This window comes from Urtica dioica, chromosome 2 (assembly GCF_054948205.1).
Source record: "Urtica dioica subsp. dioica isolate 48M chromosome 2, U.dioica_male_clone48M_v1_H2, whole genome shotgun sequence".
Lineage (NCBI taxonomy): Eukaryota > Viridiplantae > Streptophyta > Magnoliopsida > Rosales > Urticaceae > Urtica > Urtica dioica.
This window is the reverse complement of record NC_142757.1, coordinates 34,606,987-34,751,165: the sequence shown is the minus strand read 5'-3', so window position 1 is coordinate 34,751,165 and position 144,179 is coordinate 34,606,987. Positions and strand designations below refer to the sequence as shown.

Here is a 144,179-nt window from a genome sequence, read left to right as displayed (position 1 = left end):
CCATGACTTTAGCAACATTAGTCTTGAGATATTCTAGACTCCATATCTGTTTGGTTTTTTTCCTGGGAGACCTACGAACGGGTGTTACCACCTGTAAAGAAACACGTATTGGATATTCTAGACTCCATAATTTTTAAAAAAATGAGCAACACGTAAGAATTAGTTGAGTGATTACCTTGGATTTCTCAATTGTAACCATATTCTTAGGCCACGAAACTTGATTACCAACTACTTCTTTGACAGTCAATTCATGTTTACCCATTCGCATTGGAGATATAGCCTTCTCATCAACGCACATATCTACATGGACACGTACAACTTCATCCCCCAATTTGATTCCCAAAATTGTTCCTTTGGTCGCAGTTTCAGAACAAATTTTACCATAAGCAACAACATTAGTAATGCTGTCCACAGCTAGTTTACATGGTTGTTCCTTAAAAAAATGGAATTTAGTTTAGTAAATTTTAACAATTAACTAATTAAGAACCAAAACAGGGGTCATTTTTACCTTTCCGCTGGCGAAATCTCTACGCCCGATCAATTCGATATCATCGCATTCTTCCTGGTAGAGTTTTTGTTCGTCACTGCAATTTTCCTTGTCATCGGAGAAGTGTAGATTTGGTTTTTTGGCTGTGCAACTACCCTTATCTGATTGAAGAAGAGAGCTTTTGAAGTTGTTATCGCCAGCCTTTAACTTCATGTTTTCCTTTTGAAGTTCCTTGATTTGTAATAGTAAAATTCGCCTTTCATCGGTGTCTCGTTGATGTGCCTCTGTCAGTTTCTTTTGCTCCTCTAAGACGAGTTGCAGGACAGCGCTTGTTTTTGTCTGCCTTGGAGTGTTGAAGTACTTTGAAGGAGTAACGCCATGCCCAATACACCTTACTAAACCACCACGGTCTTTATTTCCCAACGCTAATGTGAGAGCGTCTTCCTTCGGGTTTAAATAAATAGCCCCATCCGTAATATTTTTGGTACAATCATCCTACAAGTATACAAACATATAGGTAAGTTAAGTTTGACTACCCAGATAGACAAAAAAAATAGTTCAATTATTTATTCTAACTAGATTGTCTATAAATGAGCTAATCTCTTCATCCTCTGCAGCACTGCCTTTTGCATAAGCGATCTTCCAAAGCTCACTTCGAGATGGTTTACCAGTGCCACTCCTTTCCTTAGACTATAATAGAGCAGGAAATGAAACAATCCACATACTAAAACAACTTCACAATATCAATATAAAAAACAGTCTGATGCACATATATCAACTTCAATACTCACCAAGTCAGCTGCTACGTTTGCGAATCCACGCCTAGAAAGGTGGTGCCGATACTTGATCTTCTTTGACTTGTTAGACTGTTCTGTACTCAAAGTTCTAAAGTCATCAGAGAGATGTTTCGCAACAAAAATCTTCCAAGATTTTTGCGTAATAAAAGGATACGCCGGTGGCGGTTTTGCAAATATGCGTGGCTTGTCAACATAGTTGTTGATGTAATTGGTTGCCAGCTTGTACTTGAACTGTCTCCACTTTGTACACGCAGATGCTAATATAGCTTTCTTACCCTCGAAAGGCATGTCATACGATGTCTGCATAAAAAAAAGCACGGGTATTACATATGGAATACGACACCATAGTTTTTAAATGGAATCAGAACATGACTTTACCTTGATTTGATCCCACACTTTCTCCTTGAGCTCAGTTGATACCGAACGCCAATTTTCGATCTCAATGGGTACAGTTGATCGCACAACAACACCTACATAGCTTTGCATTTCTGAGTTTGTGTCACCGATGCTTTGTCCAAGGTCATTGTAAGTTATTGGCTTCACCACACCATTTGCTCTAGCTATAACAACCTTGGTAAGAAGAGTAGGTCCCCTTGATGTCCTTTTTTTTGCTTTTGGTTCCACTGTTGTACAGTCATTTGGCACTGATGTTTGTTTTTCCTTTTCCTGAACTACAGGTCCAGATTTTTTCTTCTTTTTTGGTTGCGGTGCCACTGCTGTGTCGTCATTCTTTTCCTCCTCTAAACGTCTCAGTGCCTCTGATTTGCCAGTGTTTTTTTCCTCAACTATACATGCCCTTCTTGTCCTTTTTTTTGCTGGAGATGTCTGTGATTTGTCTTCATCTTTTGCATCAACCACAGGTACACTACACCTACACACAATAAGGTTATGAATCAGAATTATACACGTACAGACACAAACAATATACATCAGTATTAATTATGAAACAGTCCCACACACACACACACACATAAACATGTTAATTAAGTTTTCTCACTTCTTCCTCGCACTAGTCATTATCGATCCAAGTACCCTCTTCATCTATTTGCAAACATGTTTCGTCATCTGTCGAATCTGAAGACTCTGCATCAGACAATAGTTCGGTGGCAGGAGCTTCATAATCAACATCATCCTCTGGTATTCGACTAGCAAAGTCATTTTTCAAATTCGGTACCACAATTGACCACGACGTATCCATTCCGTCTTGTACATAGAAAACTTGTTTGACTTGGTCTGCCAAAATGAATGGATCTGACTTGTGAACAGTCTTTGAAAGATCAACCACTGTGAATCCATCATCTACCTTAACACCCCTTGAACTGTCAACCCATTTACATTTGAAGACCACCACTTTGGATACGACATAGTCTAACTCCCATATTTGTTGAATAGTCCCAAAGAATGTCATGTCTGAAACAATTGGTTTCTTGTCCTTTGAGCTGCACACTTGCATTGTCTCAGCCATTACTGCGACACCGCTATTTTGAACAGAACTTGTGTCATCACGGTCCTTTGTGAAAAAACAAAATTCGTTGATGATATATCCACTGTAGGAAAGAACGTGTGCTTTCGGTCCATGTGACATCCACCTTAATGTCTGTGATACCGAAACTCTAGACTCTTCCAAATCAAGAGCAACCTATAGAAATTTTTAAAAAAATAACACACTTATTGATTTTGTGTTACTAGTTCTTGTATAATGAACATATACTTTGTCACGGAGCCAATTGGTAAATGATCGATTGTGCTCATCTTGAAGCCATTTCTGGTCCTTCAGTTTACTTGGATTACATTCAAGCAAGTACTCCATATGCTTCCTAAGTAGCATATCAACAAGTCACCATTTGTCTTAAAACATATATCATATGAAGTAAAAAAAAATTATTTACTTACTTGATATACGGACTGATTTCAGTAGTGTTCTCCACCACAAAAAGATGTGCTTGCTCCAATTCTATCTGTTTAGGTGTATGCACTCTTCCAGAAGAGATTGGTTTGCCAACATCTACACCCGATTCATTTCTCGTGGACGGAACACCAACAGATTCTACAGAAGTCAAGTACTCCGAGCAATATTCCATACCTTCTTCAACTATGTAACATTCTGCAATACAACCTTCTGGTCGGCTGCGATTGCGCACGTAACCTTTCATAACTTTCATGTTCCGTTCATGTGGATACATCCAAGTTAGACGAACCGGTCCACAAAATTGAACTTCTCGTACTAGACGTATCATTAGATGAACCGTTATGTCAAAAAAAGATGGTGGAAAATACTTTTCCAAGAGGCACATAGTTGTTGTAAATTCTTCTTGAAGGCTTGCCAGTTTGAAAGCATCGACAACTTTGCTGCATATCGCATTGAAGAAGCGAGAGACTCTTGTTATTGTGGTTCGGACCTTCTTATCCAGCAATCCTCGTAATGCGACTGGAAGAATCTGTTGCATAAGCGTATGATAATCGTGTGATTTCAATCCAAACAGTTTTAACTCCTCCATCGAAACACAGTTTCTAAGGTTGGAACCGTAGCCATCGGGCACTTTGAGCGCTGACAACAGATTGCAGAACCTTTTCTTCTCTTCCTTCGTCAATGTGTAGGTTGATTGAGGCAAATATGTTTTCTTGTCACCAACCTTTGGATGAAGCTTGGTCCGGATGCCCATATCCTGAAGATCTAAGCGACTTTTAAGATCATCCTTTGACTTGTGCGAGACATCAAGCAATGTTCCTATAATACTTTCACACACATTCTTCTCGACATGCATTACGTCCAAAATATGACGCACAGGAAGAAGCTCCCAATATTCAAGATCAAAGAAAATTGACCTTTTTTTCCAAGGGAGTATCGGATCTGCCTTTTCTTCTCCCTTCTTCTTCTTCGAACATTTCCCGTATACATATCCAATACGAGTCACCTTCTGTAAGACTTCTGTTCCGGACAAGCATGTAGGAGCATCACCGAGTTCTTGGGACCCATTAAATGCCTTCTTTGCTTTTCTGAAAGGATGATGCCGATTCAAAAACCTGCGATGACCTAGGTATACGACCTTCCTACTATGACGAAGATACACGCCATGTGTGTCTTTACCACATACAGGACAACCATTGTAGCCTTTTACGACACAACCGCTCATATTTCCATACGCTGGCAAATCGTTTATTGTCCATAGCAGAATGGCTCTAAGAGTGAATGTCTCTTTTAAATGAGCATCAAAAACTTCGATACCTGTGCTCCATAACAGTTTCAGGTCGTCCACGAGGGGTTCCAAGTAGACGTCGATGTCATTTCCCGGTTGCTTGGGACCCGATATCAATAACGTTAACATGATATACTTCATCTTCATGCACAGCCACGGAGGAAGATTATATGTTATCAACGTAACAGGCCACGTACTATGCCGACTACTGAAAGAACGATACGGATTAATCCCATCAGCCGCTACAGCCAATCGAAGATTCCTTGATTCATCTGAAAAAGCAGGCCACTTCTTATCTATCGATTTCCACGAAGCTGCATCGGCTGGATGTCTCAAATACCCGTCGACTTCTCTATTGTTGGCATGCCAAGTCAGATTCTTTGCTATTTCCGGTGTACCGTACATTCTTTTAAATCTGGGTATTGGGGGGAAATACCACAAGACTTTTGCTAGAACACCTACTGTAGGTTTCATGGACCCTTTTGGAATTTTCCACCGAGATGCATAACAAACAGGACAAACATCGAAATCAACCTTGTCCTTCCTATACAGAATACAATCATTAGGACAAGCATGGATTTTTTCATATTCCATACCTAAGGTACACAACGTCTTCTTGGCCTCGTAGATAGACTTTGGCAATTGACTTCCTTTCGGAAACATGTCACCCAACAGCATCAATAGCTCGTCAAAACTTGTATCGCTCCACCCGTGTTTGACTTTCAGATTGTACAATATTACTAAAGCTGATAACTTAGTAAATTTCAGACAACCGTCGTAGAGTGGCCTTTTCGCATCTTCTACGTATTCAACAAACATGTCAGAATCTTTTTCCAGAAGATTATTAGCGGCCTTAACCATTTCGACGGTATTAAAAGCATCATCGCAGTCACCAAAAGTATGTGCTTTTGGTTGGTGGATGAGCTTTTTGTCTGTACTACAGACCATGTTTTCACCATGCCATGTCTAAATAACGTATGTTTGGTCCATACCATTACAGAAAAGATGATCTCTGATGATTTCAAAAGAATGCGATTCCATATTTCCACACCTTTTACATGGACATCGTAAGGACTCCAAATTGGGTAAGTTAATTTTACAAAACTGTAAGAAAGATTCAACACCATCTTCAAATTCTTTTGAGCGTCTATCGGAATTTAACCATGACTTGTCAATTCTGTGAAAATGTGTTATTTAAATCAATTTATTAAATGACCTAATAGTCTAATATTTCTACAACCAGATCAACAAGAACTTACTTTGTACTTTGTAAATGTGTAAATGACATATGAAGCATAAAAGTACTTACTTTGTACTAGGATCACCAACGTGTGCTTCTCGGGAACTATCCCCACGACCAGAAGATCTCGAAGTCTTTTTAACGGCTTCTAATATCCGTTTTGTCACTCCTGAGACCTTTGGATGAGCATGACCAACCTCTAAAACATAATAAACCAAACACACAGAGTTCAATTAGCAACCATAAGCACACACACAGAGTTCAATTAGCAATCACAAGCACACACATAGAGTTCAGTTTACTTACTCACGCGAACCATTGTTGACTGAGTTTAATCTCTGTACATAAGAAAACATACACAAAACTGAATAAACTAGATAATTTGCATTCTTAATCTACAAATAGGTAAGAACAGGCAATGAGACCCCAAATAACCCCAAATCGAGCAACAAAGCAATGAGACCTCAAATAAACCACAAATTTCTAAGACATTAACCCTAAATTTCTCAAATCCGTTACTAAATAACCCCAAATCGAGCAACAAAACTTATGAAAAACGGAAAAAAGCTCATAGCGATCGAAGACGACGACGTTAGGATTATGACTGGAAGACCTAGAACAAGGTTTTTAGGGTTGTGATGTGTCGCCGGCAAAGCTGCGACGGTGGTCAATGTTGGGTGGTGTCAGTGATGGTGGTCAACGAGAGTCAAGTTCTTGTTCGAATGTTTTTTTTTGGAGCAATATTAGATATGGTATAATAAATGTTTCAGTTGTTTTAGTTCCTCGTGTTGTGTACAAGTATACTTAGTCATTTTGTTAGTGGGAAATTTCCCTCCCGAACTCCAATAGTAAAATTTTGTTAATTTTTTATATTTTAAGTATTACAACTCCTTCTTTACCTTTGACTGTAGTGTAAATGTGCCAAAATTTTGTGGGAAATTTCCCTCCATCTAAAAATGGTGAAATTTTGATCATTTTTTATTTTTTGGGTATTACCACTACTTTTTTATATTAGCTGTAGAGAAAAATAGACCATTCTCTACAGCTTTATATTCGACTAGAGTCTAATATAAGCATAAAAAAAGGTGACCGTAGTCTGTATTCAAAGACTCCGTTAAAAGGCTAAACTGGAGTTAAAAAAAAAACTGTAGTTGTATCCCATATTTCTGGTAGTGACTATAGTGTGATATCATTGAACATATTCTTTAAGAACTGTTATTGACCTATTTCCATTACTTGGTTATTACATAGAAGATCCTTATTGGCCGTGTTCATATTCAATATACACAGGAGCCAAGGTTCTACTATATTGATAATAACTTAGTATCTCACTATTTCTAGAAATCATCGTGTTATGCACACTTGTTAGATTTCTCAATAATTGAGCATTGTCGAGGGACTAATGGATAGACCTTTTTAATGACAATGTCTTTAGCCTCGTCAGTCGAACTATATATACCTTATGTCAATAAGTATATTTGAGATAATATGGAAAGAGCTAATTGTTTCTAAAAATTTAGTTCATAGAAACGGTCAGCTCAGTCAATTTCCTTGTGTCAGTTATTGACACGTGTTTAAGGAGTTACACATATCGATCATTCTCAAAATATCGATTTTATTCAATAAATTCTTAAGTACAATCGTACTTAGTTTATTTCATTATTGGATCAACCTTTGTGAAGGTTTTAGTAGTTTCACTACTTTGATCCATGTCATAAGTTTTTAGAACTTTATCCAAAAGGACAATTCAACTTCCAATTGGAAGACCCAATGAATCGGTTGGTGGTATCAGAAGAGCATCATTGTTACCAATGTCTCTAATCAAGGGCTCAAACCTCTTTTGTACCATTAAGCTTTATATAAGCTTGAACGCATTCATTAATCATTTATAGATCCCTTCTAATCAATTAAGTCGAAGACTTAACTTCCAGATCTACTAAATTGGGTTTATGACATCTTTTAAGTTATAGTGATCTTCGTGATCAAATATTTCATAGAGTGAAAGATATTGTTGATGGTATTGAGGTGACGAGGGTCCTTCCAAGGACGCTCTCACTATTTCATTAACATTGTTTATGAGGAAAATATCAATTTTCCTTAAGTTCTATTTATCGATTTATCGAACCATGTGGTATGATAATTTAACCTTTCACTCAAATTATTTAATGATAGCAATACGTCATCATCAATGATGAGCTTGATCATGTGAAGGATGTTGCAATGCACTAAACAACAAGTGGCTAGGTTTGGAACCTTTTACTTAAATTATTTAATGATAGCAATACGTCATCATTAATGATGAACTTGATTCTGTGAAGGATGTTGCTATGCACTGAACAACAAGTGCCTAGATTCGGAACCTCTCACTTAATCGACGAACATCAGTGACTAGGATCCAATTAAGGATGCTCCCACTTAATAATTTGAAAAACATAGTGGCTAGGGTCCTTTAAATGATGCTCCCACTTGAACTAGAGTAGCTAGGTTCTTATTGAGAAAGCTCTCACTCATTTAGTGTACTAGAGTAGCTAGGTTCCAATTAAGGAAGCTCCCTCTCAATTTAGAGAAGTAGAGTAGCTAGGTTCCAATGAAGGAAGCTCTCACTCATTTGGTGAACTAGAGTAGCTAGGTTCCGGTTAAGGAAGCTCCCACTCATTTGGTGAACTAGAGTAGCTAGGTTCAAATTAAGGAAGTTCTCACTTAATTAATGAAGTATTAGTGGCTATGATCAAAGATGATCCCATTAACTCATAATCATCAACACCAACTTTTGTTGTGTTTCCTTATTACCTTTCATTCGCACAAATCATTGTCGAAACAAGGTAACTTTTCTTTAGACACTCTCAGAGCTCCAAAGAGTTCTTAAACATATAAACATGTTCAATTATAAGAAATAAAGCAATTAAATGCTTATAAATTTCTAACAGAGATTTAACTAATAGAACATTATAACGCTCACTTATAGTGTATGAACGAATCACTAAGTCCTTCATACTCTAACATCCACATTTTTTTAAGCATAAGGCATTCATGCATTAACATTATCATAAAAACTTCAATTGCATTCCAAGAATCAAAGAGGGAATAATATTCACATGACACAATCATGTGTTCATAATCAAATGTAAAACATAATGTACTGTATAATAGAAAAGAAAAGATTCATCCTATCTGAAATAGCCACAAAGGCCACAGTTCAGAAAAACTCGGATGATAAAGACACATCAATATGGTCAACATATCATTCCAAAAATAAAACTAGCAAGAAATTAGATCTTCATATGGAGCATCAACTTTTCTACAACTCAGTCTTGAATCAGACATTGTTCAGCTAGCTCATCAACACTCGTGTGCTTCATCAGATCTACTCCGCAACAAGAGAAGAAGTATGCTCATGAATAATTATCCTAAAAAAAATTTAGGATATCTTTAATCATGAATTTAAAGGTGGCACACCAGCAATCTTCTTGTTTTTCTCAAGCTCAGCCAAGTACAAAGGACAGTACTTTCGTCAATGGCCTTCAGTGTTGCAGTGGTGACATTTACCAACACTTTCTTGCTTCTTATCTTTTCTTTTTCCACTCTTCTTGAAGTTTTTCCGTTCCCTCTTAACGGGAGCTTTCCCCTTTGAGGTACTAGGTCGTGCCTTAAATATGACTCAGCACCAGAAGTCCACTTCTTCTTGGTTTTCTGAGATGAACTCTTTTCAGCATAATTTGCCGACCCTTTGTTCTTCCCATGTCGAGTGATAGACTCGAAAGTCTGTAATTCATTCAACAGTTGAGAAAGTTCATAACTCAACTTATTCATGATATAGTTGGATGTGAACTGTATGAAGTCACTCGAAATGGAATTCAGTATTATTCCTACCTGTTGTACCTCATCCATTTGTGCCCCATGGAGTTCAGCCTCAGTGAAGTAATTAGTTATTTTCATGACATGATCCCTCACCCGGGTTCCCACAGCCATTCTAGTGCTAGTGCAACTTCGGGTGAGCTCTATGCGGACGATCGCTTTGCATCCCAAACATTTTCTACAGTGAGTCAAGGATTTCCACGATAGTCTCCTTCCCTTTCATTTTTGTTCACAACACATCTGCGAGCATGTAGGCCATAACTTTTTTGTTAGCCATAACCCACTTTTCATAATCATCTCTTAAGTTCTTGGAGGCATTAGTAGTAGGAAAGGGAGGTCTCTCTTCAGTGAGGATAAAACGTACGCTTTCACTCACCAGCACGATGTTAAGGTTTGACTTCCACTTCGAGAAGTTATCACCAGTGAGAACGTCCTTCGGTAACAAGGCCATAATAGGGTTTGACATGATTACTACAATTTATAATGGCAATTATTAGCAATATGAAAAGAAACAACTATCAATAATATTTAGGAAAATAAAAACATAATGCATAAGCACGTGGAAAAATACTAATCTCTAAAAAGACTCAGTTTTTATATTCCATGATAATTCACCAATAGCCACAGTCCGTTTCACTAAGGTGACGTAACGGAGTGCACCTAGCGAAAATGAGGACCATTTCGGATTAGTAAAGCAATCGTGGTTCATGTACATTAATAACTATGCTTACTAACTACGAGTTTTATATGAATTGTTGGCCATATGAGACAACCACCGATCATCTCATACTTGACCCAACATTTCAACAGACAAAGCTTAGCCCGTGTGTGAGAGGGAAGCCTAGGTCAGACACAAGATCCACTTCTCCACCTATCGTCAGAAACACAACCTTGGTATTGGAATGCGCTTACACCATCCGAAGGATATGGACCACCATGTCTAAAAGATCACCGATCACGAGGCGAGCAAGACCACCTTCACGGTGTTATGTTAATGTTGGAGACCTTCCAGACTCAATATACTTTTAGTATTATTAGGAATTTTGTGACAATCTAGTCTTGATTATCCTAATAGTATTCCATCACGGAAAAGCTTCCAGTTGGGAGGGAAGACATCGTCTTTTATTAACCCCCCAGCATAGCCTCTTATCGGCTTGGTGACAAAGCTTTCTGATCCGTTCAACTCATTCATTAATTAACTATCCTAATCATATTATATAATTTCGAATTAATAAATGAAAGCTCATGATAACCCACGACACAAGATCCAAGTTATATCAAGCATGACAAAGAAATTAAATAAACAAACATAACAAGCAAGCATGGTTTCATTCAGTTTGATCTATCTAATTTGACTCTTTATAAATAAAAAAGCGATGAACCCAATATCAAATTCGTTCAAGGATAGAATATGGGCCCATATCTATGCCCCAAAAATAAATCAATATCAAACCATTTAAATTAATCACATGAACGAATCGATTAATAAAGTAAATCAACTAGCTCTGATACCAATTGTTAGCGAAACATGGGTGGTATCGGACACGAACGATCGCTCCGATATCACATGTTGGTGACGCACGAGTGGTATTAGACACGAACAATCGCTCTAATACCACTTGTTCGTGAACAACCGATTGGTGTCGGACACGAACAATCGCTCTAATACCACTTGTTGGTGAAACACGTAGGATATCAGACACGAACAATAGCTCTAACATCACTTGTTGTAAATACAATTGTGGTATCAGACACGAATAGTTGCTCCGATACCACTTGTAAGGAAACGAGAGGAGTATCGGACACGAAAATTCGCTCTGATACAACTCGTCAGGATTATGTGCTCACCTTGATAACCATATAAGTTGCGAAATTAATTAATTAAACTAACAAGTGCTAATTAAAAGGATGGTTATCTAACAAGATCTAGATTTACTTTATTAATTAAATAATGAAAGCATTTAAACATGTCAAGTAACCAATAAGATCAAAGATCAAGGCTTATAGAGAACTTACGGATTGGGCTCACGAACAAAATCTTCTAGCTTTTCACAATCCGTCTTCAAATGCCTTGAGCTCCTTCTTCAAGCTTTCAGATCCTTGTCCTGAAACGCCTTGATCTCCTTCTTCAAGCTTCTAGATCTTCGTACTCCTCTTAATGACACCATAGTCTTCCGAAACGTAATATCCGGACGAATAATGAAATACGACGTGGGATCACACTCTTTAATCTCACACGATCAAGAAATAAATGTAGTTTCAAGATCTTACTCTTATTTTTCTAAAAAGGGAATAGAGCAATTCCAAGGGGTAGGGAGAGAGAGAGGGAGAGAGAGAGAGAGAGAGAGAGAGAGAGAGAGAGAGAGAAAATCGGCCAACACTAGTGATGGACGAAAATTTTGGCTTTCCAAAGCTTTCATTTTCTCTTCTCATAAACCCTCTATTTATAGTAGTGGAAATGATATATTTTTTGTAGTTTCCAAAATATATTATTTCCTTTTATTGTGTTCACACTAGTGAATCTAAGCTTGGCCATTGGATCTTATCTCATAAATCATACTTTCTCTCTTAGTCATTAGATCAATATCTATGAGATTTTATTTCCTGTTTAAATAGAGAATATTTATTAATGAGAGAATAAAAGAATATCTTACTTCCTTTTAAATATTATTCTATCATGAATAAGAATAAAGGACAATATCTTATTTTCTTTTAAATAGTATTCTCATTAATATTCATGAGAGAGAATAAATGACAATATCTTATTTCCTTTTAAATATTATTTTCTCATTAATATTCATGAGAGAGAATAATGGACAATATATTATTTCCTTTTAAATAATTTCTCTCTCCTTTATTTAAACAACTAAAGAGAAAATATTGGTAAGTACCAATAATGGGTAGGGACGAATTTTTGGCACACGGCCAAAGTGGATTTCGCGCAAATCTTATGCCGAGATCCTCCAAAATTTGTCCACCTCAATATGTGCAAGGCCCAATTGCTTAAAACTCAATTAATTATTCACTTAATTGGTCCAACAATAAACAAATAAGTAATTGGTTAATTATTTACTCGATCAAACAATAAATAATTAATACTACCATAAATAATTATTTAATTATGCAAATACCCATATTTCAAAATTGATGCTGTCAATCACAATTATAGCTAGTGAGATTATAATAATTAAACACATTATTATTAGAGGTTCTTTATTCGTCTTATCGAAGCTGAATCGGGGACTATAGACCTAGTAATAGAATCTTAACAAATTCGATTAAAAGACGAAAAAGTCTTTTCTCTTTTCCACATCGATTTGCCAAATCTTGGTCAAACTCAACCTAGGTAACCCAAGACTGAACTCTCCTTTATACTATAATTATATTTACTCATCGTGACGAGTGTCCACTGATCTAGTCAGTACGTGATCAAGATCCTCCAGGTTCAACCTGTATCGAGAAAGGTCAATTAATTCATTATACCTTTCTTGATACATATATACCTTAAGCATTGTTGCTTCCCCAGCAAAAGATTCTTCCGAATGTACATACTTCAGAAGTGCCGGCAATCTATCGGTTCTGGAATCAACCCTTAGGTGAGTGAACATTGATCTTCTTTCAGGAAGGCTAGATTACGTATTTGTCAACCACTTCCCACTCGAATCATGCTCTGAAAACTCGCAAGACATAAGCTGTGATTAGAATGATAGTAGCCTTTTAGCGAATGAGTCAAAGAGTTCAGTAACATGATCCAGTATCCATGATCACGTCAGGATTTAGATCAATTCTCACTGTGACCATCATAACGACCCCAGTTAGTGTGTCGTAACGGTACTTAAACGACACATCTACAACCAAAGTCTGTCCGGGTCGTGCACTTACCACAAGTGTAGAATGCTCGCACGTCACAATCAACCTTCACTAGTGTTGCGTGTTGTCGGTTCGTCTCGGACCGACGAGAACTAAGGCATCGCTTAGATCCACGCGACCGGTGCAAGGCCCGCACAGCGGCTCCCGGCCGGCCAAGTGCCGTCCGGCCAGCTCCCGGCCGGCGCCCGGCCGATGGCCTTACCCAAGGCCGGCGCTGGCCAAGGCCGGCTCTCCATGGCCGGCACTCCAAGGCCGGCGCTCCAAGGCGGCTCTCCATGGCCGGCACTCCAAGGCCGGCGCCGGCCAAGGCCGGCTCTCCATGGCCGGCGCTCCAAGGCCGGCTCTCCAAGGCCGGCGCTGGCTAAGGCCGGCTCTCCAAGGCCGGGTCTCCATGGCCGGCACTCCATGGCCGGCACTCCAAGGCCGGCGCTCCAAGGCCGGCTCCCCAAGGCCGGCGCTGGCCAAGGCCGGCGCTCCAAGGCCGGCGCTCCAAGGCCGGCGCTCCAAGGCCGGCTCTCCAAGGCCGGCGCTGGCCAAGGCCGGCTCTCCAAGGCCGGCTCTCCAAGGCCGGCTCTCCATGGCCGGCACTCCATGGCCGGCACTCCTCCAAGGCCGACCCAAACTTGCTCACTCGGCCAAGGGGTCTCCATACCACCCCTTGGCTGCCTATAAATACCAAGGCACCCCCTTGGTCCAGGTAACCCATTCTTGAGCACTGAAACGCTGCCGAACTCGTACCCCGCTCGTTTCTCTCAAGCTTTGGCCTCTAAACACCCCTAAAACCTCTATACTCCACCTCACTCACACTAATGTTGAGCGTCGGAGAGGTAAACAGGGGCACCCCCCCTGTTTCCCCTTGGTAGTTCACGTGTTCTCTACTCCTTTTCAGGTACTCTGACGAACTCAAGGGACATCCACAGCTAAGGGACGACTCGGGACATCGGGTCCGACACGCTCGAGTCAAGACGAGACCACTTGGTCCGGCCTTGGGTCTAACCGTCTTTGGCTCCTAAATAGTTGTCCGAAAAACTGCGACAACATTTTGGCGCTAGAAGGAGGGGACCACCGACCTTAGCGCGCTCTCCCTTCCATTCCACACTTTCACCACTCCTACGACTCTCGAGAGATGAGTCACCTTCCCACTACCTCCGCGGGTACCCGAGCGACGAGCTCGAGGTACGGTCTCCGACTCCTCGCACACCGTCTTGAAGGGCAACCTCGCGATAGCGAGAGCCAGTCCCAAGACCCGGTGAACTAGCCCGAGGCCGAGCTCCGAGAGGACACGGCCCGGCGGCTCGCGGAGCTCCTTGACCGTCCCGGTGTTGACGGCTCCCTCATCGCCGATCTCCTCGGCTACGACGTCGAGGATCGATCTGCTCAGGATGACTCCGACCCCGAATTCGTGGAGGAGTCAAGGACCAACGAGGCCACCCCTAGCCTCGCTCAAGCACGACCCGAGAGGGCCAATGACGCGTTGGTCGATCCTTTGTACCCGGCGCGACAACAGGCACGGTCACAGTCCCGGGGACTCGCCCCCTCGGTTTCAAGAGGTGGCCGGACACGGCCCCTCGCCGAGGAGAGAGCGACTCTGGTCGACGATGGAGCCGATAGCCGAAGCGCTCGCCGGACGACCCGACCAAGGGCGACCTCGCCTCGTCACGCACCCAGCGTGGACCTTAGAGAGCGCTTGACGGCGCAGAGGAACTCCCGAGGGGAGGATCTCCGCCAAAGGCTAAACTCTCGAAGGGACGCGCTCCCCGCCGCAACTCTTGGCCGACCTCAGGCCAATGTCGTGGACCAAGCGTCCAACGAACGCCAACCGGTGACCCCCGTGGCCCCGACAATTGGCCCTGCCAACGGGCTTGATATGGTCACAATGATCCAGAGCCTCCAAAACCAAATCATCGAGATGAGGGAATCGGGGAGGCAAAGATCATATGGAGGGATCGAGGAGTCATACTCTCCCTTCGCCGCACAAATCCTCGCGCAGCCTTGCGTGGGGAACTTCAAATTGCCGTCCATCCCTCCCTATGATGGATGGACTGACCCGAACTTCCACATCCAACACTACGAGACGTGGATGACGATGCAAGGGCAGACGGACGCCACCCTCTGCCAAGCCTTCAGCCTGACCCTCACAGGGTCGGGCTTTGAGTGGTTCCGGAGTTTGAGGCCTGGGAGCATCCCGTCCTTCCGGGCCTTGCGAGAGGCTTTCCTCGCTCGCTTTGCCACGCTTGTGGCACAAAAGAAGTCGAAGTCCCACCTCCTCTCCATTCGACAAGGGAAAGACGAGACATTGAGACAATACCTCGCTCGCTTCACCGAGGAGTCTCACAAAGTCGAGGGCTTCGATGACAAGGACGCCATCACAGCGATCACCGAGGGAGTTCGCACGAGCGACTTCCTCAAGTCCATTGTCGGGCAAGTCCCGCGAGACATGGCGGAGCTGATGACGAGAGCCCGAACACATATGGGAATCGAGGACTATCTCGATGGCTGAGATGGCCGAAAGTCGGGAGGACAAAGTAGTCGCCACCGCGATGAACAAGACGAAGATCGTCCCGACCCTCAGAGGAAGAAGAGCAGGGGAGGCCGGGCCCCTAACGGTCGCCCCTCTCCGATTCAAGATCGTCGCGCGTTGATAGCTTCCGAGCATTATCAGCGTACACCCCACTGAACACTCCGCAAGAGCGGATCCTAGCTCTGCACCGCGACAAGCTAGGAAGTCCGGCTCCTCTTGCGAAGGATCCCGCGAAGAGGGATCGAAATAAGTTCTGTGAGTACCACCAGGATCACGGGCATCTGACGTCCGAGTGCTATCATCTCAGGCGTCAGATCGAGGCCCTGATTCAAGACGGGAAATTAAAAGAATATGTCCTCAGAACGGTCGGGACGGCCGCGATGCACGAAGACCGTCCACGGCCAGGAAGGAAGGGTCCGGCGACGGTGACTGTCACGGACCGGGAGGCGATTGAAGAACCGGAGAGCTCACAGTTGCATGTCGTGGGCTCGATCATGGGTGGCCCGGAGTTTGGGGACTCGTCCACGCAAAGGAAGAAGTACGTGCGCGAGGTTTCTCGAGGAAAAGTTGCGCACTACATCAACCATACATACGAGGCTCCCCCTCCGGCCCCGTTCGAGTCCATGTTCTTCACCGGCCAAGAGGCGGCACGAATCCTCCACCCGCACAATGACGCAATAGTCGTCTCGGCCCCGGTCGCCAACAATCTCGTCCGAAGAATCCTGATTGATAACAGCAGCTCGGCCGACATCGTCTTCAAATCAGCATTAGACAGGATGAAGCTGACCGGACTGAAACCGACCCCAATCTCGACCCCACTCTTCGGCTTCTCCGGGAGAGGGTCATGACGGAAGGAACCATCGACCTCCCGGTCACCTTCGGAACACCGGGGGGGCTCGAGGCCACTCGCATCGTATCCTTCCTAGTTGTGGACCAGCCCTCGGCATACAACATCATCATCGGCCGCCCGACTCTCAACCGGCTGAAGGCCATAACGTCCACCTATCACCTGATGATGAAGTTCCCAACTGAGAAGGGGATTGCCATCATGTTGGGAGACCAGTCAATGGCGAGGATGTGCTACATCCAAGGCATGGACGGGAAAGGGAAGGAAAAGATGGTGAGCGCCATCCTCTAGCTCGGTCAAGCAGCAGAAGTTGGCACGGCCGCTCCCGTTTCTCATTATGTCATTTTATTTCCAGTTTTAAGACAATCTCGAATTTCAATAAGGCCAATGGCCTAGGGATGTAACTTTTGACTATTTCTACATATGGTAATTAGATTACATTTCACCTCGAAGTCTTTATCTTGTTGCATTATAATTTCTAGTCTCCTCTACGAGTACACACGAAACTCGGGGGGCTAATGGGAAACAATGCTCAACGAAACTAGAGCTCGCTCGCTCAACAAAAAAGAAAAAAAGAAAAAACAAAAGTACAACAAAGACGTGCAAATCGATTATGCCTTCGCTGGCAAATCGAGAAAATAAGACGCGCACAATACAAAAAAGACGTGCAAATCGATTATGCCTTCGTTGGCAAATCGAGAAAATAAGACGCGCACAATACAACAAAGACGCGCAAATCGATTATGCCTTCGTTGGCAAATCGAGAAAACAAGACGCGCACAATACAAAAAAGACGTGCAAATCGATTATGCCTTCGGTGGCAAATCGAGAAAACAAGACGCGCACAAGACAACAAAGACGCGCAAATCGATTATGCCTTCGTTGGCAAATCGAGAAAACAAGACGCGCACAATACAAAAAAGACGTGCAAATCGATTATGCCTTCGGTGGCAAATCGAGAAAACAAGACGCGCACAAGACAACAAAGACGCGCAAATCGAATATGCCTTCGTTGGCAAATCGAGAAAACAAGACGCGCACAAGACAACAAAGACGTGCAAATCGGTTATGTCTTCGTTGGCAAGTCGAGAAAATAAGACGCGCACGACACAATAAAGCCGTGCAAATCGATTATGCCTTCGGTGGCAAATCGAGAACATAAGCCACGCACGATCAACCCGAAACAAAAAGTCGTCCCTCGCGACGCACAAAGGCCGTCCCTCGCGACACATGAAGGCCATTCCTCATGACACGAACCCGAGAGCGTTCATCTCGCATCCGTATAAAGGCGTAGATTTTGAGTTTCCACTCGATCTACGCTCGACCGGAAACTCGGGGGGCTAATGTTGTCGGTCCGTCTCGGACCGACGAGAACTAAGGCATCGCTTAGATCCACGCGACCGGTGCAAGGCCCGCACAGCGGCTCCCGGCCAGCCAAGTGCCGTCCGGCCAGCTCCCGGCCGGCGGCCGCCCGGCGTATGACCGGCCCAAAGCCAGCGCCCGGCCACTGGCCGGCCCAGAGCCGGCGCCCGGCCGATGGCCTTACCCAAGGCCGGCGCTGGCCAAGGCCGGCTCTCCATGGGCGCTCCAAGGCCGGCTCTCCATGGCCGGCACTCCAAGGCCGGCTCACCATGGCCGGCGCTCCAAGGCCGGCTCTCCAAGGCCGGCGCTGGCTAAGGCCGGCTCTCCAAGGCCGGCTCTCCATGGCCGGCACTCCATGGCCGACACTCCAAGGCCGGCGCTCCAAGGCCGGCTCCCCAAGGCCGGCGCTGGCCAAGGCCGGCGCTCCAAGGCCGGCGCTCCAAGGCCGGCTCTCCAAGGCCGGCGCTGGCCAAGGCCGGCTCTCCAAGGCCGGCTCTCCATGGCCGGCACTCCATGGCCGGCGCTCCAAGGCCGGCTCCCCAAGGCCGGCGCTGGCCAAGGCCGGCGCTCCAAGGCCGGCGCTCCAAGGCCGGCTCTCCAAGGCCGGCGCTGGCCAAGGCCGGCTCTCCAAGGCCGGCTCTCCAAGGCCGGCTCTCCATGGCCGGCTCTCCATGGCCGGCACTCCATGGCCGGCACTCCTCCAAGGCCGACCCAAACTTGCTCACTCGGCCAAGGGGTCTCCATACCACCCCTTGGCTGCCTATAAATACCAAGGCACCCCCTTGGTCCAGGTAACCCATTCTTGAGCACTGAAACGCTGCCGAACTCGTACCCCGCTCGTTTCTCTCAAGCTTTGGCCTCTAAACACCCCTAAAACCTCTATACTCCACCTCACTCACACTAATGTTGAGCGTCGGAGAGGTAAACAGGGGCACCCCCCCTGTTTCCCCTTGGTAGTTCACGTGTTCTCTACTCCTTTTCAGGTACTCTGACGAACTCAAGGGACATCCACAGCTAAGGGACGACTCGGGACATCGGGTCCGACACGCTCGAGTCAAGACGAGACCACTTGGTCCGGCCTTGGGTCTAACCGTCTTTGGCTCCTAAATAGTTGTCCAAAAAACTGCGACAACATTGCGCATATATGACTTTAGATACAGCTCTCCAGGTAAGTATCAGTCATCGATCATGATTTAGTAACACCGCACGAACTTAGGTGCCCAGCACGTGACTCGGTTTAATACGGAGGTTATGGATGATAGTTGCTATAGATTCTGATATTCAGTCCTCAACCCATTAATCATATGATGCTAGTAAAGTAAACCATTATTCTATTTAGTAATAATTTATTTATTATCTCTCGCGGGCAAGAATTCCTAACAGAGTTTACTGGTGTTCTCGTGGTGATATTGCTGGCAAAATTTCATAACGTACAGTTGTTGAATTTGAAGGCGATAACCAACTAGTTATGGAATGCTCTGAGAAGAAGTGTATGTTCCCAATTTGGCATTTGATTCTTTTGTTTGGGAAGAATTGGGTCTGTGATAACGTAGGAGAGTTTAATTTTAACAAGTTTTATTGGAGTCCTAGAGTGTCCAATGGTTTGGCTCATGAATTGTGTTGATGAGTGAATCACGTTGGAATTTCTGAATTTTGTAATGATGGGGATCTCCCGCCCTTTGTGCGGGAGTGTATTGCCGCAGATGCCGAGTTTTAATGAGGAGTTGGGGGTGCTCTTGTGAGGCCTCGTTTGATTTTCAGAAAAGAAAACATTAAATAATATTTTTACTTAAATTAGAAACTAAGTCATTCATGGAATAACTAGGTTGCGATAAAAAACAAAGTAGAAACGTTGGCCAATTTATTCAGTTACGTTTTTTGAAACTTTATTTGAAAATGAATTGTCATTCAAGTGACTTATGATTATTATTGTTACTTGGTATTGGCTATTTTTGTTTTGACAAACCTGTTGTTCTAAGTGATGTTGGGAACATCTAGGCTATGACATTAGGTTCAGAGCCTAGTGTCAGGGGTACTACTCTTAAGTGGAAGGGGTTGACCATGAAACTTTTGCCTCGAAAGCTAGACTTGAAGCTATTCGCCTTCTTATTAGAATCTCTTATCATCTGAAGTTCAATCTCTATCAAATGGATGCGAAGAGTTTCTTTTTAAATGGTTTCATAAATGAGGAATTTTTTGTTGAACAACCTAAAGGGTTTGTTGATCCTAAACTTCCAAATCATGTGTTCAAGCTCATGTGTTCAAACTTCCCTAAACTTCCTTAGGCTTGGTATGAGCGTCTTTTACATAGTATCTCACCATAAATGGTCACTTAAGATGTGTTACTGACAAGACCTTTTTCATTAAGAAGTCAAATTCTGATATGATGATATCTCATATTTATGTAGATGACATAGTATTTGGTGGGATGTCACAGACCATGGTGGAACATTTTGTGCAACAGATCCAGTCAGAGTTTGAAATGAGAATGGTTGGAGAGCTCACTTACTTCATGGGATTTTAGATCAAGCAGATGGATAGCATCATATTTCTTTCACAGAGCAAGTATGCAAAGAACATTGTGAAGAAATTTAATCTGAAATATGGCAAACCCAAGAGGACCCCTGCTGCAAGTCATTTTAAGATCTCAAAGGATGAAGATGGAGAAGCTATTTATTCAAGTCTCAACATAAGCATGATAGTTAGTCTCCTCTATCTTACTGCTAGTAGACCAGATATTGCATTCTCTGTAGGTGTGTGCGCCAGGTATCAAGCTAACCCAAAAGATAGGCATCTGAGTTCTGTCAAGAGGATTATCAAATATGTTCATGAGACTTCAGAATATGGAATCTTGTACTCTCATGACACCAACTCATCTCTGGTTGGGTACTGTGATGCGGATTAGGCTGGAAATGTTGATGATCGGAAAAGCATTTCTGATGGATGCTTCTTCATTAGTAAGAACTTGATCTCTTGGTTTAGAAAGAAACAGAACTGTGTCTCTCTATCTACTACAGAAGCTGAGTATATTGCAGCAAAAACCAGCTGACTCAATTGGTTTGAATGAAACACATGCTGGAGGAATATGATGTCCCACAGAACGTCATGACACTTTACTGTGACAACATGAGTGCCATCAGCATCGTCAAGAATTCAGTTCAGTATAGAAAGACAAAACACATTGATATTCATCATCATTTTATCAGAGATCTTGTTGATTACAAAGTCATCTCTTGAATACATCAACACAAAAAATTAGCTGGCGGACATTTTCACTAAAGCTCTTGACACTGCTCAGTTCGAAAAGTTGAGGATAGCCTTGGGTATTTGTCTACCAGACTTACAACAATTAATTGATGAGTCAAAGATTGAGTAGGCTAAGTCTTTGATCTCTTTTGGGCCCATAATGCTCGATTATGTGAAACTATCATGTCAAACTTGATCGCCCACGCGTTCTGACACTTGTTTGAGTAAGACGGGTTATTTCTCAACAGAAAACCATTTGGTCGTAAACGCCACAATCTTTTAGAATCATTTCTCTTGTTTTTCTACCCCTATGAAATTTCATCTCTCTCGCTGTGTAATCCTCGACCTAGCGCTAATTTTTTTCCAAAACTTTATTGTTTGCGACAATGGTTTCTACTCGCCGAGGATCGTCTACCACTGGTGCCGACAAGGAAAGTAACAAGAACAAAGATGTCAAAGATGTTGTCCCTGAGAGGGTCATGCTTAACAAACATGAAGTCAAGACATTTGCGGGAAAGACCCTTAAAAGTTGATCTTCATAGTCATCATGTTATGCATGGTGTCATATTGTGAAGGATAGTGATCTTCTGCCTCCTATTCCCAAGAGACCTCTGGGAATTGCTGATGTCACATGAGCTACTTCCATCAGCCTCTTCCTTAGGATCTGAATCACATGTAACCACTCCAACAATTATGGAACCAGAGATCACTGATCCTGAGGAACAAGGTATCTCATCTCATGTTTTAGAAATTAGGGTTACATAGAATCTAGATGAGCCTGAGGCTCATAGGAATTATATGTTGGAACACTTGTGTGGAGATCACTATGGAACAGTGGTGTCAGCCATGATGAACTTAGGTGTTGGGACTGACAAGTCAAAGAACATCAGTTCCTCTGGTGCTAGTGAAGCTGAAATCGAGAGAATGTTCGAGAAATCATCTCCTGGTGTGCCTGCTCCAGAAGAAAGGACATCTCCAAAGTCCTCAGAGGATGGTTAGGGTACTAACATGCATGGTGAACAAGTGACTGTTGATGACAATCAGACTCTGGCCCAGATGGCCCCTGATCTTAGGGAATCAGGGTATAATTCTTAAAACATAGCGAAAGGGATTCAGAAGACTGACTCTCAGTACAATGTGGTGAACACCATTTCCGAAGAAAACTTTGTGAAGGCCATGAGTGGCGATACTCCTAGCTCTATGAAGAGCCTTGTTACTTCAAGAGGGACAACGAAGAAGAAGGATGTTAAGATGAAGAAGGTTGTCTAACAGAACAAAAGAAAGAAAGTTGAAGTTGAAGAACCTAATTCGAAGAAGAAGTTTAAGCAGAAGAAGAAAGGAAAGAAAGTTGACGAGGAACATGATGTTCCTGGAGATGTATGTGACTACGTCACCATCTTAGAAGAAGAAGAGGAAGCAAAGAGAAATTATGAAAGGAAAATGAAGAAACCAATGAATGATGTTCCATAAGTTCTTTTGGATGGCATCTCTTTTCACTCACTTCAAGATGCTGGTCGTTGGAAGATTGTGGTTAAGATGAGCATTGATCTTGAATTTTTTTCTCTCTCTAAGAAGCCCTAGAATTCTTAGAGATCATTCAGCTCATCAAAGATGCTGATATGATGATGACTCTGACTAACATTGGTGCATACCATTTTTAGTTAGTCAGAGAGTTTATTGTCAATCTCCCAGAGAATATCACAGATGCTGAATCTCCTGATTACTTGAAGGCATATGTCCATGTGAAGTGCATTAACTTCTCTCCTTGAGAAATCAATGATTACATAAGAAGGATCCCTTCATCTTCAGTGGATCCACTTGTTCAGAATTCTTGCACACAAGCGATATTAAATAAATGATTTCTAAATAGAATAATGGTTTACTTTATTAGCATCATATGATTAGTGGGTTGATTTATGAATATCAAAATCAATAGCAACTATCATCCGTAGCCTCCATATTAAATCGAGTCACGTGCTGGGCACCTGAGTTCGGGCGGTGTAGCTAAAACATGCTCGATGATTGATACATGCCTGGATAGTTGTATCTAAACTCATATAAGTGGAACACTAGTGAAGGTTGATCATGACGTCCGAGCATTCTGCATTTATGGTAAGTGCACGACCCGGGCATACTTTGGTTGTAGAGGTGTCGTTTAAGTACCGTTACGACACACTAACCGGGGTCGCTATGATGGTCACAATGAGACTTGATCTAAATCCTGAAGTGATCATGGACATTGGATCATGTTACCGCGCTCGTTGACTCATTCGCTAAAAGGCTACTATCATGTTAATCACAACTTATGTTTTGGGAGTTTTGGAGCATGATTCGAGTGGGAAGTGGTTAACATATACGGAATCCAGCCTTCCTAAAAATGGTCAATGTTCACTTACCTAAAGATTGATTCGAGCTGATAGATTGCCGGCACTTCCGAAGTATGTACGTTCGGAAGAATCTTTCGTTGGGGAAGCAACAGTGCTTAGGTTATATATGTATCTAGAAATGTATAACAGATTAATTGACCTTTCTCTATACAGGTCAAACCTGGAGGATCTTGATCACGTGCTGACTAGAACATTGGACACGCATCACGATGAGTAAATCTAATTCTCGTAAAAAGGAGAGTTCAGTCTTGGCGTACCTAGGTTGAGTATGACCAAGATTAAACAAATCGACGTGGAAAAGAGAAAAGACTTCGTCTTTTCATCGGATTTGTTACTATGTTCATAGTCTCCGATTCGGCTTCGATAAGACGAATAAAGAACATCTAATAATAATGTGTTTCATTATTATAATCTTACTAACTGTAATTGTGATTAACAGCATCAATTCTGAAATATTGGTATTTGCATAATTAAATAATTATTTATGGGTATTAATTGTTTATTGTTTCTTTAAGTAAATAATTAATCAATTACTTATTTGTTTATTGTTAGATAAAGTAAATAAATAATTAATTGGGCTTTGAGCAATTGGGCTTTGCACAATACGAGATGGATGAATTTTAAGGAGATTTGGTAACAAGATTTACGCCAAATCCCTTTGCCGTGTGCCTATAATTGCGTCCATAACATAATTGGTCGTTACCAATTTTTTCTCCTTAGTTGTTTAAATAAAGGAGAGAAAAAAAAATTTAAAAGGAAATAAGATATTGTCATTTATTCTCTCTCATGAATATTTTGAGAGAATAATATTTAAAAGGAAATAAGATATTGTCATTTATTATCTCTCATGAATATTGTGAGAGAATAATATTTAAAAGGAAATAAGATATTGTCATTTATTCTCTCGCATGAATATTAGGAGAGAATAATATTTAAAAGGAAATAAGATATTTCTTTTATTCTCTCATAATTAAATATTCTTTACTTAAACATAAAATAAAATCTCATAGATATTGATCTGATGGCTAAGAGAGAAAGTGGGATTCATGAGTTGAGATCCAATAGTCAAGCTTTGATTCACTAGTGTGAACACAATAAAATGAAATAATATATTTTGGAAACTATCTAGAATATATCATTTGCACTACTATACATAGGGGGTTCATGAGAAGAGAAAAACACACTTTTTATGCCTCAGAATTTTCAACCAAAGAGCTCTCTCTCTCTCTCTCTCTCTCTCTCTCTCTCTCTCTCTCTCTCTACCCCTTGGAATTGCTCTATTCCATTCTTAGAAAATAAGAGTGAGATCTTGAAACAACATTTGTTTCTTCATCGTGTGGGATTAAAGAGTGTGGTCTCACGTTGTATTTCTATATTCGTCCAAATATTACGTTTCGGAAGACTACGGTGTCATCAAGAGAAGTATGAGGATCTGGAAGCTTGAAGAAAGGGATCAAGGCGTTCAAAGACGAGGATCTAAAAGTTTGAAGAAGGATATCAAGGCGTTTGAAGACGAAAGCTTGAAGTTTCTATTCGTGAGTCCAATCCGTAAGTTCTCTATGAACTCTGTTCTTTGTTCTTATTGGTTGCTTGACATGTTTGAATGCTTTCATTATTTAATTAATAAACTAAATATAAATCTTGTTAGATAACCATACATTTAATTAGCACTTGTTAGTGTAATTAATTTATTCCACAACTTACATGGTTATCAAGGTGAGCACATAATTACAACAAGTGGTATTGGAGCGATTGTTCGTGTCCGATACCGCTGGTGTTTCTACAACAAGTTGTGTCAAAGCGATTGTTCATGCCTGATACCTACTTCCTTTTCCCAACAAGTGGTATTAGAGCGACTGTTCGTGTCTGATATCCTATGCGCTTCACCGACGAGTTGTGTCGGAGCAATCGTTTGTGTCCGATACCCCCCCTCGTTTCCCAATAAGTGGTATCAGAGCTAAACGATTTACTTATTAATCGATTTGTTCAAGAGATTAATTTAAATGGTTTGAATGAAAAATAAATAATTTGATATTGATTTATTTTTGGGACATAGATATGGGTATCAGAGCTAGATGATTTACCATGCTTACTTGCTTTGCTTGTTTATTTAATTGCTTTGTCATGCTTGATATAACTTGGAACTTGTGTCGTGGGTTATCATGGGCTTTCATTCTTTTGAAATTATCTAATATGATTTGGATAGTTAATTAATGAATGAGTTGAACGGATCAGAAAGCTTTGTCACCAAGCCGATAAGAGGCTAAGTTGGGGGTTAATAAAAGACAATGTTTTCCCTCCCAACTAGAAGTTTTTCCGTGAAGGAATACTATAGGATATTCAAGACTAGAAGTCACAAAATTCCTAATAACTAAAGCTATATCGAAACACTCGAGTTTTTAATACGATTTAGTTAACTCAAGTGGATCACCTAGATTAATGTTAATGCTAGGAAAATTAAAATACTAAAAGTATATTGAGTCTGTAAGGTCTCCAACATTAACATAACACCGTGAGGGTGGTCTTGCTCGCTTCGTGACCGACGATCTTTTAGACATGGTGGTCCATTCCCTTCAGAAGCTATAGGCGCATTCCAATACCAATGTTGTGTTTCTAATGATAGGTGGAGAAGTGGATCTACTGTCTGACCTAGGCTTCCCTAGCACACACGAGCTAAGCTTGTCTACTGAAATGTTGTGTCGACTCAAGTATGAGATGACAGGTGGTTGTCTCATATGGCCCGAGTTGTAGAAAAGCTGGTGCTCCGTCTGAAGATCTAATTTATTGCTAGTTTCAATTTTTTTGGAATGATATGTTGAACATATTGATGTGTCTTTATCATCCGAGGTTTTCTGAAATGTAGCATTCGTGGCTATTTCAGATAAGATGAATTTTTTCTTTTCTCTTATACATTATGTTTTATATTCTTTTATGAACACATGGTTGTGTCATATGAATATTTTTTCCCCTCTTTGATTCCTGGAATGCATTTGAAGTTTTTATCATAATGTTTATGCATGAATGTATTATGCTTAATGATGTGGATGTCATAGAGTATGAAGGACTTAGTGTCCCGTTCATACACTATAAGTGAGCGTTATAATGTTCTATTAGTTATATCCCTGTTAGAAATTTAGTTAGTCTTTAATTTCTTTATCTCTTATAATTGAATATGTTTGTATGTTTAAGAACTCTTTGGAGCTTTGAGAGCGTCTAAAGAAAAGTTACCTTGTTTCGACAATGATTTGTGCGAATAAAAGGTAATAAGAAAACACAACAAAAGTTAGTGGTGATGATGAGTTAATGGGAGCATCTTTGATCCTAGCCACTAATACTTCATTAATTGAGTGGGAGCTTCCTTAATTGGAACCTAGCTACTCTACTTCATTAATTAAGTGGGAGCTTCCTTAATTGGAACCTAGCTACTCTAGTTCACTAAATGAGTGGAAGCATCCTTAATTGGAACCTAGCTACTTTAGTTCACCAAATGAGTGGAAGCTTCCTTAATTGGAATCTAGCTACTCTAGTTCTCTAAATGAGTGGGAGTTTTCTTAATAAGAACCTAGCTACTCTAGTTCACTAAATAATTGGGAGCATCCTTTAAAGGACCCTAGCCACTGTGTTTTTCAAATTATTAAGTGGGAGCATCCTTAATTGGATCCTAATCATTGTTGTTCATCGATTAAGTGGGAGGTTCCGAATCTAGCCACTTGTTGTTCAATTCATAGAAACATCCTTCACAGGATCAAACTCATCAATAATGATGACCTTTTTGCTATCATTTAATAATTTGAGTGAAAGGTTAATTGAAAATTACGTTACCACATGGTTCGATAAATCGATAGATAGAACTTAAGGAAAAATGATATTTTCTTTATGAACAGTATTAATTAAAAAGTGGGAGCATCCTTGCAAGGATCCTCGGCACCTCAATATCATCCACAATATCTTTCACTCGATGAAAGATATGATCATGAAGATCATAATAACTTAAAAGATGTCATAAACCCAATTTAATAGATCTGTCAGTTAAGTCTTTGACTTTATGGATTAGAAGGGATCTATAAAAGGTTAATGATGCGTTCAAGCTTGAATAAGCTTAATGGTACAAATGGGGTTTGAGCCCTTGATTAGAGACATTGGCAACGAAGATGCTCTTCTAATACTACGGACCAATTCATTGGGTTTTTCAATTGGAGGTTATTGAACTGTCCTTATGGATAAAGTTCTGAAAATCTTATGACATGGATCTAAGTCGTGTAACTACTAAAACCTTCACAAAGGTTGATCCAAGAATGAAATAAACTAAGTACGATTGTACTTAAGAGTTTATTGAATGAAATCGATATTGCAAGAATGATCGATATGTGTAACTCCTTAAACACGTGTCAACAACTAACACACGAAAATTGACTGAGTTGACCGTTTCTATAACCTAAGTTTTTAGAAACAACTAGCTCTTTCCATATTATCTCAAATATACTTATTGACATAAGGTATATAGCTCGAATGACGAGGCCGAAGACATTATCATTATAAGGGCTAACCATTAGTCCCTTGACAATGCTCAATTTTCGAGAAATCTGACAAATGTTTAAAACACGATGATTTCTGGAAATAGTGAGATACTTAGTTATTATAGAACCTTGAGTCCTGTGTATATTGAATATGAACACGACCAATAAGGATCTACTATGTAATAACCAAGTAATGGAAACATGTCAATAAAAGTTCTTAAAAATATGTTCAATGATATCACACTATAGTTAGTGGTGATGAGATTGAAACATGTTGTGGTACAACTAGTCTTGGTGCCAAAAAGGATGTACACCTGTGATAGAGGACTTATTATCACGAAGATATAAAGTCTAGTGTATGATCTAACCATATGCGAAGTGTTAATGTGTTCTATAGCAAATTGATTTACTAATGGACAACTTGACTTGACCTAATGAAGGTAAGTCAAAGATCACTTGCAAAGTAGCATGAACTAAAGAATGTTAAAACCAGAAGTACGTCGATGAGACAAAATAGATTAAGGTGAGACTCCAAATCATGGGAATCTCAATCTTGGTCAGACTTCTAGCTGTCTGTATGACATGGCTAAGAATAAAAGGACTAAAAGGAAATTCCTTATCCTCTCTGGTCAAAGTGGAAGATTATTAGGAATTCTTGCCCACAAGAGATAATAAATAAATGATTACTAAATAGAATAATGGTTTACTTTATTAGCATAATATGATCAGTGGGTTGGGGTCTGAATATCAGAATCAATAGTAACTATCATCCGTAGCCTCCGTATTAAACTGAGCCACGTGCTGGGCACCTAAGTTCGTGCGGTGTAGCTAAAACATGGTCGATGATTGATACATGCATGGATAGTAGTATCTAAAGTCATATATGCGGAACACTAGTGAAGGTTGATCACAACGTGCGAGCATTCTGCACTTGTGGTAAGTGCACGACCCCGACAAATTTTGGTTGTAGATGTGTCATTTAAGTATTGTTACGACACACTAACCGGGGTCGCTATGATGGTCACAGTGAGACTTGATCTAAATCCTGAAGTGATCATGGACACTGGATCATGTTACCGCGCTCTTTGACTCATTCGCTAAAAGGCTACTATCATGCTAATCACAGCTTATGTCTTGGGAGTTTTAGAGCATGATTCGAGTGGGAAGCGATTGACAGATACAGAATCCAGCCTTCCTGGAAGAAGGTCAATGTTCACTAACCTAAGGGTTGATTCCAACTGATAGATTGCCGGCACTTCCGAAGTATGTACGTTCGGAAGAATCTTTCGTCGGGGAAGCAACAGTGCTTAGGGTATATATGTATCAAGAAATGTATAACAGATTAATTGACCTTTCTCGATACAGGTCGAACCTGGAGGATCTTGATCACGTACTGACTAGATCATTGGACACTCGTCACGATGAGTAAATATAATTCTAGTATAAAGGAGAGTTTAGTCTTGGCGTACCTAGGTGGAGTATCACCAAGTTCAGTCTTGGCGTACCTATGTGGAAAAGAAAAAAAGACTTTTTCGTCTGTTCATCAGATTTCTTAAGCTTCTATTACTAGGTTCATAGTCCCCGATTCGGTTTGATAAGACGAATAAAGAACCTCTAATAATAATGTGTTTCATTATTATAATCTGACTAGCTGTAATCATGATTGACAACATCAATTCTGAAATATGGGTATTTGCATAATTAAATAATTATTTATAGTAGTATTAATTATTTATTGTTTAATCAAGTAAATAATTAATCAATTACTTATTTGTTTATTGTTGGACTTATTTGTTTATTGTTGGATCAAGTAAATAAATAATTAATTGGGCTTTGAGCAATAGGGTTTTGCACAATATGAGATGGACGAATTTTAAGGAGATTTGGGCACAAGATTTGCGCCAAATCCCCTTAGGGAAATGATCTCAATTAGTAGTGATTTTGATACTGTAGACCAAAATATACCAAACCATGTTTTTGGACACTTTTAGTAGTATGTCTAATGTACAATGTCTATTTTACCCTTAATTTTTTTTCTTACATTTTTTTTCCTTTTTCTTTCTTTCCCTCTATTTTTTTTCTTTTCTCTCTATGTTCTCTTTCCTTCTCTTCTCATCGATCCCACCTCCCTTAGCCTCCTCTCCTTTTTTGTTGTTTTTTTAACTCATATCAATCGTACGTCTACAATTTTATGTTATTGTAGACATAATTACAATTTTCAAAAATTTGTAGACATATATGTCTACAAATATTTTTAATTGTAGACATACATGCCTACAAATTTAAGATCAAAATATTACTGGATATTTTTGAAAAAATAACTAGTTTCGATAATTATAGACATGTTATCTATAATTGTAGATATGCATGTCTACAATTTTTATAATTATAGACATATATCTACAATTATCGATATTCATATTAGAAATTTGTAGACATATATGTCTACAATTATCGCAATTGTAGATATACATATATACAATTATCGAAATTGTAGATAGCAAATAGTAGCAATAGCGGGATAGTAAGGCTTCAAGCTACAAACAATTCCAAGATGAATCAGATCAGCGTATTCGTCTTCGAGAAAATCAAGCTCAATGGTGATTTCAAATTACTCAATAAAAGTAACATAGCAAGCAATATCGCAAACAACAAAAACTTGAAAGTAATAATAAGCATCTTATGCAAAACACAAAAGCTATTAAGGAAAAATAAAATAAAATAAAACATGCTTGTTGTTTTTTTTTTGGTGCTGAAATGCTTCATTCACTCTAGAATGTTGAGCACATGGCAAGCAAAAATAAAATGTGCAGTAACTCATATACAAGATAGCAAGTCCACAAGTCAGAATTGCAACAAATAGAATTAACATAGACCGCCGCTAAGAAGTATAATTCGACTCTTGTGGGGGGTCACTTAAGCAGAAATCATATTATAAATTTGTTAGCGGTTATGATTTGGAGCGTTTGAAGGTCCAAGAGCATGAAGAATCCTACAAGCTTTTGCGACATAATAGATCGAAGTTACTTGGAGCCCATTAATTTTTCTGCTTCAAATTGGTTGCGAGTCCATTGACGCCACTGGAACCTAAACGAAACAGATACTATTATTCAAAGACCATTGACGCTTCAAAATCATTTATTCAAAGTTTCATAATCTTAGACTATTATACACTCGCTTCCAAAAATTTAAACGAAACAGAGAAACGAAGTGACGAAATAAATTTAATTCCAATCAAACGAGAGATAGAGAGAGAGAGAGAGAGACCTTGGCAAAGAGAGGGAGAGAATGGACGAGCATGATGTAGAGCGAGGACAGAGTTGAGAAGTCAGCGGCGACGGAAATCGATGTTGTCGCCGTTGCGGCGGAAATCACGATGTGCTCACTACATAATAGAGACAAAGCGTTGCTCCTCGCCAGCCTCTCTATGTTGACGTACGGTGGGTCTGAAAGCCCGGCAGTGAGCGCCGGCGCCGCCCTCTAGCTCCAAGTCCACCACCGCCTACTTTTTCTTCGCCGCTTTCTTCAGATCCACGTAGCTTGTGAACGATTTTGTCCTCATGTCATTCATCTTTGGAGAGCATCATATTTTCTTCTCTTCATTTTTATGGCCCCTGTTCTTGCTGGAGAGAAGGTGAGAGAGAGAGCTGAAGAAAAAATGGAGAGGGAAATGGTCGTGGGTTTCAGAAAAAAGAATCGGGAGAAAACAAGAAAATGGTATAAAAAAAATAAAAATAAAGGGCAAAACGTAATTGCACATCAAGCATACTACTAAAAGGGTTCAAAATTATGCTTTGATTTATTTTGGTCAAAAGTGAACTTACTACTAGTTGAGGTCATTTCCCATCCCCTTGGCCATGTGCCTCTAATTGCGCCCTTAACATAATTGGTAATTAGCAATACTAAATATTATTCTATTTAGTTGTTTAAATAAATGAGAGAGAAAAATATTAAAAAGAAATAATATATTGTCATTTATTATCTCTCATGAATATTAACGATAAAATAATATTTAAAAAGAAATAAAATATTGTCATTTATTCTTTCTCATGAATATTTTGAGAGAATAATATTTAAAAGAAAATAAGATATTGTCATTCATTCTCTCTCGTGAATATTATGAGAGAATAATATTTAAAATGAAATAAGATATTGTCATTTATTCTCTCTCATGAATATTATGATAGAATAATATTTAAAAGCAAATAAGATATTGTCTTTTATTCTCTCTCATGAATATTATGAGAGAATAATATTTAAAAGGAAATAAGATATTTCATTTATTCTCTCATAGATATTGATCTGATGGTTAAGAGAGAAAGTAAGATTCATGAAATGAGATCCAAGGACCAAGCTTTGATTCACTAGTGTGAACACAATAAAAGAAAATAATATATTTTGGAAACTACCTAGAATATATCATTTGCACTACTATAAATAGGGGGTTCATGAGAAGAGAAAAACACACTTTTGGTGCCTCGGAATTTTTGACCAAAGAGTTCTCCCTCTTTCTCTTGGCCGATTCTCTCTCTCTCTCTCTCTCTCTCTCTCTCTCTCTATCTCTCCCTTTCTCTCTCCCTACCTCTTCGAATTGCTCTATTCCCTTCTCAGAAAATAAGAGTAAGATCTTGAAACAACATTTGTTTCTTGATCGTGTGAGATTATAGAGTGTGGTCCCACGCCGTATTTCTTTATTCGTCCGAAGATTACGTTTCGGAAGTCTACGGTGTCATCAAGAGGAGTACTAGGATCTGGAAGCTTGAAGAAGGAGATCAAGGCGTTCAAAGACGAGGTTTTGAAAGCTTAAAGAAGGAGATCAAGGCGTTTGAAGACGGATTGAGAAAGCTTGAAGTTTCTGTTCGTGAGCTCAATCCGTAAGTTCTCTATGAACCCCGCTCTTTGTTCTTATTGGTAGCTTGACATTTTTGAATGCTTTCATTATTTAATTAATAAAGTAAATCTAGATCTTGTTAGACAACCATACATTTAATTAGCGCTTGTTAGTGTAATTAATTTATTCCGCAACTTACATGGTTATCAAGGTGAGCACATAATTACAACAAGTGGTATTGGAGCTATAGTTCGTCTCCGATACCGCTCGTGTTTCTTCAACAAGTTGTATCAGAGCGATTGTTCGTGTCTGATACATATTTGCTTTTCCCAACAAGTGGTATTAGAGCGACTGTTCGTGTCTGGTATCCTACGTGCTTCACTGACGAGTTGTGTCGGAGCAATCGTTCGTGTCCGACACCCCCCTCGTTTCCTAATACCACTTCCTTCCAAGGTAGATCTGGTCAAGGAAATCACAGGTGGGAAAGACAATAAATGGTAGCCAAAGAAGGGTCTCTACCCTACTTTCAAACTGAGCATCAAGTACTCCATTCTTCACAAGATTAGAGTCAAGAATTGGGCCCCATCTACTCATTCCACCGCCATTTTTGTCACCTTGGCGTAGTTCATTCACCAAGGGGGAACAAGTGCAGCTCTTGAATTTGGCCAATTTATGTTTGACCAGGTGATAAGGCATGCAAGGTTTGAAGCCATCAAGCTCCCCATGGCCTATCCTTCCTTACTGTGGCTTAATTCTCAAGGAGCATCATGATTTAGTGAAAGAAGAAGAGCTGAAGTCTTCTCTGGTTGCTCCCGGGAAAACATCCTTCAATTGCAAGCTCTTTCAATCTCACCATGCTACGACATCGACATGCATAGCTTATTGCGTTTGCCTCAATCTTTCTCCATATCTACATAGGCTCCCATTGTGCCTATTATGTCCTCAGTCTTAGGTCTATTGTTGCATGGACGCTTATCTTTGAGCTCGAGCACCTAGAGGATGTGATCACTAAGGCTTCTGAGAGGAAGATGGAGATAGAGAGTGTTTTGAAGACAATGAATCCTTCTAATGCTGCTTCGACTTATGTTGTTGTTGCCACTGAAGATGTAGATCAGGACCCTTCTAATGCCTGATAAGTCTGTGTTATCCTTTAAATACCATATGAACCTCTATCTTTTTTCAGCCTGTATGTTTTTTTATTCCCCCCTCCCCCCTTTTCTATGGTTGCGAGACTTGATTCAATTATGGTACTTTGGTGGTTTTTATTGCTTTTTGGCCTCTCTCTTTGACTTTATTGAGGCCAACAGGGGGAGTAATTTGTCATCTATTTGTGCTGTGTGGGATATTATTATATATCTGAAACTTTCTCTATGTTGAAGATTTTTGTGTTTAAATCTCTGTCAGTCATTGTGACATGTAGATTTGTGCTGAGTTTGTTTGACTATGTGCTTATGTCTTGGGAAACTCTAGCCAAGGACACATAGCTGAAAATGCTCATATATAAGGAATGTTTACTCTCTTTGGTAGGGTTACACACTTAAGTTTTCATACAGACGTCGTTGCCAAAAACCTTGTCATGGGTGTGCATTTTACTCTTTTGTTATTGACTGCCATTGTTGGAGATTTGTTCACATAGTTATTTTTTAGTTGTTCTGATTATTGTAAAACATGCATTGTTATAAGCGTTGTGGAAACACTGAGAAAGTGTAGTGAATGAAGCTCAAACATATAGGGAGCCTTGGTTAGAAATCACTAGGGTAGTTTTTAAGTTTAAGAAACTTGGAATGTGATCATCCATAGTTGTCTGAAACTGTGCTTATTATATCGTCTAGTGAAGTTCTCTTTTTACCCGGAGTACTATCCCTCCAAAAGTAGGCACGATTGACCGAACTGGGTTACCAATTCCTTGTCTCTTTACTTACAGTTTATTTACCTTCCATAATTTGCTAAATTTTTTTATAACTTGTTAGATAGAACATCCTTAAAAGACACCAAAAAAATAATACTTTTACTTTTTCAATTATAATTAAAGACATTCCGAAAACAATACTTTTACTTTTTCAATTATTATTTAAATACAAAAACACAAATAAGTTAATATAAAAACATATATAATCATAATAGGTGGACCTCATTTTGTAATATAATAATCACTTAATGAGGGGTCTTTTAAAATAATATCCAAACTATCAATTCATTTAGGCAAATAGTCAATTGTTAATCAAAGTTACCAAAAAGCCTTTTTCCCCAAATTCACATTTGATTCACCACCACCACCATAATTCTTGCCGCCGGACGGTCCTACACTAAGAAGATTCGGATCTCGCTCCACGTAACGTTCTATTTAAGCCGTACGACAAAACTCGAGTTCCGATACGTCTGGTTCAGGTTCAGGTTATGATCGGAGATCGCGAATGTATTAACTGTGATAGTTAATCTGATTAATTGTGAAGATTACTATGATTAATTGTGACGATCCTTCTTCAGAAACGATCTCGAACAATGGTGAGTACCCTCGGTTGCTTTGATCCGGACGCTCGAATCTCGACGCGAGGTCTTTGCGTATTAATTGTGAGAGTTAATTGGATTAACTATGAATGTTAATTTGATTAAATGTGGCAATCCTCTTCCAGAAACGATCTCGAACACTAGCGAGTCCCAACGATTGCGTCGATCTGGCTACTCCAACCTCGACGCGAGCTCTTCGCGTATTACTGTAATAGTTAATCAAATTAACTATGAAGGTTAATCCAATTAACTGTGACAATCCTCCTCTGGAAACAATCTCAAACGGCACGCCAAGTGCCGATCAGATGCTACACCGTTCGAATCTAAGGCCTCTTGGCCGGAACGAGATAATTGCCAATCTAAAACTAATATACCATTATGTCTTCGGGATTGTGATGGAAGAGGCCAACAGATGTCTTCCATTTGAGCCTTAACTATCACTCCGACGAGCCGACGGAGAATCTCGAGCGCTTGTCGGTGTCTTCGTCGTCCATGGATTCGTTTTCGTTTTTGTTGAAGAGGATAGTGTCGAAATCGAGGTTTATCAATCTCTCCACGCAATTGTGAGAGGAGATCGTCTTCGTCTTTGTTGACGACGAGCATATTTCAACGGCGTGTCTAGGGCTTCCGGATCGGGGAAGATAGGAGATAGGTGACTATGGAGTCCTTGAAGACGTAGAGTTTTGAAGTTGGGCGAATGGAACGTGGAATCTATGGTTCGAGTGAAGCTTCTGGAATTGGAGGAGTCGGAGGCGACGAAGTGGAAGGACAAAGACTCCGGACTTCGTGCAAGACACATGGGCTAGGATGGATAAAATTGGAATATTTTAATGTTAGATTTTAGTTTGGGGTATTTACTTAAAATAAATTAATGATTGGATTATTATTTTAAGGGTGATGTAGCTAAATAGCCAATTTAAAGTTATGAATTTGCAAAATAGCCAAGGTTTGTCTTAATTGAGTGATCCAAGATGTGCAGCAAGTTGGTTTCAAATTTTTTTTTAACCCAAGATTAATTTTTTGAAAGTGATAAATTGCTTATAATAATCATAAAAAAATTTAATTTTGGCTGTCAATTTTTTTTTTAAAACGTAAATTTGGCTACTTTACTGAAAAGTTGGAACTTTGACTATTTTGCTAATCAAGAAGTTTCAAAAGGCTATTTTGTACAATTTTTTCTTATTTTAAATGAGATGAGCTGTTTAGACTAGTTTTTTAGCTCGCATTTTATTTTTAATTACATTAAATCCGGATTAGCAAGTAAACACCGATAAAAAACCGATAAAAGTGTCAATCACAAGATTAATTATTTTTATTATATAGTTTGTACATTTCGATAAGACGCAAAAAAATCAACCAAAAAATTAATGATCGAATACTTTTTCAATATGAATAAGATGTAAAAATAATTTAGTTTGACTTGAAATGCAATATTTTTTCACTATTATATTAATTACTACTTTGATAATAGTTAATGTAGTAGGACAAAGAATAGATTCTTGAACAAAGGAGCAAAATAGAGATAGCAGGTTGCCATCGCTATTTTTTTTTTCTGTCTTTACAAAAATCGTTTGTTAGACCATGCACAATTCATCTCTATTTTTCATCTCTATTTTACATATTTACATCAGTGAACAATATATTTTATCAGCACTCCATCTCTATTTTACATCTTCTTTAAAGAATATTATAAGTATACCATCTCCCACTATATTTTTTTTTATAATTGAGTTTTAACCCATTATTGTTTTTATAAATTACAAATTTGACCAACACCATTAATTTTGTTCATATTAGTCCAAATATATAGATATTATTAATAATCTATCCGAAAATTAAAAAAAAAATATTCATTAATTGCACAAATATGATAATATATTAATTGAAAATAGAGTACATAAATTAAAATATTACATCTCATAATAAAAAAAAAACACACCACAACATAAGTAAATGCATTACATTAATAAAAACAAATAAAACACACCACAAGCTATTAATTGATTAACAAAACATAAATATAGACTTAAGAATTTGAATACCTTTTCCACAGATGGTCTATTAATGAATTACGTAGGGCAAAATGGGCATCTTTGTCTCTGATTTGGCTGTATCTACTCATAAATTGTTGAAACCAAACATCTTCATCAACCACCATTTCAACTTCTGGAGGCGGTGCAGTCTCTTCTTTGATTGGAGCACTTAAATCACGCTCGTCTTTGATTATCATATTATGCAAAATGATACAGGTTGTCATTATGTCATGCAATATTTCTTTGCGCCAAAAACGTACCGGTCCTGCAATAATAGCAAACCGCTCGTCTTTGATTATCATATTATGCAAAATGATACAGGTTGTCATTATGTCATGCAATATTTCTTTGCGCCAAAAACGTACCGGTCCTGCAATAATAGCAAACCGCGATTGAAGAACTCCAAATGCACGCTCAACGTCTTTTCTACATGCCTCTTGTTGCGTGGCGAAATATTTTTTCTTATGACCTTGCGGGTGCCGAATAGTTTGCACAATAGTTGACCATTTTGGATAAATGCCATCCGTTAAATAATAACCCATGTTATACTCTTTTCCTTGGATCACATAATTAGCGGGAGGAGCAATACCTTGAGTAAGATTAGAAAAAGAGGCGAGATGACTCTAGCACGTTGATATCGTTATTGCTACCCGGCATTCCAAAATATGCATGCCATATCCATAAATCATCGTCGGCTACAGCTTCAAGAATAATAGTTGGTGCTCCACTACGCCCAGAGTATTGTCCCCCTCAAGAGGTTGGTCAATTCTTCCAACGCCAGTGCATACAATCTATGTTGGGGATGATTCTCCCATATAACCATATTAATGCGGAAAAGTAGTTAATTACGCTAATCATGAGCTAATTAATCATTGATTATATGACAAGATCTAGATTTACGTTAATTAATTTTATACGAGAGCATATATGTCAAACAACCGATAAGATACAAGACGAGTTTAAGAAAACTTACAGTTTTTGGCTCACGAACTGAAAGTTTTCACAATCCGTCTTCGTCTTGAACGTACAAGTCTCCACACGATCAGATAAGGAACTCCTCCTTCAAGGACTCGATGTGATGACACCAAAGTCTTCCGAAACGTAATCTCCGAGACGAATAAGAAAGATGAGTGGGCACAGTCTTTATCTCACTAGATCACGAAACTAGGTGTTTCGAGATCTCGCTCTTATTTTACTAAGAATGGAAACGAATTTCCGAGGGGAAGGAGAGGCAGAAGTGCACGGCCAAGGGAGGCCAGAATGCACGAAATTTTCTAAAAAAATTGCTTAGTTTTTGCATTCCCATGAACCCCGTATAATTTATAGTAGTAAAATGAGATATTCATGGAACCTTTCAGAATATATTATTTCCTTTTATTGTGTTCACACTAGAGGATTTAATCTAGGCCCTTGGATCTCAACAAGTGAATCCTACTTTTTTTTCTCATCCATCAGATCAATATCTATGGGATATTATTCTCTATTTAAATAGAGAATATTTTATTTAGTGAGATAATAAATGAGAATATATTATTTCCCTTTAAATATATTCTCATATATTCTCCTAAATACTTTCCTTTAAATAAGGAGAGAATAAAAGACAATATCTTATATTATTCTCTTTCCTTTATTTAAACAACTAAAGAGAAAATATTGGTAAATACCAATTTGAAATTTTTGAACTTGATGGCACACGGCCAAGGTGATTTGCGCAACTCCCTAGTGCCAAAACCCTAATTCGACCCTTCCAAGTGTGCAAGGCCCAATTGCTTAAAACTCAATTAATCATTTATTTACTTGGTCCAACAATAAACAAATAATTAATATTTGTTTATTTACTTGATCAAACAATAAATAAACAATTCTACCATAAATATTTATTTAATTCTGCGAATACCCGTTTTCCAGAATTAATGTTGTCTATCATAATTACAGCAAGTGAGATGAATAATGATAAACATTATTATACGAAAGTTCTTATCCGCCTTTATCAGAGCCGAATCGGGGATTATGGACCTAGTAATAGAAGCTTAACAAATCCGATGAAAAAGACGAAATAGTCCTTTCCCTTTTTCATCGATTCGTCTAATCTTGGTCAAATACTCCACTTTGTAAGCCAAGATTGAACTCTCCTTTATAATAGAATTATATTTACTCATCGTGACGAGTGTCCACTGATATAGTCAGTTCGTGATCAAGATCCTCCAGGTTCAACTCGTGTCAAGAGAAGTCAATTTATTCCGTTATACTTCCCTTGATACATATCAACCCTAAGCATTGTTGCTTCCCTAGCGAAAGATTCTTTCGAACGTTACTTACTTTGAAAGTGCGCGCAATCTATCGGTTCTTGAATTAACCCTTAGGTGAGAGAACATTAACCTTCTTTCAGGAAGGCTGGATTCCGTATCTGTAAATCATTTCCCACTCGAATTATGCTCTGAGAAAACTCCCAAGACATAAGCTATGATTAGCATGAATAGCCTTTTAGCGAATGAGTCAAAGAGCTCAGTAACATAACCCAGTGTCCATGATCACTTCAGGATTTAGATCAAGTCTCACTGTGACCATCATAGTGGCCTCGGTTAGTGTGTCGTAACGGTCCTTAAACGACACATCTACACCAAGACCTGTCCAAGTCGTACACTTACCACAAGTGTAGAATGCTCCCACATAGTGATCAGCCTTCACCTATGTGTTCCACATATATGACTTTAGATATAGTTTTCCAGGCGTATATCAGTCATCGACCATGTTTTAGCACACCGCCCGAACTCAGGTGCCCAGCACGTGACTCAGTTATATACGGAGGCTATGGAATAATGAATGTTTAATAAATCTCAATAAATGAGAAATAACGCTTTCAATTCAAATAGATAATAAATGTCAAACTTTATTTTATTAATAATTTCAACGAGAATTTACATAAGTATCTTCTCGTGGGCAAGAATTCCTAACAATCTAGACTTCCTAATGTTGTCGGTCGTTTTCGGAAAACCCGGAACACCGAGAAGACACACCGCTCAAAGTGCCGATGGTCAGGCCGGAGGTCCTGAAGAGTGGTAAGCCTTCCGTCACGAGTCGACTGGAAAGTCCTCGTGCCAAACTCTCACGCTCCTAGAGTCGAGCCTCGAGTCGTTCTCCTCGAGTCGCTCCTCGAGTCGAGCCTTGAGTCGTCCTCCTCGAGTCGAGCCTCGAGTCGTCCTCCTCGAGTCGAGCCTCGAGTCGTCCTCCTCGAGTCGAGCATCGAGTCGTTCTCCTCGAGTCGAGCCTCGAGTCGTTCTCCTCGAGTCGAGCATCGAGTCGTTCTCCTCGGGTCGAGCCTCGAGTCGTTCTCGTAGAGTTGAGCCTCGAGTTGCTCATCAAATCGAGTCACTCTCGTCAAGTAGAGACCCTCATACTTCGCGTGACAAGAGTGGTATCCGAAGACCCCTAAGGTGCACTAGAGTCCGACAAGACGGGCCGTGCACTGCGCACGCAGCATGCCGCGCCGGCCAGCCATGCACAGCCAGCCGCGCGCCGCGCCAGGCAGACCGCGCGCCGCGCGAAGACACGCCCGCGCCGCGCGCCCCATGCGCCGCGCATCCCTCGCCGCGCCCAGTGACTCGCGCGCCGCACGCGCCGTGCGCCTCCACTTGACGGCGCGCGCCCCTAGTCCCACATGGACGATAAAGGGACCTTCTAAGGCCCTCAAACACCTATAAATACCCCCTCTCATTGAGGGGAAAGCCATCCCATTCATTCTCAAGGAACTTGAGACTTCTCTCTGCTTCTATGGATGCCATCCTTGGCCTGAAGCAGATTCTCCTCGATTTCTCGTTCTCAGAGATTCTGAAGCGCTTTCCGGGGACTCCCGAGTGCCGCGTCTCTTGATCGAACGATTAATCTTGAGCCCACGAGTGCTCTAACGGTTTTCGACTGAAAATCGCCTACGCGTCTAGCACCCTAGACGCGTCCACCATTTCTGACAAGAAATCGCCGACGCGTCCGGCATTTCCGACTAGAAATCGCCTACACGTTCGGAATCTCCGCCACAACAAGGAGCTCTTGACCTAGAGTCTTCCACGTCTCCAAAAGAGAGAAAACACACATTCTCTCTCGCGCTCGCGATCTCCGAAGTTCTGAGACGCCGCCGAGGAGTCCTCCGCGCCCCGTCTCCTTCGTTGAGCACGCTTCTCCACCAAGGTTCCACGCCTCATACTGCGTCTTGCACGCTTGAACTACATTCTGACCTGATCCCGCGCACGGGTACGTAGGCAGCCGACACCCAAGGCGCGGTCACTCCTCCTCCTCACCCCCTACCTCTCCCGAGAGGCGGGTTGATCGGAGAAAACCTAGCTCGAGACTTTCGAGTTCACACTCTTGGCCCGGGTGCGATCACTTGGTCTGGCCTTGGATCGAACCGCCCGAGGTTTTCAATAGTTGTTCATTTTCGTGCGACAACATTTTGGCGCTAGAAGGAGTGGACTTCCCGACCTGTTCAGCCCGAAATCCCTTCTGTTCATTTTCTTCTTTTCTTCTACAAACTCAACTTTCTCGAACTTGAGAAAAGATGAGTAGTCAACCACCCGTATGTTCTGAGGGCGTTAACAACCCCGATAACATCACTGGGACCAAAAAGTACTTCTTGCGCTCCCGAGCGCATGGTGACGAAGAGTCGCTCCATGAAGAGAGCTAGACCCGCTCACCATCTCCATCTCCTGATAGCAGGGACAACCGCATCATGGAGTTGGAGGAGAGTATCTGCCGGCTAAAGGCGAGGAACGCAAGGTACCACAGCCGACTGGCTGCGAAGCAACCTGCGCATGACACGGTAATCCCCAACGGGGATCCTGAGAACCTCAACGAGGAAAGCCGCGACCGCGACCCTGATATGAGGGTATTGGTGATTCGGAGGATATCGAGACTTCTCTCACGAAGGACGGGGAACCCCCCGCCGTGTTTGAAGCCGGTCCATCGAGTCCCCTACCCCGGACAGGCGACGCGCCGACGGCTTCTCAAGAGGGGAATTCCCGACGTTCAGCCCTCGACCGACTAGGTCAAAGGGAGAATGTTGCAGAAAGTCAGGGCACGCGGAGAGCGCGCTGTCGCAGACGAAGCCTGCGCCTCCGTACGACCAGCCCTGATCTTAGGGACCACCTCACTGCTCAACGCATTGAGCGTGGCGATGACCTAAGAGATCGACTAAGCTCTCGGCCAAACATCCCCGTAGCAGCCCCAACTAACGGGAACCGCCGCACGGGTCAAGGGTCAAATGAAAGGCGACAAGTGACTCCTCCCGAACAGGGAGTTACTCCGACTACCAGTCTCGATGTGATCACAATGATCCACAATCTTCGAAATGAAGTACGAGATCTCCGAGAACACGGAATAGGCGGTAGTGCCTATGGGGTCGTCGAGGAGAATCCATCGCCATTCACGGCTCAGATATTGGCCGAGGTATGCATGGGAAATTTCAAACTCCCGAACCTCGCTCCCTATGATGAAAAAGCGGATCCCGCTTACCATATCCAGCACTATGAAACCTGGATGACGATGCAGGGTGTCGCTCTCGGCGCCATGTGCCAAGCTTTTAGTCTTACCCTCGCCGGACCCGGCTTCGAGTGGTTCAAGAACATAAGGCCGGGAAGCATCCGATCGTTCCAAGACCTGAAGGACATGTTCCTAGCACGCTTCGCTACATCTATGGTCCAAAAGAAGACCAAGATGTACCTGTTGTCAATCAGGCAAGAGAATCGCGAGTCTCTTAGACGATACCTCGCCCGATTCACTGAAGAATCGAATAAGGTCGACCGCTTTGACGACAAAGACGCAATCACTGCCATCATTGAAGGCTTGCGCACAAGTGACTTCCTTAAGTCCATCGTCGGCCGTGTCCCTTCTACCATGGTCGAGTTAATGACTCGAGCCAAGACCTTCATGGGAGTCGAAGATTACCTCGATGGCCGCAAGGGCGATAATCAAAGCCCTCACCGCCGAGACGAGCCTAGCAACGAGCAAGCCAACTCCCGTAAAAGAAGAAACAGAGGGGGTCAGGCTCCTAATAGCCGACCTCCGATGCCCCAAAAGCCGCGACTTGCAGAAGACTTTAAGGGCTACTTATCGTTCACACCATTGAACACGACGTCGGATCAAATCCTAACTTTGGCACGTGACAAATTCACTCCCCCGGCTCCAATGAGCAAAGATCCCGCGACTCGCGATCGATCTAAATATTGCGAGTTCCATCAGGAATACGGTCACTTGACCTCCGAATGCTATAGTCTTAAAAGGCAGATCGAGGCATTGATCCAACGGGGTGAGCTGAAAGAGTTCGTGTTGCGCATAATCAGCGCTGTGGGCCCCACCACAAACAAACCACAGGCTGGCAAGGGAGGAGGAACAGCCGCTTCTGCCGACCGAACCACGGCTACTGCCAATGCCAATCCACAACTCCACGTGGTGACCACCATACTGGGAGGTCCACAGGATGGAGATTCAGCCCGACAATGGAAGAAATTCCTTAGGGCCGTGGCTCAAGAAGACGCTGCTATGCACGTCAACCTCACGTATGAAGAACCTTCGTCCGTGCCCCACGAGACGATGTATTTCACCAATGAAGAAGCCAAGCGAGTTGTGCATCCACACAATGACGCAATTGTGCTCAAAGCCCAAGTGGCTAACAACTTGGTGAAAAGAGTTCTCATCGACAACGGCAGTGCTACCGACATAATTTTCAAGTCCACCTTAGAGCGCATGAAGCTCGGGGGGCTACGCCCAACTCCGACCCAAACGTCATTATTCGGGTTCACTGGGGAGAGAGTCATGACCGAAGGCATCATCGATCTACCGGTCACCTCCGGAACTCCCGGAGACATTGAAGTCGTTCACATGGTCCCATTCCTAGTGGTTGATCAGGAGGCGCCGTATAATGTCATCATTGGGCGACCCACGTTGAACCGGCTAAGGGCTATTACTTCTACATACCACCTACTGGTGAAGTTCCCTACCAAGGATGGAATCGGCATCATGGCTGGAGATCAATCCCAAGCCAGAATATGCTACATCCAAGGAATCGATGGAAAAACCGCTAGAAAGACGGTTAACATGATCTCCCAACTTAGAGACCGCGTCGAGTCGACCAAGGTCCTCCGCGAAGTCCACGAAGACATCTGCATGACACCTAAGTGCAAGGTGCCGACGTCCCTATCCCAAACAGGGAGGGACCCCACAAAGTCTGCCAAGTCATACATGACGAGACACACTACACGGACAAGACACCGATCTGTCGCTTGTGGAATGTGGAACACTTGAGACAGTGCTACCAGTAGCCAGCGTTTCCCCCCATTTTATTTCTTTGCTTTCCAACATTTAATAAGGCCTACGAGCCAATGTTTTAGGATTTCGAATTTTTGCAATACTAATAAAGTTCGAGGTTTTTCTTTCAAAATCCACTTTTTCAAAGATTTTCGATCATCAAAATACGATTGTAAACCCAAAAACTTAGGGGACTAGTGACATAGGCAACGGTAAAATCTTCAAGAAAGTACGCTCCACCTAAAGAAAGTACGCTCGAACATAAACGGGAACGAGCATTCAACTAAGACGCCTCCGCGGCGCGCCGTAAGACATCCAAGAGATGCAGGCTCAAGACGCCTCCACGGCACGCCATAAGACATCCCTGAGATGCAGGCTGAAGACGCCTCCGCGGCGCGCCATAAGACATCCCAGAGATGCAGGCTGAAGACGCCTACATTACGCACCTAAAACGCCTACATGGCGCAACCAAGATGCCTACATGGCACATCTAAAGCGCCTATACGGCACACCTAAGAAGCCTACATGGCGTATCTAGGCCATCCCTTGCGACGTCTCTCACAACGCACTCTGAGTCGCCACAAGGCGTTGCATATGATGACTAATCGCAACGCACCTGAACCGCCATACATGGCGCAGGTCATGCCATCTTCACCACCGCCTACTGAGCGCGATCACACTCGTCTTGGGAGATTCCCTATTCCATGCGAGCTAATTGAAGCTGCTCGCAAAGACTCACGAACTCCGCCTCTGAGCAAGAACCTCGCTTGGCCTGAGCTAGCTGAGACTTCGCTCGAGCAAGCTCCTCTTGGAAGAGTCGCAGGCGACGAATGAGGTCGTGTAGAATCTTCTTGAGTCGAGCCCTGCTCCTCGAGACAAGTCACTCTCCTCGAGTCGAGCTTCGCTCCTCGAGTCGAGTCATTCTCCTCAAGTCGAGTCTCGCTCCCCGAGTCGAGTCATTCTCCTCGAGTCGAGCTTCGATCCTCGAGTCGAGCCACTCTCCCCGAGTCGAGCCTCGCTCCTCGAGTCGAGTCATTCTCCTCGAGTCGAGCCTCGCTCCTCGAGTCGAGTTGCGCTCTTTAAGTCGAATCATTCTCCTCGAGTCGAGCCTCGCTCCTCGAGTCAAGTCATTCTCCTCGAGTCGAGCCTCGTTCTTCGAGTCGAGTCATTCTCATCGAGTGGAGCTTCGCTCCTCGAGCCGAGTCATCCTCCTCGAGTCGAGCTTCGCTCCTTGAGTCGAGTCATTCTCCTCGAGTCGAGCTTCGCTCTTCGAGCCGAATCTTTCTCCTCGAGTCGACCCTCGTTCCTCGAGTCGAGCCTCGCTCCTCGAGTCGAGCCTCGCTCCTCGAGTCGAGTCATTCTCCTCGAGTCGAGCCTCGCTCCGCGAGTCGAGTCATCCTCCTCGAGTCAAGCTTCGCTCCTCGAGCCGAGTCATTCTCCTCGAGTCGAGTTTCGCTCCTCGAGCCGAGTCATCCTCCTCTAGTCGAGCTTCGCTTCTCGAGTCGAGTCATTCTCCTCGAGTCGAGCTTTGCTCCTCGAGACAAGTCATTATCCTCGAGTCGAGCCTCGTTCCTTGAGTCGAGCCTCGAGTTGTTCTCCTCGAGTCGAGCCTCGAGTCGTGCTCCTCGAGTCGAGCCTCGAGTCGCTCCTCGAGTCTAGCCTTGAGTCGTTATCCTCGAGTCGAGTCCCGCTCCTTGAACAAGCACCTGAAACGATTTGAAGAACAGGCTAGCGAAAGCGAGACTATTGCAAAATGAAACAAACAAACAGAGCGAAACTTACCCTCTGGGCATAGAAAATGCCATGACAGAAGAAGTCCACATCAATACTCGTTACAATGTCCCTTCGCGTCTTTAACAGGGACTCGCACTCACGCCTGGGGAATATGGGCCGATCTTCCGAATGCAGATGGGGAAGCATCACCAAAGCTGTAATGGCGGATGCCCCGTGAGACCGACTTATGCTCGATGCGTGATCGAACTTTGAGCATTGATCCCCGAGCAGTCGAAGCCCTCCGGTGCGGCAGAGCCTTCCACCAGGTGCCACTCCGTCTTCTCGAAGCATCAGCCCGCAGCATCAACCTCCGTCTCCGAGACCTCGGAATGAGCACGCCTTTGCGGAACGCAAAAGTGCAGTCGCCTTCCAAGCTGGCCGAGATGGACGCCATGATCTTCCCCTAATAGGTCACGATTACACAATCGTCGCCCTGCTAATCACCGTCGAGTCCCATGGACTCTGGGTCGATGATATCATCAAACAATACGCCATCGAAGAAAGACTTGGGCGGGACTTCGCCAAAAGACCAATAAGCCGCGACACGCCGGGACGCCTCGGCACACGCACGCGCCCTACTTGCATGCGCATATCCCCGTTGCTCCGGGGCCAGAGCGATGGATGCGAACGTGTCCGCCTCGCCCACGTTGAGTTACGCCTCTCATCCGTTTGGATCCTCCTCCACGTGTTGATCACACAATCGTGTTGAGAGAGACGGAAAAGCGAGAGAGAACACTTGCAATTGTGAGAATATTCTCTATAATCACAAAGGCTTCACGACGGCGAAACCCTGGGAGATAAATTTTTCTCAAACACCCGGCGGAAACAACTAAAAGTTCACCGCCCGGAGCCTCCCGAGCGATGAACTTGGGGGGCTAATGTTGTCGGTCGTTTTCAAAAAACCCAGAACACCGAGAAGACACGCCGCTCAAAGGGCCGATGGTCAGGCCGGAGGTCCTGAAGAGTGGCAAGCCTTCCGTCACGAGTCGACTGGAAAGTCCTCGGGCCAAACTCTCACGCTCCTCGAGTCGAGCCTCGAGTCGTTCTCCTCGAGTCGAGCCTCGAGTCGTCCTCCTCGAGTCGAGCCTCGAGTCGTCCTCCTCGAGTCGAGCCTCGAGTCGTCCTCCTCGATTCGAGCCTCGAGTCGTCCTCCTCGAGTCGAGCATCGAGTCGTTCTCCTTGAGTTGAGCCTCGAGTCGAGCATCGAGTCGTTCTCCTCGGGTCGAGCCTCGAGTCGTTCTCGTAGAGTTGAGCCTCGAGTTGCTCATCAAATCGAGTCACTCTCGTCAAGTAGAGACCCTCATACTTCGCGTGACAAGAGTGGTATCCGAAGACCCCTAAGGTGCACTAGAGTCCGACAAGACGGGCCGTGCACCGCGCACGCAGCACGCCGCGCCGGCCAGCCATGCACAGCCAGCCGCGCGCCGCGCTAGGAAGGCTGCGCGCCGCGCCAGGCAGACCGTGCGCCGCGCGAAGACACGCCCGCGCCACGCGCCCCATGCACCGCGCATCCCGCGCCGTGCCCAGTGACTCACGCGCCGCGCGTTGTGTGCCGCGCGCACCGTGCGCCTCCACTTGACGGCGCGCGCGCCCCTAGTCCCACATGGACGAAAAAAGGACCTTCTAAGGCCCTCAAACACCTATAAATACCCCCTATCATTGAGGGGAAAGCCATCCCATTCATTCTCAAGGAACTTGAGACTTCTCTCTGCTTCTCTGGATGCCATCCTTGGCCTGAAGCAGATTCTCTTCGATTTCTCGTTCTCAGAGATTCTGAAGCGCTTTCCGGGGACTCCCGAGTGCCGCCTCTCTTGATCGAACAATTAATCTTGAGCCCACAAGTGCTCTAACGGTTTTCGACTGAAAATCGCCTACGCGTCTAGCACCCTAGACGCTTCCACCATTTCTGACAAGAAAGCGTCGACGCGTCCGGCATTTCCGACTAGAAGTCGCCTACGCGTCCGGAATCTCCGCCACAACAAGGAGCTCTTAACCTAGAGTCTTCCACGTCTCCAAAAGAGAGAAAACACACATTCTCTCTCACGCTCGCGATCTCCGAAGTTCTGAGACGCAGCCGAGGACTCCTCTGCGCCCCGTCTCCTTCGTTGAGCACGCTTCTCCACCAAGGTTCCACGCCTCATACTGCGTCTTGCACGCTTGAACTACGTTCTGACCTGATCTCGCGCACGGGTACGTAGGCAGCCGACACCCAAGGCACGGTCACTCCTCCTCCTCACCCCTACCTCTCCCGAGAGGCGGGTTGATCGGAGAAAACCTAGCTCGAGACTTTCGAGTTCACACTCTTGGCCCGGGTGCGATCACTTGGTCCGAGCTTGGATCGAACCGCCCGAGGTTTTCAATAGTTGTTCATTTTCGTGCGACAACACCTAACATTCCTGGAAAGCCTCGTTGCTCCCCAACATATAACAATCTTGCAAAATCATTGGCATCAGGCTCTCGTAAGTACCTTTCTGCAAAAATCTTGATAACAGCTCGACAAAATCTTCTCAAGCACTCCAATGCCGTTGTCTCGCCAATTTTAACGTACTCATCAGTGGCATCAGCGGGCAAACCATATGCCAGAATATGAAGCATGGCTGTCGCTTTTTGAAGTGTTGATAAGCCAGGCCTATCAAGTCCATCTCGTCGTTGGATGAAATAGTCATCATGATCTTTGACTGCATCAACAATACAAAGAAATAAAGGACGAGACATTCGAAATCGTCTACGAAATATACCATCATTGAATCGAGGATTATCGGCAAAGTAAACGTCGAACAAAATACGTCCGACAGCTTCGCGGTCACGATTGATGCACACATGAGTTCGTGGGATATTTTGGTTGGAGTAATGATTGGTAGAATTGGTGTTTCTATCGATCAGACCAAGAATCAATTATTGTGAAACATCGAACTCGGTCATGTCAATGGTAGAGAAAGTGTAATCATCATCATCAGAAGATGAACTCTGATTCATTTTTAGAGAAGGAAAGACTAAATATGTGTATGAAATGAGATATATCAGAAATGCGTACTTTATAATGTGATATGCTTATGGGAAGGACAAGCTATCTAGTTTTATAGAGATGTTTTAGAATAAGGATAATGATAAAGATAAGAAAATTATTTCGTGGATAGGATGAGATAAGGAAATTATTTCATAGATAGGATGGATAGGATGAGATAAGATGGGATAGGATAAGATAATGAAATTATGTCGTGGATAGGATGAGATAAGGAAATTATTTCGTGGATAGGATGAATAGGATAAGATAAGATAAGATAGGATGAGATAAAGAAATTATTTCGTGGATAGGATAAGATAAGAAAATTCAATCTAAGGGTGATAGTTGAAATAAGGAAATCTAATCCAAAGACCGAGATTCATTTGTCCACTTCATACTTTTTCTATAAATACAAGCTATTTCATAACATTCAATTCCATTCAGAAATACAAGCCTTTTCATAACATTCACTTCCATTCCAAACACTTGTCTTCCATCCTAAAAATGGAAGGTCGAGGTTCTGGTTATTCTACTTCAGAAGATATAGCCCTTTGTTTGGCCTACTTAGAAATTTCACAAGACCCTATATCCGGTAGGTTTAATAATGCCGAACGTTTATGGGGTCGCATCCAAGAAAAAATTTGTGAATCTATGGAGTATCTATTTCTGATCCACGCCGATGTGCTTATATTATTCAGGAACAAACACGTAATACAACAAAAAATATATGAGGAACAATTACAACAATATGGTACTTCTAATTCCACGGATGTTTTTGATAATATTGGAGGTTCTGGAAATGATTTTTCGAGCTATTAGACTTTCATATAAGTCTAAGTAGTTTGGTTTTATTTATTGTGTCTAAATTTTTTATTTATGTCTTAATCTTTTTTTTTTTTGTATGTAGTATTGTGACTTAAGTTTTTCGATTATGTAATTTTTAAATGTCTTGATGTTTTTTTAATTGTCTATGTAAAATATTGTGATTTCTATTGTAGTAATTTTATTTTCTTTTTTCAAGTATGAGTTGTATTTTAAATAATAATTTTTAAAATATATACATAATACATATAAATACTAAATTGTAGTTATAAATTAAATTTTGGACAAATAATATAATTTTTAAAAGTTCGGAGCAAATGTAGAGATGAAATAGTGCATTCCCCATAGTTGGAGATACACTTTTGAAATCAGTTACATATTTGGAGAATAGAGATGCCATTGAATATGAATCGTGGAGCAACTCGATGATTGTCTTAGCAAGTTGGGCATGAAAGATATCTTCGCACCAACTTGAGGGGGAGTGTTAGATTACGTGTGTATATATGTAATTAGTTACGATAATAATTATGTTAGTTCCTATTTCGTAGGATTAGTTATCTATTTTAGTTATTTGTTTATATTTTATTCTGTTGCATCTAAACGTGTATTCAGTCCTAGTAGTTAGGAAGTTAGTTCACTTTGTATCTCTATATATATCAGTTTATTAATAAAGAGACTTTACACGCTCAATTATACCTGCTCTTAGAAACAGTTTTACTTGAAAGAGAAGGTTTATAGTAAATATTGGAACAGGTTTTATGCTCACTACTACAAACAGTGGATTCCACAACGGTACAGTACCGTTGTGGAATGATTCCACAACGGTTCTGTACCGTTGTGGAATCCTCCGCTGTGTAATGATTCCACAACGGTACACGTACCGTTGTGGAATCTTAGGGATTCCACAACGGTACAGTACCGTTGTGGAAACCTCCACGTTTCCACAACGGGACGGTCCCGTTGTGAAAAATGAATCAATTTTTTTAAAACTCGCCGCGGCCACGTATTGACTTCGCTGCGGCGTGATCTTCCACAACGGTACCCCGTACCGTTGTGCAATAGTTCGCCGCGGCCAATGACATACATGGCCGCGGCGAACAAGAATTATGTTGATTTCCGAAACGCGCCGCGGCAACGTTACGTACTCGCCGCGGCGTGATCTTCCACAACGGTACAGACGTACCGTTGTGGAATAGTTCGCCGCGGCCAATGACATACATGGCCGCAGCGAACAAGAATTATGTTGATTTCCGTTTCTCGCCGCGGCAACGGTACGTACTCGCCGCGGCGTGATCTTCCACAACGGTACAGACATACCGTTGTGGAATAGTTCGCCGCGGCCAATGACATACATGGCCGCGGAGAACAAGAATTTTGTTTTTTTTTTAATTCTCGCCGCGGCAAGGAATACCTTTGGCTGCGGCGAGATGAATTCCCATGAAACTTTGCCGCGGCGTAATGATTACACGTCGCGGCCAAATTGTACCTGAGAGCTATTTTTTTGTTTTCCAATTAAAAACCTGAAAATTAAATATATCCAAAACCAAATATATATCCAAAAAATCCAAATACATCCATAACATCCAAAATATATACATAACATCCAAAACCAAATATATATCCAAAAATAAATATCTATATCCAAAATCAAACTAATATTCACATTCTATAAAAGTTTGTACGTATAACACCCACTCTTCTCGAACTCTCTCTAAGTTATCCGGTGTATATGACTTCTTCATTTGTAATTTATCTATACCAACTCCAACAATATCACGCATATAACTTAAAACATAATACCCGCATTCCGTGTTTCCGATTTGTTTGGGAGCCGAGGCATTTGTGATTAAGGTTGATTGACCGTTACTTCGGGCTTCTTGATTGTGAAGCTTGAAATCCGAAAAAATCCTTATACGCCAAAAAAAAAAACAAATTAGAAAAGAAGCATTAGTGGAAATGAAATATTTCAAATAACATGTAATTAATTTACCTTTTTATCAACATCCTTAAATCCAATGGGATTTTATTTTTCAACGGATCGAAGAACATCGCTTGATCTTTCCAAAGATCGAAGACAACAAGCATCCAATGTTCATTTAAATTGTACGGCATCAAAACTAGTTGTTTTGGTTTGCAATTTCGTACTATTTTACCGATTTGCTTGACGCGTTCGGATAAATGGGCCTCATCGTTGTTGGTTTGGAGGTAGCAACTCAAACCCGCTTCAACAAAACACATTACTTCACTCCGCTTATTTTTGTCTAATATGGATTGTAGATAACTACGAAAAACAATTATTGGATTAGTTAATAAAATGAAATATTGTATATTGATATAAGAAAAAGAATATAAAAGAAATATTTACCCCATGTAAACCGTTATGCATGACGCGCCTATTTCCTCGTATGTAAGGAATTCTTTAACATCGTCAAACATCACCGGAATACGCTCTACGGCGATACTTGCACAAACTTTGACATTGATTGCATCCCCTTTCGGTAACATTACTCGGTTGGCATGTTGAGCGAGCAATCGAAACTTTGGATTAATCAACGTATATGAAATCTTCTTATCGTCATCGGCACTAGGTTCACTACCACCACCGACCTTCAACACTTGTGTGACCACCGGGCCGCGACTCTCTTTTGCAATTTCAGTTTCTATTAATCTCTTTGGCCACTTAACGAAGCCCCCTACGGCTTCTTCAATAGTCTTGGCTTCATCGGTGGGAATCGGCAAAAAAGCTTTCTTAATCAAAGCCGTCGCAATGCTCACTCGAACGTTTACATCCTCCAAAGATGAAAAATGAACGTGTTCGGCATTCATGTACGCTCGCCCGTTTGCTACATGAATCGTGCCTCCATTCATGAAATCATCAAGGAGGAGAATGCATTCTATGCTTTCATCCGAACACGGTGTCACCGGCGTGGTTGGATTCATTGAGCAACTTGCTCGAACACTATCGAGTTTGTCGGCAACTTCATGTTGAGATTGTTTATCTAATAAATTCACTAATGTTATTAAAAAATATATATATAAATATTTGACTTTTTTACTTGTATTAAAAAATTAAAAATTACCTAAAGACGTTACTTCATTAGCCTTGTCTTCATCACCATCTTTAGCCATGTCTTCATCACCGCCCTTAGCCATCTCTACATCATCACCCTTAGGCATCTCTTCATCAACACCAATATTTTCCTCTTCATTTGTGGGACGTAGGACACTAGGCAACTCGTCATTAGCATCTTTGAGACTCAAACCATTTTGAGTTAAGGCTTTCATAATGAAAGATTTTAACTCACACATTTCTCGACGTAACTTAGTTACCTCGTCACTCGAGTTTGACCGACGAGATACGGAATTGCAACTTGACGAGTATTTAGATTGCCCATGAACACGACCGGGATGTTCCTTAGATTGCAAGACACTTTCCATAGACTCATCCGTAACTTCTTGAGATGATTTTCCCTTCATTCTCGACTCAACCCATAATACCTCTTTTGTAGGCCATTCACCCGTTTCCTCGTACTATTATCAAGCAATACCACAAATTAATTAATAAATATTATGAAACATGGACAACAAAATAAAACATGTAAATCTAACCTTTTGTTGATCAAGTTTTCGATATCCATTTCGGCCGGTTCTAGATTTGTACACGTTCTTCCTCGCTATTTCTTTCCCATTGTCCGATGATTTTTTGAACATATCGGAACGTCTATACTCAACAAATTTTATCCAATCTTCTTCGGTGATATTTCCATAGCGTTTTAAAACGTATTCCGGCCTCTTCAAGACACTTGGATCATTGAGGTTGTCTTTGACTAGATCGTTGTATAGCTCGTGACGGAATAACCTCGCCGCTTCTCCAACTCTCATAAGACAATTATTCTTAAGTTCGATAGGGACCGTAAATGCTTCACATATTTCGTTCCAAATCCTTTCTTTTAGCTGTTTATGCTCTTTTAGTCTCCAATCGATCATCGAAATTGGAACGTGTTCTCTAGCTAACACGCCAAAATAACTCGATAACTCATCACCCTCCTTATCCAATGGTTCATCTCTATCATTAAATTTGACGTTTATCTTTTTACCAAGAGTTTTAACCTTATTAATCTTGGGCATAAGAGTATTTCTTCTTTTCCCGGGACCATCGATATTGGTGGATCTCCGTTTACCGCTAACGGTACTAGTGGAAGTATTAGACATAATCTATGAAAAAACAAAATTCAACATAAACTCAATTCAAACCAATTCCAACACAAACTCAAACTTAAATTCAATTTCAATTCAAACCAATTTCAATATAAACTCAAATCGAAATTCGATTCCACACTAATTTTCTACATAAATATCAAATTCCATATTCAATTTATATATAACTTAAACACAAATACACAATTCTAACCTAATTTCAACATAAAAATACAAATTACATAAAAAAAAACACTTACCCATAACCTAATTTCAACATAAAAATACAAATTACATAGAAAAAACACTTACCCGGAGTGAAGATGACGAGCACGGAGGCGTGGTGGAGAGATAAAACGTCAATGACGTTGTCGGGACTTGTGGTCGGAGGGTTGTGGTCGGAGGCAAGGTTTTGTGGACTTAGAAATTTGTGGAGAAGAGAGGAGAGAGAAGGACGGTGGCCGAGGAAGAAGAGAGGAGAGAGAGGGACGGCGGCCGAGGAAGAAGAGAGGAGAGAGAGGGACGGCGGCCGAGGAAGAAGAGAGGAGAGAGAGGGACGGCGGCCGAGGAAGAAGAGAGGAGAGAGAGGGACGGCGGCCGAGGAAGAAGAGAGGAGAGAGAGGGACGGCGGCCGAGGAAGAAGAGAGGAGAGAGAGGGACGGCGGCCGAGAAAGAAGAGGAGAGAGAGAGACGACGGCGACGGAGTGGGTGTGGGTCGGAGAGAAAGAGAGAAGAAGAGGGTGGGTCGGAGAGAAAGAGAGAAGAAGAAGAAAAATGAAATTTCTGAAAATTTTGAAAAAAATCGAGTGGGAAAACTGTTTTAGGGTCTGACCGCGATATTTCGCCGCGGCCAAAGTCCAACGTCGCCGCGGCGAGTTCATTCCACAACGGTATGACCGTCCCGTTGTGGAATATTTCGCCGCGGCCACGTATCTGATTCGCCGCGGCGAAACATTCTGGCCGCGGCGATCTTCATACGTGGCCGCGGCGACATAGTTCACAGATTTACATAGCCCCTGGAACTCATTTCGCCGCGGCCATGTAGATACTTCGCCGCGGCGAAACATTCATGCCGCGGCGATCTTTATACGTGGCCGCGGCGAAATAGTTCACAGATTTACATAGCCTCTGGAACTCATTTCGCCGCGGCCACGTATGTAGTTCGCCGCGGCGTGATATACCTGGCCGCAGCCAAAGTATAGTATAGCCGCGGCGAACAGTTCTCAGATTTACTGGAACTCATTTCGCCGCGGCAATGTATTTCTTTCGCCGCGGCGAGTGTATTCCACAACGGGACGATTGTCCCGTTGTGGAATCTATTCGCCGCGGCTAGGTATAGTGTTAGCCGCGGCGAAACATCGCGCAGTGGATCTATAAATTAAAATTTCTCGTCATTTTCACTTTCTAATCTCAAAACCTCATTCGGAAACCCACTCCAAACCTAATTCCGACCTGTTCTGCGCCATTCTTGGTTATCACTCTCAACTATACGTCCAAATCTTGTAAGTTATTCTCCTACTTGCTTTGAATATACTTGTTTTTTATAACTTGGTAATTAGAATGGGTATTTGTTGTAAAATCTAGGATTTTCTATCATTGAAGATGAAAAAATGGATGTGGGAGAATAGATTAACTGAGATATATCAAGAAGGTGTAGATGAGTTTTGTAAATTCGCTAGAGATAATATGGACGGCGTGAAATCTATTCGTTGCCCTTGTGTTCGATGTGGAAATCATAGGCATTTTTCGCTTGATGTTGTTCGAACCCATTTGTTTGCGTATGGAATAATGACCTCCTATCAAAGATGGTACTATCATGGTGAGGTTTTTCGTTCGACGATAAACAATAGCGTTGATGATATTGAAAATGATGTTGATGATATGCCCGGAATGATGAATGATTTGGAGGACGATTTTGTTGACCGGCCGGAGTTGTTTGAGTCGATGATGATTGATGCGGAGACACCATTATACGAAGGGTGTACAAGCTTTTCGAAGTTGTCGTTTTTAGTTACGTTGTTTCATTTGAAGGCGTCGGGTGGTTGGACAAACACTAGCTTTACAAAATTGTTGGAAACACTTAAAGAAGCCTTTCCGAAAGACAATAAAGTTCCTTTAAGTATGTATGAGGCGAAGAAGACTTTGGGCACATTAGGTATGAAGTACGAGAAGTTCCATGCATGCCCGAATGATTGTATTTTATACAGACACGAGCATGAAAATCTAGATGAATGTCCGATCTGCAAAGAGTCGAGGTGGAAGAAGGGTAAAATGCCACGTGACGGAGTCAAAGGAGTTCCAGTTAAGGTAGGTTTTCACTACTCGATTATCAAATACATGTATAGCCTATAATGGTATGCTTCTTATTGTTTTTTATGATTACAGTCGTTATGGTACATTCCTCCAATGCCACGCTTCCGACGAATGTTTAATAGTGCCAAACACGCGAAGAACATGGTTTGGCACTCCGAAAAACGTGTCAATGATGGTGTTCTCAGACATCCTACCGATGCTGCCCAATGGAAATCCTTTGATTTTGAGTATAAGGATTTCAGTGCTGATCCCCGAAATCTTCATCTTGGTTTAGCAACTGATGGTATGAACCCGTTTAGCATGATGAGCAGTAAATACAGTGTTTGGCCGGTTATATTGGTGAACTACAATCTCCCTCCAAAACTCTGTATGAAGAGAAAGTTCTTGATGTTAACGCTTCTGATATCAGGACCGAGTCAACCAGGTAATGATATCGATGTTTATTTGGCACCGCTTGTTGATGATTTGAAGATGTTATGGGATAAGGGCTATGAGGTTAAAGACGCTTATCGTCGAGATTCTTTCAACTTACGGGCAATGTTATTGTGAACTATTAACGACTTTCCGGCCTATGGAAATTTGTCAGGATATTCTGTGAAATGCTCGATTGGTTGTCCTATTTGTATGAAAGACACATCTTCCATTCGGTTGAAGCATAGTAAGAAGACTGTTTTTCTCGGGCATAGAAGATTTTTACCAAGAGACCACCCATTTAGAAGGTTAAAACAAGCATTTGATGGCAACACAGAAGAACGGCTCCCTCCTCGAATTTTGTCTGGTGAAGATGTCTACGAGATGGTAAAAAACGTCAATGAAGTCCTTGGAAAAAGAAAGCGTCGTGCTAGTACTAAAGAGTCGTTTCAAGAGAATCCTTGGAAGAAGAAATCGATATTTTATGACCTTCCGTATTGGAAGACGCACTACGTTCGGAATTGTCTGGATGTTATGCATATCGAGAAAAATGTTTGCGAATCCGTTATCGGTACTCTTCTTGATGATCCACATAAATCGAAAGACGGAATAAAATCTAGAAGGGATCTCAAGGAGCTGAATATAAGAAGTATTTTGCACGCCGATGAGGAGGTCGGACAAAAAACTAAATTTCCAGCGGCTAAGTATACTCTAGATCGGAAGGAGAAGAAGAAGTTGTGTAAATGGTTTGCGTCTATCAAAGTTCCCGATGGTCATTCTTCAAACTATACGAGATTTGTATCTATGAAAGATTTGAGACTTATTGGAATGAAGACTCACGATTGTCATGTGCTTCTACAACAAATGTTACCTCTCGCCTTGCGTGGAATTTTGTCACCCGATGTGAGATTTGCAATATCCAAGATATGTGTATTCTTCAACTCGATTTGCTCGAAGGTTATTGATCCTACTCGGTTGGATTCCATGCAATCGGAGTTGGTAAAAACTCTATGCATGCTAGAGAAGTTTTTCCCACCTTCGTTTTTTGACATCATGACTCACTTAACTGTTCACTTGGTACGTGAAGTGAAATTATGTGGGCCCGTATTTTTACGTTGGATGTATCCAATCGAACGTTACATGAAAGTGTTGAAGAGTTATGTGAAGAACTACAATAGACCGGAAGGGAGCATAGTAGAAAACTGTATAGCTGAGGAGTCCTTTGAATTTTGTTCGGAGTATTTAACTAATGCAGACGCGATTGGGTTGCCAAAGAACACAAGTCATGAATCAAAAGCTTTATCTACAGGTATGTTTTCTAACACTTTCTTTTGTGTATTTAACTTATTCATGAGAGGACCACTACTCATATGAGTGGTTATGTATAGGTACTTATTCTATCGTCAACCGGAAAGAGTGGGAGCAAGCCAGTCTCCATGTCTTGCATAACGTTTCCGAGGTCACGCCGTTTGTGGATATTCATTTGAAAGAATTGAGGGCAAATGATCCAAAAAGAGCTAAAAATGAAAAATGGTTACAAGAAGAGCACAATCGTTTGTTTCAGAAGTGGCTTGGAAAACGATTATTTCAAGAATCAGGACATTCAGAAACGTTGAGCAAAATATCTGGCGGTCCTTCGTCAATGGTTACAAGGTACACTGCTTGGTCTGTTAATGGTTTTACTTTTTACACCAAAGAAAGAGACAACAAGCATCCCGTTCAAAATAGTGGTGTTACATTACTTGCTGAAGCATTACACGTTTCTTCGGCAAAGGATAAAAATCCAAAAAAAGCTTTTATGAACTATTATGGGTACATTGAAGACATTTGGGAACTTGATTATTGTGGGCTACGAATAGCTTTGTTTAAGTGCAAATGGGCAGACAACAATCATGTTAAAGTTGATAAAGACGGAGTTACGATTGTCGACTTTCGACGTACAAGTTACGAGAATGATTCATTTATTTTGGCCTCACAAGCAACTCAAGTGTTTTACGTACCAGAACCCGTCAATCCAGATTTGTCATTAGTGGTTCACATGAAAGCGAGAAATATTGAAGAAGATGAAGACGACAACATGTCTAATATCCCCCCATTCACATCCGGCTTGCCACTTGTTGATGAAGAGATCGAAGATTTTGATGATGATGATGTTTCTCATTTACATCGTTCGGGTATCAATCATATTTTAGTGTGAAAACAAAAAAAATATGTATTTTAGTTTATTTTATGATATATACTTTATATAATTATTGTTAATATCCTGTTGATAAATACTAATATGGCCGCTTCCAAGACTATAAAACGTCAAGGCTTAATATTCCGCCGCGGCCATGATAACTCGCCGCGGCCATGATGACAACACGCTGCGGCCAATAGACCAACTGGCCGCGGCGAAATAAGTTCCAGATACTTTGTTTTTTTAGGAACCCACTTCGCCGCGGCCATGTACAAAACCCGCCGCGGCCAAGATATCTCGCCGCGGCCAATAGAACACCTGGCCGCGGCGAAATAAGTTCCAGAGTCTATGTTTTTTTAGGAACCCACTTCGCCGCGGCCATGTACAAAACACGCCGCGGCCAAGATATCTCGCCGCGGCCAATAGAACACCTGGCCGCGGCTAAATAAGTTCCAGAGTCTATGTTTTTTTAGGAACCCACTTCGCCGCGGCCATGTACAAAACACGCCGCGGCCAAGATACCTCGCCGCGGCCATGTACAAAACACGCCGCGGCCAAGATGTCACGCCGCGGCCAATAGAACACCTGGCCGCGGAGAAATATGTTCCAGAGTCTATGTTTTTTTAGGAACCCACTTCGCCGCGGCCATGTACAAAACACGCCGCGGCCAAGATGTCTCGCCGCGGCAAATAGAACACCTGGCCGCGGCGAAATAAGTTCTAGAGTCTATGTTTTTTTAGAAACCCAATTCGCCGCGGCCATTTATAAACACGCCGCGGCGAAGATGACTCGCCGCAGCCAAAACAACATGTGGCCGCGGCTAATGTCTTCTTCATCGGGGAGAATCTATAGTTATTACTTTTTAATCTGAAGTAATATCAAACACAATCAATACATAAATTTTAAATACTCAAATCATCCATTCAATACCATAACAAGTCTCAAACATAAATTCATACAATACCATAACGAGTCTCAAACACAAATTAAAATCTGAAACAAGTATCAAACACACATAAAGACATAAATATTTAAGTCTCACACACATAAAAAAAAGATGAAAACAATTATTAAACTTAGAAGGTTTCAAAAAACACATAAAAAAATTTACTCGTTGTCGTCGTTGTCATTCGTAGGTGGTTGTGGTGGTGGTGGTGGTGGCCCCGGGTACTGAGGAGGTGCCATATGCGGTGGCCATTGCGGTGCTTGCGCCTGATAGTATGTGTATTGAGGATATGGAGGAAACCGGTATTGATTCTCCTGATTGATGTCCCATCGACCAATCATCTCGTTCAATCCTTCGAAAGCCGCGGCGCCATATTGTCCTTGTTGGTACATGTAATCTTGGGTGTGTTGATACCCGCCAACGAGATAGTGGCTACACCGAGCAATGTACTCTTGGGTGGCGGGATCATACCCCGGAGGTGGTTGTAAACACAACAGTGGCTCGTTGAGTGACGGTTCATCCTCATCTTCTTCATCCTCTTCCTCCTCTTCCGGCTCTTTGACAATGTATCTCTCGATCGTCTTGTCATTAATAGGCGCCCCACACTTCTTGGTTGTGTCGTGTTTTGCGCCTCCAACACCGGCATTCAGACACAAGCCGTAGATGATTGACGGATACGGCAACCCATTTTTGATATTCTTGTAGTCGATTCTCTTCATCCAATTGTAGATGAATCGACCGACGTTGATGGTGTTACCACGAATGATACAAAACAAAAGATGGACATGTTCCTCGTCGAGACGGGTGAAGTGCTTTATCGGAAAGAGACGGGAGCAAATGAAATAAATCCACGTTTTTGCGAGCCTGTAAATTAAACACCGTTATATTTAAAACATGCAATTAATAGAAAAAATAAACACCGTTCTATTTAAAACATACAATAGATAAAATAATACACGCAAAAAAGAAGAAAAGTCTAACCTCGTCAGTGATTTACGGAAAAGCTTTCTAACTCCTTTGTCCATGACCCAATTCTCTCCTGGAGTAGTCAACACACTCAACATTTCATCGAGATTAGGATTTCTCAACCATTGTCGATAACCCTCATTCTCGAATTCGATGTCCGGGGTTCCTAGCAATGCGTTGATGGCTCCGACACTACAATCAACGTCTACACCACGAACCGTCACCACATCATCCTCGTGATCTGGTAAGTTCGCGTAGAATTCGTACATGAGCGTAACGTTTGCTTTGTGCTCGGGTGTGGCACAAAATTTTCTCCAAGAGAAACCTTCGATGGTATTGTTGATTTGAGACCCTATAGGCGTGGTTGAGCTCACCTTCAACCCTCGTTCAAAGATCGGACTTCGTTGAACGAGGATGTCGTAGCGTTCTTCTGCGGCCTTGCTAGTGAATACCCGACTATTATAATCCACTACGGGTTCGGGTTCGGCTTGACGAGACCTCTTATTTTTTTTTGTGGGGGGGCGAGAAGAGCTAGGGGCGGCTTCTTTGTGACCGGCGGTTGTCTTTGAACGGCCCATTTTCACCTAATTGAACAAATCATTTCAAACTCAAATTCAACAACATTTTCAAACAATAAATCATCTTCAACACAAAATTAAACTCAATTCAACACTAAATACATATAAAAATACATTATATTCAAATAAATAAAACATAAACTCATCACAAACACAAATTCAAACTCAAATCCGACCTCAATTTAACTACAATATCAAAATACAACTCATTTTAAATCTAAAATAACATTATACCCAAAATCATAAATTAGAACAAAAAACCCAAAATAAAAAACCATAATTTCGGCCAAATCTACACCCCCAATATCATAAATTACAACCAAAATCAACCAAAATCATAAATTAGTTTATAAATCACACAAAGTATTCATAAAAATTAGGATTTTGATATGAAATTGAGATAAAAACATACCTTGATAAAAGAATTTGGTGGGAGAGAGAGCAAGGGAGGCGACACCGAGAGAAAGAAAGAAGAGCACGGCGAGATTTTGCTTCGGCGAGGAGGGCGGCGAGATTTGGCGGCGGCGAAATGGCGGCGAAGTTTCAAGGTTGGTTTGGGAGGAGAAATGGCACAGAATCGGCCGAAGTGAAGGTCTGAGGCGAGAGAAAGTGTAAAAAATGAAAAAAGAAATCGAAATGAGGCTTTTATAGTGAAGCCCTAAAATTTTTTACGACATTTCGCCGCGGCGAGTTTAAGCCTTCGCCGCGGCGAAATGTCGTAAAAAATTTCCACAACGGGTTATTGTCTCGTTGTGGAATCGATTCGCCGCGGCGACTCATAAGTTTCGCCGCGGCGAGATGTCTGACTTCATACCTTTCCCACAACGGTACAGTGTACCGTTGTGGAAAAGTTTGGCCGCGGCGAGTTTGAGCCTTGGCCGCGGCGAGATCCAACAACGGGTCAATGTACCGTTGTGGAATGTCCAGAATTCCACAACGGTACTACAGTACCGTTGTGGAATCATAAAGATTCCACAACGGTACTGTGGTACCGTTGTGGAATCATAAAGATTCCACAACGGTACTGTGGTACCGTTGTGGAATCCTGGATATTCCACAACGGTACGGTGTCCCGTTGTTGAATCTTGGACATTCCACAACGGTACGACTGTACCGTTGTGGAAGCATATAGATTCCACAACGGTACTGTGTTCCGTTGTGGAATTTCCGTTGTGTAATCCAACATTTGTAGTAGTGGCTGCTGCTGCGAGGACAGCTTTTAGGGCTGATAGTCAGCAAAGCTTGCATCATTTTTGGTATGCCAAGCTCTTGTGGTTTTCCTTATATAGATCAAATACATGGTTAGATCTACATAAAAACAGATTTTGTTTTTGTTTTAGCATCTTTACAAATTGTTAATTGCTAATTTGATGTTTTCATGTGATTACAGAAATTGTCAAAATGTAACAACTTAAATTACTTTACCTATACATCTATTGTGCCTTATACAGTTCATCATCACCTGGAATTTTGAAGCTGTCGAAATAAAGAACTATATATCATGCAGAAAATCATGGCCATTATCAATGAAGTAACAATAGTTGCATTTGAAATGTCCTATGTCATGTTGCAAGAAATTTGAAATGATATATTCCTTACTGTTTATTTGATGTTTGTTACAGGGAAATTTAAGACACGCTCTAGTTTAGCTTTTGTATCTAAGTTCCTCTATGTAAAGGCCTATAGGGCTAGCTTTTGGTAGTGGTTTCGTTTTATGGTTTGGTTCAGCCCGGGTTCGCGTGCTCGATTGGCGTTGGATCCGGGGAGCTAGCTATAAACGACCCTTCTTTTGTGTAAAGTGGCTTTCGCCTATTCATATATATATAATGAAGTTACCGTTTCAAAAAAAAAAAAAAAACAGGGAAATGGTCGCTTATATTGCAAACACATTGATCTTCATCTTAAGGTATATCATTATTTATGTTTGTAATTTTTTTTTCTCCCCTTCCTTATAAAGAAAAATGCATCAAATTTATTGTAAATTTTAATGTGATGTCTGTGGTTCACTTGACTCATCGTGGATGCATTTTGTACTAGAAATTTTGGCGAAATCTAGAGTTAGCTTGTACAACATTTGCTTCTATTTTAATGTATATTTTTTTTTATGGAACTGTGTAATTATAACATACAGCTGTGTATACTATTTCTTTAATATTTGAAAATTTGGGCTATAATTATAATCGAAGGTAGCCATCAGACTATTTCATACAGTTTTTATTTTTTATTTTTTTAATCTAGCTTTGATAGATTATACAAACGATAATGTCTACAGCTGGCTTTACAACACTATTGAAATTCTTAAAGCCACAGCAGAAACCTATCGATATCATGAGTACTGGGAGTTAAGTTCTATAAAAAAAAAAAAAACTTGGCGTTGGACATGGTTACTAATATATCATATGGTTATATCTCAAGGTTTTATTGATTAAGGGGTCAGATTTGACTTTCTTTAGGTATGTCTGACCATTTATCAGTAGCACTGTAAAGATGTCAAGTCTTGGGCGATGGATTTGGGTCTTGTCTAAGTATTTTCTGCCGTATGTACTTTACTGTTCTCCAATTTAAAATGCGCTTGCTAATTCAGTTGTTTCTTTGGAAAAGTTGTTGGTATAACTTGATGATATAATTCTCGTAGCTAGTATATCTGATACGTGGATCAGGTCGCCCAGATTTTGCAGTACCACTCGGGCCTTGGCGCACCCCTCCTAAAAAAAATATTATTCTCGTAGCTAGTTCTCAACCGATGAGAGCAATTATGCTGTGCACATGGTATATCTCATGTTTTGCGTTTCAAAGTTAGTCTATTTACTTTCTTCTCTGTATTTCTTCTGCAGTGGAGTGGTCATAGCCTTGAGGCTTTTTCTGACCGCCTCGCCTCAAGGCGCGCCTTGAAAACGCCTTTTAAAACTATTTGTCTTCTATAATGGTATGTCTTGAAACTTTTACAATTTTATCGTGTGGGGATGAATTTTTAGTGATGTGGTACTGTTATGTTGAAACTGGACATTGTCAAATGTATTTTTAATAATGGATGATTTATTTTGACTCTGTACTCTATATATTATGTTATTGTTAAGAAGACTAAACGGTATTTTTATTTATTATAAATATTCTATCCTTTGTAAATGAGGTCATGCAGTTTCTTTTGTTAATCTTGTTTGTTGAAAAGGACATTGTAGAATGTATCATCTGTCAACAACTCAGGTGTTTAATACTTTATGTAACTGATTAAAAAGAAAGAAGAATGATATCATTATTTTTTTCTTCCCAAAGAATTTCGTCTGATTCTTATGCACTTGAAATTGGGTTTATTTTTAGAAGAATAAATCTATGATATCAAGTGAAACATCAATATAATTAGGGATTCGGGTTTGGAGAACACCCTATTTTTGTTGTTGTTTATCATAACCCTGTACCTTTAAGGGGATATGATCTTGTCCATAATGTTGGGGCATTTTTTGGGTTCCCTGTGTAAATAGGTCTATGCCGATAGTAGTGGCTGATGTCTCGTTTGTGGTTTGTTTTCTGTGGTTCGCGTGCTAGATTGACGTTGGATCCTAAGGATAGGCCTCTATCAACTCATCTTTTTGTGTAAATCAGGCTGTGCCTCTTAATATAATAAAGTTATTGTTTAAAAAAAAGAAAAGAAAAGTGTAACATCCATTTTCGTCAATCTTTAAAATGATTCAATTATCTTTCAAATAGTATCCATCTTTATAGATACAATGATAAAGTGAAAGATTTTAGACCAATCAGCCTAGTCACGAGTCTATATAAAATCATCACGAAGGTCCTCTCCAATAGAATCTCATCGGTTATGGAAGACACGATTAGCGAAAATCAGGGGGCTTTCGTTAAGGGGCGTCAAATAACGGATCTGATCCTCGTTGCTAACGAGGTCGTGGAAGAAACGAGGCGAGGCCGAAGGAAGGGAGCGGTTCTCAAACTGGACTTTGAGAAAGCCTACGACAAGGTTAGTTGGGTTTTCTTGGATTTTGTTTTGGAGAAGAAAGGCTTTGATTCTCGATGGAGAAATTGGATAAGGGGTTGTGCCGAGTCAGTCTCCTTCTCCGTGATGCTAAATGGGAAGTCCCGAGATAGATTCATCGGAACGAGAGGAATTAGGCTGGGGGACCCTCTCTCTCCATTCCCTTCAATTTGCAGATGACATGCTGATTTTTTGTGAGGCCGATCAGCCGAATTGGGTAGGCCTTTTTTCGATCGTTAAGGAATTTTGTGAGGCCTCCGGTTTGTCCATCAACATCGACAAAAGTAACATCGTTGGAATTAATTGCTCGGAGGGAGAGATTTCTGCGATCGCTAGGGCTGTGGGTTGTCAAGTTGACTTTTGGCCGATATGTTATTTGGGTATGCCTCTAGGGGACAACCCTAGGCGGAAAGGTTTTTGGGATCCGGTGTTGGCAAAAGTTACTAAAAGGCTGGCCGGTTGGAAGCGAGGATTTTTGTCGAAGGGAGGTAAAATGTCTCTTATTAAAGCGGTTCTCTCAGCGTTTCCCACCTATTTTATGTCCGTCTTCAAAATGCCGAAGGGAGTGGCTGATGACATTGAGAAGATTATGAAAATTTTCTTTTGGGAAGGGTTTGATTTGAGTCATTCCCGAGCGGCCGTGGCCTGGGACACATGTTCGCTGCCTAAAGACAAAGGAGGTTTGGGTTTTGGGAGTATCGTGGACAAGAACACTGCGCTTCTCGCTAAATGGCTATGGCGCTTTCCCCTTGAAGAAGAGACTCTTTGGCATAAGGTGATTAGAGCTATCTACGGCCTTCTTCCTAACGGCTGGGACCCAGGGGAGGCTGTAGATCGTACGTTTCGAAACCCTTGGCGATCGGTATCGGTGGCTCGGGACGCTTTTTTTAGTCGTGTTTCTTGGAGGGCTTTCGACGGATCGGTGATTCGCTTTTGGGAAGACGTATGGTGTGGAGAAAGGTGCTTCAAAGAGCGTTTCCCAGGTTTAGCCATGCTGTGTCCGATCAAGAACGCGCCCATTCAAAGTTTCACGTCGCTCTCTTCAGAGATCCCAGAGTCTGTTAACTGGGACTTTGGCTTTCCAAGAAATTTAACGAGCAGGGAATCCTTTGAGGCAGTTGAAATGATGGAGAGTTTGGAGTCTTTCAGGCTATGGGAAGGTATTGAAGATCGCCGGGTGTGGCTAGGCGACGAGGAAGGCTTCTCAGTGAAGTTGGTGATAGATCTCTCCACCGAGATGGCTCCAGATTCTGTCCCTTTCTTTGACACGGTATGGAAGTCTTCGGTCTTGAACAAAGTCCAAATTTTTGCATGGCAATTGGCTCTTAAGAGAGTTAACACGGCAGATCGCATTCAAAAACTCAACCCTCACATCTCTTTGATGCCTAGCGTATGTCCCCTCTGCGTTAAAGCGTGCGAGGAGCAAAACCTTTTGGGACCCCGTCATTTCGAAGTTCACTAAAAGGCTAGTTGGGTGGAAAAGGAGGTTCCTCTCGAAAGGAGGCAAGATGACCTTGATCCAGTCGGTGCTATCTGCTCTTCCAACATATTTTATGTCGGTGTTCAAAATGCCTATAGGGGTGGCAGACAACTTAGAGAAGATCATGAGAAACTTTTTCTGGGAAGGCTTTGAAGGCCGGAAAGGCAGCCCCGGAGTCGCTTGGGAAGTGTGTTGTAGGCCTAAGGAAAAGGGCGGTTTGGGCCTAGGAGGCTTGAGAGAGAAAAACGTCGCGCTACTCGCAAAATGGCTATGGCGCTTTCCACTTGAGCCTAGGGCTCTTTGGCACAAGGTGATAGTCGCCATTTACGGCTACCACGACAACGGGTGGGACCCTGGGCACGCTACAGGACGCACACTTCGCAGCCCGTGGAAATCAATCATGGCGGTCCAAGAGGATTTTCTAAAGCATTGCAAGTGGATAGTGGGCAACGGCTCAAGAATTCGGTTTTGGGAGGATTCATGGTTAGAAGGAACGACTATGAAAGAGAGGTTTCCCGGACTATACCGATTCAGTCCATCGAAAGGATTCCCTATCGCGAGGTTGGCTTCCCCTTCCTCGCTTTTGTTTGATGCCGTAGATTGGAACTTCAATTTCCCAAGGAACTTAACAGACCGTGAGGCGTTGGAATTGGCTACATTATTGGACATGCTCGAAGAAGTGCCCTTGTGGGCAGGTTTGGAGGATCGAAGGGCGTGGTCGGACGATTCGGAGGAATTCTCTGTGAAGAGCATGGCCGCAGCCATCTCTCCGGTGGCTACTGCCCCCTCAGCGACGTTCTTCAGCGCCATTTGGAGGTCGGCAGCTCCGAAAAAAGTGAAGATTTTTGGGTGGAGGATTGCTATCAATCGAGTCAACACGGCTGATCGCATCCAAAGGCAAAACCCACTGCGGGTTTTGTCTCCCAGCTGCTGTATGGTGTGCAAACGCGCTGCCGAGAACGATCAACATTTATTTGTTGACTGTCCTGCAGCGGCGAGTTGGTGGAGTTGGTTTTTCGGTAAAGTCGGTATCCACGCTTCTTCTGTTATTTTGTTGGCTGACTTTTTTCAGGTTCACACAGCGACTAGGAAAACGGCTCGATGGGTGGCAGCAGTTTAAGCAGGAGTGCTTGCGGGTTTTTGGGCGATTTGGCTTCTACGAAACAAATGCATCTTTGAAGACGAAGGCTGGAACGCAGAAGGTCTTCAAGATACATCTAACAGACTCATAGCTATGTGGCTTCACTGCTCGGAGAAAGATTTCAAAGGCTACTCTTTGGCAGATTTACAAAGAGATTGGGCAAGCGCCATATGATAGCCGCAAAGAAAGAAGTTCCTTCCTTTTGTTTAGTGTCTCATCCCGGTTACCAGGGGCGGGAGCTTTTGTCCCCTTAAGAGTTTTTGTGTACAAAGACCTAAAGAGCCTCTATTGGTTGTTGTCTCTTTAAGACACACTTTAGATTAGCTTTTGTATATAAGTTTCACCTTTCCTCTATGTAAAGGCCTATATGGCTAGCTTTTGGTAGTGGTTTCGTTTTTATGGTTTGGCTCAGCCCGGGTTCGCGTGCTCGATTGGCGTTGGATCCGGGGAGCTAGCTATAAACGACCCTTCTTTTGTGTAAAGTGGCTTTCGCCCATTCATATATATAATGAAGTTACCGTTTAAAAAAAAAAAAGCATGCGAGGACGCTGAACATCTCTTCCTCGAGTGTTCTGTGGCGGAGGCGGCTTGGAAGTGGCTTTTTCACAAGTTGGGCTTGTCCTCTGTACCCGATACCATTGAAGGGCTGTTTTGCATTCACGAGACACAAGGGTTTAACTCTAAATGGGTTGCAGCTGCTAAGGTCGGAGTCCTATCGTCTTTGTGGTGCTTATAGACTGAGAGGAACAAGCGGATTTTCAATGAGGAAGCAAGGAGCACGGAGGGACTGATCGATAATATTAATCATTGTATGGCCTTATGGCTTTTTTCGAAATGTAAAGATTTTAAGGATTTTTCCCTCTCTGATCTTGCTAGGGACTGGGCTTGTGTTCTTTAACCCTCTGCGTAGGGGTCAGTCTTTTCTTTTGGAGGTTGCCGGGTCTGTATTGTTATTCTTTCGGCTAAGCCGTTTTTCTTAAAAATAGGTACAATGATAAAAACACTCGTATTTTTATTGTTTCAGGAGCTTCATGGACCTACTTAGTCCTTCTCTACGTTTATGTGCAAGTGACTCGAGTAATTGTTGTTGGAGTTTCATTCCCATTTCTGAAATACTTTGGCTATGGCTTGGACTGGAAAGAGGCTCTTGTTCTCATATGATCAGGTTTGTACGCTGAAACTGGAACAATGGTATGTCTGTTTTAAAATATCTCTTGGTCATACATTTGAGAGTTTTACAATAAAGATCAGTCCTTAATCAATAAGAGGTGCTAATTTTGTTCATAAAGCTTGATTCATTCGTATCTTTGCTAACAGATTGATGTTATGTTCTTGGCAGTTTGTTTTTTTTACTGGTGGAATTGTTTTCTTGACACTTATTGTGAACGGTTCAACCACACAATTTGTTTTAAGCTTTCTGGGTATGGACAATTAGTTATCAGCTGCAAAGTTGGGGATCGTATTGGTGCTCAGAACATATTACTCATTTCTTTCTATTTCCTTTTTCTGATCGTGGAATGCCTGTTTTATCCTCAAATAGCTTATTTGCTATTATATAAAGTTAGCAATCTACGGAAGAGAACGTTCTTCATGATCCCACTCACTATGAAAAAATGTCTAGAATAAAGAACATAACATAGCTGATTTTATTTATTTATTTGTTTCAGATCCTGGTAAAATTGTTGTTCTTAGTTGAAGTCCAGTAACCAAGCAGAGTCACTATCTCCATTTCTAATAACTTTGTTGCCGATTTCCTCCTTTTCCTCGTTGTGCTTGTTCTGAGTGCAAAGCAATAGAAAGCATATTAACACATAAGGGGATAGTTAATCAGTAGTAATGTACGGTCATTGTTTTTGTAAGTTTCTGATTCTGGTGCTGATTAGTTTAACATGATACGCGCTAGATATGCTTGTGTCTGTGTGTGCTTTTTATTTTTTCAGCATGTGAGACATCTAATCATCTGCTCATGAAACTTATTTCTTTAACTTGGTTCCCGAATATTGGTATCAGTATATCTGTCATTGTTCTTCGGACTTCAATTCTTTTTTGGATTTGACTTTCAATGCATGTATTTTGTATTGGCAGACACGTATATTGGATTTCACAAAGTACGAAATGCTGAATAAAGCGCTCGAGGCTTTTGGTGATCTTGGAGAAGATGAAGAACTGGGACTTGCTGACTGGGCCACAGTGAAGCGATACATCACCAGCTTGAATGACATTGAAGGGGAACCTGTGCACCCACATAATGCAGATGACAATGATAATAACTCAGATCCACTCAATTTGACGGATATACGTGTTCGCCTCTTGAATGGTAAATCAGTGTCTTTGATTTGTTTGATTCGTTTATTTTCGACTTTCTTTTAAAAAAAAAAAAAATTATTTGATTCGTTTATGGGGTATTGATAACTCATCACTAATACTGCTCTTAGGAAGGTAATTTGATTGTATTTCTATCCAATTAATGGATGTGCATTCGACCAAAAATCACGCAAGTCCTTCAATTCCACGGAACCGATAGTGGTATATATCGTCCCATCGCATGATTAATGAATAAACAAAAATCTTAATCAATGCAGCAACGTGGTTTATAATTTAAGTCTGAGGGGGGACAGTCAACTTGGAAATTTCAGTTAAAGCTTTGCCCATGTAGCTATTTTATTATACATCTCTTATTTTAGTACCTCGAAAAGAAACCCAAGGGGTTGGTCTAGTGGTAAGGGCGATCCTTGGTACCTTATCCATTCCCAGGTCAATTCCCACTGGACGCAATAATTAAGGCCATTGGGGTAGTCTCTCGATCAACAATGTCACTGCCTCGCATGTTTTAGTCGGGTTTAAACTATACACCACAAAAAAAAAAAAAAAAACTCTCCAAACATAAACAAATTAGCTGAATAGTAAGATACTGATAAGCATCAGCCAATTACGTATGGAAGAAGGCAGAAGGGGTTTGGAAGAAGCAAAGGTCTGAAATGGCCTTGTCTGGCTGATTGGAGCTACAAGGGCAAATAAAGAAAGTTCGAGGAAAGTGCTAGGAGGTGGGAGACACTTTGTGTGATTGTGCCTAGTCAGCAAAGTTAGTTAGAGGCTGAGAGAATAAAAGGAAAGAAGAGAGTACGTGAGTGGTATCTGGAAATTGTGTAATAGAGGGTAGAGAGAGACAGATCTGGGAGGTCATCTTGTACCCCCCTTAGCTCACTTTCCTGTAACACAATTGTACTGTAGTATATCAATATAAATTTCTCTTTTCTCTTATTCCGGTAGTCGCGTTCTTGACTGTTTGATCTGAATTATTCAAGTAATTCATATCAGATTCGAAGAGTAAATGGGGTAAAAATTGGTCTTGAATCTAAAGTGTCTATATCGATTGTGAAACCTTTGCTGTTTTGCAAAAGCTTAAGTTTCAAATCGTTAAATTGCTCAATTGACTTTTCGTTCTGATTTTTGTCTTTTTCTTTGTGCGGTCTCTGCCTAAGATTGAGCTACTATCGGTTGTTTCCTTGTGCGTGGTTAATGCACTCACAAGATTCTCATTTATTGGTACATAATCTAATTACGTAAATAGAAACAGCCATTAAAAACGCTACATACTAGAATTTTGATGATGTTGCCAATTCAATGTTTCCTCATATTTTCTTGAGCTACTTTTACTGATTAGGAACTTGATGTGATCAGGTGTTCAAGCTGCTTACTGGGGTATGCTTGACGAGGGAAGGATTACGCAATCTACTGCAAATATTTTGATGCAATCGGTGGACGAGGCACTTGACTTCGTCTCAGACATGCCATTGTGTGACTGGAAAGGTTTAAAGGCTAATGTTCACTTTCCAAATTATTACAAGTACTTCCAGAGAAGCATTTTCCCACAAAAGTTGGTGACTTATTTTACCGTGGATAGACTGGAATCTTCATGTTATATATGTGCTGCCTTTCTTAGAGCTCATAGAATCGCAAGACAGCAACTCCATTTTTTTTTCTTTTCTTTTTTTTGAAACAAGAATCTTATATTAACAGGCTTAAAAAAGTCAATTTACCAAAAGGGAGAGCAAAACGCTCTCCAGACCGATTCATAACCTCCCACAACAAATCAGGAGGTCGGTCAGTAAAAGGTACAAAAGAAAAAACAAAAGAAAACCTAAAATTATATCCAAAAGATTTCTATGTAAACCGGGAGGTCTATATAGCACTACTCCGATCTCTCTGTAGGTCCGCCAAAGAGTATTTTTTTAATTCCTTGCAAGCTATGTGAAGCCAAAGAGCAATGTTCTGATTGAGAACTTCTCGGACTCCTTCTTGACACCACCCCTCGTTCTAAAAAATACATTTATTCTTGCTTAGCCACAGAGCTCAAAAGCCTGCCAGCACCCCCGTTTTAACCGCTTCCTTCCAACGATTGTTCTTCCCCGGTGTCTCGTGAAGCAAGAAAAAAATTAGAAAGAACAATCGAAGAGGCATTAATGTTTAACTTCCCGAAGAGTCACTTCCAAATGCTTGAGGCTGTTGGACAGTCTACGAAAAGGTGATGAATGTCCTCCGCTGCTCTGTGACAGAGAATAAAGCAGCTCGGGGAAAAGGCCTAGTGAGGATTCTGCCTTTGAATGACGTCCGCTGTGTTTATTCTTTTGCGTGCCAGTCTCCACCCGAAGATTTGAACTTTTTTAGGGGCAGCGCACTTCCATACTGTTTCGTAGAAAGGCACTGTAGTGGTCGGTCCCGGAGACGCGAGAGCAGCATGCATAGCTTTTACCGAGAACTCCTCCGAGTCATCCAACCAAACCCTCCGATCCTCTACCCCGTCCGCGAGGGAAACTGACTCTAGGGAGTCCATCAGCTGCGCGTATTCCAAGGCCTCTATCTGTTAAGTTTCGTGAGAAGTTGAAATTCCACTCGATAGTACCTGTAAGAGGGTTAGAGACCATTTTCCTAATTGACACATTTTTAAGAGAGCTTAAACGGAATAACCCGGGGAAGCGTGATTCCAAAGTCTCACCGTCGCACCAAACATCCTCCAAAAACCTGACTTTATTACCGTCTTGTACTATCCATGTGCACCGCTTATAAAATTCTTCTTGGATCGAGAAAATGGATTTCCAAGGACTCCGTAGGGTGCATCCCGTTGCAGGCCTCGGATCCCATCTGTTTTCTTGAGTTGCGTAGATTGCTTTTATCACCTTATGCCACAATTCGTTCGGCTCGATTGGGAAGCGCCAAAGCCATTTCGCGAGCGAAGAATTGTTTTTCGCAACTAGTCTCCCAATCCCCAAACCTCCCGCCTCTTTTGGCTTGCAACACTCGTCCCAAGAAACCGCTGCCCGCCTTTTCTGGTTTTCGAATCCTTCCCAAAAGAAACATTTCATAATTTTCTTCAATTCGTCAGCTACCCCTATGGGCATTTTGAAGATTGACATGAAATAGATCGGTAGGGCGGATAACACCGATTGTATGGGTGTCAATTTCCCGCCTTTCGAAAGAAAGCCTCTCTTCCACCCAGCGAGTCTCTTAGCAACCTTGAAGAGTACGGGGTCCCAGAAAGATTTGCTCCTCGGGTTGTCTCCAAGGGGTAATCCAAGATAGGTGATCGGCCAATCCAGCTTTTGACAACCGAGAGAAGCTGCGAGACTCTCACATTCCTCTACTTCGCAGTTAATACCAACCAAACTACTTTTCTCAATATTGACTTTAAGTCCTGAGTCTTTGCAAAAGTCACGAATGATGTCTACAAGGTTTGCCCAACTTTGTATATCGAAAACCCCAAAGATGAGAGTGTCATCCGCGAACTGTAGATGCGAGAGACTCAAACTTGGGGAGCCTACCTCGAGGGGTCTGAAAGATTCGTTTTCCACACCTCGTAGTATTCTTCTGGGCATCGCATCCGCGGCTAAGATGAAAAGGAAAGGCGAGATAGGGTCTCCTTGGCGCAAACCTCTCGAGCTCGAAAAATGATTCCTATCTTTCCCGTTTATGATGATAGAGAAGGAGATCGATGAAAGACATCATTTAATCCATTTTCTCCATCTTTCGTCGAAACCTTTCATATCCATGACGAAATTAATAAAGTCCCATTCCACCATATCGTAAGCTTTCTCAAAATCTATTTTAAGGACTGCTCCTTTCCTCCCCGACCTCTTGGTTTCCTCAACCACCTCGTTTGCAATAAGGATGATATCTGCGATTTGACGTCCTTTAACAAAAGCACCTTGGAAAGGGGAAATAATTTTGTCCAAAACTGTTTTGATTCTTTCCGCCAATACTTTTGCCAAAATTTTGTACAATCCCGTTACCAGGCTGATTGGTCTGAAATCCTTAGCTCTACTGGCATTGAGTTTTTTTGGAATCAAGCATATGAATGTCTCATTTACACTTTTGTTTATTATACCCGATTCCCAAAACTCGCTAAAGAATTGAAGCACCTCGGCCTTGAGGATCTCCCAAAAATCCTGGAAAAACGCCATGGAGAAACCGTCCGGTCCGGGAGATTTATTCCTCGTACAACCAAAAACCGCTCTTTTTATCTCTTCTTCTTCGAAAGGTCGCGAGAGGTTTTCAGCGTTATTGGAGTCCATAGGCTGCCAAAGAATGTTGTTCCACTCTCCTCTCGTAGATGGGTTCGCTCGGTACAAAATTTCGAAAAAACTGTTAATTTCTTCGACGATTTCAGTCTCATTGACCGTGATGGTCCCATCCGCCTTTTCCAACTTCCAAATGGAATTCTTGGCCTTTCTCGCACTCAAGAGAGAATGGAATAGACTCGTATTACCATCTCCATGTTTGGCCCATGCAACTTTCGACTTCATCCTAGCTATCCTTTCCTCATTCTCGAGAATACTATCCAACTATCCAATTGTCCTTTCAAAAAGGCCTTTTTGAAGCGGTTTTCTTCCGACCAGTCGGGACCAGCTTCCTTTCTATCTAAAGCGCGAATTTCCTTTTCGATTTTCAATTTTTGGCCTATCTTTCTTTCCTTTTCACCAGCTGCCTATGCTTTGATTTTCTTTTTTAGACCATAGAGCTTCCCCATAATTCGGTGACCTGTCCAAGCCTCCGGGACGGGTTCCAACCACGAGCTGACGACCAAAGCCTTGAAATCGGGGTGTTCCAACCACTCGTTGTCCAATCTGAAAGGACCCGGGCCCCATTTGACCGGTTCTGTGGTGATCGTGATTGGAAAGTGGTCCGAAACACCCCTAAATTGGACCTCTTGTAAACAGAACGGGAAGATACCCCTCCAACGTATTGTGAAGAGGAATCTGTCTAAACGTGAACACGTGGGGCTTTCCCTGAAGTTTGACCATGTGAACTCTCCATTGTGGAGCGGAGGATCAGTCAAGGAAAGGTCAGAAATGATCTCGTTGAAAAATCTCATGCTTCGTCTAGCTCTTATTGGTTTATTTTTCCCTGTAGCGAATCTGATGACGTTGAAATCCCCTCCGACACACCAACGAGAGCCGCAAATCTCACCCTGCCTTGCTAACTCATCCCAGAAGTCTGATCTACCAGCGGCTCGACACGGTCCATAAATCCCTGAGAACCACCACGGAAGGTCGCCATTCTTTATATTAATTGAAACCGAAAAATCCCCTACGAAGCTCTCCATAACCGACACTCTTCTTGAATCCCATATAATAACGATCTCGCCTGTTGCTCCGATTGACGGAAGAAGGACCCATTCTTTGAACCTAGAACTCCACACACTTCCTACGAACCGTCTATCGATTTTTGATCTTTTGGTCTCCAAAAGTACAAGAATATCCGGGTTGATCTTGCATACCAAAGATTTTATTCCTCTTCTCTTATCCGGGTGACCAGTCCCTCTGACAATCCAAGAGACGATCTTCATTTACAAACAGGCTTCCTCCCGGAGCTTATAGCCTTACCGAAGCTCATATCGAATTCCAATTTCCTCAGTTCTCTTTTTTTCTTTTTTGAAATCTTGGAACTACTTTACTTTTGAATGGACCCTCCATCGTGGTTTTTGCTGATATGTCGATGTACTCGTCCACCCCTACCTGCACTAGAATATAGTATAACCGAAGTAGATAAAAGTGGTGATACCTGAGAATTTAGGTTCGGTTCGATGGGGGGCGAGCCGTCGGACGATGATGTCGATGAACCAGATCCGAGCATTTCGGCAATACCTTCTAAACACTCTGTAGAGTCATTGCTCGAGATATCTTTCTTAGGGACCAATAGACTCATTCGAAGAGCCTTCCGTCGGGGACGAGACCACGTCTTGAATTTCCAGAAGACTATCTTGTGTTGGATCAATTTTGTCGTCTTCGTCAAGACCAAGAGGCGGAGGATGGAAAGCCGACTCCGCCTCCTGATTACCGATCCACCACATCTACGCGAAAAAGTCTTGCCGAAGGCGTCTTTTTTCCTCTCTTCCACCTCACTGTCGCTATAACAATCTAGACAATCCCTCCTGATGATCGGTGATCCCTCCTGATGATGCGCGCTCTTTTGGACGACGAGTCTTTGCGTAACTACCCGCGCTCCTTGCTCTTACGGATATGGCTGAATCAAACTCTTCTGGAAAGTGACTCAGTTCGGAATGGATTTCTTTTGGAGCCTCCACGGAACCGACTGGAGTTTTTGGAGATAAAGATTTGGCAAAAGATTCGCAGTCGGTAGTATGTATGCGCGATTTGGTCAGCTATGCGTGAGTGTATATCTTTGATAAAGTGGCTCACACCGAAACCTATTAGATTAGCAGATGAGTCAGCCTTGTTGTGCCCCGTGACCCCATTAGACTTCGCCTTCACAGGGAGCCTCTCGTGAAGTTCACTCGACCTCGAGCCGCTCGTCCAAGGACCGCATCCAAAGATCTCGAAAAAATCTTCCAGCCTTGCCTTCTCTCACCCTCAAGAACCGGAATCATTCTTCCTTGTCCCTGAGCAATCTTCAGAATTCTTAAACAAGAATCTCTTTTGTTGATCAAAACATCCACGATGACTGAGAAACCATTTCCCACGATCCTTCTCCATAACCTGTGTTCGGGAGATAAAGCAAGGCTTCCGTCGATAACCTTTGCGAGCCATACCGCTGTATCCCTGTTTAGAAAAATGCTGAAAGAAGACCTCTTGCTCTCCTCAAGAAGACGGACGATTCCGCCGTCTCGACCAAGAGACACAACGAAACGCTTATCTTCTATGAAAAAGCTATCCAGAAAAAACGTTTTCTCTTAGAGCAACCATTATTATCATCCACGGAGGGAGCAGAGAACAGCAAACTGACTGAACATTCCAGAAGTTGCTGAGAGCAAAAAACAACAATACTCACAGTGCTGTAGAAAAAGAGAGCTCGAAACGGTTTCTAAGCTCGTGGAAAAGGCCGAGAAGAGTCAGACGAAACAGGGGGAGCCGGAAAAATCGGAAAAAACGACCAAGAGGCGGCGCGTGACCCACACGCGCGGCGGAACGGGAGGCGCGTGGGTCGTGTTTGGCGGCGCGTGGATTGTCTCCCGGAGCTGAAATCGACACAGACCTGGACGAAATTGGAAATCCGGTAGATCTAGGGGGGTGGTGAGACTTGAAAACCATTCTCTCCGACCATTTTCGGTGTTTGAAAGTGAAGAAAGGGTTTGGGTAGGAGAGAGAACAGAGAAAAATTATAGCCGTTACAGCCTAAATACGCAAGACAGGAACTCCATGATTTTATAGGTAACTACTTCCTTCCCTACAAACTTAACTTTTTCCAGCTCTCCAATTTGTACTTGGAGAAGTTTGTGTCTTTTACGGTGGTGGATGTTTTATGAATTTGTATGGTCTTTCAATTATTCTTGCTCTTATTTGTAAAAGTTATTGTCTTTTTATTTTTCTTATTTTTATTAAAACATGTACTATATAGGTGACAGTGAAATTGCTTCCACTGTCTTCAAGGAAAGTGAGACTGAAGGAGAAGAAGCAAAGAATTTTCTAGAAGATGTTCGTGTAACGTTTCCTCAGGTTTGTATTTAATGGCCAATTTGTATTTATATAGGAGGACTTTTTCTGTCACTTCCTCTCACCTTTCTTGTGTACATAGATAATCTTGCATGAGAATATTTTCAGTCAGTGAATATGCATTTTTTCCCTTGAACATATCCATAAAAAAATGTATTTCAGGTCTTGCTTGCTGTTAAAACCAGACAAGTAACATACTCAGTGCTGAACAATCTGATAGATTATGTCGAAAACCTTGAAAAGGTTGGCTTGTTGGAGAAAAAGGAAATGCTTCATCTGCATGACGCTGTACAGGTTAGCATTGCCCTTTTTTTTTTTTTTTTTCTATTTTCCAGCTACACAGTTTGTTCATACCGCATAACTTTGAGGATTCTCGGTGCAGACCGATTTGAAGAAGCTTCTGAAAAATCCTCCATTAGTAAAGATTCCGAGTATGAAAGATGTGATCAGAGTCCATCCTTTTATGGGGGCTCTTCCTTCTTCTGCTCGTAAACTACTGGAAGGTTCGACCAAAGAAATCATGAAAGTACGTGGCTCAACACTCTACAGAGAGGGATCGAAGTCTAATGGCGTATGGCTTGTTTCCAATGGGGTCGTCAAGGTAATAAAACATATATAACTTTATTTTTCTTCTTCTGATTTTGTGAATGGACCGCCGTGCAGTTAGATAGTTACTTATTTTCTTTGTTTTTTTTCAGTGGACGAGTATCAGCCTTAAAAACAAGCATTCGCTCCATCCAACTTTTACTCATGGGAGTACTTTAGGCTTGTACGAGGTGTTAACTGGAAAAACATTCATCTGTGACATGTTAGCAGAGTCTGCGGTTCTCTGTTTCTTTGTCGAAACTGAGAATATACTTTCTGTGCTTAGGTCTGATCCTTCAGTTGAAGACTTCCTGTGGCAGGTAATGATAGGACCTGGAATGATTTACAGTCAAGAATCACAGCATTAATGAAAGTCACGGGAGCGTCGAGTTCCCGTGATTATTATATTAAATAAAGCCGAAAATCACAATATGGTTGGCCTTTCCTTCAAAAGCAAGACCTAGAGCTCTCCTCGGGAAGTAAATGGCAAAATTAAAACTCCGCTAACCCTAGATGCGGACAGCAATACTTGTGGTTTACTGCTAATTGCATAATTAAACCCATGAATGATTAATCATATAATTTATGACCTCTTACTAATAATTGAATGATTTGAACCTAGGAAAGCATGGTTAAATGACTCTTTTGCCCCAGTGTCTTTTGTACGTCAATATTGCAGGTCTATCAGCAAAAAAAATTAAGTTGCTGATGTGAATGACATTGAAAGAAATATGACACTACTCTGGCATGGCTCATATTCACTTTGCCTCATTGTATTCTGATTCTGCAGGAAAGTTCTATTATACTCGTCAAATTATTGCTCCCCGAAATATTTGAGAAAAGAACAATGCAAGAACTAAGAGCTCTTGTTTCTCAAAGGTCAATCATGAGTATATACATCAGAGGGGAAACTATAGAAATTCCTCACCACGCGATTGGTGTTTTATTAGATGGATTTATCAAAACCCAAGGCAGTCAAGAGCTGGTAGCAGCACCAGCAGCTATTTTTCCCTCGCACGTACATCAAAGCTACCAAAATCTGAAAACAACAGGTGATTTTAAGCCCAAATAAGTCGATGTGCTTTTTAGAAAATATTCATAATGTTTCTAACATGTGAGTCACTTGATTTAGTGTTTGAATAATCTTTTATTATAAAGTATGGCCATTAGAGGGTCTTCAGGGCTGCATGAGATAGTAACCATTTCTTGTAATGAGTTCCAGTCTTTCTCTTTAGCAGACTTGGCTAGGGACTGGTCTAGCACTTTGTAATTTTTGTCTTTCTGGGTTCATGTTTTTTATTTTGGCTTCTTTGTACTCGTTCTTTTTCTCCGGCTTCGCCGTGATGAGTTAATAAAGTCCCGTTGTTTCTTAAAAAAAAAAAAAAATTATATCCTGTTAGTACACTCAGAAGATACTGATTTACCCTCGAATTGTGAATCGCTTATCTTAATTATTGCGATTCTATAACGTATATATACACATGACTCGACGTTCATTTCCAACTTGCTTATTTCTGCCGCTACTAGAGGAGCCAGCTTTTCTCAGAGAGGATCCTGCTATCCAGGGCCGGCCCAAACTCACCAGGGGCTCTAGGCGATTCAATATTTTGGGGCCCTATAATACTAATAAAAATTTAAATTTTCAGGATAAAAAATGTAAATTTTTTAGAAAATGGGCAAAAAGTGTAAATTTTTAGGGTAAAAATATAAATTTTCTTAAAAATAAGCAAAAAGTGTAAATTTTTGGAGGCCCATCCACATATGGGGCCCTAGGCCTGGGCCTAGCCCGCCTTAGCCCAAGGCCGGCAGTGCTGCTATCTAGTTGAGACACGTGCAAGAGTGATCATCTTCGATCTTGCCGCTTTTGAATCGGACAAAAAAATCCCGAGACGATCATCATCGGAGTTTGTAGATCAGCCACACAGATCTTACAACCGAGAACTCGCCGGGCTTATGCGTTGGCCCGAACATTTCGACAAGCCAAGAAAACATATCTAGAACTCAAAAGGTGTTGTCCGAAACACTCACAGCCTGTCAGCTAGAGCAATGCAGCTTAGCATTTATGGCAGCATGGTAATTGTTCCGAGCATTGTTTATGAGAGTCGGTGTTATGCTTTCATTTCAACTCAATCTTTTTTTTTTCTTTTTTTTTTCCGCAAGGTAATTTTACGTAGAAGGTTTCAAAGTTATCCGGGGAATAGTTCTGTGAAGCCGTTGCATAGCTTGTCACATCCGGAAATCCCATCACACGCAGACGCAGATCGTCCCCTTGCTTCTGTACGCTCAGAAGGGTCTGTTTCTGTTCGTAAGAGTTCATACAAAAGAAACGTCTCCAGAGAAAGCCGAACGGGACAGTTGCAAACTACAAACCAAATGGAGAGCCACGGGCTTGAAGATTTCAGCGATGAATCCGGAGATGATGAGGCATTGTGAGGATTGAATCTCCGAGTAATCTCTCCTTTCGATAGGGTTTTTGAAAGCCGCAAGTCTCAAACAGAATTATCGTTTGTTTGTTTTTTTTTTGTTTTTTGGTTTTTTTTTCATGTGAGAGTACTTTGAATGACAAATGGAACCCCTTGTATTATTCTTGCCTCACGGGTTTGTAGTCCTGGAATGAGAATACACTAGTACAAAAAACAGCATTGGGTGCGACTTTTTTCGCACCTATAAGTCAAAAGTCGCACCCAATGATACCTTTAGGTGCGACTTTAGGTGCGACATTTCCGCACCCGAAAGTCCGCACCTAAAGGTCGTGGGTGCGAAAAGTCGCACCCGATGATCATGACTTTTAGGTGCGACTTTTAGGTGCGGTTATTCGCACCTACAGTCGCACCCATAAGTCAAAAAAGTTATGCAAAAAAGTCCGCGGGAACGCCATTAGGTGCGACTTGTCGCACCCAAAGGTCTACCCGCCAAACCTTTGGGTGCGACTAGTCGCACCCACTGGCCTACCCGCCAAACCATTGGGTGTGACTTCTCGCACCCAATGGTCTTCCCGCCAAACTATTGGGTGCGACAAGTCGCACCCAATAGCCTTCCCGCCATAATTTGGCGGGGAATGTTGACCTTTGGGTGCGACTATTCGCACCCAACGGTCTACCCGCTCCATGTTCGGGTGCGGATAGTCGCACCCGATAGTATTTTTTTAATTTTTTTTTGGTTTATTATGCTTATAAATTCTATAATTGTAATCGAATAATATGTACTAAATAGTTTATTAATTAGAAAATTCACTAATTAATATTCATAATAATAATAAAAACTAACCATTTGTTCTTCGATTACAATAATAATTATATTGTACGACAAATAATTAAAAAAAATGTTCATTCTTTTCCCTTTCCTTTTCCTCGGTTTGTAAACCACTCCTTGAATGTTTTACTCCCTCTTCCGCCAAATCTTCCTCCGGAACTGCTGCTACCTCCTCGTGCACTTATAATATATAGTATCTCATCGTATTATATCGTACATCATATATTATCATACATTATGATTATAATGTACGCTCTCGCTGGAACTCTGCTGAAGCTGGCGGCGTCGTCTGAGCATCTGCCATTGAAACTGCTGGCGGCGTTGTCTGATGCATAGGGTGCATCTGAGGCGACGGGTGCATTTGAGGCGACGGCGTCGTCTGAGGCATCCGTGGCAACATGCCGGGCGACATCTAAGGCATCTGTTGCATCGTGCCGGGCGACATCTGAGGCAAGGGCGAAAACTGCTGCGTGAACGCGAACAGTTGTCGCCTCATCTCCTCCATAGCGACTTGTTGTGCCGCAACCTGAGCCTGGAGCTCGCCAACCACTGGATCTGGAACGCGCCGCGACGAGCCTGAGCCTGACGACGAGCTTTCGTCTTGAGCCTGAGCAATAGCCCAAGATGATCTCGGGACCGTTGGACCTATTCCAACATACCAATCTTGACGGTTCCCGAGAATTTCTAGCATCGCATGCTCCTCTGCGTCGTCCTGGTTAAATACTACGCCTTGCTCTTCTGCTTGTCGCCGAAGATCTGCCAGTAGAGTAACTATCCACGCCTTTACACATAAAAAAAATTATCAAAAATTAATTATTATGTAAGTAACGTAATCGTAATTATCACATATCACTTACATGTGCTCGTCTCGCCCAATCTGTCGTCCATTCACCTTTTCTATTATGGTGCTTTTTCTCCCACGTCTCTAACGCGGAGCCCGAAGTCCCATCATCCTTACTCTGCAATTGTTATGAAAATATAAGTATTGAATTTATTTCAAATTAAGTATTTCAAAATTAGAATAACTTACGTTCAAATGACGATGAGCCAGGAAAGAAAGAGATCCTTGAGTCGACCTCGTCTTCTTCTTCTTCGAATTCTCCTTGTTGCGATTAGACTTTTTCTGCACATAATTAATTTTTTCATTATTCAATCTGATAAAGATATTGTGATTTATTACAATCATACATTACGTACCTTCCAATCGTCAGTTGCAAACTCGTCTACCACCGCCTCCCAATCCTCTTTCTTATATCCCGGTGGTGTTTCCGCCTTAGCGTTTTCTTTGCTCCCGCAAAACTCCAACCTGAACTTCTCTGATAGCTTGGACTTCTGGTTGCGTCGCCTGATCTTGGCATTCCGAATGATAGCCTGATCTATCGTATTCTGAAAGCAATCCGCAGGCAGATCCTCGCCGGTGTCAGGATCCGTGTACACAAATCTGAACTCGGAATGAAGTGCGCTCAAAATAGAAGCCAACGTCTGGGGCGTCACTTCACTCCAATCACGAGTCGTAGGCGGGATATGTGCTTTCACCAAAGCACCGAGGCGGTTGTTAAATAGTCCAACCTTTTTATTTTCTTTCCTTATCTCTTGATAGAAGGTTTGGTTTATTGGGTCCCACTTGACCACCTTCGCACCAGGTACACCATGTGTTGCTCGCGCCGACGTCGAGCCGGTTGTTGGTCCCCTTGATTTCTTAGGACCTTGGGAATCAGGTTCCTGCGGCGGACCTTGAGAACCCGGTCTCTGTGGCTAATCTCCACCAGAACTTGAAGCGGTCGACATCCTATAAAATGAAAACAACATTTGTAAATTGACATCGTATAAAATAAAACAACATTTGTGAACATACATCACAAAACAAAAGGGAACAACATCATACAAAAATGTGGGTGACACCACGGATTTTTTATTAAAAAAACCTCACATATGGCGGAGGAAAACCGTGGTTACATAGATAGTACTCATTCATCATCATCACTGCCTATATCAACATCAACATCAACATCTTCTCCCTCAAAAACGATGCATTCCTCATGATCATCATCGTCTTCCTCACCATCGCCAACGATATTTACTAGCTCAGCATCTTCGATTTCGTGTCGATGATTCAGACGATCGATGTTTGACAATTCTATTGTCAACGGAATCGAGGATGAGGTGGTGGGGTCAACTTCAGGAACGTCCCAAATCCCTCGATGATTGCATTCCTGAACGATTTCCCAGTTACCACCTCAAACAAGATCTTTGATGTAAAAGACTTGTTTCGCCTGAATCGCGAGTATGTACGGCTCCTTTGTAAACCACTGTTTCGCGGTAAAAGCACTCGTTTCTCCAGTAGTCTTATCGTTGTGCACTAGTTGCCGAGAATCATGCTTGTCACCGTACCATATACATTTGAATAATACAACACGACAGTCGAACCTAGAATTCAGTACCATGACGTCTTCCATCCGACCGTAGTAAGTGAAATCATCCACATGCACACATACACCGCTATTTTGAGTGACTCGTTGATTATCACGACGATGAGTAATGAACTTCACGCCGTTAACAAAGCAGCATGGATATTGATAAGCGACTTGAAGGGAACCGATAGAAAGCGAGTAGATCTCGTCAGACACGTCAGAGCCACTAGCTTTCATTTCAAAAATCTGGTTATTACGAAACAAAGCATTGGTTAGCACTTGTGTGTTTATAAAAAAAAACTACAATATTGTGTTATTACCTTGTTCGCAAACCAATCTTTGAATCCCTTTCTATGCTCCGCTTCAATATCGCGAACTCCAGATTCGTTCAGGAAATCCAAATGCTCGCTGTTGTTTAAAACATTGCTTAAACAAAATACAACAATGAAATAACTTAGAGAAGCAAGTGGATCGATTACTTACACCAAATACGGATCCACTTCAGGACAGTTGGTATAGATGTACCACTCCGCTTTTTCTCTTTGCTCATCGTCTAATATTATCGCGTTCATCATCCCATAAGGCACACACATCTTGGATCGAAAAACGGAAAGCTCTCGCACTTGAACTTCATCAAATACTTTCTTATCTTCAAGATACCTTGAAACGAACGTTAGAGCTTCTTCTACAACATAAGCTTCTGCAATAGAGCCTTCTGGTCTAGCTCTATTTTTGACAAAATGTTTTAACGTCCCAAGGTATCTCTCAAAAGGGTACATCCACCGCATATGCACCAGCCCGCTGTGCAACGCTTCCTCTGGTAGATGCATCGCCACGTGAACCATGATCGTGAAAAAAGCGAGTGGAAATATCATCTCAAGCTTACATAAGATCTCGACGATAGACTCTTGTGCTCTTTCAAGATCTTCGGCTCTTAATGTTCTCGAACTTATCAACTTAAAAAAGTTGCAAAGCTCAGTGATCGTATCATGTATTGGCTGTGGCACAAAAGGGCGAATACCAACAGCCAACAATCTTTGCAAGATCACGTGGCAATCATGCGACTTCAAACCTGTGAGCTTCCCATCAGTTGTCACATTTTTTTTAAATTCCCAGCGAGATCATCGGGAAATTTGACAGATTTTAAGAACTCTGTAAATCGCTGTCTCTGCTCAAGGGTCAAAACGTACGACGCTCGCGGTTTGTAGTACCCACCCCTATTTGGTTCCAAGTGCAAAGCGGTCTTGATGCACAAGTCCATCAAATCAAGCCTCGCCTTCTCGGTGTCATAGTTCTTCTTTTCCAAGCTGAGCATCGTCCCGAGAAGATTCTCGCACACGTTCTTCTCTACGTGCATCACGTCCATGTTGTGTTTCAACTGCGACTCAGACGCAACTCGTAAAAGATGCTTTTCTTAGTCCAATTCAGTTCGCACTCAGCTCGCTTTCGTTTTTTGCCTACAGATGCAGCGTGTTTGCCAGTAGTCGTGCAAGAAACACCAGCCAACTGAGTGAGTATGTCTTGCGAAGTCAACTTCTCGGGTTTATTTCGTTTCTCGTGCTTATCTTTGTAGTGATCGTTGCTTTTCCTAAATCGGTGACGCCTTTTCAAGAATCGACGATGGTCGTAGTAGACGATCCTGTTTCTGACTTTTAGGGACGGCGTGTCAAAGTTGCACGTAGGGCAAGCGAGATACCCCTGGCCGCTCCATCCCGACAAATACGATCTAGCCGGAAAATCGTTTATCATCCAAAGTAACGCGGCACGCAACCGAAACACTTCATCTTTGGCTCCATCACGAACGCGGACTCCATTCTCTCACAGTTCTTTCAGCTCTTCAACAACAGGCTGCAAGAAAACGTCCATATCTTTTCCTGGTGAATGAGGCCCCGGGATAAGAAGTGTGAGCATCAGGTACTCTTTCTCCATGCACAACCAAGGCGGCAAGTTGTACGCCGTAAGTACTACAGGCCACATGTTGTACGATAGGTTCATATCCCCAAACGAGTTGAATCCATCCGCAGCTAGCCCAAGCCGCACATTCTGAGGCTCTACAGCAAAGCATGAGTATCTCTCGTCCAAATTCTTCCACGCTGTACCATCCGCAGGATGTCGTAGAACACCAGCTTCCCTGACGCGATCTCTTTCGTGCCACTGCATCTGAAGCGCCGTGTGTCGAGATGCATACAGTCGCTTCAATCGATCTTTCAAGGGAAAATATTGTAATATTTTTTACGGTATCTTCTTACCAGTTGGCTTCCATCTACTCTCGTTACATATCGGGCACACGCCGACGTTCGTGAGATGTTTTCGAAATAGGACACAGTCATTAATGCACGAGTCGATCATCTCGTATCCCATGCCGAAATGCTTCAACTTTGCTTTTGGCTCGTAGTGCTTCTCCGGTATTCGATTACCGTGTGGATAAGACTTCCTCAAGAGCTGCAGCAGTTCTGTGAACGACTTGTTCGTCCAATGGTTCGTGAATTTAAGGTGCATCAACTGAACCAAGAATGACAAAGATGAAAACTCCTTGCATCCAGGGTACAATTCCGCTTCCAACTCGGCGAACAAGTCCTCAACTTGCTCCTCCGCATGCACCTCGCTCGGAGCCGGCTCGGTAACACCGTCGAAATCCTCGTGATCTCTTATATCCTCCACAGTAGCATGTATTCCTCCTACTCCTCTCTGGGCTGTTTCTCCGATGGAGACTTCTTCAAGATGACAGACGGAACGCACGACCTCACCATGATGATACCATTCTGTGTAGCCCGGGGTAAACCCTTTATTTAGCAGATGATGCCTTACAACCCCAATGTCGTGCCATCTCACATTGTTGCAAGGCTTGCATGGACATCGATATTCGCCATTATCGTTCAGAAATCTTCTTGCAGCTCGGATAAATTCATTAACTCCAATTTTATACTGCAAGGACAACCGATTGTTCTCGGTGATCCAATCTCTACTTGGATTGGACATAGATTTCGCTAAACGAAGAAAGAGAAAATTAACAATTATTAAGACTTATTGCTAAGGGACGAAGACGACTGAAATCGATTACTTATGTTGCGCTGATGCCCAATAGTGCGACTTAAGAGTTATTGCTAATTAAGGGACGAAGAACTATAAAGGTGAAATTATGAATTTTATGTTATTTGAAGTCGAATTGAAAAAATTAGGGTTTTGAGAATAATTGGTTGGAAACTCTACCGAAATTTCGGCAGAATTTCCCCTATAATTCTAACAAACCAAAAACCTGCAAACTCATTTAAAAAACATATACAAATCATCCAAAACTATCTTCACAATCAACTAAACCCTAAATCGAACCTCTGTGGCTCGATTACAACAAAAATTCAATAATATCAACTCATTTATCAAAAATATGTAAACTAAAACTAAATTATACAATAACTCAACTAAATTCAATTTCATGATTAACAATTGAACAAATAACTTAAATTATATTATATTAACTTAAAAAATTACTAACTAAATTAATTTCAACTACATAAAACATTTTACCAATTTTACTAATTATATCAAATTAATTTCAATTACATGATTAACAATATTAATAATTATATCAAATTAATTTCGATTACATAATTAACAATTTTATCAATTTTACTTATTATATCATATTTATCAATTTTAATAATTATATCATATTTAAGATTTACAATTATCAAACTAACTACATTATTAATACACATATACATATAGAACTAAACTATTTAATTACCTAACTAATTAACTACTAGACTAATTATACTAATTATAATTAATCTAAAGTAATTAAAAACACATAATTAAAAGGGCTGCAAGAGGCTAGCCTGTAGGCGGGACTTGAGCACAGCGAGGCTACGAGAGGCAGGAGGGCACGGCCAGCTGCGACGGAGCCCGAGAGTTCCACGAGAGTTCGTGGGCGTCGCTGCCTGGGTTTAGCCAAACCAACTGAAACAGAGAAAAAAACACACACACACACAGAGTTATTTCGAAATCAACCAGACTAACAAACCATATACAATGAGACTATATTGATTATTGATGGAAACCAACAGAAAAAGGACAAAAAAAACACACACACACACAGTTTTGGAATTCCCGAGCCCGAGCCGAAGCCGAAGCCGAACCCGAAGAGGCTGACGGTGGAGATGAAGAGCCGACTTGGCTGAGCCGGTCCCGAGCGCGCGCGGGGATGAGAGACGAAGCTGAGCCGGTACCGAGCGCGGGGCTGAGAGCCGACTTGGCTCGGACAGGTTGTTGCCTGCGGGAGCAGAGGCCGGGAGGGAGGTTGCCGATGGCGAAGGGTGATACCGGCAAAGAGGAAGAAAAAAAAGAGGTATCGGTGGCGGTGGCCGGAAAATAAAGAGGAAGAAAGAAAAGAGAGGCTTGGTAGTAGTGGTACCCGTCGGTGGTGGTCGGAGAGAGAAGGTGGACAGGTGGTGGTGGTAGGAGAGAACTCGGAGAGAGAGGGTGGGAATGTGAGAGCGAGAGAGAGGCTCGGTTAAATGAATGAAAATCGCAGATAAAATTTGTTTTATATCCTGACCTGGAATTTGGGTGCGACTTTGTCGCACCCAATGACCCTTATGGGTGCGACAAAGTCGCACCCAATGACGTGTGTTAGTACTTTTGGGTGCGACAAAGTCGCACCCACTGATATTTGAAAAGAGAGGGGGAAAATTTGGCCGCGGAAAAATTTAAGACATTTGGGTGCGACTAGGTCGCACCTAATAGTTAGGATGAAGTATTGGGTGCGACTTGGTCGCACCTAAAAGTTTTTGACGGACTTTTGGGTGCGACTTGTCGCGCCCAACGTAATAAAAAATCGCGAAAATTTTACAGTGCTTGTTTGACTTTTGGGTCCGACTTTTCGCATCCGAAAGTCTTTTTGGGTGCGACTTTTAGGTGCGAAAACTATATTTGTAGTCGTGATAAACCAATTACTTACGCCCATAGATGCTTACTTGCAGAAATAAATGCACGGGAAACATATTGATTTATTATGGCTGGGATGATTTCGAGAAGATAGTATATATCTTCATCCCTGTAGAGAAAAACTACCAAAGATTTTTATTTATCAATAATAATAGTAACTGACAGATGCTTTTGTATAGAGAAATTTCATTAATTGGACTTAATAAAACAATAAATATCAACAATAGACCCTAATGTTTTAAACTATCCGAAAAGTGACTTTTGTACCGAAAATGGACGAAAATGCCCCGGTGACTTATATTTGAACTTCCCTCTCACTCTCTCTCTCTCTCTTTATCTCGCTCAACTCATCTCTCTCATCTAAAAAAGATTATCGTACGATTCCATACGATATACTACGACCGTGTACGATTCAATACGATATACTACGATGGCGTACGATAAACAAACTTCAATCTCCGGCGGCGGTGATGCTCAGAAATCCCGAGCTCTCAAAACGTCCAAAAAGGTGAGTTTTTCAACTAATTTCTTCTTAAATCTCAACGAAAATAGTCATAATAGGTATTAGGACTTAGGATTTATCCGATTTGTGGTTATTTGAGCTGTTTTGGATCGGATTTAGAAAGTTAGGGTTAAAAATTGGGGCTGAAATACGATGAGAATCATGCATCGTACGATGTCGTACGATGATGTACGATGTCGTACGATGAAATTCATAGAGCTGTACGATGCGATACGATGTCGAGACACAGACGAGCAAATGTCTGTATCCCATAGACGTCGAGGGAGAAGACGCGACAGAGCCGCGAGATATCGATGAAGAAATAGATCGAGTCGCGACTGTTGCAGAAGATGTCATCGTCGGAGACTCCGACGACGAACACATGTCAGACACTCCACGTGTTCATCTTGGAAGTCCGACCACTCCCGCAATGGGATCGAGGCCCACACCGACCACTCCCGCCGACATTTCCGAGCCCTTTGTTCTAACACGGGAAATGTGGGAAGAAATGCGAGCCTCCCAAGAACAACTGGTAGAATCACAAGGGATGGTCTTACACGCTCTTAGCACGAGCGGGAGTAGAATCGCGCGCATCAGGCGAGACCAGGTTAGATTTAAATCAAGTTATGTTTAAGTTTAAATTTCATTTTAGAGTTAAGTTTAAATATAATTTAACGTTTTAAATTTAAATTTCATTTTAGAGTTAAGTTTAAATATAATTTAACGTTTTATAGTTAAATTTCATTTTAGAGTTAAGTTTAAATATAATTTAACGTTTTAAAGTTAAGTTTAAATTTCATTTTAGTTTAATTTTAATTTAACGTTTTACAGTTAAACTAAATTTAATTTAACGTTTTAGAGTTAAGTTTAAATTTCATTTTAAATTTAATTTAACATTTAAGAGTTAAGTTTAAATATAATTTAACGTTTTAGAGTTTAGGGTTAAATTTATATTTTATTTATAGTTTTTGTGACAAGTTTAAATTTCGTGACATATTTTGTTACTTTGACTTGCAGCATGATATGTGGAAGAGGCTTAACATTTTGTTCGAGGACCAAACGGGCTTGCCTGGGGGTGAGACTCCCACGACCCAAGCTGATGGTCGTCGTAAACGCCGGACCCCTCCTCCTCCTCCTCCTCCTCCTCCTCCTCCAACGGCTGGTCAAAAGCCGGCGTGTTAATCGCACGAGCCGTCTTCTTCGCATCGCGAGTCGTCGAAGAAGTCGAAGAAGCCGTCTTTTACGCATCGCGAGTCGTCGAAGCGATCAGAGATCAGGCCGGTGACTTCGCCGAGGTTGTCGACGTCTTCGTCGAGTCCTCGTAGAGAAGACATTCCGGATAAGCAACGCCGGCTCACAACTCCGCTTAAAAGGAAAAGCGGCAAGGCACAGCTTACTCCGCCACGTCCAGATCGGCAAGTGCGACAGAAGTCGTCGCGTTGGGCGGATTTCATTGATCCGACGAGGCCCAAGTATTCAGAGAAGCCGATCCCCAAGTTCAACCCGTTGAAGGTTGCTAGGCTAAAGGAGTTTAATAATTTCGTTAAGTGCAAAGGAGTTTAATAATTTCGTTAAGTGGTTGCGGACAAAGAAGTTGGACGGCAAGTTCATGGAATCTACTCGCTTGAAGACGTGCGACAGAGACACGACTTTCTTCGACACGATATTGATAGAAACCAGATGACTACATGATTCGGTACGTTATTTATTATATTTTTCATTCCCTATTAATTTAAAATAACGCTATATGTTTGTTATGTCTCAGCATATTGATGCTATAATTCACATGATTCAGGCTCGCCAACGAGCTCTCGACGGATATCGGCAAGACGTCCGAATCATGGATTGTCGGTGGGTCCAGCACGTGTACGGCCAATTCACAAAGGAAGAAGCCAACATCAAGAAGGCCATCGAGCTGGGGGCAGAGCCCGAACCCATGGACTGGGACATGAGGGCAACTATTACCCCCATGACTGGTATAGGGACACCGATATTTTTCCTTGGGATGGTGCTCACGAGATCCTGTTCGTTGTGAACTTCAAGGACGTTCATTGGTTCACATTTCGGATCGACATCGGGGCCTGGACCATTACCGTCCTTGATTGCCAAAAGGATCTCATGCAGTCGCCGATGAGCTTAGCCAAAGCCTCGTCCGGCCAAAAGGATCTCATACGGCCTTGGACTTCTTCATGACAAAGGTCAATGAACTTAGCCAAAGCCTCGTCCGGCCAATGAGCACCGTCATCCATTTTTCAAAACACTGAACCATAATTGATATGTGATGAAATGAAAACAATGCAGTTTTGCAGGGCATACCACTTTGATTAACAACATTTTTAGTACATTCCATAATCAGTATGAATTTAGTATTCACCATGTATTGACAAATGAACATGTATTCAGAAAATCAAATGAATATGTCGTGCAGTGTAAACAGAAAACAAGTGTTGACCATATCAGTATGAACAAATCACAAAACCATATCACATTCAGAAAATCACAAATCTCTCATGTCCAAAGTATCAAATCCCGCAACCATAAAACTCAAAAAACCATATCCAAACCCCAATTCTCAAATCACCTTTAATCCCAAATATTAAAAATCAATTCATACCAACCCACACACTAGCAATAAATTTATGAGGCTCAGAATTACATCACAAAGCAACACATATTATCCAAAATCAATTCACGGCCAAAAACACACAGTCAACAATACTCGGCCAAGAAGTCACACGGCTAAGCAACCCCACAGCGGAACCCAAATTCCAAACCGAGCACACCACAAATAATTTCACATTATCAAACGAAATCAATTTAATCATCAAACTGAGCACACCACAAAGAATTTCACATCAACAACGACCACAACCACAACCCGAGCCTAAACAAAAGCAAACCACGAGAAAATCCAAACGACATCAAAACCCCTAATTCGAAACCCTAGAAATCAGATTTCCAAGAGAACAAAAAGGATTCGGAATTCTACCTTGATGTAGAACGCGAACCCACACTGTCGGCCTCTCCTACTCCGAGAAATCACGCTCAAACCTTGTACAGAGAACAAAATCGAAGAAGATGCGTTTCAGAACATGAATGAAGAAGATGAACGCAGACAAATCCGAACTGAGATATACGATAAGGACGAACGGAGAAGAAGAAGATTCACTCACCCAAAACTCCGGCGTCTCTCTCTCTCTCTCTCGCTCTCTCTCTCTCTCTCTCTCTCACTCGGATCTACGCTGTTCGTACCCTTCAGAGTTTTTTTTTTGCTCGACAAGGAGAGTAATGAAAGAGAAGCTGAGGCCATGCGAGAAAAAAAAACAATTTCGAAAAACACCCTTTTTTTATTTTCAGTTTCCTTTACCTATTTTCAAAACCACTTAAAAAATTTTTAAAAATTTTACCCGAAAACTGAAACTAAACACGCTATTCACTTTTTATTTTCAAATTTTTTAACTTCAAAAGTCAAAAACAGTTTTTGAAATCTATACCAAACATAATTTCTCATTTAACTTCTCTACTTTAACCACCGCCGCAAACTAACCCAAACACTAGATTTTCTTAAAAATGGGTCCTCAAAATATGTTGCAAATGGGTCATTTTAACATAACTTATTCAATCCATAATTAAATGGAGAATAATTATAGATTTTAAATCGAGAATTTTCTCATTCGGTTTTAATTAATTTAAATATATTCAAGGTGTCTCGAAAATAATTGTCGCTCTTGAGAATTTTATATAAAATTAATCTTCCGGAATGTCTCTTCGGAAATTAATTTATCATTCGAGTCGAACATGAGATTTCATTTACTTGTTCCGAGATTACTCATCACCTTAATATATTTTAAATTAACTCGTTTAGTGAATTCAAATTACAATTCGAGTGATACAAAAGTTTATCTTTACACGATATTTTTTTAAAATTTTTTATGTTGTGATCATACCATCAGAGCACTATCATGAATTTTTTTTTTCGTGGTAGCTCTTACCTAATGAGCTAGCACTTATTCTTTAATGAAATTTCATCTATGTCTTTTCTCTCTTGACTTATGGACAAAGACGATACTTTTGAAATTTCTTTTATGCTGTGCTCATACCATCCGAGCACTAACTTGAAATTTCTTTCGTAGTAGCTCTTACCTTATGAGCTAGCACTTATTCTTTAATGGAATTTCATCTAAGTCATTTCTCTCTTGACTTATGAGCAAAGACTTGATATTTTTTTAAATTTCTTTTATGTTGTGTTTTTCTCATACCATATGAGCAAAATTTGAAATTTCTTTTGTGTTTGCTCATACCCTTTGAGCTAACACTTAATCTTTAATGAAATTTCATCTAGTCTTTTTTATCGTGAATAATGAGCAAATAATTAATATTTTTTGAATTTTGTTTTTTATGTTATGCTCATACCATCCAAGCACTAACTTGAAATTTCTTTAGTGGTATAGCTCTTACCTAATAATCTAGCACTTAGTGTATCGAAATTTGTTCCAAGTCTTTTTGCTCTTTACTTATGCGCAAAGACTTGATATTTGTTTTTTAAATTTCTTTTATGTTGTGCTCATACCATTTGAGCATTAACCTGAAATTTATTTTGTGCTTGTTTATACCCTTTGAGCTAACACTTGTTTTTTAATTAATTTTCATCTAAGTATTTATGCTCTTGCTTTATGAGAAAAGACTTGATATTTTTCAAAATTTCTTTTATGTTGTGCTCATACCATCTGAGCACTAACTTGAAATTTCTTTTGTGCTTGCTCATACCCTTTGAGCTAACACCTATTCTTTAATGAAATTTCATCTAAGTATTTATGCTCTTGCTTTATGAGCAAAGACTTGATATTTTCGAAATTTCTTTTATGTTATTCTCATACCATCCGAGCACTAACTTGAAATTTCTTTCGTGTTTGGTCATACCCTTGGCGCTAAAACTTAATGAATTGAAATTTCATCTAAGTTTTTTTTCTTTACTTATGAGCAAAGACTTTATATTTTCGAATTATTTTTTATATTGTACTCATACCATCCGAGCACTAACTTGAAATTTCTTTCATATGCTTGAGATTAATTCCGTCCATACCTACAAGTTATACAAATACATATCTAGACAATAGTAAATGAATGAAAATAGGTTTAATGAAGTTACTTTTTATGTGTTCCTCATGGGTTAAAATTCATTCTTCATGAGCTCGGACCCTACTCTTGACCCCCCCCCCCCCTCTTTTTATAGAAGTTGCGTTCATTTTGCTGTTATTGGCATCGAGCTATTTTAATGTGCTAGGCACCTTTCTTGGTACTACCGTTGACGTTTTTTATTCATAATCTAGGCTTTTTTTATTTTTGTGGTCATCCAAGCATCTAATTGTGCTAAGGACCCTTTTTTGTCGTTGTTGTTGGAGAGACAATGTTTGATTGTTCTCAATGAATCCTCATGGAGAGATATCTTTGAGCACGTTCTATGGTGTTCTAATAATACTTGCCATGAATCTCAACGCTATCCTCTCTTTCTAGCGCCAAATTGTTGATATACAAAGATGTTACAACAATTGTCCTACGAAGAACACTACGCGATCCGGGCACGTAGTCCCCAGCACATAAAGGTCCTAGGCAAGATTTTCTCTAAGTACAGACGAATCTAGTAAAAAAGAGAATGTAAATGACTGTGCTTTGTGATAGGTGAGACTTCTGGCATGTTCCCTTTTTTTTGTTGCTTTGCTTCCCTTTTATAGTGGTGAGTTTGAAGATCATGAGATGATCAGGCCCATGATTTGGTAGTTACTTTGTAACTTCTCCTTGTTCCATGCGAGTGAGTGGTTATTTTGCATAATCGTTTCAGATTTATTTTTATCAAGGTAATTGACGCACGTCTTCTCAGGCTGTTATTACTTAAATTATGATGTGGCCATGTTTTCTTAGTTTGATTAGTCTTTGAACCTACTAGTTTCTTTTTTCTTCAAAGTTCTGTTCGATAGCATTCGCTCTTACCTTATGAACGGGTCGTTCCTTAAACTTAATGAGCCATCGTGCTTATTTAGCTTGGGCTCGATGTTGGATTCTTACTGTTCTCCGAGGGTCTAAATACATGCTTGGATTGTGCTAATTATATGAGTAACAAATATTAATTTGATAGAATTTAATTCTGCTGTGACGCGGATCCAACAACAACCTGCAACTTTGAAGATTCAGCGAACGCGGAATGATTATACAACCAGGTGTTTAATAATCATCTAAGTTTGCTATTTAAACATTATGAAAGCAAGTACATTTATTTTCTCTTTGGGGGAACAAGAATACTTATTTTTTTATTAACCTAACTTCTCAAATCAGGTGTTTTATATAAGCAATCACTAACTGCGCGCTCATGTTCATAGAAACAGAAAACCAAAATATAAAAAACAAAAGTTAATTATATTCTGGTTTAAAACAAAAAACAAAAAGAGTAAAGTGATAATGTTAGGAATTATCATCAGCACATGGACTAGGCAAGAATCAAGGAATCAAATGCCGGCGACTTTCACCAACTTTCAACGGCGGTGCCGTTTTCAGTCAAGAAACGATTGACGAGAGTGTGTATGTCCTTTTTCCTGTTTTTTCGTTTGAAAATCGACGACAACGGCTTGTCGTTTCCACCAAATGCAATTGGTTGTTTTCGAATGTTATAAAGAGTGGAATGAGTTAATATTCGGCGACATTTGCAGAGAATCGGGTGAAACGGCGAGGATTGGAGAATCTCGGACCCAGCGTTGAAGACAACCAGATTTGGGTAACTTTTAGTCATAATCGACGACATTTAGATGTTTGTAGGTGAAAGTCGACAATTTTCCGATGGCGTTTGGCGATAATCGGTGACGGACACCATTGTTACTGATGAAAGCTTCAAAGTCGAGAGGCTTTGTGCTTCTGTGTTTTCGGTCACTGTGTTTTTTTTGTCTCAGATAAGTAGAGTAGGAAGAAGACGAAGGAAGTGAGAAAGTTGCCCTAAAACAAAGGCCACACCTAAATATTAGGCCCATCATATGAGCAAACCCATTTTTTATTCCTTTTAATTTTGTTGTGGGACTAATTTTTTTTCACTAAATTATGGCCTAGTTATTACTAAAAAAAACTTGGTAGATTTTGCATGTAAATAATAGGATTAATTACAAAAAATCCCCCCTAACTCTGGGGTCGGTAACAAACTGCCCCCTCAATTCGAAAAAGCCACAAAAAATTATCTGAACTTTGGTTTTCATCGAGTTTTGCCCCTTCCGTCAATATTCGGCAGTTAAATCTATCTCTGAGACACGTTTTAGTCACGTGAGAACTTATTTGAGGTTATAATTGTATTTTTACCATATCTATTTTATTTATGGGATTATTTTTATTTCTAAACAATTTTTTATATAATTTTAAATTATTATTAATATTAATTATAAATTAAATACTATAATATATAAAGCCAAAATGGAACCAAATCCACAATATCTTGTATCGTCGATCCCAATCGCCCTCATAGCCGACAAAAGCTGACGGTTGAGGAAATCCTCGACGCTGAGATTATCGTCATTTGCTTCCGCTCCGTTGTTCGGTGCCGATTCTTTCGGCCGAGCTTCAAGCGATTTGCCCAGCTCAAATTCGACATCTGTGAGCAAGGGACTCTTGCTGCAACTTGAAACGGTCACGACTCGAGAGAGGCTTCGGCGGGACGATCGACGAAGAGCTCGCCCAACTCCACGCTCTCAACCCTCGCCGCCGAGTTCTTCACCATCGTCGCCGAACCACACTCTCATCATTAATCCGACACTCTCGTCCAATCAACCGTCCTCCTCCCCCAATCCGCCACCAAACCCACTCCAAAATCCTAATCTCCGCCCCAAACAAAAACCCCCAATCAGAACAATTAAATCCCAATCCAACGACGACAATTCCTCCGCCTCGCCGGCGACTGAGTACTCTCTGCCGTCTGCAACCTTTACCTTATCTTCGATGGAGTCCAGTACGAAAAGTTTCCCTCCATCGACTTACTCGTCTTCCTCTCTCTCTCTCTACTTCGTCGTCGTTCAAAGTCAGGATATTGTCGAAGCCAGACGACACTGATGAGCCTCGTGTCTCCAAACTCGCAGACCATCTCCGACCCAGAAAGCCCTTCAAAGCAACCAAATTCTTCTCCCTTTCATCACCCAATTTCTTTGTTTCACTTTCTGTGAATATAAACGTATATTGGAATTTCCTGCGCCACCCCCATTTTGTTTCACTTTCGTTATTATGTACTTTGCGTTCAAAAGGGGCTTTCTTGAGAGATGTTCAACGTGTTGTTGGGAACAGGTTTGTGGCGACGGAGGAAAAAGACAAACCGGTGAAGGAAGTTATGATGTGCAGGAGCCGGATAATAACACTAGTAATTCTGAGACTTTACGGCACTGGGCTCGTTCCAAACGAAGTGGCCTTGCAAAGAAGTCGAACAACAACCCTAACTCCCTAGCGCAGCAGACCCGCCGCGATTTGACAGTTTCTTCGCCTGAGAACAACCATAGTGGACCCGAGAACATATTTTATGAAGCCCAAGAGAGGCACGTGGTCGAGAAAGACGAGACATGGAGTTCCTTGGCCGAGAGGTCTCTAACCCCAATGAACCTCCGTTGAGGAAAGAAAGAACTCCGCGCATGCTCAAGTCTGCTTCCTTTTCTACACTTGTCATGGATCCTATTTATTATGTTGAAATGAAGGGTAAAAAGATAATTTCCCTCATTTTAATTGCAAACGTGCATAAAAAGTGCACATTTATTAGACGGTAACTGAGAAATGTTGACGGAAGGGGCAAAAATCGAAAAAAAAAATCAAAGTTCAGATAATTTTTTGTGGCTTTTTCGAATTGAGGGGGCAGTTTGTTACCGACTCCAGAGTTGGGGGGGATTTTTTGTAATTAATCCTAAATAATAAGTTGACATGGCATGAGATGAAGACTAAAGAGAGGGTTATAAAAATACAACATGTATTAAATTATACGACTATATGAATAGTTTTAGTTTGCAACATATATTACATATTTATTATTATTATTATAGCATATAAACATAATTTATAAATTATTATAATATTTGTAAAATTAAACCGTATATAACAAAATACTTTTTAATATATTACAACATTATTCTACAAATAACAAAATACACTATATATAAATAAATTAAATTAAAATTGTAAAATACGTATATGTATATATGTATATATTTTTAATATACTCTACAATATTATTTCCGTTCGGTTTTCTATCGGCATGTCGGTTTTCATCGAAAACGGCATTTCATTTGTCCATTTCCACATTTTTTTCTTTCGGTTTCCTGTCAGCGTGTCGATTTCCCGTAAATCAAGAGTCTCGAAACGGCATCAAAAACAGCGTTTCGAACATTGGCAAGAATATATGAATATAAGTGTTTAAGCTAGTTTCACAATCCTCGTTCTTGTTTAAAAGAAAATTGCCTTAATTTTTTTTTATTGTAATGCATTAAATTAGGTTTATCGCCAGCAATCAATGTAAAAAAATTAAGATAACAAACAAATTTTAAATACAATTAAAACTAGAATTCATGTTGTCTCACCCAATTTCAGAATTTTTGGGATTTCATAGAGTTTTTCACCATGAAGAGTTGTGGTGAAAAATTAATAGCATTGTTTTCAAAATTTTGGCCAAATGTCAATTATTTACGGCTATTTGTCAACCATGTACGAAGACTTGGAACATTCACTTATTAGATATTAATTATGTTATGAATTATATTGGGATCTCTGTTAAATTTCGCGTTTAAATGTTTTTTTGCGCATTTTTTACGACTTGATTATCTTAACTTACTTATGTTCATATTTTGGGTGAAAAATTACATGTTCATAAATTTTATTAATGAAAAATATTATAAAATATTAGTGAAACTACTAAATACTACTTACATAAAAAAAAAGGGGAAAAAAATGAACATGGGTTTTGTAAGGCTCTAACAAATGCCAGAATGAATAGAACACATAGGTAATCGGTAATGATTTCTAGAGATATCCAAAAAAAAAAAATTTAACGGCACAGTGGACTGTAAAAAACCAAATATTAATGTCTAGATACATGGATCGCCCAATTAATATGCTAACAATTAAGGCTGTAATGGTCACCAGTAAAATTGTATCAGGCCCTACCATTATCCAGAGTAAAGGAAAGGTATACGCGTGTGGCAACCACCATATAAACGAATTAGAATATACAACAAACTATTACATTCTCTGCTTCAAACGCATGGCATTAAAAAGGTATCAAAATTAAAACCAAAAGTACCTAGCAGGCAATCTTTTTGGCTTTAACTCCTGGAAGAAGAAAAACTATATTCATTTTATATTTGATAAAGACGTATATAAATTTCATGCATACAAATCTTCAGTCAACAACCCCAAGAAAATCACCGAGTAATCCTTCAAAAAAAAAAAACTCCCTCTTGATAATCTCCATAACTAATAGAAATGGCTTCAAGAAATAAAATGCTTTGGCAACGTGTCAAAAACACGATTTTGAGGGTAAAGAGCAAAAGTGGTCATCAAAGCTGGAGCGAGACGGGTAAAGAAGAAGCCCAAAATCCGGCCTCTGCCGCCGAGTCATCAGTAACCAAGTCAACGAGTAAAAAAGAAGTCCAAAATCCAGCCTCTGCTACTGTGTCATCAGTAGCCAAGTCATCCATAGCGTGCACGTTAACATGGGCTTCTCGACCCGCAGACAAGCCGATGGTTCACGGGTTTGAGACTCAAATCCTCTCCCTGATGAAACTGCTCGGCGAGAGAGAAAATGATAGACAGTTTAAGGCTGTCGGAGTCGTTGGAGTTCGCGGCGTCGGAAAGACCGCTCTTTGCCAGGCATGCTTTTACCAAGACGACAATTCATTCTCTCCTAGAGTTTGGATGAGGGTCGCTAAATTAGAGAAGACCGAACTGCTGTTAAGAGTTCTGGAGAGACTCGGAGTCGAAAAGACGACTACCTCTTACTCGAAGAATGACGACATCACAAAGATCAAAGCGCTTATGTACCTTCTTCGATGCCGGTTGATCGGAAAGAGGTACCTGATTGTGCTCGATAGTGTTCCGAGTAGCGATCCGTGGTATGATAGATTGTTTGAGGGCGCTCCGATCAGTGCAGAATCCAATTTTGGTCTTCGAATGGCGTGTGGATTGCCGAAGGAGAATGCAGGGACATTGATTGTGACGAGCAGAGACGAGTGGGCGGTCGAGAAGATGGTGAAGGAAGGGCATCGCGACATGCATCGTGTTGTTCCTCTATCGGATCCTAAGAGCCTATCAGAGATATTTCAGGATGCTATTTGTAAGTTGAGCACAAAGAGACAGGGCGTGTACGTTGATATGAAAAAGGTGGTTGATAGGGTAGCGAAGACAACTATCACAAAGCGTCAGCTTTTAGGGGAAGAAATCAAGACGGAGCAGACGATCAAGGATATGGTTGTTAAGAAATCCAACGGTCTTCCTTTAGCTGCAAAGTTGATGGCTGAGACGATGCTTGACCAGTTGGAAGCGATGGAAAAAAGAAAGGCAGAGTTGATGGCCGAGATGGAAATAAGAAAGGGAAAGTTGATGGCCGAGACGGAAAAAAGAAAGGCAAAGTTGATGGCCGAGACGATGCTTGACCAGTTGGAAGAGATCGAAAAAAGAAAGTCGACTAAGAGAGATGCGGAAAAGAAGAACGGAAAAGCTTCCCATGGGGAATCTGGTGAAGACAAGAAGCATGAAGAGGGTCAAGCTCGGGAGCGTAAAGGCGGTGAAGTTGGGGAAGATGATTATGGCTCAAATAAAGAAGACAAATGTGCTGCCAAGGACGAGGGCACAGAGAAAGAATATCAGAAAGGCGCTAAACAAGGTCAACAAGAAGAGATAGTACATAACGAGAAAGCATCGACATCAAAAAAAGGAGATGGTCAGAAAGAAAAGAAAACGTCAAATGATCATGTCGTACAGAGGAAAGAAGAAGAAAAACATAGAGAAGACAATGGTGGTGATGATAGTGATGCCGACAATGCGGAAGAAGAACACATAGAAGCTACAAAGGAAATTTGTAAACCTGAAACTCATGGCAAAGCAAAAGAAGAAAAGAAAGATGACAAGGGTGAAGAGCAAAATGATAAAGACGAAAAAATAGAAGACACAATGGGAGTGGGTGAAAAACCTAATCAAGGGCAAGAAAAAGAAGAATCCGGGCGTACGGAAGCTACAAAGGAAATTGAGGAAAAACCAAGTCAAGGTAAAGATGGAGAACAAGAAAACAAAGAAGCTACCAAGGAAGTTTGTGAAAAGTCAATTCAAGACAAAGAAAAAGAGGAAAAAGAAGAACACAAAGTAGCCACAAAGGAAGTTGGTGAAAAATCAACTCCAGGAAAAGAAGGAGAAGAGGATATCAAGGAAGTCGTTAAAGAATTGACTCGAGGAAAAGAAAAGGAAGAACATGAAGAAGCTACTAGGGAAGTTGGTGAAAAATCAACCCATAACAAAGAAGAAAAAGATGAAGAACACAAAGAATCTACAAAGGAGGATAGCGAAAAATCGACTCGAGATAACAATGAAGCGAAAGTTGAAGAGAAAGTTTTGCAAAAGGAATAAGTCAAACAAAATCCGAAAAAAGTTTGAGGAAAAACAAAAGCAATACAGAAAAATCACTACAAAATAAAGAAGCCTAATTTAGTATTTGTTGTTATTTTATTGCCAATGTATGTTGAATAGAGTTGTTCATGTATAATTTATATGTTGACTTAAGTTTCATATTGAAAAACAGAAAATGAAAAAACAAAATAAGTTAATGAATAATTTGTATGTTGACATAGCCTCGACATTCTAATTTCCAAAAATAAAATGTGATGTAATAAAAAAAAAATTGATAACCATAAATTAAAGGACTTTATACATGAATGAGCTAATTAAAATTAACTAATGTTTTATCAAATGGCCAAGGTTTTCAAGAGCTATTTGAATGTAGCCAATTATAATGGGTCCATTATGTAAATAATCACATTTATAGTTTGACATTGCTAAATAGCCAACGTTTCGTAAATTTTAAGTAAATAGCCACTTTCATATATTTACAGATGTAAATCTTAGGTAAATAGTAACTTCTATTTATTATGCCACGTCATTTTAATAACTATTTACTTAAGATTTACGAAACGTTAAGTATATAACAATTCCAAACATTTTAATTGGCTATTTACCTAATTTTTTGAATTATAATTTACAAAGACAAGTATCTCTTTGATGGATTAGTTCCAAACAAATATATATATATATATATATATATATATATATATATATATATATATGTGTGTGTGTGTGTGCGCGCGCGTGTGTGTGTGCGTATGCGTGTGCGTGTGCGTGTGATTAGAATTTGAATTGACTTTCTATATTTTTAATTACGTTTTTAACAATCTATTTTCATATAGTTGGCAAACAATCAATTTTGAATTAGTATGCTGGTTTTCATCCCAATTTCTCAAAAATACATATTTTTGAATTTATTTTTTCACTATGAAAAAGGATTTCATTTTTTTTATGAAATTCGATTCAAATCCCTATGTTCTAACATCATCTGCTAAATCAAGTTAGTTCTGATTTTTATCCTAATTTTTAGATTTTTTTATCTTTATGTTCGTGTTTCATGTTCAAGAATAAAAAAATTTCAGGTTTTCAAAATATATATTCATGCTTTTCAAATTTTTAATCTACTGTTTATATATTATATATATATATATATATATTATATATATATATATATATATTATATATATATATATATATATATATATATTATATATGTAAGTAGCTTAAACCCAAATCTAGCGTTGAAATTAGGCAACAAAATGGTAGGAAAATTTCTGATTTTGATCTTTTTTATTTATTTATTTTTATTTTTTTGTCAATTTCATGTGTTTCATGCAAGGTTCGAAATTTCATTTTCGACGTCGTTTCAAGCCTCTTAATTTACAAAAAAACTGACATTTCGACGAAAAATTGAACGAAAAAAAAATGTGAAAAAATGCAATTGATATGCCGTTTCATGAAAAATTGAAATGCTGATGGAAAACCGAACAAAAATAATGTTACATGTTAAATATATATATATATATATATATATATATATATCTTTCCATCGTTAAATTTGAGATTGATGCTAAAATTATATTTTTTTAGTTTCGAAATGCATAGTGCAAATAATAGGGCTTAGATCTATAATTTTGAAGAATAATGTGTTAGTAGTGGTATAAAAGTGTATGTTATGAAGTTTATTGGATAAGGATGAAATTAATCATTTAATGTCCTATGGAGACTTTAACACTCTGTTTGTACAAATAATGGGCAGTATACGACGAAACAAAAAAACAAGTCTTCGTCGGCCGACAGTGCTCCGGCAGCGACTTCGCCAGTAAATTTCGACGAATTTCTCCTCATTTAATACAGTGGTTTCATGTTCATAAATCAATTTAGGTTTTCAAAAATCAATTTTTCTTTCCAAAACTTTAATCCACTTTATATAACAAACAAATAAGTAGCTCAAAACCAATTTCATTGTTGAAACTTGAAACTAGGACTCATTTAGTTTTGTATTCATCTCAAAAACAGTTTTTTAGTGGAAAAAATTGAAAACAAAAAGTGAAAGTTACGTTTGGTTTAAGTTTTTGGAAAAAAAATTTCAAAAAATTCACTACTACAAATTAACATATTGGGTGCGGAAGGGTATTAGATGCGACATGTCGCACCTAAATGTCGCACCTAAGAACATATTAGGTGCGACATGTCGCACCCGATAGTCTTCCATGCGCCTAAAAATTTCGCTGATGATTATGGCTATCCGGTGCGACTTTGTCGCACCTGATATGAAATTGTCGCACCGGATACTATTAGGTGCGACATATGTCGCACCTAATGGTATTGGGTGCGACTGGTGTCGCACCTAATGGGTTTAAAAATTTAAAACGGTCAGAAATTCCCTCCGAATATTTTGGGTTCTGGAATTTCACATTGGGTGCGACAGTGTCGCACCTAAAAGTCATATTAGGTGCGACACTTATGACTATTAGGTGCGACAATGTCGCACCTAATAGTTTTAGGGTATTTATATACCCGAGCGTCTTCTTCTTCGCCCAACCTCACTCTCTCACTCTCTAACTCTCTCTTCTCTCTCTCTCTCTCCGACGCTCGTCCCCGGCGCCACCAGCCCCGCCTCCAGCCCGACGCTCGTCCCCGGCGCCACCAGCCCCGCCTCCAGCGCCCGACGCTCGTCCCCGGCGCGACCAGCCCCGCCTCCAAATAAAATGTACAAAAGTAAAGAAAACTGAAAACAAATAAAATGTGTTTTTGGAAAAAAAAAAAAAAAATTCTTCTCTTCTCTTCTCCTTATCCTCATCTTCTCTTTTCATTTTTTCAAAAACAAAAATGAAAACTGTATCAAACACTTTTTTCAGTTTTTTCAATTTCTCAAAAACAAAAATGAAAACTGTACCAAACAGCTTTTTGAAAACAACTGCGAAATAATTTTTCAATACAACTACAAAAATTAGAAAATAAAAAACAAAAACTTTTTGAGTTAACTACCAGAAACTAAAGTTTCTTATTTTGTTCTTCATATTTAGATTTTTTTTTTCCTGTGCTTTGGGGTTTCATGTTCATGGATCAGTTTATCCAGGTCTTTCAAAAAGTTTAAGCTTGCTTTCAAAAATTATAATTCACTTTATATAACGACGGGGAGCTCGATGGTGACGAGGAGTTTGATTACGACTGTGGCGTGATCAAGAGCACGTTTGGACTAGGATTTCGATGTGACGAGTCAGAGCGTGGGTTGACAAAAACTTGAGAGCATTTTGGAGATTATTATTAAATCATTGGATAACTTTTATAACAGTTAGCCTCACCTCATCATGCGACCCTTTCTAATAATACGGGACTCTTTGTATTAATTATGCGTCTTTAACTGATCACCCGAGCATTATGAATTTTCATATCATTATTTAGGAAGAAAACAACTTTAAACGATGATATGGCCAACAAGAATTTCTGTAGTAACTTCACCATAAAAGAACCAAATCATCCAAATTCACTTATTATCACACCAAACGTACTTTAAAAATTATTTATATTTCATTCAGAACATTAATTCCGAGCTTCCTCACTTCATTCCTTGACCCACACGCCATCCTCGTCACAAGGGCACAAGGTGACCAAAGGGCACTCAACCTTCTCCAAATATCGCAGCTTCGGAAAATTCCTCCGCAGCTCCGTCCACGTCATCTTGATCCCAGCCAAGTACTTCAAACGCAGCGTCTCGACTTCAGACCATTCACCGGCCAACGCCTCAGGGTGGCTCTCCCCGAGTTTCCCTCCTCGGATGTACAGCCTCTTCAGATTTGCCAGCTTCGATGGTCTCAGCCACTCAGGAGCTTCCGAATGAGGGTAACACTGAAGATCCAGCTTGATCAGATTCGGGGGGAGCTTCACATGTGTAAAATCATCTCTGTTGTTGTTGTTTGTGCTATTCTTTGTCCCCTCCGATGATAGCGAAGACTCCGCTCCCCAAGAGAGCGTGAGCTTCTCGAGCTTCTTGAGCTTCGAGAGGGCTTCAATCTCGCCCACGGTCCTTAAACCCGTCTAGCTCACGACGATGCTGAGCTTCGTGAGGTACTCCATCGATGAGAGGCTCTCGAGAGTGCAGAACTTTCCGGAGCGGTAGTTTCCGACCACGAAGCCCTTGAGGACTTTGAGCTTGGTGAGTGACGAGAGGCCTCGGGGCATGTGGTCGATGAGGAAGCAGTTTGAGATGTCCAAGTGGGTCAGGTTCTTTAGGAATGATATTTCTTTTGGAAGAATTTCGAGGTTGTGGCATGACTTGAGGTCCAAGATCTCCAAATTGGTGAGCCATCTTATGGAGTCTGTGAGCTCGTTGATTCTTGATATGCCCTGAAGGCTTAGCAGCTTTAGCTTTTCCATGTTTTTCAGCCCTTTCAAGAACTCGATCCCTTCCACTTCGATGTGATGCTTGCCTGCAATTTATATATATCATCTTCATCTAGTTTGATCCCCAATTTTTTCTGCTGTGTTTGGTCCCTAGTTTTTGTTTTGCAGCTTCTAGGTTCCTACCCTTGGGACTGAATTGGTGCTTACAAAATTGATTATTTAAGCTATAAGTAGAGATATATAGAACAATAAATTTCCAGTAAATTAAAAGTTTAGGGATGATTAAAAGTTCAGGAGGACTTAAAGCAGAATAGAAATTAATACGAAATAAATAGAAAGCTCGAGGACCATTCAGCAATTAATTCTTTTTTGTCTTTATACCAAGCTGACCACGCCAAACATTAAAATGTTGCAACAAAATTTTGTGAAGACAGAAAACAAAATTAGCATATTGGGAAAGGGATTATCAGTAATATCTCCTCCCTATAATTTTCTTGTATCGTTTATTTATTTGTTAAAAAGCCTTCTGTGATTTATCTTCTTATTACTACATAAATTAACGAAACTTAATATTATTAATAAATAAAAGCCAAGCCGATAATTAGAAACATAAGCTTATAACTTATTTAGATTTATGGAGCTCATAGCTATCTAATAATTAAAGAAGAAGATATTACAAATCCCACCAACTTGAAGCAAAAATAATAACAATAATGATTATGGACCGATATAATGTGTTTTAACTTATAAGTATAAGCTCAGCTATACTATTTTTATTATTTGAATGCCCAAGCTATAATTTAATGGAATGAACCATTTCTTCGTATAAAAGTAGTAAACTTTCAGAAATGTATAGTTTTTTTTTTTTTTTTTGAAAAAAACGTGGGCGGAACCACGGGAATTATAATTAAACCCTCACGTATGGCGGAGGAAAACCGTGGTTACAAACTGGGTAAATCATTAAGCACACCACGGACGGCACACGGCGGGACAAGCCCCGACCATCGAACCTCCGAGTTAACATCAAGCGAATATTTAGCTAAATTATGAGCAACCACATTACAAGAACGAGAAATAAAGCAAGTACTAAAATCGAAGAAATTACTAGAACTTCCCTTGATCTCTTCCAATAACGTGCCAAGCTCCGTATAAGGCGTGTCTCCATTCTTTATAGCGTTAACCACGTGAAGACAATCGGATTGGACCACCACCCTCCCAAGTCCCAAGTCCTTAGCAAGAGAAAGACCTCTAAGAATGGCGGCCGCTTCGGCAATAGGCGGCGAGAACCCATGCGATTTGGCCGATATTTCCGACGCCACCACCACTCCCCGATGGTCCCGAATGACGCACCCGGTACCGTAACGGCAACCCGGAACATCCACCGCTGCGTCGACGCTAATGGCATAGACTCCGGGTTTAGGAGGCGGCCACGACGACTCCGGAGCTTCACCACCCGGTCGGGTGCGGGCCTTGTTCGCCTTCTTGTAATCATCGAAGAAACCACTTGTCCAATCAACTAAGGCTTCGGGAGACCACACGGCATTTCCGGAAGAGACTTTGTTCCTATGATTCCAAATCTCCCACACCAAAAAAATAAAGAACTCAAAATCACTAACCTTTGTAACCTCCGAGACGTTGTAGAGAAACCCCAACACATCGTCCATAATGTTAGCATTAATGGTCTCCTCAAAGGTAGTGAGTCTCCAAACTTTTTTCACCCATCGACAACCCCACAACGCGTGGATAATCGTTTCCGGGCCTCCGTGACATAACGGGCAGCGGTCATCCTCGGAGATCTTACGGCGGCGAAGGATCGACGAGACCGGAATCCACCCTTTACACACCCTCCAAATGAAAAGTTTAATTTTCGGGGGAACCGCGAGCTTCCAAATATTGTTCCACCATTTAGCGGAGGCCGAGTGATTCGACGGTCTAGGGATATCCAAAGTGGTACACGCACACCAATACCCACTCCTAACCGTGTATTCTCCGTCCATGGAGTGATGCCAACGGAGCACGTCCGCCGCCTCTCCTCTGCTCGAAGGGATCGCAAGAATCGCCTCCGCGTCCTCTCTCACGAACATATCTCGGACCAAGGCTTCATTCCAAGCACCGTCGTGATCCATGAGCTCCGCAACCCTCATATCGTTGGGGATGAAAGGTGGGTCGACAAGCGAGAAGTGAAGGGGTCGAGGTATCCACTTATCTCCAACCACAAACACCGCCTCGCCATCCCCCACTCTCCATCTAGCCCCTTTCCGGATGACTTCCTTCCCCCACACTAAACCGCGCCAGAGGTTCGAGCCATGCGCGGGACACGTGGCCTCAAGGATGTTACCATTCGGGAAGTAGCTCTCGCGAAGCACCTTCCCGATCAGGCTTTCCGGTCGACGAATGATGCGCCAAACGTTCTTAGCAACAAGGGCTTGATTAAACTTCTCCAAATCCCGAAATCCGAGCCCTCCCTCGGTCTTAGGCTTAGTGAGATTTTCCCACTTGCACCGATGCATCTTCCGTTCCTCTCCGCTACCGCTCCACCAAAATTTAGCCACCGCCTTATGGATAGCGGAGACTAACGTTTTGGGGAGACGGAAGCAGGTCGCCGCGTAGCTCGGAATCGCTTGGAGGACCGACTTGATAAGGACCTCACGTCCCGCTTGAGAGAACCAGATCCCTCTCCAAGACTTGAGTTTCGCCCAGACCCTCTCGCGAATAAAGGAGAATGTCTCGACTTTCCTCTTCCCGGTGAGCGTGGGAAGACCGAGGTAACGGAGGTGACACGCCGTAATGGATACCCCAAGAGAAGCCGCGATCGCAAGTTGGGCCTCTTCTTTCACATCACGGCCAAAGCTGCGTCGGATTTCGCATAGTTAACAAGTTGTCCCGACGCCACCGCATAGGTCTCAAGGCAGCCCCTAATAGCTTCACCTTCCTCAACACACGCACGGAAAAAGATGAGACTGTCATCGGCAAAGAGCAAGTGGGATACCCGAAAGTTACCTCGACCAAACCGAACCCCGGTGATCTCACCTCTACGATCTCCTTCCTTGAGCAAGCTCGAGAGACCCTCCGCACAAATAAGAAAGAGGAAGGGTGAGAGCGGATCCCCTTGGCGAAGGCCTCTCTCCGGCACCACCTTCCCCCGAACTTCACCGTTGATATTGAAGGCGAAACTGACCGAAGAGATGCACCGCAAAATTTTCTCGACCCACTCCCCGGCAAAACCCATCTTCAACATCATGGCTTCAATAAACCTCCACTCCACCCGATCATAAGCTTTGGCCATATCGATTTTAAGAGCCGCGAAACCCCCGTTCGAAAATCTTCCTCGCTTCATCGTGTGGATTCCCTCGAAGCACACCATGATATTGTCAAAAATTTGCCGCCCCCCAACGAAGGCTCCTTGATTCTCCGAGATGATCCGTTCCATAAGGACCCTAAGCCTCGACACAAGACACCGCGAAACCACTTTGTATATTACGTTACAAAGGCTAATGGGCCGGAAATCACTAACCTTATCGGGCTTGTCAATTTTGGGAATCAAGGTAATGATGGTCTCGTTGATATCTGCCACCGATCCGCCGTTGTTGAGAATGTCCAAACATACGCTCGTCACCCGCTCCCCCACAATCGCCCAATTCTTTTGATAGAAGAGAGCGGGAAACCCGTCACTTCCCGGAGCCTTGATGGCCCCCATCGAAAAAACTTCCCGCTTTACGTCATCACTCTCAAACGGCCGGTGTCACGACCCGCAGGACACCCGTCGTCCTCGGAACGCGACCTTTCCCATAACATTATCATAAACCATTTATGTTTTCAAATGAAATGAACATAAAACATTTTCAAACGTCATTTACAAAACGTTTATTAAACAAACAGCGGAAATAAAATTAATTTACATATAAGGAATAACAAGGGTTCCTAGAGCTAGTCCGCTAAAAACTGGTAAAATTTTTCGCTTTTAGAAGAGTTACAAAAATGCGGACTACCCTAGCTTGCTATCCATAAGCACAGGCCCATAATCGTGCTAACCGAGTTTCAAAACGTAAAAAGAGGTTCGGGCCGATTATCTAAACGTTATGATATAATAAAAGTTCTTTCAAAGCTATATAAAACTTTCACGAGCATATAAGCTCGGTTTTCAAAAACCTGATACCCATTTCCCAAAAAGACATTTCCTATGCCACAGGTCGTCATGAGATCTACCTTGACTAGCACTCCTGCTTCGCCTGAGCTTTTCCTTTATCTACAAGGAGAGGGATTTAAGGGGTGAGTCACACCGACTCAGTAAGCAGGATATCTAACCTAGCACTACATGAGATGCATGGGTGCAGATGATAGAATGCAGATGACAGCAGGTGATAGATTCAGAAGAATAAAGAAGTTTCATCGTACAATCAGGATAACAAAAATATCATTCAATCAACATAGACATATTCAGTTTTAGAACCCCGTTCTAAAACAATCAAACACATAATCATATAGGAATCCGGCTAACAACCGTCTTCCTAGAAACTCATCCATCTCGCTCATACCGGCGCCTTACATCAGTGGACTGGCCAATCAACACTTCAGTCCGCAGCCGTTCATGAGAGATGAGTAAACCATTCTGAGAACTTGAGCCTAGTCCTCAGAAGGCCGAAGTTTTAATGTCTGGGATCCACTAGCACATGTAGGAGGGCCTTGACGCGCGTATGGTAGAGGGGAGCAAACCCTCACCAATCCCTGGTTGGTCCAGGGTTTCATATTTCCCTCAGGACAGGTAAGCCACCCATCGACTTACCTGAAGCCACCCATCGACTTCCCATTAAAGGGCCTTCGGGAATGCCACTCGCTACATTGCCGACAAGAGTTCGTTATGTTTTACAGGAGCTGTCTACAGCCTACCTGTCTATCTTATTACAGGAGGAGATCTTATCGGGATAAAGCCCGTCATTAACATTATTAATTTCACTGTATGGCTCTTTAAGTATTTTAAAAGGAGTTGTCGACAGCTGTGAGGCTGGACCTTCTCCTAGAACAGTTCATCTCGGGATTGAATCCGAAGGACACCGTCTTTCCTCCTCCTGTTGTCCTCTCATCAGGACGAAGGGGTAAAACCTATAACAGAAGCTCAACATAGTTTTAAAGGCTTCAAGGTTCTTAACCCGCTAACCGTTTAACCCTATCATCTTATTATCTTATTAGTTAGTGGCCGAAGCCTTATTCGGTCATCTTGTCTAACTGAGGGTTTCTCTTTGTTTTAGGATTAAACGAAGAAACATAAACAATTATTCTACTAGGCACCATTCCCCTTTTTGGCGCCTCAAACTTAAATCCCACTTACCCGGAATAGTTCGTCGGAGAACTCGATGAATTCCGGAGGACACTTTGCTTTACACGCTTCCCGAGACCTTTAGCACGTCCTGGAGCGTCGAGAGAACTAGAATCCGAAGTTGAAACTTCATTAGTTATCGAACTACTTGAAAAGATAATGGTCGTCGTCGGGATTAGATTCGAGTCGGTTCGGAATTCGAGAATTTAATTCATTATTCTCCGGTTTTTCGGGAGTCAAACTTATTCAAGACTCGCGTATTTTCGTATCGAGAACAATACGAAATAAAATCCAATAACATGCTTATGAGTCTCAAATAAATTGATCCGAATAAAAAGTAACCGAGAATTCCAAAGCGAATCAAATCAAACTCTTAAACGTTATTAAATAAATAAATATAAATTATTTATTTAAATACGCGAAATACATCACATAATCAAATCCAAGAGTATTTAAACGCGAGACGCGATTAAAAGACTCACGAGTTAATCGAGCTTTAATTTCGATAACTCTTTCTTAGAATCTTCAAAACCGGCTTCGTCGCCTTTGCCTCGTCCGGTTTCCGTTCGTCCGTCTAGATCTGTAATCAAGTCATCGAATCCGATAACGAGTCAATTTCACACTTTCAAACTCATAATCAACTCCAAACCAAGCAAACACTTAACCAGCCCCGGCTGAACACACAGAATCAAACGCTCGGCAAAACACAAACAAATCACAAGAATTTCCCGACAGCCCGACCCACTAGCGCTTAAGCCATCATAACTCGAGCTACAAAACTTGAAATCGATTGATTCTAGCGGCAAATGAAAGTAGACTCATGTAGCTTTCTAACGAGATATTACAAGCATACATACGACAAGAATAGCTATCTCAAAAACAGCCCGTAATTCCCGGTTACAGATCTGGAAATCTTGTAAATACTGCTGCGAAACACAATCTTTGAAAATTCATAACTCATTCAATACTCAATGGATTTACATGTTCTTGGTCATTTTAGAAAGCTCGTACGGTCTACTATCCATGAAAAATATCCAAAAATAAGGACTCAGAGCATAACGGTCTGTCCACGTCGATTTACAGAGGCTGTTCAAACAGTTTTTTTCTTTTTCACACATTCGGCCAAAATGAAACCAAAACAAGAAATTCGAAATCAATCCTCAATCTCAAGCTATAATCATCAATAACCGAGCTCAATAAACACACAAAACCAACCAATTCCTCACAACCAACTCGAATCAAGCAAAAGCCCCAAAAATCCCATGAAACCCTAACCTTGGATTTCAATATGGGTGCAAGAAATTCACCTTGCTTTTGGAGGAATCGAACTCTCCGAGGTTCAATCTTCTCTTCACCGGTGTCTCCTCGCCGGCGGCGCTCTCGGCGGCTCGCGGCGGTCGCGCGCTCGGTCTTGGCTGGAATGGCGCGCGCGAAGCTTGGGCTCGGGATAGCTGGACGAGCGCAAGCGAGGAAGAAGAAGGGAAGAGGAAAGGATGGCGGCGTGGGTTGAACGACCGAGAGAAATGGCTCGGTGATGGTTGTCTGGGTTTTTTTTTTCGTCTGGTTCGGCTGAGAGAAACGCGAAGAAGATGAGGGAAAAAGAGAGAGAGAGATCGAAAATGAGAGTGAGAGAGAAGGAAATGAAATCCACGTGGCAAGTTCCTCTTGAGCCACATGTGGACAGGTGGCCCAATAAAATTTTGACACGTCCCTCTTAAAACAACCCCATTTTCCTCTTTTTCTTTCAATCTCATCCCTTATTTGTTGCACATAAGTCCTTTTAAAATAAAACTTCACAACTTCGTCCTTGATTAATTGAAAATAATCTCGAAAAATAACCGAGAAAATTCTCATTAATTCTCGTTACCTTGAATATATTTAAGGGATTTCAGAATTTATTTTCACTCTTGAGATTTTTAATCTCCGAGTACATTCCGAGTAATTTTATTCAGAAAATAATATCCGGTTTACTCGAATATCCTTATTCCGAAATTCCGTCACCCTCAAATATTAGTTCCTTCGTTCTCAAGCACTTAACTTTATTCCAACATTCAAGTGCTTTCAAAAATCTATTTCCTTATATTCGGATTATCAAAACTCACCATTTCCTTATTGTGAATTCTTATAATTCATTCAACACGGAGAGAGAAGAAAATTTCCTTTATTTATTGATAAGAGGAAATTTTTACAGAAGCTGACGTGTACAAAAAGTCGGGTCTCACAACCCCTAACCCCTTAAAGAAGTTTCGTCCTCGAAACTTAGAAAAGCGATGGGTACTTTTTCTTCATTTCTTCCTCGAGTTCCCATGTCGCTTCTTCGACATTGTGCCTTTTCCATTGCACTTTCACCAAGGGGATTACTTTGTTCCTCAAAACCTTCTCTTTCCTGTCGAGAATTGCAACTGCTGGCTCTTCATATTGTACATTTTCTGAAACCTCGACTTCATGGACCGGAAGAACGTGAGAAGTGTCCTCTACATATTTCCTTAGCATGGAAACATGGAAGACATTATGCAGATGAGACATTGACGGTGGCAAAGCTAAACGATAAGCTACCACTCCAACGCGCTCCAGGATCTCAAAAGGTCCTGTATACCTGGGGCTCAGCTTACCCTTCTTGCCGAATCTCATTACCCCGCGCATTGGTGAAACTTTCAGAAACACTTTGTCTCCGACCTGAAATTCAAGAGGTCGTCTTCGTTTATCTGCATAGCTCTTCTGACGATTCTGAGAAGCCTTCATCCTCGCTCGAATCTTCTTGATTGCTTCCGTGGTTTGCTCTAGCATCTCTGGCCCTACGAGCTTGTTCTCTCCGACTTCGTCCCAGTGGACAGGGGATCGACATTTCCTTCCATAGAGTGCTTCATACGGCGCCATTCCAATAGTCGCTTGATAACTATTGTTATACGCAAATTCTATCAAAGGAAGGTAACGGCTCCACGAGCCCTGAAAATCTAACACGCTGGCTCGGAGCATATCTTCCAGAATCTGAATGGTGCGCTCACTCTGCCCATCAGTCTGAGGGTGGAAGGCTGTACTGAACTTCAATCTTGATCCCATGCCATCGTGGAGACGTTGCCAAAACCTCGAAGTGAATCGAGTATCTCGATCTGAAACGATCGACAAAGGAACTCCATGCAGGCGCACTATCTCCTTGATAAATAGCTCAGCTAATCTATCAATTGAATAAGTGGTCCTTATGGGAAGAAAGTGGGCCGACTTCGTCAACCTGTCTACAATCACCCAGACTGCGTCATACCCTGTCGTAGTCCTGGGTAAACCCGACACGAAATCCATCGTGATCTGGTCCCACTTCCACTGTGGAACTTCCAAGGGTTGCAACATCCCTGCGGGTTTCTGATGCTCAGCCTTAATCTGCTGGCATGTAAGACACTTTTGGACGAACGTCACCACATCTCTCTTCATACCCGGCCACCAATAGATCTTCTTGAGATCTTGATACATTTTCGTCGCACCTGGATGGATCGAATATGGAGTCCCATGAGCTTCTTGCAGCAATTGGCGTCGGAGATCATCATCGGCAGGCACACAGACCTTACCGTTACATCTCAACATTTTCCGATCGTCGAGCTTGAATTCACCTTCTTGATTCCCTTGGGCGTCAAACATCTTCCCAAGCAAGAAATCATCCGCGTATTGTCCCTCCTTTATCTGCTCAAGAAGGGTTGGTCGCACGTTAAGAGCTGCTAATCTTCCAGTGATCAGCTGCATCTCCAACCTTTCTATCTCTGACTTGAGCTGAGGAGACTGTCCAACTAGATTCGCAGCTACTGTGGCGGTCTTTCGACTAAGGGCATCAGCCACCTTATTCGCTTTTCCAGGGTGATAATGAAGCTCAAAGTCATAATCATTCAACAATTCCATCCAACGTCCCTGCCTCATGTTCAACTCTTTCTGAGTAAAGAGGTACTTGAGGGTCTTATGGTCCGTGTAAATGTCGCAGTGTACTCCATACAAATAATGCCTCCAAAGTTTGAGTGCAAAAACCACGGCTGCGAGCTCCATATCATGCGTTGGATACCTTGTTTCGTAATCCTTGAGCTGTCGAGATGCGTAGGCGATCACCCTGCCTCGTTGCATCAGCACTGCTCCTAGGCCTTGTTTCGATGCGTCACAATAAATTGCAAAACCTTCAGTTCCTTGTGGGATTGCAAGGATTGGAGCTATCGTTAGGCGCTTCTTTAGCTCTTGAAAACTGCTTTCACACTTGTCCGTCCATTCAAACTTGGTTCCTTTTCGCGTTAATTGCGTCAGAGGCATGGCTAACTTAGAAAATCCTTCCACGAATTTCCTATAGTAGCCAGCTAAACCTAGGAAACTTCTTATCTCCGTTACTGTTTTCGGCCTATTCCAGTCCTTAACTGCTTGGATCTTCGCTGGGTCGACCATAACTCCTTCCTTCGAAATGACATGACCCAAGAAGATTACCTTGTCAAGCCAAAATTCACACTTCGAGAACTTGGCATAGAGCTGTTTTTCTCGGAGTTTCGCTAGAACCATTCTTAAATGATGCTCATGATCCTCCTGAGTCTTCGAGTATATGAGGATATCGTCTATGAAAACGATCACGAACTTATCCAAGAACGCCTCAAACACTCGGTTCATTAAATCCATAAATGCTGCAGGAGCATTCGTCAATCCAAAGGACATGACTAAGAACTCATAATGCCCATATCGCGTTCGGAACGCTGTCTTCGGAATGTCTTCACCTCGGACTTTAAGCTGATGATAGCCCGAACGTAGATCGATCTTTGAGAAGATTTGCGCTCTTGCTAATTGATCAAACAAATCGTCGATACGAAGAAGCGGATATCTATTCTTGATAGTCACCTGGTTCAATCCTCGGTAGTCGATGCATAATCTTAGAGAACCATCTGCTTTCTTCACGAATAACACCGGCGCTCCCCACGGAGAGTGACTTGGACGGATGAAACCTTTATCCAACAACTCTTGTAACTGCGTCTTAAGCTCTTTCAACTCTGCTGGAGCCATCCGCTCTCTACCTTGAACGTGAATTGGTACATTTTTGAACCATGACTTAGATTCGAACAAATCTCCTGCCGGACTGACGGTTATGAACGGGTAGGAAAAATTCAACTTTTCACTTCCTAACCTTTCAGCTATTCTAGATGCAATAAATGAATGCGTAGCACCTGAATCCATGAGTACATAAGCTGAAAGATTTCCCACAGAAAGCTGACCTGTAACTGCAGTAGACGTTCCTGCACGCACATCATCTTCACGAATAGTGAACACTCGAGCATTGGCTTTCGGTGGGGCCTTGGCTGGTACATCTCCTTGTCTCGGGTTTGGACAGGTCCTGGAATAATGTCCCACTTGGCCACAATTGTAACAGGGAACATTATTGGCTCGGCACTCGCCTGGATGTCGGTTCCCACACTTCGCACATTGAGGGATGTTCTGATTGTCAGGTCTGGTGCGCTTGTTATCGACGTTCTGGTCACCTTTCTGGAAGCGCTTAACTTTTCCATATGAGTTTCCGCCTCCCGACTGATTCCTCTGTTGAGGCTGATTTCCATAGTTCGTCGGATTACGGCGTCCTGACTGCTGCTGGAAACGATTCCTCTTGAACTGATTCCCTGTATTCGAACCAGCTTGTGGTGGCGGCACTATAGTAAGAGGAGTTGGAGCAGAAACTGCCACATCTCCATGCCAAGCGTCGATCCTCAACGCCCTTTGAACCGCACTAGCGTAGGTTCTTGGCCCAGTGTCTCCGCTCTCTACCAGCTTCACGATTCCAACGTTCAAACCATGCATAAACTTCGTCTTCCGTGCTTGATCGGTCGGAACCACGGACGGAGAAAACTTTGCCAGTTCGTCGAACTTCGCAATGTATTCCGCTACTGGCATCTTCCCTTGACGTAGATTCATGAACTCTCGAATCTTGCCGGATGTGCTTGCCTCGCTCAGGTATTTCTCATGAAAGAGGTTGATGAAGTGTACCCATGTCATAGTCGTTACATCCTCTGACATGACAGTTACTTCCCACCAGCTTCGAGCCTCAGAGGTCATCTGGTAGATCGCGCAAGCTACGCGCTCCGCGTCGGACAACTGCATGTAGCTAACGATCTGTTGGATCTTCTTGATCCAATTCTCAGCCGCTACAGGGTCTGGACCTCCTTCGAACACTGGTGGCTTCTGCTTCCGGAATCGTTCGTACACTGGCTCTCCTATAACAGGGGCTACATCAGGAATACGGTAGTTCAGCTCTTCCGCTCTCGCTACCGGTAAGGCTGGAAGAGGTTCTTGAGGTTGGTTCTCGGCAGCTAGAGGAGGATCCGGTTGAACCTGCTGATCCATTCGCTCAAGCAGCAATGCCATCAAACGATTCTGTCTCTCCGTTTGCTCATTCCTTTGCTGCGCTTCTCTAGCCTGTCGTTCCAACGATTGCTCTATCCTTGCGATACGAGCGTCAAGACTTTCCCCTTCTTCTGCCATTACTTCCAGATTCTAAAGGAATCACATAACAATAGCCAGGTCAGAAACTGAACGACGCCAGAAAGCTCAAGATATCATACATATTCTTCAACGAATCCAAACAGGAAACACAGCACACCGACACATTGATACCCTCATACTCCTAGTAACCATAAAAAAAAAGTCACACATGTAGACACTCAGACCGTAAACAAGATGCTCAGTCAACTAATAGATCTCACAGTCTACAGAAACGACTAAACCTGTGGCTCTGATACCAAAAACTCTGTCACGACCCGCAGGACACCCGTCGTCCTCGGAACGCGACCTTTCCCATAACATTATCATAAACCATTTATGTTTTCAAATGAAATGAACATAAAACATTTTCAAACGTCATTTACAAAACGTTTATTAAACAAACAGCGGAAATAAAATTAATTTACATATAAGGAATAACAAGGGTTCCTAGAGCTAGTCCGCTAAAAACTGGTAAAATTTTTCGCTTTTAGAAGAGTTACAAAAATGCGGACTACCCTAGCTTGCTATCCATAAGCACAGGCCCATAATCGTGCTAACCGAGTTTCAAAACGTAAAAAGAGGTTCGGGCCGATTATCTAAACGTTATGATATAATAAAAGTTCTTTCAAAGCTATATAAAACTTTCACGAGCATATAAGCTCGGTTTTCAAAAACCTGATACCCATTTCCCAAAAAGACATTTCCTATGCCACAGGTCGTCATGAGATCTACCTTGACTAGCACTCCTGCTTCGCCTGAGCTTTTCCTTTATCTACAAGGAGAGGGATTTAAGGGGTGAGTCACACCGACTCAGTAAGCAGGATATCTAACCTAGCACTACATGAGATGCATGGGTGCAGATGATAGAATGCAGATGACAGCAGGTGATAGATTCAGAAGAATAAAGAAGTTTCATCGTACAATCAGGATAACAAAAATATCATTCAATCAACATAGACATATTCAGTTTTAGAACCCCGTTCTAAAACAATCAAACACATAATCATATAGGAATCCGGCTAACAACCGTCTTCCTAGAAACTCATCCATCTCGCTCATACCGGCGCCTTACATCAGTGGACTGGCCAATCAACACTTCAGTCCGCAGCCGTTCATGAGAGATGAGTAAACCATTCTGAGAACTTGAGCCTAGTCCTCAGAAGGCCGAAGTTTTAATGTCTGGGATCCACTAGCACATGTAGGAGGGCCTTGACGCGCGTATGGTAGAGGGGAGCAAACCCTCACCAATCCCTGGTTGGTCCAGGGTTTCATATTTCCCTCAGGACAGGTAAGCCACCCATCGACTTACCTGAAGCCACCCATCGACTTCCCATTAAAGGGCCTTCGGGAATGCCACTCGCTACATTGCCGACAAGAGTTCGTTATGTTTTACAGGAGCTGTCTACAGCCTACCTGTCTATCTTATTACAGGAGGAGATCTTATCGGGATAAAGCCCGTCATTAACATTATTAATTTCACTGTATGGCTCTTTAAGTATTTTAAAAGGAGTTGTCGACAGCTGTGAGGCTGGACCTTCTCCTAGAACAGTTCATCTCGGGATTGAATCCGAAGGACACCGTCTTTCCTCCTCCTGTTGTCCTCTCATCAGGACGAAGGGGTAAAACCTATAACAGAAGCTCAACATAGTTTTAAAGGCTTCAAGGTTCTTAACCCGCTAACCGTTTAACCCTATCATCTTATTATCTTATTAGTTAGTGGTCGAAGCCTTATTCGGTCATCTTGTCTAACTGAGGGTTTCTCTTTGTTTTAGGATTAAACGAAGAAACATAAACAATTATTCTACTAGGCACCATTCCCCTTTTTGGCGCCTCAAACTTAAATCCCACTTACCCGGAATAGTTCGTCGGAGAACTCGATGAATTCCGGAGGACACTCTGCTTTACACGCTTCCCGAGACCTTTAGCACGTCCTGGAGCGTCGAGAGAACTAGAATCCGAAGTTGAAACTTCATTAGTTATCGAACTACTTGAAAAGATAATGGTCGTCGTCGGGATTAGATTCGAGTCGGTTCGGAATTCGAGAATTTAATTCATTATTCTCCGGTTTTTCGGGAGTCAAACTTATTCAAGACTCGCGTATTTTCGTATCGAGAACAATACGAAATAAAATCCAATAACATGCTTATGAGTCTCAAATAAATTGATCCGAATAAAAAGTAACCGAGAATTCCAAAGCGAATCAAATCAAACTCTTAAACGTTATTAAATAAATAAATATAAATTATTTATTTAAATACGCGAAATACATCACATAATCAAATCCAAGAGTATTTAAACGCGAGACGCGATTAAAAGACTCACGAGTTAATCGAGCTTTAATTTCGATAACTCTTTCTTAGAATCTTCAAAACCGGCTTCGTCGCCTTTGCCTCGTCCGGTTTCCGTTCGTCCGTCTAGATCTGTAATCAAGTCATCGAATCCGATAACGAGTCAATTTCACACTTTCAAACTCATAATCAACTCCAAACCAAGCAAACACTTAACCAGCCCCGGCTGAACACACAGAATCAAACGCTCGGCAAAACACAAACAAATCACAAGAATTTCCCGACAGCCCGACCCACTAGCGCTTAAGCCATCATAACTCGAGCTACAAAACTTGAAATCGATTGATTCTAGCGGCAAATGAAAGTAGACTCATGTAGCTTTCTAACGAGATATTACAAGCATACATACGACAAGAATAGCTATCTCAAAAACAGCCCGTAATTCCCGGTTACAGATCTGGAAATCTTGTAAATACTGCTGCGAAACACAATCTTTGAAAATTCATAACTCATTCAATACTCAATGGATTTACATGTTCTTGGTCATTTTAGAAAGCTCGTACGGTCTACTATCCATGAAAAATATCCAAAAATAAGGACTCAGAGCATAACGGTCTGTCCACGTCGATTTACAGAGGCTGTTCAAACAGTTTTTTTCTTTTTCACACATTCGGCCAAAATGAAACCAAAACAAGAAATTCGAAATCAATCCTCAATCTCAAGCTATAATCATCAATAACCGAGCTCAATAAACACACAAAACCAACCAATTCCTCACAACCAACTCGAATCAAGCAAAAGCCCCAAAAATCCCATGAAACCCTAACCTTGGATTTCAATATGGGTGCAAGAAATTCACCTTGCTTTTGGAGGAATCGAACTCTCCGAGGTTCAATCTTCTCTTCACCGGTGTCTCCTCGCCGGCGGCGCTCTCGGCGGCTCGCGGCGGTCGCGCGCTCGGTCTTGGCTGGAATGGCGCGCGCGAAGCTTGGGCTCGGGATAGCTGGACGAGCGCAAGCGAGGAAGAAGAAGGGAAGAGGAAAGGATGGCGGCGTGGGTTGAACGACCGAGAGAAATGGCTCGGTGATGGTTGTCTGGGTTTTTTTTTTCGTCTGGTTCGGCTGAGAGAAACGCGAAGAAGATGAGGGAAAAAGAGAGAGAGAGATCGAAAATGAGAGTGAGAGAGAAGGAAATGAAATCCACGTGGCAAGTTCCTCTTGAGCCACATGTGGACAGGTGGCCCAATAAAATTTTGACACGTCCCTCTTAAAACAACCCCATTTTCCTCTTTTTCTTTCAATCTCATCCCTTATTTGTTGCACATAAGTCCTTTTAAAATAAAACTTCACAACTTCGTCCTTGATTAATTGAAAATAATCTCGAAAAATAACCGAGAAAATTCTCATTAATTCTCGTTACCTTGAATATATTTAAGGGATTTCAGAATTTATTTTCACTCTTGAGATTTTTAATCTCCGAGTACATTCCGAGTAATTTTATTCAGAAAATAATATCCGGTTTACTCGAATATCCTTATTCCGAAATTCCGTCACCCTCAAATATTAGTTCCTTCGTTCTCAAGCACTTAACTTTATTCCAACATTCAAGTGCTTTCAAAAATCTATTTCCTTATATTCGGATTATCAAAACTCACCATTTCCTTATTGTGAATTCTTATAATTCATTCAACACGGAGAGAGAAGAAAATTTCCTTTATTTATTGATAAGAGGAAATTTTTACAGAAGCTGACGTGTACAAAAAGTCGGGTCTCACAGCCGGAGAAGCTCTTCATTCATGTCGGGGCTGATACTCGGCGACACCCATCTAGTAACCTCCTCGATGCAGCTCGGCGACGGTCTAGCCGATGTGAAGATCTCCCTAAAGTAGGAGGAAACCACATCTTCCACACCCTTAGCCCCTTCCCTCCTCACTCCGGAATCGTCGACAAGAGCGCGGATGAGATTCTTCTTCTTCCTTGCCGACGCCCTCCGGTGGAAAAAGGTGGTATTCTTGTCTCCACACTTCAACCACACAACTCTACTACGTTGCCTCCAATAGCACTCCTCTTTTTCAAGAAGCGCATCGAGTTGCCTTTGCTCACGGCCTAGGTCCCCCCGAACAGCCCCCCGTCTCGAGTCGCCCGCCCGTTCCACCACCTCCTTTTGTTTCTCAATCTTGGTCTTCAACCCCGCCTTCAAGCCCCGCCCCCAATCTCCAAGGCTTTCCTTGCATCTGTTAAGGGACTCCATGAGCGCCGGGACACCAGCCCCCCCGCACGACTCCCACGCGTCACGGATTCTCGCAGCACACTCCTCTTCTCCGCACCACGCCTCTTCAAAAAAGAACCGTCGTCGGGAGGATCTCGGGGGATGTGGGGGTCTACTCCCTTTGGTCGCAAGGAGAAGAGGTCGATGGTCGGAATTCCAATATTTTAGGTGGAAAACCTTCGCTTTCGGGTAACATTCCAACCACCCCGAGTTGGCAAGGCAGCGGTCCAACCTTTCCTCCACACTATCCGGATCCGAGCTCTTCCGCCAAGTAAACTCCGCACCTTCAAAACCCAAGTCTCCAAGCTCACACTCCTCCAACATATGCCGAAAGGACTCCATAAGATACGTCTCCCGTTGTCTCCCATGACTAAGCTCCGAGTTTTCCGCAACCTCGTTAAGATCACCGCCAACAAGCCATGGTCCGTTGAACGAGGCCATAACCCGACGAATAAGTTCCCACGAAAACCTCCTATTTGCGGCCACCGGGTCCCCGTAAAGACCCAAGAATCTCGACTGTCTCCCTTCCTCGTCGGTAACCCATCCTTCAATATGAAATCTCGAGAAAGAGCATAACACAAAGCTCACCGTCTCTCTCCAAAGAATCAGCAGTCCTCCACTTCTTCCCACTCTATCCACCGCAAAGCAATTTTCAAACTCCAAAAACACACGGACTCGTTCGGCCGCACTACTTTTAAGTTTAGTTTCCGACAAAAAGATTATGTCGGGCTTGTACTTAAGAGAGTGCGACCGAAGAGCCCTCTTCGTCCCGGGATTACCCAACCCCTGGACGTTCCACACTAAGGAAATCATTGCTTCCAGTCGCCCACATCGTCGTGGGGCGCCGCTTTAGTTATCTGGGAAGACCCTGCCAAATCCAGCTCCGCCGAGCCAGAAACAACATGGGGTGTAGTGGGGGACGAGGCTTGATCAACCTCCTGTATAAGCCTCGCCGAGAACACATGAGGAGTAACCAGGCCACCCGACCCATCAAGCTCAGCAAGCCCTTCAGACACAGGAACCTCCAGACTCATCGCAGCAAGAGAATCCCGCCCCTGACGCGCACGTTTCTTCCATGACGCCTTCTCCGAATTGATGGGTCTTAGACGTTTGTGGTTACTCTGTCCACCTCTGCTCCCTCTCCGTCTGAGACCCGCCATCTCACCCATATTACCCGGCTCCACCTCTCCTCCAGGTCGCGTGTCTCCAGAAACTCCAAACTCGAAACGTGGCACAGGGGCCCCGTCATAAACAAACCCAGAATTCCATCCCTTACCACTCGTGTTGCTTCCCTTATCCACCTCAGGAGAAAACGGAGCCGGACTATCATCTTGATGAACCTCTCCCGCTAGGGGTATCTTCCCTGAACCACCCCCCTCTTCGCCACGACCAGTCCCTCTCTCCTTCTCGGCAGCTTTGTCGGAGGTGCGCTGATCCTCAGCCGTCGGGGCCGTCGGGTTCGTAGTAGCGCGAAGACCCAGTCGCGATTTCTCCCCAGAATCGCTAGAAGGATTTCCCAGGCAAGGCTTCGACCCAGGAGGAGTTTCAGATCCTCTGGGCTTAACCTTGTTGTTAATGCTGGATGGGCTTTTGGGTAAGTCCTTACGAGAATGGGCCTGACGATCAAAGGCCTGAAGTTTTTCTTGAATAGCATGAGCGACATGTCGTTTAGCACCATCCCCCTTTTTAAAACGCACCCAATCTTCTCCAACATCATTCTCTTTGGGACTGTGCGAATTGGGTTGTCTCGATTTTGCTCCGAAACCAGAGACGTCCATTGGCTCCAAGTGATTGGGGGTCGGAAAACGGTCCTCTTGTCCAACGCTGTGATTGGTCGCGTCTTTCTTGGGCATGGTGGATTTCTTGGGAATCTGCGACTCCTCCGGCCCCTGCTTCACCTCGAAACTTGCCGAGGACGCCGCAGCGGCGCAGCTCTCCGGCTTATCCACCGGCTTCCCTTCCGTCCTCTTCACCTCCGGCTGTTTCTGATGCTCATCCCGGTTCGCTTTATCTTCATTAGGCCTTCTGGACTCGTCTTTCCTCCGTCTGGGATTCGTACCCTCTTCCCCACCAGTCAACGGTCTCTTGACTTCTCCAGGGATCTCCGCGATTCTGAAGACCGGCGTCGAGAACCTGTTTGGGCAAATCCCCGCCAAAAAGTTCCCGTACCCAAGTCCATCTCTCTGCTCCTCTCCTCCCTCACGAGTTACCGAACAAGATTGTCGTTGATGTCCGATAATCCCACAAGAGAAACAGAACACCGGCAGCCTCTCGTATTTCACGTCACACCAGATTTTCTCCGCATTTTTGCCCAACTGAACTGCGATACCACGACGAAGAGGTTTCGAGATATCCATCAAGACCCGAACTCTGATGAAGCTGTCCCGAATCCTGCCTTTTCTGTCAGTATCCACCTTCAAGACTCTCCCAATCCTGTTCCCGAGTGTCTCTCCCAGCCTGGCAGAGGTCGAAAGTAGGGGAAGTCCATGGATTTGGGTCCAGAACTTCGAGCTCGAGAACTGCCCAGAAGCTGACTCCACCGTCGGGTCCGATAGCGCCAACAAAGCTTTGTCGAAAAGCCAAGGTTCATTGTCCAGCACACGTTTCTTCTCCTCTACCGCCCCAAAGCTGAACTTAAAAATCGAATCTTGGATCTCATGAATTTCCAATCCTTTCTTCACATTCCACAAGTTTCCAATGACGGATTTGAAAGCTTTCTTGTTGAAAGCTTTGTCAGTCTTCAGTTTGCCCAGAAGGACAAACTCTGCCTCTTCTCTGCTGTCCTCAAGGATCTCATCGTCAACCACCTCCACGTCTTCCTCCTCCTCCGTGACGTTTAGGTTGTTCCACTTATCCACAAGGTCATCCATAGCTTCCTCCAAAGAGGAAAAACCACAAAGGGTAGCTCCGAAGTTCAGAGAGAACTCAGAGAAACTTTCATAAAAAAAGAGTTTTAGTCCAGAAATGTATAGTTAAAAAGTGATTTTTGAAAAAAATGGGTCCAATATACATATATTGGGGGAAGAGGGACTGACCGGAAGTTCGCCAATTTCCGAGATAGAGAACTCTGAGAGCCTTCATCTTGAACAACCACTCATGAGCCTCGAGGCCGCCGTTTAACTTGGCTTGCTTCTTCACCCTCAAATCCGGAAACTGCTCCTCCACGTTGAACACAGTCTCCAAGCTCTCCGCCGGCTTCCAGGCATCCTTCCCATGATCACCGCCTCTGTCGGAGAAGAAGGCCGCGAATTTCCCGTCTTCGGTGAACTGCACGAACCGTTCCTCCTCGGCGATCCTGGCCAAGGCGGCTCTGACGACCGGCTCCATCATATACCTCTTCACCTCCGGCCACCGCTTCCTCTTCACCGGCGTGATCAGCTCCAGCTCCACCAGCCGGTCCAGAATCTCCCCCGCCGCCTCTTTGATGTCCTTCTTCTTCTTCTCGTCGTCCAGCGGCCCTTCCGCGGCCTCTCTGATGTCCTTATTCTTCTTGTCGTCCAGCAGCCCTTCCGCGGCCCACCAGTACGCCACCATCCGCTTCTTCACCTCCTCCTTCTCCGCCAGCACCGACAGGCACAGAGCGCACTTCTTCTCTCTCTCGTCCAACCCCTTGTAAGCCTCTCTCACTTCCCCGAAGAGCTCGCTGTTCCTGAACTTCTCGCTGCACTGCGCCTCCAGGAGCTCGTTCACCGCCGTTTCCGCCTCCGGCGGCTTCTCCCCCGGCCAGACCCCCGAGACCGTCGAGCCTCTACTGAGCGCCGCGGCGCGGGTGGGGATCCGGTGCTTCAGCTTCCGGATCTCCTTGTTCATCAGCTTGATCTGCTCTTCCACTTCCGCCTCCATCGACGGGGCGCCTTCCTGCTCGACGGCCTCCGTGTCCATATCATCGGCTTTCTTGATGTTCTCGAGAAGCCTCTGGACGGCTCTCACGCGGCTCTCGATGCTCTTCTGGAACTCCCCCTCGAATATCCCGAGCTGCGTGAGCCGGGCCTCGATCTGGCCCAGCCCGTTTAGCAGCTTGTCGAACAGGCTCTTTCGGTCCTGCTTCTGGGAGGATATGCTGCTCCCATCCCTGGCGTTCGCAGATGGCTCGATATTTTTTTGCAGTTTCTGGATATTTTTGATGAGCTCGCTCAAGTCTGTTTCGGTGAAGGGAGGATCGGATTGTATGGAAATGGACCTGGGTGTTGCCATGGATGAATGAGCGAGAGGGACAGAGGAGTTTTTAAGTTAGCATATATATATATATATATATATATATATATATATATATATATATATATGTGTGTGTGTGTGTGTGTGTGTGTATGTGTGTGTGTGTGTGTGTGTCAAATATATAGTCATTCATATATGAAAATTCGAATGCGTTCTTGCACAAGTTTCTCTTTCTCACGCGACTTATTCTTTCTTTCGTATCCGTTATAACACTACTATTCCCAAGCTGAACACTATTACAAAAGATTAAAAATATTTTTTTTTTAAATAATGTATGCCAATAATTTTTCGTACGTTCGTCAGGGTCATGTTTTAATCTTTTGGTAGTAAAGGCCAAAAAAAGGAAACAAATAATCAAGGTTGTTTTAGTGATTGAGTCATGTTTAGTGACCTAACTAATTGTGGATATCTCTTGCTATAAAGCCATTATTGTGTTAAATTCAATTATCGTTTAAGTTATCTGTAAATATATATATATATATATATATATATATATATATATATCATTAGTAATAGTATATAAGAGGTATATAGTTTATTTTTTCAATTTATGCAAGCAATAAGGATTTTCAATCTAATACTTCTTACTTTTGCATATAATCATTGATAAGCTACTCAATTTAGATCTTATTCTTATTTGAAGTTAACACCACTAGCTAGTTATAAATAGTAATTATTTGAATATTGATAAATATTAATTTTCATTAAATTATTTTGTAAAAATAAATCCGTGGCCAACCACTATCTCAATATATTTTGATATATAATATTGATATCGGAATATTTTGTCGTGTTTTTTTTTTGTTCAAGATGTATATTTGTCGTTAGCATGTACCTCAACATATTAAGAGTATTAGTAACAAATTTAGATTATCACGAATGTTATCATATAATCAATACCCTTTTGTGAAGTAAAGATATTGTCTAATGCCACCAACATCAGCCTATATGCTTTCGTCAAAGACAAAGCTGCCATAACTGAGGAATTGATTCTAGGCTTGTCACTGCTAAATATATTAACTCGTATAAAGTGAGATATATATTCTCTATGCATGTTGGGGTTTTGGAATCGGCTATTGTAGTAACATACAAGAGATACCATAGATGGATGAAATCGAGAAAGTAAATTCCACCTTTAACAAGTATCATTTATATTTATTAGTGGGTCTGAAAACGTAATTTCGTTCGACCATCAGTAATAAAAAAAAAAAATCGAGAATACAAACTAGGTCATCAATTCAGCATATAAAACTTTAGCTGAATAATATTTTATGTACATGCATGTTTATTAATGCAAAGTCTACCCTGAGCATTTTTATATAATCTAACGTCAACCTTCAACTTAGATAGAAGATTCCGTGTACGTAGAACGATGGTATAATATAATAATCCTCAAAGTTTGCAATTTTAATATAATCAAAGCAAGTACTTCTCTTTCAAGAATACTTATTGGGTTAATTAACCTAACTTCTCAAATGAAAACACGTCGTTACGGAGACTTATATAAGAAATCACTAACTGCACTCTTGTTCTTAAAACTAGAAAAGGAAAATTTAAATATAAGCAAAGTTATATTCCGGTTTAAAAAAAAGGCGAAAAGAGTAAAGTGATGTGTTAGGATTTGTTATTAGCACATGGCCTGGGGAAGAATATATGACTAAAAGTGTTTCAGCGAGTTTCACATTTCTTGTTCTTATTCGGGCTTTCAGCAAAACACTGCAATTTCTGTTTTTTTTTTACAGCCTTCCTGCTAAGATTTTACTTAAATTAGGTTTATCAGCAACAGATAATGTAAATATATATATATATATATATATATATATATATATATATATATATATATTGATTCTTTTATTTATGTTTAATGAGTAGGGCAAAAAATAATACTCTTTAAACTAATATCTATTCTCTTTCACCCTGAGTTTTAAAATTTTCGGGGAATTTCTTAGTTTTTTTCTCATAATAAGTTAGTTTATACTTTATTACATCTTTTACATTGTTCCATACCATAGAATTCATGGTTTAAGTATTTTTTTTTTAATGTAATTTTTGTATTTACAGAGAAGCATATGCATGGAAGATTTGAGTGGTGGAAAGAATAGAACTTTGGCTGCCCTAATCAAACTACTCTCCCCCGGATCTCGTGGTCAGCGTTTATCTTGTTAAAATTATTGTCCACGGAAGTATTTTGTTAATTACCCAAAGATCGTGTCATATAAGTACACTAGTACAATTGATAGCATCAGGTGCGACAAAAGTCGCACCTGAAAGCATAAATGTCGCACCTGAAAGTATCATCAGGTGCGACTTTAGATGCGACAAAGTCGCATCTGAAAGTGCGCACCTGATGATATTAGGTGCGACTAGTCGCACCTGAAAGTCATTACTATCAGGTGCGACATTTTAGGTGCGACAAGTCGCACCAAACGTCGCACCTAAATATCCCTCAAAATAAGAAATTAAAGCGTGAATTATAGTATCAGATGCGACTAGTCGCATCTGATACTTTCGCGGGAAGAGTATCAGATGCGACTAGTCGCATCTGATAGTAATTCCCCGCGAAATATTTGGCGGGTGTTAGTACAATCCGATGCGACTAGTCGCATCCGATACTCTTCCCGCGAAAGTATCCGATGCGACTAGTCGCATCCGATTGTCTGTAGTTATTTTTTTTAAAATGCTGATTCTATTAGAATCAGCCATTTAAATATATAAAAATTATAATTTAAAAAATTAATTAAATAATTTTTTTTGTTATATTAAATAAATAATTTGAATAATATTAATTAGAATAAGTATATAAATAATAATATTAAATTCATAAAATTTGATAATTTACATTCAATAAATTAAAAAAATTACAATTTATTCTTTTTGTTTCCCTTTTTCATTCGAAGTCTGCCAATTCTGGAATGCACGGCCTCCTCTTCCGCCAGATCTTGCTCGTGCGCCTTGGCGGCCTGATGCGTTGCCGCTCGAACGATGTCGCTGAAATTCTACCGAACCTGGCGTCTGATCAGCATTTGGCATGGAAGCGGATGGCGGCGTCTGAACATTCGGCATTGAAGCGGATGCCGGCGTCTGAACATTCGGCATTGAAGCTGATGGCGGCGTCGTGGCAGGGTGCATCATCGCGGGGGATGTCTGCATGGGAGACGGATGCTGCTGTGTGTAGGCAAAGAACTGTCGCTGAAACGCCTCCATCTGAGCTTGTTGTGCGGCCAACGCTGCTTGTAGCTCGCTAATCACTGGATCTGGAACGCGCGTCGATGAAGAACCTGAGGACGAGCTGTCGTCCTGAGCCTGAGCCAAGAGATACGAGGATCTCGGGATCGAGGGACCTATCCCGACATACCAATCTCGACGTTGCCCGAGAACAGTATCCATCGCAAACTGCTCCGCCTGGTCTATGTCAAACATTTGGCCTGACTCCGCTGCTTGTCGCTGCATATCCTCGACTTGAGTCATAATTCGCGCCTTCAAACATATGTTAAAAAAATTATTAAGATTATCGAAACTTGATTATTAAGTAATTAACACAAGTAACTTACAAATGCTTGTTGCGCCCAAGCTGTCGTCCAATTGCCTTGATCGTCTTGATGTTTTTTCTCCCACGTGTTTAACGCCGAGGCCAAAGTCCCATCTTCCCTACTCTGCAGTTCTTATGAAAATATGAGTAATGTATTTATTGCAAAAAAAAATTACAAAATTAGAATAAACTTACGTTCAAATGTCGATGAGCCAAAAAAGAAATCGACCCTTGTGTGGACTTCGTTTTCTTGTTCTTGGAATTGTCTCTGTTGCGAGTAGACTTTTTCTGCACATATTAAATTGCGTTATAATTCGATTTCATAGAAGATAACATAATTTTTAGAATTATACATTACCTTCCAATCGTCAGTTGCGAACTCCTCTATCACCTTCTCCCAATCGTCTTTTTGATATCCTTTTGGGATTTCTTTCTTGGCGACATTCATTTGCCCACAACATTTTCCTAAGAAAGTCCCTGATAATCTAGACTTTTGGTTGCGCCTCATACGCTTTGCATCGCGAATGATAGTCTGGTCAATCTGATGACGATAGCAATCCGCCGGAAGCAGCTCATCGGTCTCATCATCCTTGTACACGAAAGTGTACTCGGAATGAAGTGCGCTCAGAATATTGCCCAACATCTGGGGCGTCACTTCGTTCCAATCACGAAGTGTGACCGGGATATGGACTTTCACCAAAGCGCCGACGCGGTTGTTGAATACTCCTACCTTTTTTATTGTTTTTCTTACGTCCTGGTAGAAAGTTTGGTTGATTGGGTCGTACCTAACAACTTTCGCACCGGGTACCCCATGCGCTGCTTTTGCCGAAGTAGACCCGGTTGTTGGTCCCCTTGTTTTCTTAGGACCTTGGGAACCCGGTGTCTCTAGCGGAGACTCATCTCCACCTGCTCCTGAACGGTGTAGCGGAGACTCATCTCCACCTGCTCCACCTGCATCTGACATCCTGTAAGATGTGAACAATATTAGTAAATAAATATTAGTTTTCTGTTTAAAAAAAACGTGGACGGCACCACGGATTTTATTATTAACAAACCTCACATATGGCGGAGGAAAACCGTGGTTACATTATATAGTAAATAAACATACAAAAAAGATATTAATCATTCATCATCATCTATGCCTATAATGTTAATATCATCTTCTATATCGACATCAACATCTTCTCCCTCAAAAACGACATGTCTCTCATTTTCATCATCGTCTTCTTCATCATCGTCAACGACAGTCACTAACTCAGCTTCATCGATTTCGTGTCGATGATTCAAACGCTCGATGTTTGACAACTCTATAGTCAATGGGATCGAGGCTGAGTTAGAGGGGTCAACTTCAGGAATGTCCCAAATCCCTCGATGATTGCATTCCTGGACGATTTCCCAGTCGCCGCCTTTAATAAGATCTTCGATGTAAAAAACTTGTTTCACTTGAGTCGCGAGTACGTATGGCTCCTCTTTAAACCACTGTTCGCAGTATAAGCACTCGTTTCTCCAGTAGTCTTATCGGTGTGCACTAGTCGGTTTGCATGATACTTGTCACCGTACCAAATGCATTTGAACAATACAACACTACAGTTATGCCTATAGTTCACGACGATGACGTCTTCCATTCGACCATAGTAAGTGAAATCATCCACAAGTACACATACACCGCTATTTTGAGTGACTCGTTGATTATCGCGACGACGAGTGATGAACTTCACGCCATTTACAAAGCAGCTCGGATATTGATAGGCGACTTGAAGGGAACCGATAGAAAGCGAATAGAGCTCGTCAGACACATCAGAACCACTAGCTTTCATATCAAAAATCTGATTACGAAAGAAAGCATTGATTAGCACTTGTGCGTTTATCAAAAAATTGCATTGATATTGTGTTATTACCTTCTTCTCAAACCAAATTTTGAACCTCTTTCTATGCTCCGCTTCAATATCGCGAACTCCGGATTCGCTCAAGAGATCCAAATGCTCGCTGTTATTAAAAACATTACTTCAATAGAAATATATAAAAAAGAATGAATTGAAACACATTCCCAACGATAACTTACGTCAAATATGGATCCACTTCAGGACAGTTGGTATAGATGTACCACTCCGCGTTCTCTTTCTGTTCATCGTCTAATACTATCGGTTTCATCATCCCATAAGGCACACACATCTCGGATCGAAAAACAGAGAGCTCTTGCACTTGAACTTCATCTACACTTTTTTTATCTTCAAGATACCTTGCAACGAACGTCAGAGCTTCTTCTACAACATAAGCTTCCGCAATAGAGCCTTCTGGTGTAAGATGTAAGATGCTCGCGGTTTGTACCACGAATCCCCTTGTTTTTTCAAGTGGAGAGCGGTCTTGATGCCCAAGTCCATCAAATCAAACCTCGCCTTATCTGTGTCGTAGTTCTTCTTTTCTAAGCTGAGCAAGGTTCCGAGAAGATTCTCGCACACATTCTTCTCTATGTGCATGAAGTCCATGTTATGCTTCAACTCCAAATCTGACCAGTACGGCAACTCGTAAAAGATGCTTTTCTTGGCCCAATTTAGTTCGCACTCGGCTCGCTTTCGTTTTCTGCCCACAGAGCCAGCATGTTTGCCAGTTGTCGTGCAAGAGACACTAGCCAACTGAGCGAGTATGTCTTGCGGAGTCAACTTCTCGGGTTTACTGCGTTTCTCGTGGCGATCCTTGTAGTGATCGGTGCTTTTTCTCAATCGGTGACGCATACGCAAGAATCGACGATGGTCGTAGTAGACGATCCTGTTTCTGACTTTCAAAGACGGCGTGTCAAGGTTGCACGTCGGGCAAGCGAGATACCCTTGGCCACTCCATCCCGATAAATAGGATCGAGCTGGAAAATCGTTAATCGTCCAAAGTAGCGCGGCACGCAATCGAAACACTTCATCGTTGGCGCCATCTCGAACGCGGAATCCGGTCTCCCACAGTTCTTTCAACTCTTCGACAATTGGCTGCAAAAACACGTCCATGTCCTTTCCTGGTGAGTGAGGCCCCGGGATCAAAAGCGTCAGCATCAAGTACTCTTTCTTCATGCATAACCAAGGCGGCAAGTTGTACGCAGTTAGTACCACAGGCCACATGCTGTACGATAAACTCATTTCTCCGAACGGATTGAATCCATCCGCAGCTAGTCCAAGCCGCACGTTTCGAGGCTCTGCAGCAAAGCCTGGGTATCTCTCGTCCAGGTTTTTCCACGTCGTACCATCCGCAGGATGTCGTAGAACACCTACTTCCCTGACGCGATCTCTTTCGTGCCACTGCATCAAAAGCGACGTGTGTCGAGACGCGTACAACCGCTTCAATCGATCTTTCAGGGGAAAATATCGCAAAATCTTTTGCGGTATCATTTTCCCAGTTGGCTTCCATCTGCTCTCGTTGCATACTGGGCACACGTCGACTTCCGCGAGTTCTTTTCGAAATAGGACACAATCGTTAATACACGCATCGATCATCTCGTATCCCATGCCAAAACGCTTCAGCTTCGCCTTTGCCTCGTAATGCTTCTCCGGAATTCGATTACCAGCTGGATGAGACTTCTTCAAGAGCTGCAAGAGTTCTGTAAACGACTTGTTCGTCCAATGGTTCGTGACTTTGAGGTGCATCAACGAAACCAAGAACGACAAAGAAGAAAACTCTTTGCATCCAGGGTACAATTCTGCTTCCAACTCGGCGAAGAGGTCTTCCACTTGCTCCTCTGCACGCACCTCGCTCTGGGTCGGCTCCGTAGCATCGTCGAAATCCTCGTGATCCCTGATATCCTCCACAGCACCGTGCAATCCTCCTATTCCTCTCTGATCTGTTCCTCCTATGGAATCTTCTTCATGAGGAAGGACGGCACGCTCGAGCTCGCCGTGATGATACCATTTTGTGTAGCCTGGGGTAAACCCCTTGTTCAGCAAATGGTTCCTGACAACCCCGATGTCGTGCCATCTCACGTTGTTACAAGGTTTGCAAGGACACCGATATTTGCCATTTTCGTTAGGGAATCTTCTTGCAGCGCGAATAAACTCGTTAACACCGGTTTTGTACTGCAATGTCACCCGATTATTCTCCGTGATCCAATCTCTACTTGGATTGGACATTTCGCTGAATGAGAGCGAGAAATGAAAGTTTGGAAGAGTTATTGATAAAGGACGACGGAGAACACAATGAAAGAGAGATTATGAATTCTATGTTAATTATTTTGAGCTCGGATTGAATAAGTTGGGAGTTTTTAAACTAATTCATTCGAAACTCTACCGAAATTTCGGCAGAGTTTCCCCTATTATACTGACAAACCAAAAACCTGCAAAATTATTTAAAAACGTACACAAACCATCCAGAACTATCCTATAAATTAGCTCAGCCCTAAACCGAACCTCCGTGGTTCGATCACAACATTTATAAATGAAAAATCGAAATAAACAAAATATCACAAACTATCAAAACATGTCACAAACTATTTTTCTTATTTAAACTTACAATTTCATTTCATGTTAAAGAAACTAAAACTAATCACAAATTCATTAACTTAATTTTAACCTAAACTTCATTTTATATTAAACATGTCACAAAACATCAAAACATGTCACAAAACATTGTAATTAATTACAATTTCTTTACAATTACAATTAACATACTAATCAAAATTAAATTAAAGAACCTAAACATATTACTAACTATGTAATTAAAATTTACAATGATTAACTACAATTATATTAACTAACATTTACATTTACATTTACATACTAACACTTAACATTCTAAATAATTACTTACTAACATATCTATTTAATTAACTAACATTTACATACTAATTAACTAACTAACTAACATTTTATATCAACTAACCTAATTAACTAAACTAACAACACAAACAATTTTTTTTAAAAAAAAGGCTAGACTTACTTGGACAGCTCGGGACAACAGGGGACGGCTCGGTGAAACGGCGGAGGAGGGATCGAGGCAGCGACGGTTCGGTGCAGCGGGGAGAGAGACTCGTCGAGGATAGGGACTCGTCGAAACAGCAGGGACGCGCGAGGTAGCTCGGGACAGCAACTTGACGAGGCTGAGCACGGGACAACGCATCAGTTCAGTCAAAGGGAAAATAAGAGAGAGAGAGAGAGAGAGAGAGAGGCAGTGAGAGATAGCTTACCGGGATTGCAGTGACACCGAGGCTGAGCACGCGTCGAGGCAGCGGGGCTCTCGGGGCAGAGACGCCGAGGCTGTCGAGGTCGGAGAGAGTGAGAGGTGAGGCAGAGAGAGAGCCGGGGAGTGAGAGGTCGGAGAGAGTGAGACTGAGGCAAAGAGAGAGCCGGAGAGAGTGAGGCAGAGAGAGAGCCGGAGAGAGAGAGTGAGGCAGAGAGAGTGAGGCAGAGAGAGAGCCGGAGAGAGAGAGTGAGGCAGAGAGAGAGCCGGAGAGTGGTGGCGCGCGCGGCTTGGCGGAGGAGCTGCTGGCCGCCGATCGAAGCTCGGCTTGACGGAGGAGCTGCTGCCGGCGGAGCGTGGCTGGTGTCGCAGATGAGGCAGAGAGAGAGAGACGCGGCGGAGGTGGTGGAAAGGGCGGAGCGCGGCGGAGGTCAGAGAGAGAGAGAGGGTTTTTTTTTTTAAGTGCAGGGCTTTTTTTTTTAAGTTCAGAGAGTTTGAGCGGCTGGAGAAGAAGGACCGCGACCTGGGTTTTTAAACAAAACCCTAATAATCAGGTGCGACAGAATCGCACCTGATTATTATAATCAGGTGCGACTAGTCGCACCTGATTATAATAATAATAAAAAAAAAATTTCATTCGCCACGTCAGATTAATGAAATAAAAGAGGGGGATTTGAGGCCCGCCTAAAATTTAAAACTATCTGATGCGACACAGTCGCACCTGAAAGTTTCATCATATTTTCAGGTGCGACTAGTCGCATCGGATTGTCAAAATCAAAAGACAATTTGAGCGAATTTTTTCGGCTTCTGATTGACTATCAGATGCGACTAGTCGCATCTAAAAGTTATTTAGATGCGACTTTTAGATGCGACTAGTCGCATCTGATAGTCTTGCGCATCAGAAAATCAATTTTGTAGTAGTGGTAGACATTATAATAAATCATCATTCTATTTATTTCAAAGAAACGTATAACACATTCATCACACCTACAAAACTTGACAAGGATTGTTACATAGTGAAGATTCTCAGATCTGAGAGAGAGAGAATCGTGACTAGGGAGAAAATGATTGTATTGAATATCTCAGAGAATTACAGAGACATGCCAATAATCCTATATAAACTATAAAAATCGACAAAGGAGGATAGCGAAAAATCGACTCGAGATAACAATGAAGCGAAAGTTGAAGAGAAAGTTTTGCAAAAGGAATAAGTCAAACAAAATCCGAAAAAAGTTTGAGGAAAAACAAAAGCAATAAAGAAAAATCACTACAAAATAAAGAAGCCTAATTTAGTATTTGTTGTTATTTTATTGCCAATGTATGTTGAATAGAGTTGTTCATGTATAATTTATAGGGTTGTAATTTATATGTTGACTTTAGTTTCATATTGAAAAACAGAAAATGAAAAAACAAAATAAGTTAATGAATAATTTGTATGTTGACATAGCCTCGACATTCTAATTTCCAAAAATAAAATGTGATGTAATAAAAAAAAATTGATAACCATAAATTAAAGGACTTTATACATGAATGAGCTAATTAAAATTAACTAATGTTTTATCAAATGGCCAAGGTTTTCAAGAGCTATTTGAATGTAGCCAATTATAATGGGTCCATTATGTAAATAATCACATTTATAGTTTGACATTGCTAAATAGCCAACGTTTCGTAAATTTTAAGTAAATAGCCACTTTCATATATTTACAAATGTAAATCTTAGGTAAATAGTCACTTCTATTTATTATGCCACGTCATTTTAATAACTATTTACTTAAGATTTACGAAACGTTAAGTATATAAAAATTCCAAACATTTTAATTGGCTATTTACCTAATTTTTTGAATTATAATTTACAAAGACAAGTATCTCTTTGATGGATTAGTTCCAAACAAATATATATGTATATATATATATATATATATATATATATATACACGTGTGTGTGTGTGCGCGCGCGCGTGTGCGTGTGATTAGAATTTGAATTGACTTTCTATATTTTTAATTACGTTTTTAACAATCTATTTTCATATAGTTGGCAAACAATCAATTTTGAATTAGTATGCTGGTTTTCATCCCAATTTCTCAAAAATACGTATTTTTGAATTTATTTTTTCACTATGAAAAAGGATTTCATTTTTTTATGAAATTCGATTCAAATCCCTATGTTCTAACATCATCTGCTAAATCAAGTTAGTTCTGATTTTTATCCTAATTTTTAGATTTTTTTATCTTTATGTTCGTGTTTCATGTTCAAGAATAAAAAAATTTCAGGTTTTCAAAATATATATTCATGCTTTTCAAATTTTTAATCTACTGTTTTTATATATATATATATATATATATATATATATATATATATATATATATATATTATATAAATAAGTAGCTTAAACCCAAATCTAGCGTTGAAATTAGGCAACAAAATGGTAGGAAAATTTCTGATTTTGATCTTTTTTATTTATTTATTTTTATTTTTTGTCAATTTCATGTGTTTCATGCAAGGTTCGAAATTTCATTTTCGACGTCGTTTCAAGCCTCTTAATTTACAAAAAAACCGACATTTCGACGAAAAATCGAACGGAAAAAATGTGAAAAAATGCAATTGATATGCCGTTTCATGAAAAATTGACATACTGATGGAAAACCGAACAAAAATAATGTTACATGTTAAATATATATATATATATATATATATATATATATATATCTTTCCATCGTTAAATTTGAGATTGATGCTAAAATTATATTTTTTTAGTTTCGAAATGCATAGTGCAAATAATGGGGCTTAGATCTATAATTTTGAAGAATAATGTGTTAGTAGTTGTATAAAAGTGTATGTTTTGAAGTTTATTGGATAAGGATGAAATTAATCATTTAATGTCCTATGGAGACTTTAATACTCTGTTTGTACAAATAATGGGCAGTATACGACGAAACGAAAAAACAAGTCTTCGTCGGCCGACAGTGCTCCGGCAGCGACTTCGCCAGTAAATTTCGACAAATTTCTCCTCATTTAATACAGTGGTTTCATGTTCATAAATCAATTTAGGTTTTCAAAAATCAATTTTTCTTTCCAAAACTTTAATCCACTTTATATAACAAACAAATAAGTAGCTCAAAACCAATTTCATTATTGAAACTTGAAACTAGGACATTTAGTTTGGTATTCATCTCAAAAACAGTTTTTGAGTTTTTTAGTGGAAAAAATTGAAAACAAAAAGTGAAAGTTATGTTTGGTTTAAGTTTTTGAAAAAAAATTTCAAATAATTTTGAAGTTGTTTTGTAAAAGTGTAAAGAAAACTGAAAACAAATAATTGGTGTTTTTGGAAAAAAAAAATTATTCTCTTCTCTTCTCCTTCTCCTCATCTTCTCTTTTCATTTTTGCAAAAACAAAAATGAAAACTGTACCAAACACTTTTTTCAGTTTTTTCAATTTCTCAAAAACAAAAATGAAAACTGTACCAAACAGCTTTTTGAAAACAACTGCAAAATAATTTTTCAATACAACTACAAAAATTAGAAAATAAAGAACAAAATTTTTTTGAGTTAACTACCAAACACTAAAGTTTCTTATTTTGTTCTTCATATTTAGATTTTTTTTCTGTGCTTTGGCGTTTCATGTTCATGGATCAGTTTATCCAGGTCTTTCAAAAAGTTTAAGCTTGCTTTCAAAAACTATAATTCACTTTATATAACGACGGGGAGCTCGATGGTGACGAGGAGTTTGATTACGACTGCGGCGTGATCAAGAGCACGTTTGGACTAGGATTTTGATGTGACGAGTCAGAGCGTGGGTTGACAAAAACTTGAGAGCATTTTGGAGATTATTATTAAATCATTGGATAACTTTTATAACAGTTAGCCTCACCTCATCATGCGACCCTTTCTAATAATACGGGACTCTTTGTATTAATTATGCGTCTTTAACTGATCACCTGAGCATTCAGAATTTTCATATCATTATTTAGGAAGTAAACCACTTTAAATGATGATATGGCCAACAAGAATTTCTGTAGTAACTTCACCATAAAAGAACCAAATAATCCAAACTCACTTATTATCACACCAAACGTACTTTAAAAATTATGTATACTCCATTCAGAACATTGATTCCGAGCTTCCTCACTTCATTCCTTGACCCACACGCCATCCTCGTCACAAGGGCACAAGGTGACCAAAGGGCACTCAACCTTCTCCAAATATCGCAGCTTCGGAAAATTCCTTCGCAGCTCCGTCCACGTCATCTTGATCCCAGCCAAGTACTTCAAACGCAGCGTCTCGACTTCAGACCATTCACCGGCCAACGCCTCAGGGTGGCTCTCTCCGAGTTTCCCTCCTCGGATGTACAGCTTTTCCAGCTTCGATGGTCTCAGCCACTCAGGAGCTTCCGAATGAGGGTAACACTGAAGATCAAGTTTGATCAGATTCGGGGGGAGCTTCACATGTGTAAAATCATCTCTGTTGTTGTTGTTTGTGCTATTCTTTGTCCCCTCCGATGATAGCGAAGACTCCGCTCCCCAAGAGAGCGTGAGCTTCTCGAGCTGAATGAGCTTCGAGAGGGCTTCAATCTCGCCCACGGTCCTTAAATCCGTCTGGCTCACGACGATGCTGAGCTTCGTGAGGGACTTCATCGATGAGAGGCTCTCGAGAGTGCAGAACTTTCCGGAGCGGTAGTTTCCGACCACGAAGCCCTTGAGGACTTTGAGCTTGGTGAGTGACGAGAGGCCTCGGGGCATGTGGTCGATGAGGAAGCAGTTTGAGATGTCCAAGTGGGTCAGGTTCTTCAGGAGTGATATTTCTCTTGGAAGAATTTCGAGGTTGTGGCATGACTTGAGGTCCAAGATCTCCAAATTGGTGAGCCATTTTATGGAGTCTGTGAGCTCGTTGATTCTTGATATGCCCTGAAGGCTTAGCAGCTTTAGCTTTTCCATGTTTTTCAGCCCTTTCAAGAACTCGATCCCTTCCACTTCGATGTGATGCTTGCCTGCAATTTATATATATCATCTTCATCTAGTTTGATCCCCAATTGTTTCTGCTGTGTTTGGTCCCTAGTTTTTGTTTTGCAGCTTCTAGTTTCCTACCCTTGGGACTGAATTGGTGCTTACTAAATTGATTATTTAAGCTATAAGTAGAGATATATAGAACAATAAATTCCAGTAAATTAAAAGTTTAGGGATGATTAAAAGTTCAGGAGGACTTAAAGCAGAATAGAAATGAATACGAAATAAATAGAAAGCTCGAGGACCATTCAGCAATTAATTCTTTTTTGTATTTATACTGACCACGCCAAACATTAAAATGTTGCAACAAAATTTTGTGAAGACAGAAAACAAAATTAGCATATTGGGAAAGGGATTATCAGTAATATCTCCTCCCTATAATTTTCTTGTATCGTTTATTTATTTGTTAAAAAGCCTTCTGTGATTTATCTTCTTATTACTACATAAATTAACGAAACTTAATATTATTAATAAATAAAAGCCAAGCCGATAATTAGAAACATAAGCTTATAACTTATTTAGATTTACGGAGCTCATAGCTATCTAATAATTAAAAAAGAAGATAGCTATTTCTGTGTAAGTTATTTTTCGGTAATTACAAATCCCACTAACTTGAAGCAAAAATAATAACAATAATAATTATGGACCGATATAATGTGTTTTAACTTATAAGTATAAGCTCAGCTATACTATTTTTATTATTTGAATGCCCAAGCTATAATTAAATGGAAGGAACCATTTCTTCGTATAAAAGTAGTAAACTTTCAGAAATTTATAGTTAAAAAGTGATTTTTGAAAAAAAATGGGTCCAATATACATATATTGGGGGGAAGAGGGACTGACCGGAAGTTCGCCAATTTCCGAGATAGAGAACTCTGAGAGCCTTCATCTTGAACAACCACTCATGAGCCTCGAGGCCGCCGTTTAACTTGGCTTGCTTCTTCACCCTCAAATCCGGAAACTGCTCCTCCACGTTAAACACCGTCAACAACTTCTCCGCCGGCTTCCAGGCGTCCTTCCCATGATCATCACCGCCTCTGTCGGAGAAGAAGGCCGCGAATTTCCCGTCTCCGGTGAACTGCACGAAGTGTTCCTCCTCGGCGATCGTGGCCAAGGCGGCTCTGACGACCGGCTCCATCATATACCTCTTCACCTCCGGCCACCGCTTCCTCTTCACCGGCGTGATCAGCTCCCGCTCCACCAGCTTGTCCAGAATCTCCCCCGCCGCGTCTCTGATGTCTGTATTCTCCTTGTCCTCCAGCAGCCCTTCCGCGGCCCACCAGTACGCCACCATCCGCTTCTTCACCTCCTCCTTCTCCGCCAGCACCGACAGGCACAGAGCGCACTTCTTCTCTCTCTCGTCCAACCCCTTGTAAGCCTCTCTCACTTCCCGGAAAAACTCGCTGTTCCTGAACTTCTCGCTGCACTGCGCCTCCAGGAGCTCGTTCACCGCCGTTTCCGCCTCCGGCGGCTTCTCCCCCGGCCGGACCCCCGAGACCGTCGAGCCTCTACTGAGCGCCGCGGCGCGGGTGGGGATCTGGTGCTTCAGCTTCCGGATCTCCTTGTTCATCAGCTTGATCTGCTCTTCCACTTCCACCTCCATCGACTGGGCGCCTTCCTGCTCGACGGCCTCCGTGTCCATATCATCGGCTTTCTTGATGTTCTCGAGAAGCCTCATGACGGCGATCACGCGGCTCTCGATGCTCTTCTGGAACTCCCCCTCGAATATCCCGAGCTGCGTGAGCCGGGCCTCGATCTGGCCCAGCCCGTTTAGCAGCTTGTCGAACAGGCTCTTTCGGTCCTGCTTCTCGGAGGATATGCTGCTCCCATCCCTGGCGTTCGCGGATGGCTCGATTTTTTTTTGCAGTTTCTGGATATTTTTGATGATCTCGCTCAAGTCTGTTTCGGTGAAGGGAGGATCGGATTGTATGGAAATGGACCTGGGTGTTGCCATGGATGAATGAGCGAGAGGGACAGAGGAGCTTTTTAAGTTAGCATATATATATGTGTGTCAAATATATAGTCATTCATATATGAAAATTCGAATGCGTTCTTTCACAAGTTTCTCTTTCTCACGCGACTTATTCTTTCTTTCGTATCCGTTATAACACTACTATTCCCAAGCTGAACACTATTACAAAAGATTAAAAATATTTTTTTTTTAAATAATGTATGCCAATAATTTTTCGTACGTTCGTCAGGGTCATGTTTTAATCTTTTGGTAGTAAAGGCCAAAAAAAGGAAACAAATAACCAAGTTTGTTTTAGTGATTGAGTCATGTTTAGTGACTTACACTACAACAAATACGACATTTACCGACGATTTTTTTCGTCGCTAAAAACCCCAAATCGTCGCTAAATCTCTTTAACGACGATTTTAGCGACGATAAAAATCGTCGCTACATGTGCGTGCCTAAATATATTTAGCGACGATTTTGTCGTCGCTAAATATTTACCGACGATATTAGCGACGATAATCTCGTCCCTAAATGTCGTGACGAGAAGTTTTTTTCCATTTTGAAACAGGAAATTAGCGACGACTTTGTCGT

At 41.6% G+C, this 144,179-nt stretch overlaps 7 protein-coding genes, 2 long non-coding RNA genes and 2 pseudogenes across 10 annotated transcripts; 2 read left to right on the top strand and 9 right to left on the bottom strand.

Moving 5' to 3' along the window:
• Positions 1–60,618: 60,618 nt before the first annotated feature.
• On the bottom strand, positions 60,619–62,701 carry LOC149404537 (uncharacterized). The gene is made up of 3 exons (XM_089606794.1): positions 62,593–62,701; positions 61,618–62,186; positions 60,619–61,500 (listed from the first exon to the last, which is right to left on the bottom strand). The coding sequence occupies exons 2-3, from the start codon at positions 62,178–62,180 to the stop codon at positions 60,798–60,800; spliced, it is 1,266 nt and encodes a 421-aa protein (XP_089462920.1). The 5' UTR covers positions 62,181–62,186; positions 62,593–62,701; the 3' UTR covers positions 60,619–60,797.
• Positions 62,702–75,771: 13,070 nt separating this feature from the next.
• Positions 75,772–76,919, bottom strand: LOC149404536 (uncharacterized). The gene is made up of 3 exons (XM_089607567.1): positions 76,848–76,919; positions 76,736–76,801; positions 75,772–76,626 (listed from the first exon to the last, which is right to left on the bottom strand). The coding sequence occupies exons 1-3, from the start codon at positions 76,917–76,919 to the stop codon at positions 75,772–75,774; spliced, it is 993 nt and encodes a 330-aa protein (XP_089463693.1).
• A 1,709-nt stretch (positions 76,920–78,628) lies between these two features.
• Positions 78,629–80,393, top strand: LOC149404535 (sodium/hydrogen exchanger 7-like). The gene is made up of 5 exons (XM_089607566.1): positions 78,629–78,739; positions 78,899–79,030; positions 79,119–79,337; positions 79,435–79,641; positions 80,112–80,393. The coding sequence occupies exons 1-5, from the start codon at positions 78,629–78,631 to the stop codon at positions 80,391–80,393; spliced, it is 951 nt and encodes a 316-aa protein (XP_089463692.1).
• A 3,894-nt stretch (positions 80,394–84,287) lies between these two features.
• LOC149404534 (uncharacterized) lies at positions 84,288–87,204 on the bottom strand (annotated as a pseudogene).
• A 5,395-nt stretch (positions 87,205–92,599) lies between these two features.
• Positions 92,600–93,632, bottom strand: LOC149404533 (uncharacterized). Its single transcript, XR_016294119.1, has 3 exons — positions 93,604–93,632; positions 93,420–93,481; positions 92,600–92,690 (listed from the first exon to the last, which is right to left on the bottom strand). It is a non-coding gene; the product is annotated as an uncharacterized LOC149404533 (long non-coding RNA).
• A 7,280-nt stretch (positions 93,633–100,912) lies between these two features.
• LOC149404532 (uncharacterized) lies at positions 100,913–103,048 on the top strand. Its single transcript, XM_089607565.1, has 2 exons — positions 100,913–101,528; positions 101,580–103,048. The coding sequence occupies exons 1-2, from the start codon at positions 100,913–100,915 to the stop codon at positions 103,046–103,048; spliced, it is 2,085 nt and encodes a 694-aa protein (XP_089463691.1).
• A 3,407-nt stretch (positions 103,049–106,455) lies between these two features.
• Positions 106,456–127,950, bottom strand: LOC149404529 (uncharacterized; annotated as a pseudogene). Its single transcript, XR_016293834.1, has 2 exons — positions 126,772–127,950; positions 106,456–107,472 (listed from the first exon to the last, which is right to left on the bottom strand). The product of XR_016293834.1 is annotated as an uncharacterized LOC149404529 (transcript).
• Positions 111,156–114,290, bottom strand: LOC149404531 (uncharacterized). The gene is made up of 4 exons (XR_016294464.1): positions 114,008–114,290; positions 113,183–113,280; positions 112,713–112,808; positions 111,156–111,632 (listed from the first exon to the last, which is right to left on the bottom strand). It is a non-coding gene; the product is annotated as an uncharacterized LOC149404531 (long non-coding RNA).
• LOC149404530 (uncharacterized) lies at positions 114,960–115,577 on the bottom strand. Its single transcript, XM_089602465.1, has one exon. The coding sequence runs from the start codon at positions 115,575–115,577 to the stop codon at positions 114,960–114,962; it is 618 nt and encodes a 205-aa protein (XP_089458591.1).
• A 396-nt stretch (positions 127,951–128,346) lies between the features above and the next one.
• LOC149404528 (uncharacterized) lies at positions 128,347–136,497 on the bottom strand. Its single transcript, XM_089607564.1, has 7 exons — positions 136,392–136,497; positions 135,145–135,590; positions 131,839–132,134; positions 131,676–131,768; positions 131,503–131,604; positions 130,933–131,428; positions 128,347–128,366 (listed from the first exon to the last, which is right to left on the bottom strand). The coding sequence occupies exons 2-7, from the start codon at positions 135,584–135,586 to the stop codon at positions 128,347–128,349; spliced, it is 1,449 nt and encodes a 482-aa protein (XP_089463690.1). The 5' UTR covers positions 135,587–135,590; positions 136,392–136,497.
• A 4,016-nt stretch (positions 136,498–140,513) lies between these two features.
• LOC149404527 (uncharacterized) lies at positions 140,514–143,249 on the bottom strand. Its single transcript, XM_089605963.1, has 2 exons — positions 142,475–143,249; positions 140,514–141,615 (listed from the first exon to the last, which is right to left on the bottom strand). The coding sequence occupies exons 1-2, from the start codon at positions 143,232–143,234 to the stop codon at positions 140,759–140,761; spliced, it is 1,617 nt and encodes a 538-aa protein (XP_089462089.1). The 5' UTR covers positions 143,235–143,249; the 3' UTR covers positions 140,514–140,758.
• Between the last annotated feature and the right edge of the window lie 930 nt (positions 143,250–144,179).

Coding starts and splice junctions, on each gene's coding strand:
- LOC149404537 (XM_089606794.1), bottom strand. CDS start 62,180: ATGGGCCGTTCAAAGACAACCGCCGGTCACAAAGAAGCCGCCCCTAGC. Junction 61,501..61,617: donor TTCCGTAAATCACTGACGAG/GTTAGACTTTTC, acceptor TTTAATTTACAG/GCTCGCAAAAACGTGGATTT.
- LOC149404536 (XM_089607567.1), bottom strand. CDS start 76,919: ATGCTCGGATCTGGTTCATCGACATCATCGTCCGACGGCTCGCCCCCC. Junction 76,802..76,847: donor AACCGAACCTAAATTCTCAG/GTATCACCACTT, acceptor ATTCTAGTGCAG/GTAGGGGTGGACGAGTACAT. Junction 76,627..76,735: donor AGGGTCCATTCAAAAGTAAA/GTAGTTCCAAGA, acceptor TTGTAAATGAAG/ATCGTCTCTTGGATTGTCAG.
- LOC149404535 (XM_089607566.1), top strand. CDS start 78,629: ATGTACTATATAGGTGACAGTGAAATTGCTTCCACTGTCTTCAAGGAA. Junction 78,740..78,898: donor TTCGTGTAACGTTTCCTCAG/GTTTGTATTTAA, acceptor AATGTATTTCAG/GTCTTGCTTGCTGTTAAAAC. Junction 79,642..80,111: donor TTGAAGACTTCCTGTGGCAG/GTAATGATAGGA, acceptor CTGATTCTGCAG/GAAAGTTCTATTATACTCGT.
- LOC149404532 (XM_089607565.1), top strand. CDS start 100,913: ATGGCTTCAAGAAATAAAATGCTTTGGCAACGTGTCAAAAACACGATT. Junction 101,529..101,579: donor TGTGCTCGATAGTGTTCCGA/GTAGCGATCCGT, acceptor CGATCAGTGCAG/AATCCAATTTTGGTCTTCGA.
- LOC149404530 (XM_089602465.1), bottom strand. CDS start 115,577: ATGGCGCCGTATGAAGCACTCTATGGAAGGAAATGTCGATCCCCTGTC.
- LOC149404528 (XM_089607564.1), bottom strand. CDS start 135,586: ATGTCCAATCCAAGTAGAGATTGGATCACGGAGAATAATCGGGTGACA. Junction 132,135..135,144: donor AGCAGAATTGTACCCTGGAT/GCAAAGAGTTTT, acceptor ATTGGAACGAAG/TGACGCCCCAGATGTTGGGC. Junction 128,367..130,932: donor GGTAGAATTTCAGCGACATC/GTTCGAGCGGCA, acceptor ATGGCTTTATAG/CAAGAGATATCCACAATTAG.
- LOC149404527 (XM_089605963.1), bottom strand. CDS start 143,234: ATGGAGGTGGAAGTGGAAGAGCAGATCAAGCTGATGAACAAGGAGATC. Junction 141,616..142,474: donor CGGAAATTGGCGAACTTCCG/GTCAGTCCCTCT, acceptor TATAAATTGCAG/GCAAGCATCACATCGAAGTG.